Genomic DNA, 121,896 nt, shown 5'->3' on the forward strand with positions numbered 1-121,896 from the left:
ACCTCCCAGGTACAGACGTTACACTTTAACAGTATAAGTGAGGAGAAATTGGCCTATACCTGTAGCAGAACAGGAGTTCAGCACGCGTGGATGGGTTTAAAAATGGCAGAACCGGGTCAAAGATTTGCCCTCCCACCGAAGGGGAAATGTGTGTTCTGTCCACTACCAACCTAAACTATGCTGCTTACAGAAAACTTCATAACTTAGACCAATTCCACCTTGGGCTTTTTGAATGTCTGTACTTAGCCCCAGAGTGTGACCACTGCCTGAGGCAGGATCAGCCCTGGCCACACCACCCCCTACAGCCATCGTGTAAACTCATAGGAGGATTAATGCGGGGGCCCAAGGCCCCTGCCAGCCCGGGGTACCTGGGTTTCCTTGGAAAAGGTGGGTTTCCTCTGGCAGGCGGGCAGTGCTCCAGCCTGCAAGGGGTCTTGCTTGGGACTGCCGGGGTGCTGCATGCATGTGCGTGGTTGCATGCATGCATGTAGCCATGAGCACAGCCAGGCAGTGTGGAGAGCAGGGGAAGAGGTGTGGGGGAGGCAGATTGAGGCCTCCACAGGGAGCGAGTGGAGCTGAGAGTGCTGCCCAGCCAGGGTGGTGCATTGATTGGGTTGGGGCCAGGGTAGGAAGCAGGATGGAGCCACGGGCAGCTTGTCTAGCAGCTCCCTGCCACTGTGTGTACCCCCTGGGGGAGGCATGGCAGGCATGTCCCTCCAGATTTGTGCATGGGGAGGGTGCGGGCTCCTCTCTGTGGGCTTGGGGCTCTCCACTCTGTTGCTTTTGCCCTGGGAGCCCTGCACCAGCCATGCACCCCCTGCCTTCCTGACAGCAGTGGGGGCAGTGAGTTGTGCCTCCTGCTGCCGGGCAGGCAGGGGTTGCACCTCCAGCACGGGGCTCCCAGAGCAAAGGAAGCAGAGCGGAAAGCCCCGAGCCTGCAGTGGGCAGCCCACAGCCTCCCTTGCCCTGCTTGGCTCTGCCCTGCTCTGGCTGTAGCAGGGAGGAAGGGGGGCAGGGAGCAGGGGGGAGAGGTGGGCATATTCATCCACCCCAAGCCTGGCTGGGCCACCCAGCCTCCCCTGTAGGGCAAAGGAGGCCTGTGTGGGGGTCCTCTGATTTTCTTTTTGCCCAGGACCCCAATAAATCTTAATCCGTCACTGTCTAAACACTACACGAGACTATTGTCAACCCTGACACCCAAGCCTGCCACAGGTAATGGGGGAATCAGGCAGGCAATGTCTTGCTTCTATAAAAGGTTGTCAATATAGGTTCAAGGAGAGAGCCCTGCCCCCGCTACAGAGGAAGCCAAACCCCCACCCCAGTCTGTACCATTCTGACCATGGGGTACAATTTATTCCTGGCCCCAAATATGGCATTGGTCTGACACTGAGCAGAGGGGTAGGACCCAATAGCCAGGAACCTCTGGCTTTGGTCCCAGCAGGGGCACTAGCACACCCCAGTCAAAGTTCCCAGCTTTGGCTGCAGCCAACACCCAGTGCCTCTGAGGGAGTCCTCAATGACACGGAGCAGAAAAGTGGGGTGGGGAGCAATCAGCAAAGCGCAGAAGCATGGGAAATGCCCATGGTGGAAAAGTCATAGTTACGCCTAGATCATCCCTGGCCAGCGGCTGTCCAGCCTCTTCTCAAATGCCTTCAGTGACGGAGAGTCCACAACTTCTCAAGGCAGTCTGTTCCACTGTCTCGCTGTTTTAACAGTGAAGAAGTCAGTGGTTCTCAACCTTTTTTAGACTCACACCCCTCAATGGACTCCAGGCATCATTAGACTCAAGGCACCCTGTGAATTGAGCAGCACCTCTTTCAAAAATGAACATATTTATTGCAGTGTTTAACTCTCTGCAGAGAGGCAAGCAATTGGGGTGGGGCACTAGTCAAGCAGGAAAGAGCCTGAGCATGCACTCACCTGCTTATTTCTTCATACCTGCCTTATCTCCTCGGATCTTGGGGCACCCTGCAGAGCATGAAAGGTGTGTGCCCCCAGTGGCTGGGGGGGCACCGGTGGCAGTGGGAGCCCGGCAGTGGTGAGTGGGGAGCTCCCGCAGATGCCGCTGGTGCTGTTGGCAGTGGGGAGTGGGGAGGTTAGCGAGCACTAACCACAGGTCGGCGACCACCTGCAGGCACCGCTGGCAGTGGCAGTGGCAACCGGGGCGATCATGGACCACCTGCAGACACCGCAGGTAATGCTGATAGAGGGGTGGCGAGTGGCGACCACCCACAGGCACCGCTGACAGTGTTAGCGGCACCTTTTTGCAGGGGGTGCATCACCACCCATGGGGGTGCACATGTATCCACTTGCACCCCTACACGTTGCCCCTGCTGCAGAGGATCTCACTGGCTGCGCTCCTGGGTGTCCCCGCCTAAATAATCACTGGCCTAAGTACAGTAACTCCCCTTTCCGCACTGTTGCTACACCTCCTAGACTTTGGACCATATTTTCTGGGTTTGACTTTTAAGGAAGTTAGATTTTTCCCTTTTTAAATTTTTTTTAGAAGATTTAGAGTGCTGTGTACTTTGTAAACCTTCTAAAAGGGAAAAGTCTCTGCCAACACAGAGAGAAGAGCTGCTTAGGGCTTTTTGAATGAATGGCCTGTTTATCACAAAATGCCAGTTGGGGTTGACCAACACTATTTGTGAATTCACAGCAACTTCCTGTGGAGGACAGAAGGATATGAAAGACTAAATTGGAAAAGTTTTAAAGATTCATTTACCCATTTTTGAAACAGAGATTTTGATATTTTTTCCTAATATTTCAAGACCCAAATTCAATTTAAAAAAATGAGAGAAGTGAAAAAAACCTAACGCCAAACAAACCAAAGCAAATGCTTTGAGTTGAACAGAACATTTCAGTCAGCCTCATAGGAATCTTTGCTCTTTTTCTGTGTACTGGGGAAACTAAAACATTTTTTCTGATCTTTTGCTTCAACTGGTCAACTGAAAAATCATTTTTTTGCACAGCTCAATCTGAAAGTGGTTTTATGGAAAGGCAAAGTTTTCAAATATGTTGGTATTTATTCATATCTAATTGAAAGAGCTGAATTGATCTCTTGTGTAAATCCACTGAAGACAGTTGATGTACTGATGGGATGAATTTGATCCTCATTTAATTAGTAGCTATTTGCTATTAATTATAAAAATAATTGTAATTGTACAATTGTAATTGTGATTATTACAATTGTGGAATTGTAATAATCACCCAGATGCCAGTCAGGTCAAAGTTGCACTGCACTGGGAATCGTACAAATAGAGACAATGACAGTCCCTACCCCATATGAGCTTGTGTCAAGGCCGGGGTGCTACAGGAAAAGGAGGAGTGGTGCTGGTACTAGTGTTATTTGTCCAGCTCCATAAACTTGATTTTGATTGTTGTACATAAAAGTAGATACACACTTCACCCTGGCGATCTTCAACAAGCATCTTGATGCCCATCTTGCTGGGGTCATCTGATCCCAGCAGTTTTTCCTGCCCAAGTGTAGTGGGGCTGGATCTGATGATCTGTAAGGTCCCCTCCAGCTCCTAACAAATATGAAACTTCTATTTTCCATATCCAAGGCACTTTTAAAAACCTAAGTAGTACCAATCCTATTCTTCACTGAATATTTATAATTGCTCATCTGTGATAGACCATTATTTAAAAACATACTCTAGACCAGGGGTGTCCAACCTGTTTGAATGTGAGGCCAGATCACAAACTTTTTATCACCCAGCCATATTCAAAGACCTCACCGGAAGTGGTATCACATCAGGAAGTGATGTCACATGATCTTTGACACCAATGAAGTTGCAGGAAGTGACAATGAAATGGGTCTGGAAATGTGGTTTAAAATCCAAAATAAAAACAATATAAGAGCAAGAATGAAATAATACCAAACACTTGACTAAAATAAACACTTTTGCTGCTACTCACTTCTCAATGAATGAAAAAAGCATAATGCAAGTCGACAGATCAAATGTGGAAAAGATATCAGCCAGAGTGGAAACTAATCAAAGCAACAAAATATGGGCATTTTTGAGAATAATCTTCAAGAAGATTTACTTTTATTGAATTAATAACTTGTTAGTAACACATCTTTAACAAGTAGTAACAAGTTGAACCCCCAATCCCGCACAAAGAGAAACAGAAGTATCATCTAGATGAAGGTGATGGGACCAGCAGGGGTAGAATTTAGATTTATCTGGCCCAGTGAAAGATGCTTACATGCCTCTTCATTCAGCGCCATCACATCCAGTGTTACCCCATCTTATCCCTTTTATCAGCAATACACTATCTACTGGTTAAAGAGGCAGAGGGCCTCCAAGAAAAGGGTATCATTGCTCCGAAGCTGGTATACCCCTTATGGTCTTTACCACTCTGCCTTGTGCTTGGCTTGCTGTGCTCAAGGCTGGACTAGTGGGGTGAACGTTCTTCAGCATACTCAGCTGCAAAGTAGAAGACCAGGCATTGATTAAAATAACTCTCCCAAACTAGTCTTGGAGACTAGCTTAGCTGAGTCACCAGACTGAAAACAGGTCACCTGGTCTAAGGTCAGGTTGGTGGAAACCACAACACAACCAGCCCTACTGTGTTATAGCTCAGAGAAATAGAGAGGAAAGGGGGAAATGGAAACAACAGTTGATCTGGCAAAAGCCTCTCTTGTTTGTACTTTATCCAAAGATCTGGTAACCTATCTCATAGTACAACAGCTACTGCACTGAAGAGGATGAAGCAGAAGGAAGATGAACTACTGTTGTGTTTGTTCTCTTTTCTGGACACCATGCTTTACAGGCGATAGATAGCTAGTTAATCATTCCTCAGTGCAGGATGAAGGTGCAAACACACCCAGGAAAGCAGGGAGTGGCAAGTTAGTTTAGCAATCAGAAAGGACCATAAATCATTACTTTTGCTGCAACTGTGGACTATGGATTCAGCACCAAGACTGGGAGTCAGGCAAGCTGAACTATATTTCCAGCCCTATCACAGACTCACCACGTAACTTCGGGCAAACTGCCAATGCCAGATTTAGAAAGGGACTGGGCGCCGACTGGTTCCCTGGGAATACCTGACCTGGACCCCAGAAGGCAGCAGGCATCCTGCCACCAGTCAAACAAAACCTTGGGAAGAAATTTCCAACAGCTTCTTGCCAATGGGAGGAGGTAGAAATTAAAGAGAAAACCTCTTCCCCTTTTCTTTTTGTCCATGTGTTAACTGACAAGGCACAGAACAGATCCTGAAAAGCTCACTGTATTTCCAGTACCAGCCCTCTGTTCACAGAGGTTAGAACAGCGAGGGAGCGGAACAGACTGCCTAGGGAAGCTGTGGACTCTCCGTCATCGATGGTGTTCAAAAAGATGTTGGACAGCACTGGTCGGGCATGATCTAGGCCAGTGTTTCTCAAAACATGGGTCGCAACCCAAAAGTAGGTCTCAAGAATATATGAAAGGGTCACGAGCAAACTTTAAAAATGGGTTCTCCTTTAAAGGAGAAAAACATATAACTGTGGCTTTTCTCTTGTGGGCTGGCAGAGTTCCAGCCTGCAAGGGGCTACTTGGGGCCCCCTCATGCCCCACACACTGGGGCACTGGGGTCTGGAGGTAGCAGCAGTGAGGGACACTGGGTCAAAACTGACCATCTATGTTTACAAATGGGTCCTGGTACAAGAAAGGTTGAGAACTGCTGATCTAGACCTGGGTGGGCAATTATTTGAGGCAGAGCAGAGCAACACAGGGCACAACCCTTGCTCCTCAGGCTCCCAGTGGTGAGCCAGATAGGATCAATTGGTGGCCTGGATACAGCTCGTGGGCTATATTTTGCCTACCCCTGATCTAGGCATAGCTATGCCTATGTTCTACTATGGGTACTTCTCATGCTTCTGGGCTTTGCTGGTTGCCCCCACCACCACCCTTCCCCTTTCTGCTATATGTGCCAGGGTGTTTTTAAGTCTTCCTCAGAGGTACTGCGTGTTGGCTACAGCCGAGGCTACAGATTTTGACTGGGGTGTACCAATGCTCCTTCTGGGACCAAATCCAGAGGTTTTTGGCTAGAGGGTTATGTCCAGAGGTAGGCAACCCCTTCCATGGGTGCCAGAGCATAGCACACAAAGTCATTTTGCTTGGCACGTGTGCTTCGGGGCAGACTTCAGGGGAAGGGCCAGGGCTGTGCTGCCACAACAAGGATAGAGCCCTTCGTGGCTTTCCCGCTGTCTGCCACTGGCACGCCAACATTTTACAAGTCAAGGCTGCGGGTATTTTTGCCACTGCCCAAAAAACGCTGCTGAGCCCTGGTCTTCCCCCTCTGCTCGGGGTCCCACTGATTGCCAAATTTGAGGTCAGGAAGGAATTTTACCCCATGGTCAGATTAGAGCAGACTCTGGAGGTTTTTGCCTTCCTTTGTAATGCTCCAGCACCTGGCTTCTGGGACATGGGCACAGCTGGGTCCCAGGAGGGAAGACCAGGCTTTGAGGTTAAAGCCTCGGCTCCAGGAGATGGGGGTCAGAGCTGAGCCTCCCTCCCCTGTGAAGGCAGGGACCATCCCCACACACACAGGTGTCTGGAGCCCACAGTCACCAGCCCAGCCCCGGGGGAGGTGCCATCTTCCCGCCCCGACCCCAGCCCCAGCCCCAGACCTGGCCCGGCTTGGCCCTACCTGCGGCACCCCGGCCAGGCAGGAGGCGGCAGAGGCAGACAACAAGGGCACGCCCAGCCGCCGCACTGCCTCCGCGGGTCCGCATCACTGTGCCGCGCCGGGCTGGAGGGAGCTGGAGCTGGGGCCGGGTGGCACCTTGGGGTGCAGCGAGCGCAGGCTCCGCCTGAGCCCGGGGCTGCCCCATGCAGCGCAGCCAATGCTGAGAGCCCTGCGGGAGGAGGCACCTTCCCACACTGCTCTGCCTCCACCAGCAAACCAGGGCCGGGCGGCCAAGCCGGGCTGCCTCTCGCCTGCGGGTGGGTATCAGCGAGTCGCTTGGGCCAGGAAGCGGTGGCTTTCCCACATGGTGCTGGGGATGGGAGAAGGCAGGCTGGGTCTGCACTCCTCTTCCCACATGCATTGTGTCAGCAATGTCAAGCTAATGTGGTGCGTGTGGGAACCTTGTCCCTTCCCCAGCCCTTCAGCAGCCATTAGGAAGCTGCTGAGGGACTGGGGGAGGGACAAGGGCTGGGAATGAAAGTAAACCATGTTTACTTTCATTTCCCATCGCAGCACTGCGGGCCACAGAAAATGCCTTGGTGGGCCGCATTGTGGCCCGCGAGCCATATGTTGGACAGGCCTGCTCTAGACCATTTTTACAAACTGATAAAAAAAACAACCCATACAACTCATTGGTCAAATATAGGAGCATGCTATTTTGGAACTGTCTGGGAATTAGTATTTTTTGGATCTGAAGGTTTAGATATTTACTTCCTTTAGTTATGGGCAGGGAGTTTTTGCTTGCTTGCAAGTGGAAATGTGGTAATGGTATCACCTAATTATCTGTCTTATAATGGTATGTTTTAATTAGAATTAATAATTATTCCAAGAATTAATAATAATAAAAAGGGTCTGAAAGTGGTTTATAAACTTGAATAAGCCCAGCAAGGTGTTTGTGGCAGTGCACCTTTGGTGCCTGCCACTTTAAGGGCAGAAAACAGGCAGCAGCCAGGTGCCTGATGAGAACAACCATTCTGGACTCAGGGATATAAGCTGGGCTGCAGTTTGCTGCAGGAAGGAAGGAGGTAACATCAGGCTGAGAGGCTGCTCTGGTCATAGTCAGGAGGTAAAGGCAGGGACTATGGGGTGGAGGTGACCCCTTGTCTTGGGCATGGGTGACTGGTGCCGCCTTAGTCAGGGGGGTCTGTCTGCAGCCAATCCTGCTGACTGGGGTGGGGGGTCCCTCCGTGGCCAATCCCACTGACTGGTGGGGGTGCTTCCAGAAGTGGCTGCGGCTGCGGCTGCGGCTGCGGCTGCTTCTGGGAGCGCCATGGCACTCCACTCCCCAGCTGGCACTTGCTGGGGGGGAACCAGCATTCCCACCTGCCCCCCCCCCCTGTGTCCAGTCAGGGGGTGCACCGGCGTTCCCAGGGGTGCATGTGCATCCCCGTGCACCTCCTACATGTTGCCACCGGTCCTGGGTAAGACTTAAAACTGCACCCTACTGGGGAAGGGTGGTCTGATGGGGCTCCTAGTGGTGTGGGAGCCCCCAGGAAACGCCAGGCCAGTTACCTCCCCGGTGAAAGACAGGTTGGGGTGCCTTATAACCCCAGCCCCACATTCCTGGCAGTGTACTAGTGAGCAGGGGGAGCCCAGGGCTCGTTAAGGAGCCCTGAGGCAGAGCTCAGGCTGGAGGAGCGACCTGGGGCCACGCCCAGGCAGAAGAGGAAAGCCTGGGAGCGCTGAGTAGTAAGACTCTGTGTGAGAGGGGTGATGATTAGAGCAGCCCTCTGAGTGTGGGTGAGTGAGGAGGCCCAGTGGAGGCACAGTGTCCCAGCGAGGGGCCAGGAGCGATTTAGGTCTATAGTTGTAGAATCGCTTGGTCAATGCTCAGGTGAGGGTAGTGGGAGACACCCAACAGACTGTGCCAGGGCTGACCAAGGTGAGGAGAGCTAAGCCCGAAGCTGCGTGAGGCCAAGCAGGATGAGTGTGGCCCCTGAGAGAGGGCAGTACAAAAGAGGCTGAGTGAGAGTTAGCAGAGTAAATGGGACCCCAGTGAGAGAGGGGTGGTATGTGAGTAGCCCTTTGGGGTTGTAGAGAAGAGCTACAACTGTGTGCCCAGTTTGCTTCAGTCATAGGCCAGAGAAGTAACACCGGAGTAAAATCTGTGAGGCATGGGACCCATACAGGGGAGGTCGGAGCATGAAGCAGGCCCTTGGCAGCAGGGCGAGTGATGGATAGCCGCCTGCCTTAGTAACAACTCATATTTTTCCATCAAGGCATGGCAGATGAATGAAGCGGGAAGTTACCCTAGGAGCAGGGTGGCCAGTGGAGACCGGACAAAGAGGCCACCCTGTTAGTGTTTTACCTGTTTTATAGGTGGAGAATCTGAAGCATGAAGGAGCTTGGTGACTTGGCTGTGGCCATGGAGAAAATTAGTGTCATTGTAAGGTTTACAATTCAAGAGATCTTACCTCTCAGTCTTGTATTTAGACCACTGGATCATTTTTTTTTTAACTCTTGACTTCCTTTATATAGAAAGAATTGGAAAAAATAGGGCAAAATATTGCATGCTATCTCCTTTTTGCCTTAATTCTTCTGCTGGAATGGAACGTGCTAATGGTACAATTTAGACCCAATTCCGTGCTCAAAGAGTGAAGTTACATGTTGCACTTAGACCACACTAAGGGTACTTAAAATGCAAGCATCTGCATGTTAAAGCTTGTTAACTCATGGTAAGTGCCCTCTGATCATCTCAAAGCTATGCTTCTTTGAGTGAGAGTTGACTTTGGGCCGTGCTACATAGCTCCTATTACGGTAACTTCAGTCTGCTTCATGGAGATAAAATGAGCAATATATAGTCATCCAGCATCCCAGGATGCACTGCTCCCAGCTCCTCCAACTCAGAGCAGGGATAGTGCTCAGGTCTCTTGGCTCCTAGCCATATCCTTGCTTACCAGCCTTCTAGTGGCAAGTTAGATGTGTTCAGGCAATAAACAGTATTAACCCCTAACATGCAACTCCTTGTAGCACGTTCTAACTATCTACACCTCAGGGAATTATGCACAAAAACATTCAGATTATGCATAGAAAACTTCAAAATTATGCAAAATTAATTACTTTTATTTATTTATTCCTGATGAGTATTTATTTTTTTTACAAATTAAACTAAGTGTAACACTGTTTGAACCTGGCAGTCTGCCAGCAAGGTGAGCTGTACCTTGCTGGCTAGCTGCTGGCTTGTTCTCAAAGCTTTTGAGGGTAAGTTGGCTGCACCCCCTCCTGCCTCAGGCTGCTGATGCTGCTGCTCCCCTCATGGGGGGGGGGTGTCCTTTGTTGCATGCCACATGCTGCTGTTGCCCCCTCTTGGGGGGGAGGGGCCAATGCACTGCACCGCACCCCAGCAATACACCCCAGCTTCTGCAGTCCTGTTCCAGCCTGCTGCCCAGCCTGCCACCAAGCTGCGGTTGGGGGACAGCCTGGGGAAGGAGCCTGCACTGCCTCTGGAGCCCCTCCCACACCATCACTGCCAGAGCCTAAAGGTACCATGCCTGTCCCAGCTCCCTTGGCAGGCTACCCCACACCTTTACCTCCACTTTCACCTGTAGCAAATCCTGAGTGGCTGAACTGGATGGCTACCACCACTGCTGCTGCTGCCACCTGTTCTGCTGATGTCCCCTCTCAGGACAGAGGGGGATTCCCTCCTGCACCACCTTGTACTGCCCTATACCACACTTGCACTAGATTTCTTCCTTAATTGACTGTTGCTTCTGCACTCCTCCACAGCTGCCTCATCATATCGACTCCTTTGTTTGTTCCTGGCTGCTGCCCTGCTGCTGAGTTCCTGGCTGGAGGCCTGAGAGGCTTCTGGACTGAGCTTCCACAAACAAAGCCCCTCTTCCTCCGCAGCTATCTTTTACATCTGCCTCAGCAGCTCCCCTGTGTGTGTTTGCCCCTTGTGGTAAGTCCTGTGGTCCATTCCCCCTGCCCTGGTGTTTGCTGTGTGGCTGAGTAAGCCAGCTCTAGTCTCCCTAGCCCTTGTGTGTGTGGGCAGGAACCTTTTGCAGGGGAAGATGCTCCTACAGAGCTTCCTGAAGCCCCCACTATGGGGGCAGATCCCGGCCTAGCCCCTGAGGAGATGTATGCCCCTGCAGCCCCCACCCCAGAGGCAGAGTCTAACCAACCTTCTCCGGGAGTAGAGAAGCCTGCAACCTGCATAGATTCATAGATTCATAGATTCATAGATGTTAGGGTCGGAAGGGACCTCAATAGATCATCAAGTCCGACCCCCTGCATAAGCAGGAAAGAGTGCTGGGTCTAGATGACCCCAGCTAGATACTCGTCTAACCTCCTCTTGAAGACCCCCAGGGTAGGGGAGAGCACCACCTCCCTTGGGAGCCTGTTCCAGACCTTGGCCACTCGAACTGTGAAGAAGTTCTTCCTAATGTCTAGTCTAAATCTGCTCTCTGCTAGCTTGTGGCCATTGTTTCTTGTAACCCCCGGGGGCGCCTTGGTGAATAAATCCTCACCAATTCCCTTCTGTGCCCCCGTGATGAACTTATAGGCAGCCACAAGGTCGCCTCTCAACCTTCTCTTGCGGAGGCTGAAAAGGTCCAGTTTCTCTAGTCTCTCCTCGTAGGGCTTGGTCTGCAGGCCCTTAACCATATGAGTTGCCCTTCTCTGGACCCTCTCCAGGTTATCCGCATCCTTCCTGAAGTGTGGCGCCCAGAATTGCACGCAGTACTCCAACTGCGGTCTGACCAGCGCCCTATAGAGGGGAAGTATCACCTCCCTGGACCTATTCGTCATGCATCTGCTGATGCATGATAAAGTGCCATTGGCTTTTCTGATGGCTTCGTCACACTGCCAGCTCATGTTCATCTTGGAGTCCACTAGGACTCCAAGATCCCTTTCCACCTGCAGGGGCAGGCAGGACTCCGGCAGGGATCCAACAGAGCCAGGGAGTCTCCCTAGGCCGGGCAAGGCCTCCCCTGGAGGAGTTCCCAAGCTCCCTTCCCCACCATCAGGGACCACGGGTGAGGGCAGTGGGAAGGGCTCCTTTTCAGCCTCCTTCACAGCTGGAGGTGGGAAGGGCAAGGGCCCTGCCCCCAAGCCTAGACCACTGGTGCCTGAGGGTACCAGGTGTGCTACACCAGCCAGCACACCCACTCAGCCTAGCCCTGGCTCTAGCCCCAGCCCCACCAACATGGCCACCCAGCAGGGGAACTGTAGCCATGCACAGGCAGCTGCAGGACAACCTGAAGCCATGGGGTCCTTCCAGCTTGGGCGGCAGGGCCCCCTTTCTGGCACTCACCTGCAGGCACGGGGTGAAGTGCCAACTACCCAAGCAGGAGAACCTGCACTTTGAGACCTGGGTGCAGGCCCTGGCTCAGGTAGTGGGGGTCCCCAAGATCATAGTGGCCTCCTGCTTTCATGGCAAGGGGGTCTTTTTTCTTTCCTCACAGGCTGCCACACAAAAGGCGGTGGAGATGGGGCTCATGGTGGAGGGTGAATACGTCCCCCTCAAGCCCCTAGAAAAGCTAGGGACCAGAGTGGTCCTCCACTTCATCCCACCTTATGTCCACAATTGGGCCCTGCTCCCCCATCTCCAAACCCTGGGGAGTTATCTCCCTGGTGGTGGCCCTCTCGCTGGGGGGCCAAGACCCCAGCCTCCGCCACGTGCGCTCCTTCCATCACCAGGTTATGATCCAGTTGGCAGCGCGAGTGCAGCTGGAGGCCAAGGACTGCCTCGCAATTCCTTTTCGGGGGCCCCTAGTGAGGATTTTCTAAACGCTGGAGTACCTGCGATGCTTCCACTGCCATGCCCCAGGGCACTTGCATCGTGAGTACCCCATGGGTCAGGCGGGGAGGGCATCTGCAGGTCCCACTGGCAAAGGAGGTGCTCCTACAACCAGCGCCCCTCTCCCCTCAGGCCCCACTGACAACCCAGTCACAACTCCCGGTCCCCCTGTGAGCTCAGGGGACCCCGCCCCCCAACCTAATTAGGTGGAGTCCTGGGGAGGGGGGCAGAAGCCAAGGGAAGAGAGGGAGTGGGGGCCCCCTGCCCCTAGCTGTGCCCCCGCTGTAATTACCCCCCCACCCCTCACCTTCTACTGGAGCCTGTCCACCTAAGGACCACCCCATGGCTGAGTGGGTGCAGGTCCCCTCTGAGCGCAAAGTCAAGGGGAAGGCTCGAGTGCAGCTGGATCCCTCTGATGTGGAGGACTCCTTCCCCTGCCCCCCCCAAGACCATCACATGCAGGGGGGAGGAAGTGGCTCAGCTTCCAGGGCCCTCCCCAGCTGTGCCTGATATCCCACCCCTGGGAAAGATCAAACAGGTAATCCCAGTGGAGGAGACTTTGGGGCTGCCAGACAGTCCTGAACAGGAGCCCATGGGAGAAGCCCCTCAATCCGCTGGCCAGAGCCTACTCCCTGAAACCATGGGCACAGAGGCTGAGGCTGACCCAATGGAAGGTCTAGCAGCAGCACCCTCCCCCTCTGACAATCTGGGGGAGATGAGGGCCCTGGAGCTCACCCCACTGGGCTCTGAGGAGGAAGATCTCCTCTCCCAGTACTCCGAGGCAAACGCTGATGCCACCTTGCTTCTTGATGTGTCTTCTCCTCCCCCCTCCCATCAAACCCCGCTATTAGCCTGCCCTATGGTCCCACACCAGAGGGGGTCAGGGTGGGGTCCCCAGACCAACAGTCCCATCTTGTTGGAGACCCCGTGCAGACCCCTCAGGGTTCCAGCTCTGCCCTAGCATCTTGTGAGGGAATCCCACCCCCATCCCTAGGAGCTGCAGAGCTCTCCCAATCCCAGCCAGAGTCCAGGGTCTTAGTGGACCTGGGGGTTCAGATGGTATATAAGGAGGCTGCTGAACCCCAGGACCAGGAGGAGGACGCCTGAGAACTGACAGGCTCTGTGGAACCTGTGGATCTCTCAGTCCTGGTGGTCCCCAGGGGCGAGCTACTTGCATTTCTTGACCGTGAGTACACCAGGCAGTCCACCAGCAAGGTACGGCTTGCCTTAGACCACTGAGGAGGTTCTGACAGTGTCTTTGCCACCAGGAGGGCACTGGTGGGGGAAGGCAAGGGACCCAAAAGCTGCAATGCCCAGATCTATAGGCGGGCCCATAGTTTTGTAGATGCCCTCTATACTTATGGGAGGGCACTGCGCAAGCCAGCAAACCCCACACTGGCCATAGAGATATGTGAGGCCCCTGCTGAACCACCTATTCCATCCCCCCAGCCATGAGGTTATTTAAGATCATGGTCCTCAACATCCATGGCTGCAGAAAGAGTCTCCGGAGATGCCAGGTGCTCTCCTTCCTTCAGGAGGGAGGGTACCCCATGGAATTCTTAAAGGAGACCCTGATGACTCTGGCCGATGAGCCTAATTGGCAGTTGGAGTGGGGAGGCAGGGTCTTTTTTAGTCGCCTCTCAGCCACCTCTTGTGGGGTGGCCACACTGTTCTCCCCAAGCCTGCAGCCTGAGGTTCTCCAGGACATTGAGGTGATGCTGGGTGACCCGCTGCACCTCCGTGTCCAAGTGCAGGGGCTGGTTCTGAACCTTCTGAATGTCTATGCCACTGTGAGGGACCTGGAATTGGTGGATTTTTTCTGCCAGGTGGCCACTTATATCAACCCTCACAAGTGCTTGCTCCTTGGCAAGGACTTTAATGTCATGTGAGACCCATCAAGCAGGGAGTGGAAGCAAGCCACCATTGGTGTCCTCGGGGAGATCCTGACAGACTATTCCCGCATGAACATCTGGCGTGCCTGCCATCCTGCTGGCCCCTCTTTCTTTACCTATGTGTGGGTGGGGGAGGATCAGGCATGCCACTCCTGTTTGGACTGGATTTATATCTCTTTGCTGCACTCCTCTGGCATCACTCCTCTGGCTGCACTCCTGGGCCCGCTCCTCTGGCATCCAGCCAGCCCGTTTCAATGATCACCACCTTGTCTGGGCCCGGGCTACGCTGGGGTCTGGGCATCCGGGGTCATAGTTTCATAGTTGGTCGGGTCGGAAGGGACCTGAGCAGATCATCAAGTCCAACCCCCTGCCATGGCAGGAAAGAGTACTGGGGTCAAATGACCCCGGCAAGGTTTTCGTCTAACCTCCTCTTAAAGACCCCCAGGGTAGGAGCCAGCACCACTTCTCTCGGAAGTTGGTTCCAGGTCCTAGCTGCCCTGACATTGAAGTAGCGCCTCCTGACGTCTAGCCTGAATCTACCCTCTGCCAGCTTGTGACCGTCATTTCTAGTCGCGCCTGGTAGTGCTCGGGGGAACAGGGACTCCCCCAATGCCTGCTGGTCCCCCCTGATTAGTTTGTAACTGGCCACTAGATCCCCCCTCAGCCTTCTCTTGTGGAGGCTGAACAGGTTCAGGTCCCGTAGCCTCTCCTCATAGGGCCTGCCCTGCTGCCCTCTGATCATGCGGGTGGCCCTCCTCTGGACCCTCTCCATGCCGGCCACATCCCTCCTGAAGTGCGGTGCCCAGAACTGGACACAGTACTCCAACTGCGGCCTGACCAGTGCCGCATAGAGAGGGAGGATCACCTCCTTGGACCTGCTTGAGATGCATCTGTGGATGCACAACAAGGTACATTTGGCCTTCCTGACCGTGTCCCCACACTGTCAGCCCATGTTCATTTTGGCATCAAGAATGACTCCAAGATCCTTTTCTGCCTCTGCACTGATGAGAAGGGAGTTCCCCAGCCTGTAGGTATGCTGCTGGTTCTTCCCCACCAGGTGCAGCACCTTGCACTTGTTCGTGTTGAAACCCATCCTGTTCTCATCCACCCACCCCTGTAACCTGTCTAGATCCACTTGCAGCCTATTCCTCCCTTCTAGCATGCTCACTTCCCCCCACGTCTTAGTGTCATCTACGAATTTGAACAGGGTGCTCTTTATCCCCTTGTCCAAGTTCCTGAAGAAGATGTTGAACAGTGCGGGCCCGAGGACCGAGCCCTGGGAGACCCCACTGCCCACATCCCTCCAGGTCGAATAGGACCTGTTCATCACCACTCTCTAGGTGCGGCCCTCCAGCCAGTTAGTGACCCAACTGACTGTGTAGGTGTCAACACCACAATCCCCTAGTTTTTTAATGAGAATGGGGTGAGAGGCAGTGTTGAAGGCCTTCCTAAAGTTCAAAAATGCTACATCCATTGCTACCCCTGTGTCTAAGGATTTTGTGGCATGGTCATAGAAGGCCACCAGGTTGGCTTGACAGGACCTGCCTCTAATGAACCCATGTTGGTTGCCCCTAAGCATAACCTCCCCCGCTGCCCCCTTGCGGACATGTGCCAGGATAATTCTCTCAAAAAGCTTACCCAGGACCGAGGTAAGACTGACTGGCCTATAGTTTCCTGGGTTCTCCTTCCTCCCTTTTATGAAAATGGGAATCACATTGGCCCTTTTCCAGTCCTCTGGCACCACACCAGAGCACCCTGAGTGCTCATAAAGCCGTGCCAGGGGTCCCGCAATGACCTCTGCTAATTCTCTCAGCACTCTGGGGTGGAGATCAGCCTACTGGCATTTTAATGCCAGTCTGCTGGAGGATGTGGGCTTTAGGGAGGCCTTCCCAGAGTTCTGGCTGGCCTGGCAGGAGCAACAGGCAGCTTTCCCCTTGGCTTGGAGATGGTGGGATGTGGGGAAGGTGCGCATCTGGCTTTTTTGCTGCAGCTACACTCAGGGCACACCTGACAGAAGGAGGCAGTCTGGGAGTGGGGGGAGTGGGGGGAGTGGGAAGTGCTGGAGCTGGAGAGACACCTGACCACTGACCCAACCAACCTGTCCCTCTGTGGGAGAGGTGGGAAGAACTTTGTGCTCTGGATGCCCACCATGCCCATGGTGCTCATGTGTTCAGCTCTTTCAGGAGATGGACCATGGCTCCTGCTGCTTCTATGCCCTGGAGAGGAGGCAGAGAGCCAAGAAGTACATCACCTGCCTTCTGGCGGGTGACGGCACCCCCCTTACAGATCCAGGTGAGATGCACTGGTGCGCACAGGCCTTCTACGAAGAGCTCTTCTCCCTGGATCCGGCCAATGCCGAAGCCAGTCAGACCCTGTGGGAGGGACTCCTGCAGGTCAGCGTAGGAGACCGGGACTGGCTGGAGACTCCTCTCACTCTGGCCAAGTTTTAGGCCACCCTCCACCTGATGCTGGCAACAAGGTGCCTGGCATCAATGGGCTGACCGCGGAGTTCTACCGGGCCTTCTGGGCCATGCTGACCCTGCTGCCAAAGAAGGGGGATCCCCATGACATGAGGAACTGGCGTCCTGTGTCCCTCCTCTACATGGACTACAAGGTGGCAGCAAAGGCCATCTCGCTTTGCCTGCAGTCCGTGTTGGCAGACGTGATCCATCCCAACCAGACATACATGGTGCCTGGATGTTCCATCTTTGACAGCCTGTACCTGGTTCATGACCTCCTGGAGATAGCATGCTGGGAGGGCTTGGCTTGTCTTTCATCTTCCTATCCCTGGACCAGGAAAAGACATTTGACAGAATGGATCACGGGTACCTCACAGGCACGGTGTGGGCCTTTGGGTTCAGGCCCCATTTCATGAGGGATCTCCAGGTGCTGTACACCTCTGCAAAGTGTTTTGGTCAAGCTCAGTTGGATACTGTCAGACCAGCTGCATGCCTTGGTCCTGGAGCCCTTCCTCATTTTCCTGCTGAGGCAGGTAGCAGAGTTCATGCTCCGGAAGCCGGCGGTGCGGCTGGTCCTGTGAGTGTATGCTGACAATGTACTCCTCGCAGTCCAGGACTCAGGCAACCTGGCACAGGTGAAGGCCTGCCAGGCATTGAACTCTGCAGGATCTGCTGGAGTGTGGGCTTGCTGCTCTACTTGGGGGTCTACCTGTCCCCCACTAACCCCTCCCCACTGGAGAACTGGCACCAGCTAGAGGCAAGGATGGTGGAGCAGCTGTGGGCATGGGTGGAATTCCTGAGGAGCGTCTCCCTGTGTGGGAGAGTGCTGTGGCTGAACCAGCTGGTCCTGTCCATGCTCTGGCACCACTTACACACCCTGCCTGTGCCCCCTTAGGTCTTGGCGGGGCTCCAGAGATGGGTACTGGAGTTTTTCTGGCCGGGATGGCACTTAGGCTCAGGACCTTCGCAGTGCCTCCCTTTGCAGTAGGGAGCCCAGTGCCTGGTTTGCCTGCACAGCCAGGTCCTGATCTTCTGCCTTCAGGCCCACCAGCAACTGCTATATGGTGTCGGCAGCCACGCGGCATGGGGTTACCTGGGGCGCACTTTCCTCCGCTACTTCCAGGGGCTCCAATATGACTGACAGCTCCTCAGCCTGCGGGGCTTCTCCCTGCAGGATCTGCAAGAGCTGCCAGCTTTCTACCAGGACCTCCTCCAGGCCTGGAGGCTGGTCTCCACCTCCAGGTCCCCTGCAACACTCACCCAGGGTGCTGACCTGCTTGACAAGCCCCTGCTCTGGAGCCCCCAGCTGGAGGTGACAAAGGCAGAGGCGCCCTGGTTGTGACAGAGGTTGGTCTTGGCTGGTGTCACCCATATCAGAGACCTCCTGGACTATGATAGGCAGGAGTGGGTGGACCCTGCTGTGCTGGCCCAGCACATGGGTCTACCCACATGTGCAACCTGCCATCTGGTCCAGGAGGTGAAATCCACCCTACTTCCTGATGCCCCTGCCTTTTTTGACCAGGTCCTGTGCAGTGGCTGTCCCTGCCCCCCTCCCCATGTCCTCCAGCCCACTGGAGTTTGTCATGGGGCCAGCGCCTTGCCAGGCCTCATGGTGCTCCCTGCTCCACCACCTGAGCCAGCTGGAGGACACCAAACCAGTCCACTTCTCCACTGTCCATCGCAGCCACCTCTACACGCTTGTGTGCCACACGATCCATCATGCCGCCCTCACACCCCGCTCAGACACCAAGTGGCAGGACCTGCTTGGCGAGGGCATAGCTGGGGCACCTCAGTGGTTGAGCCTGTACTCCACCCTTATCCCATGAGCCACTGGGAACCTCAGCTGGCAGCTCCTCCATGGAGCTGTCGCCATGGGTGTGTATGTGGTGAGCTTCATGGAGACCCCAGTCTCCTGCCCCTTCTGCAGGCAGAGGGAGACCCTGGTGCACATGACACTTGAATGTGCCAGGCTGTAGTCCCTCCACCTCCAGAACCTACTCCTGAGGTTCTGGTTGAACTTTTCCCCCCACATTTTTATTTTTGGGCACCCCATCCATAGCCCCACCAAGTCCTGGGACCTCTTGGTCAACCTCCTCCTGGCCCTGGCTAAGTGGGCCCTGTACATGACCAGGAAGGAGGCTCTGGCCAGGAAGGTGCCCAGGAGCTGCTTACCTGTCACTTGTCCATGCATGTTTTGGGCAGAGCACCCCTGGGTGGCTTCCACTGGCTCATTGGATGCCTTTGAGGACCAGTGGGTGCAGTCTAGGGAGCTGTGATCGGTGTCCCCCTCAGGCACACTTATTTTCATGTTTTGACCCGTTGACCCTCACAGCACTCCTATCCTGTTTTTTTCATTAGTTGTCCCAAGAATTTAGTTGCACCACTCATTCATTAGCCCTACACAGGGTTACTAGTTAGCCAGGTGGGTCTTAGGGCCCAAGGTATGAGTTTTACAAATAGACAGGAGCTTCGGATGCCTGGTCAGCATACCTGTAGTAACACATGGGCCAACTGGGCCCTGACCCAGGGGATCCTGCCTTGGCATGGATAAAATCAGTGGCTGGGCCTGCAGCAGAGCCACCTGCACCTCTGGGCCAGCTGCCAATTGGATGTGGCTGTACAGTTGGCACAGCTGTCATGTCTTCTGGTGCCTCCATTTTGTCATCTGGGCAGCTATCGCCCAGAAGATGTGCTCATTGCAACGGCCTGTTTTGAACTGTTGAAGAATGTCCTCCTGGCCCCAAATGCCCAGGAGGTCAGCCACCTCATCTGCGCTCCAGCTGGGTCCCTGGTGCCAGCCCTTGGGTCCTGCCACTTGGCTCACCAGCAGGGATCCTGGTGGTTCCTGTTTAAAAGTTGCAAATTCTCTGATAAAAACCCCAAATTCTCTCACTAAAATAACCTAAATTCTCATTCTTCCATGATTAAATGAAACACCAATATATAGAGAGAGATCAATTGGGCAATGTTTTATTGACAATTTTAAAGGAATCTGGAAGCTTACTAGTACCTCTATTGTCATAATAAAATAAATTCTAAATATCTTATACACTTTGGTGTTTGTTTTTGGTTTTTTTATCATAGAAAAATCAAAGCTCCCCTTGCCCCTTTCACTTGCCAGGATCTGGGGTTGGCTGCACCTGGACCCACAGCAGCTTTGTGGACCTGAACAACACTGATATGCTGGTGCCCTGCCCCTGTCCATGCCCTTGCCCCTTACTCCCAACCCATAGCCTCACCAGTGCTCCTCGCTCCTGACCTGCAGGCCCTGCCTGCCCCCCACTCACTCCCTCCCAGCACCAGCTCCCTCCCAGCACCAGGACTTGGGTCCAGCTGCAGCTGTCCTACCCACTGCTTTGTGGCTCTGAGCAGTGCCAGCCCTTGTTGTTCTGCTCCCTGCAGCTGTGCCCAGGCCCCACCAATCCCCATGTCATTCCTGGGAATTCCTTGCCTGGGGCTCAGGGACTGGGCTAGGCAAGCCCCTTCTCTTCCAAGCCAACCCTGCCCCCCCCGCACAGGCTGCTCTAGGAGGGGCAGAGGGGCTCCAAGCCTGGCTCTGGCAGCTGCTTCTACCCGGAGTGCTCCCCCTACCCCCATCTCTCTCTCTCTCTCTCTCACACCTCTTCTGCCACCCCTGGCCCATCACATACACTCATAGGCCCCACTGCCACCTCCAATCCCTCCTGCCCATTACCCACCCCCACTGCCACTTCCACCCCTCCCCCCAGGCCATCATACCCCCTAAGTGGTTCCTGGGACCAGGAGCACCCCCAGGCTGGGGCTGCATATCCCAGCACTGGCATGGGCATGGGGCAGGGCTGCGGTGCAGCAGTTTTCCCAACAGCTGCGGCTCCTGCCACCAGGTCCCATACCATCTGGTAGCTGGGCATGCAATATGTGAGATTTGTTGGGGGGATGTGGGGTTTGCAGGGGAGTGGGGAGAAGGGGTGGGTGTGTGTGTGGGGGGGTTTCTGGGACAGCTTTATGGGAGTTGTGGGTGGGTGTCAGGGCATGTGTGGGGTTTGTGGTGGATTGTGCGGGGATTCATGCAGGGGTTGTGCATGTGGGGTATGTGGTTGGGTATGTGGGTGGGTATGCAGGTGGGTGTGGGGGTTTGTGGGGGTTGTTTGTGGGTGTGGGGTTTGTGGGGGAGCCCTGCCACATCCCTGCCCCCCCCCCCCGACACACAGCCCTGCCCTGGCAGTAGCAGCTAGCAGCAGGCCCTCAGGGCACTCATGGTCCACTGCAGGCAGAGCCCCCTAGTGGTGCACAGTGCTTCCTGTGTCCCAGAGGCTACAAGTGGTGCAAGGAGCTGGCCCAGGGCACTGGTGTGCACTTTCATGCAGAACCAGGCTGGCTCCTGCCACCACTCAGGGCTCCCAGCCCTGCAGGCAGAATCCGTGGGCCATCGGGCTGGGCCGGCTCCTTCTTTCATGTGCCCACCATGTGGGGGCAAGAGCTGGCTCCTGCCTCTGCCTGGCCCATGTGCCATCAATCTGGGCTGGCTCTTGCCTCCATGTGGTAGGCAGGAGCTGGCCCAGCCTGATGGTGCACGGCTCCTGCCTTCAGTGCTGGGAGCCCCAGGTGAGAGCAAAACCTGGTCCAGTGTTGTTTGAAGGTGCATGTCAGTGGGTTGGGCCAGCTCTATACACGATGTGTTGCTCCTGGGACTCAGGTGGTGCTGTGCATTGCCAGGGTGCTCTGCCTGCAGCAGGCCGTGAGCACCCCAAGGGCCTGCTGCTGGCTGCTGCTGCCAGCAGCAGGGGCTGTACACTGTGGGGGGTGGAAGGGCAGGCAGTGAACTCAACCCCTCCCACACTGCCCCTCCACACCCACACACTATATAGTCCTCCCATCCACACAGTCCCCTCACCCACAGACAGTCCCCCCACCCTCACATCCTGCTTACCAGGGTCACCCATGGTCCCTGCCACAGCCTCTCAATCCTCCTGACTCTGCTGCTGGCCTGCACCTGAGAATGGGATGCCTCCATCTCTGGGACATGGACACAGCTGGCCCCTGTGCATAGCTGCAAAGCAGCCTACCTGATCCTGCTGCTGTGCCTGGGCCCAGGGCAAGCCCTGGGTACCAGGCAGGCTCTGCAGCATCCCAGGACAGAGTATGGGTCCCAGCCAGCTCCAAGCCACTACTGCCTGCAAAGACTCACTTCTATTTCCTCCAGAAACACTGAGGCAGTGTGCTGCAGCAGCAGGGCCATGCAGCACACACAAAGACCCTTTGGCCCAGTGCTAAAGCATCTCCTTGGAGGACCCAGCTGCCAGTTGCTTCTGGGAATGCTCAAGGAGCGCACCCTGTGCCACTTTTTTCTGGCATGTTTTCTTTTGATACCAGAATTCCCCAGTATCAAACCTGGAGTCTGCACTGGAAATATACAGCACGGGGAACATTTTTTTAGTTTGTGCAGTGCCTTTTGTGGCATCTCAAACTATTTTTGAAATGCCGCAACAGACACGTGCTAGCTTGTGTGGATGCAACCAGGAGGGCCAACGTGCAATTGGAGTTCCAGCTAACGAGGGAGGTGAAGAGTAACAAGAAGGGTTTCTACAAGTATGGCGGTAGCAAGAGGAAGATCAGGGAAATTGTGGGTCCCTTACTGAATGGGGGAGGCAATCTAGTGACAGATGATGAGGAATAGGCTGAAGTACTCAATGCCTTTTTCACTTCAGTCTTCACAGACAAGGTCAGCTCTCAGACTACTTCACAGGGCAGCACAGTTTCAGGAGGAGATGAAGAGTCAACAGTGGCAAAAGAGAAGGTTAAGGTCTGTTTAGAAAAACTGGACATATTCAAGTCCATGGGGCCAGATGGGATGCACCTGAGAGTTGGCTGATGTGATTGCATAGCCACTGGCCATCATCTTTGAAAACTCGTGGCAATCAGGAGAGGTCCCAGGTGATTAGAAAAGGGCAGACGTAGTGCCCATCTTTAAGAAAGGGAAAAAGGAGGATCCAGGGAACTACAGCCTCACCTCAGTCCCTGGAAAAATCATGGAGCAGATCTTCAAGGAATCCATTTCTAAGCACTTGGAGGAGAAAAAAGTCATTAGGAATGATCAACATGGATCACCAAGGGCAAGTCATGTCTGAAGAACCTGATTGCCTTTTATGACGAGGTGACTGGCTCTGTGGATGTGGGGAGACCAGTGGATGTGGTATACCTTGACTTTAGCAATGTATTTGGTAGCCATGTTGGTCTGAGACAAAAAAAAATGCTAAGCTGTAGAACTCTTGGTTCAGAGATGATACCTTTTATTAGACCACATAAGAAATCACAAAAAAAAAAATCCTTTTCTGCAAGCTTTTGGGCGCACACGCCCTTCCTCAGGCTCAGAGAAAATTAAAGATGGTAAAAAGTCCCCATAGGTAGAAAATAAACTTCGTTTTTGCACAGAGGAAGCTGAAGGTGGAAGTTCATTCCTCTGAGTCTGTGAGAGTGTCTTTGTCTTTGTGAGTTGCTCTTTGATGTGCAGATAAGGCAGGATTCCTTCCCTGGTGGTGTCAGATGGCAGAAAGGCAGGGAGGTGTAGAAATCTTTCTGACAGCAACAGAGAAGGAATCCTGCCTTATCTGCACATCAAAGAACAACTCACAAAAACACTCTCATGGACACATCTCAGAGGAACAAACTTCTGCCTTCAGCTCCCTCTGCAAAACTTAAGTTTATTTTCTACCTATGGGGACTTTTTACCGTATTTAATTTTTGTGATTTCTTTGTTGGTCTAATAAAAAGTATCTCTGAACCTAGAGCTGTAGAGTTTTGCATTTGATTTTAGCAAGGCTTTTGACACTGTCTCCCACAACATTCCTGTAAGCAAGCTAAGGAGGTATGGGCTGGATGAATGGACTGTCGGGTTGATTTAAAACTGGCTGGAGCATCGGGCTCAGAGGATAGTAATCAATGGCTCAGTGTCTAGTTGGCAGCCGGTATCAAGTGGAGTGCCCCAAGGGTCAGTCCTGGGGCCAGTTTTGTTCAATATCTTTATCAATGGCCTGGAAGATGGCTTAGACTACACTCTCAGCAAGTTAGCAGATGACACCAACCTGGGAGGAATAATAGATATGCTGGAGGGTAGAATTAAGATTCAGAGTGACATAGACAGATTGGAGGATTGGGCCAAAAAGAAATCTCATGAGATTTAACAAGGACAAGTGCAAAGTCCTGCAGTTAAGATGGAACAATCCCATGCGCCAGTACAGGCTGGGGGCTGACTAGCTGGGCAGCAGCTCTGTAGGAAAGGACTTGGGGGTTACAATGGACAACGAGCCAATAATGTGTCCTGGTTGCCAAGAAGGCTAACAGCATACTGGGCTGCATTATTAGGAGTGTTGCCATCAGAAGGAGGTAATCAATTCTATAGGTCAAAACTCTCTATTCAGAACTGGTGAGGCCACATCTGGAGTACTCTGTCCAATTTTGGGCCCCCCACTATAGAAAGGATGTGGACAAGTTGGAGAGAGCCCAGTGAAGGGCAACAAAAATGGTTCGAGGGCTGGGGCACATGACTTTTGAGGACAGGCTGAGGGAACTGGGCTTATTTAGTCTAGAGAAGAGAAGCCTGAGAGGGGACATGGTAGCAGTCTTTAACTACCTAAAAGGGGATTTGAAGGAGGATCACTCTAGACTGTTCTTAGTGGTGACAGATGACAGAACAAAGAGCAATGGTCTCAAGTTGAAACAAGGAAAGTTTAGGTTAGATATTAGGAAGAATTTTCTCAGTAGGAGGGTAGTAAAACACTGGAACAGGTTACCCAGGGAGGTTGTGAACTCTCCATCCTTGGAGGTTTTTAAGACATGGCTAGACAAAGCCTTGACAAGGATGATCTCGTTGGGGCTGGTCCTGCTTTGAGCAGGGGTTTAGACTAAATGACCTCCTGAGGTCCCTTCCAGCCCTACTTTCTATGATTCTATTATTTTAAGCCCCACGTGGAGCCTGCAGCCGCTGGGCTGCACCGTGCTCCACCTGTCCCCACTCACCTCAGCTCCTGGGCTGAGCTGTGTCCTGGTGCAGGCAGCTGGTGTCGGCTGCTCCTGGGACTACTGCAGCTGGGGGTGGGGTGAGTGGGGCTACGGCCCCTTCCCCTCCCCCAACAGACTTACCTGTTTGGGCAGGGGGCATCTATGCTTGCATAAAAGTGAATTTATCTTGCATGTAACAAATTATAGGTCTAAATATGCTCACCGCATAAGAGCAAATTTGCATATAAAGAACCTGCATAAATCGAAGGAAACTTGTATAACTGTTTGGAAACTGGTCTATGCCTGTAACAGAACAGAAGTTCAGCATGCAAAGCCTGTCTATACCTGTAATACTACAGAAGTTCAGCACACATAAACTAGTTTAAAAATAGTGAAACTGGCTCTAAGATTTGCTCTCTTTCACCCCGAAGGGTGAATGTGTGCTCTGTTCACTACCAATCTAAAGCAAGAAGCAGGAAGAATTGGAAATTCCTCGCACAGTCAAGGAACTATGACGTGGCTGGAATAACAGAGAGTTGGTGGGATGGCTCACATGACTGGAGCACTGTCGTGGGTGGATATAAACTGTTCAGGGAGCATAGGCAGGGGAGAAAAGGAGGAGGAGTTGCAGTGTATGTAAAAGGGCTGTATGATCGTTCAGAGCTCCAATAAGAAACTGGACATAGGCCTGTTGAAAGTCTCTGGGTTAAGGTTCGAGGGGAGAGCAACAAGGGTGATATTGTGGTGGGTGTCAGCTATAGACTACCAGACCAGGAGGATGAGGTAGATGAGGCTTTCTTCAAACAGCTAGTAGAAGTTTCCCAATCACAGGTACTGGTTCTCATGGGGGACTTCAGTCACCCTGACATCTGCTGGGAGGGCAAAACAGCAGTGCACAGGCAATCTAGGAACCTTTTGGAGAGCATTGGAAACAACTTCCTGGTGCAAGTGTTGGAGAGACCAACTAGGGGACATGGTATTCTTGATCTGCTGCTCACAAACAGGGAAGAATTGGTGGGGAATGTAGACATGGATGACAAGATGGATAGCAGTGACCATAAGATGATTAAGTTCAGGATCCTGACAAAAGGAAGAAAGGAGAGCAGCAGAATATGGACCCTGGACTTCAGAAAAGTGGACTTTGACTCCCTCAGGGGACTGATGGGCAGGATCCCCTGGGAGGCCAGTGTGAGGAGGCAAGGAAACCAGGACAGCTGGTTGTATTTTAAAGAAACCTTACTGAGGCTGCAAGAATGAACCATCTCAATGTAAAATATCAAATGTGGCAAGCGATCAGCTTCGCTTAGTAGGGAACTCTTTGGTGAGCTTAAACACAAAAAGGAAGCTTACAAGAAGTGGAAGCATGGACAGATGATTAGGGAGGAGTATAAGAGCATTGCTCGAGCATGCAGGGATGAAGTCAGGAAGGCCAAAGCGCAACTGGAGTTGCAGCTAGCAAGAGATGTGAAGGGTAACAAGAAGGGTTTCTACAAGCGTGTCAGCAACAAGAGGAAGGGCAGGGAAAGTGTGGGTTCCTTACTGAATGGGGGAGGCAACCTAATGACGGATGATGAGGAAAAGGCTGAAGTATTTAATGCCTTCTTTACCTTAGTCTTCACAGGCCAGGTCAGCTCCCAGACTACTGCACTGGGCAGCACAGTTTGGGAAGGAGGTGAGCAGCTCTCAGTGGCAAAAGAACAAGTTAGGGACTATTTAGAAAAGCTGGACATGTACAAGTCGATAGGGCTGGATGCAATGCATCTGAGGGTGCTGAGGGAATTGGCTGATGTGATTGCAGAGCCACTGGCCATTATCTTGAAAAGCTGTGGCAATCGGGGGAAACATAATGCCCATCTTGAAGAAAGGGAAGAAGGAAGATGTGGGGAACTACAGATCACTCAGCTCATCTCAGCCCCTGGAAAAATTATGGAGCAGGTCCTCATGGATCCTTTTCTAAGCACTTGGAGGAGAAGAAAGTGATTAGGAACAGTCAGCATGGATTCACCAAGGGCAAGTCATGCCTGACCAATCTGATGTCCTTCAATGATGAGAAGACTGGCTCTGTGGATGTGGTGAAAGCAATGGATGTAATACACCTTGACTTTAGCAAGACTTTTGATACTGTCTCCCACAGCATTCTTGCAAGCAAACTGAAGAAGTAAGGGTTGGATGAATGGACCTTGAGGTGTATAGAAAGCTGGCTGATTGTCATGCCCAACAGGTAGTAATCAATGACTCAATGTCTAGTTGGCAGCTGGTAAAGTGGAGTGCCCCAGGGATCAGTCCTTGGGCTGGTTTTGTTCAATATCTTCATTACCAATCTGGAAGATGGAATGGATTGCACCCTGAGCAAGTTCATGGATGACACCAAGCTAGGGGGTATAGTAGATGACCTCCTGAGGCCCCTTCCAACCCTAGTTTTCTATGATATGCTGTGGGGTGGGTCTAGGATTCAGAGTTACCTAGACAAATTGGACAACTGGGCCAAAAGAAATCTCATGTGGTTTAACAAGGACAAATGGAAAGCCCTGCACCTAGGATGGAACAATCCCATGCATCAGTACAGGTTGGGGGCTGACTGGCTGGGCAGCAGCTCTTCAGAAAAGGACCTGGGGGTTACAGTAGACAATAAGATGGATATGAGTCAGCAGAGGTTTAGGTTAGATATTAGGAAAACCTCTCACTAGGAGGGTTGCGAAACACTGGGGCAGGTTAACTACAGCGGTGGTGGAATTGCCATCCTTGGAGGTTTTTAAGACCCAGCTCAACAGAGCCCTGGCTGGAACGATCTAGTTGGGGCTGGCCCTGCAGTGAGCAGGGGGTTGGACCCAATGCCCTCCGGAGGCCCCTTCCAACCTTAATTTTCTATGATTCTGTGAAAGTAACCCACGTACAGAAAACGACATAACTTCAATTCCACCTCAGGCTGATTCAATGTCTGTACCTAGCTAAAGTTTCAAGAGGATCAGGTAGTACATAATCAAGGAGCTACAAGCACCTCACTGCACTTTCTCTTTCACCGACTGCACCTGAGCAGAGCTCACATAGAATGAAGGCTCTGTCCTTTACTCTCTGTGGAGACTATAAGCTCCAACACTTTCCTTAGGATTGGTTCTACATAAACACAGGGCCTTATCCAGCAATCCTGCTCACTCCTTACTAGGGCAGGACTCCTAATGATGTCAATGGGAAGTATGACTTGCTGCAAGAACTGAGTAATGCTACAGGATGCCTACAGCTCTGAACTCATTCTTATTTGATCTTGGAAACTGAACAATCCAGGATTTGGTTAATTCTTGGATTTGACACAAGTCAAGAATTGTGGTTGGACATTTGAAACCCCACATGTGGAGAGACCTAAGTCAGTCCCATTACTGCTGACAGAGTGGAATATTAAAAGAAATAGTGCTGGATTGGTCTCTTACATTATAAAGACATTGCACTGCAAAACTTGTTTGCTTATTCTGAATATTTGCTATTTCTAAAAGCAGATAGTTTTGCCTGAAGCTGCCTGGCTGACATCTTCATCCTCTCTGAGTCACTGTGTTTTGTTGCACTTAAAATTTACTTAAGCTTAAAAGATTCCTTCCAAATTCACCAACTCTTTCAAAATATTTTAAAAGGACCCTGGAAAATGGCAATGTGTTTCCAGTCACCCATTACTGAGCCAGACACTCTAGCACTGGGAGAGACCCTGCAGAGTCTATGTTAAAAACTGAAATAATTATGTTCAAGGAACAGCAGGACAGCATTATCTAGAATAATAATTTTGAAGAATCGATTTCACAATCCTTTCTTCATAAATAGTCCCACTGGATTCACTGTGAGTGCTTGTAGATTGAGAATGTTGCATAAAGAAGAATAGTACAATTCAGTCCTGAATGAACTGGATGCTATTTTCTGGTGTGTGTCTAAACATGTATGTAGTATGACTACAGAATGTATAATAACAGACTACCGAATGTATAACCCAGGGCTAGAAGATTTAAATCCATAGTTAATTTTCTGCTTTACTACATGAAAGGATTTGGAACAGACTCACACATTACCACATAGGCAGCAAATGTGGTGTTAACAAGCATTTATATTCCGCCTGGCAATTGCCCCATGTGTGACTGCAAGCAAAGAAGGATTAAATTTACACAGCTCTCTGCTGTGTAAACTTGACATTTCCAGGTCAGGGCACAGACATGCGCAGATGTGCTGACAAAACCTTGTCCCAGAATGCTTCTGTTTTTTTTCTGTTAAAGAAGGCACCCATAATAGCTGCTCTATCTGTTTGGGCAAGAACAAACATGAGAACAGGAAATGTTTACTCCAATAGCCATTTTGATTTCAGGTCTTCTGATGTACATGTTCATGTACCAGACAGCCAGAATTTGGCTTTGTGGGTATTTACATGACTCTGTTATGACATAGTGGCTTTCCCAAAATGTTTTTTCATGTTCACTTTATGGACAGAAGTAATCCCTGGAACACTAAATATTAGATATGGATTTATAAAACTAGAGACAATCATTCTGTGTTAGTTGGACCTCACCTCCATGCCCTCAAGTCCAATCTGTTCTGAACCAGTTAATTAATGAATATGTTCTAAAGACTGAGACCTGGGATTCTGCAGCTGGGTCCATTCAGGTGGCCCACAATGCTGGCAGTGAGTCCTGTCAAAGCCAATGGGGCTCTGTGCCAAGGCAGGGATGTACCCAGGCAGAATTGCAGAATGGGGCTGTAGCTCCAAGTGATATATTGTGCTTGCTCAGAGATCCATTTGACTGCTCAAACCAAGTCACTTAATCCAAATGGATGGAAAATTCTTGGAAGAAAATTAAAGGAAATGACTGGCTGCTATCTCCTTATTGCTGTAAATCAATACTCACTTTGTCAGTAATGACTCCTTCCTGGGCAGTTGTTTTCTTTATTTGTTTTCTGTTTGCCTTCTTGATGTGTTGATTTTGGAGCTTTCTATGTATTATTGTGTAGTTCAAATATAACATAGAGATATACTTTACAAGACCAAAACAATCAGTCAGCATTTGTAAATCCTATTATCAGTGCCTGAAAACAATAATAAAAGTTTGCTTACTTTAAAGGAGGACTAAGTTTGGAAAGAGGAAGAACTATAAAAGAACTAGAAGAGAAAAGGCCAGGTGGACAATCCTTGTAACCCTGCCATAGACTACAAAAATAAAATGCCACTTGATAGAATTAAAATGCAAAACATAATTAATGCAGATGAAAAGAAGTATTTTGCAAGTACTTTGCATTCCTAGTTGTGGAATTCACAGTGTCCTGTAAAATTGCTTACTCAGATGTGAAAAAGATTGGAAATATGAACAAAAACAGTACCTACACATAGGTTAGCCTAGATAAGTATTGCAAAAGAAATCAGTCCTCTTCCTCCCAGGAACACAATGTGCAGTGTCTAGGATAAAAAAAAAAAAATGTGCTCCATGGTGGTACTAATGTGTATATGTAATTTAGAGGTTTCCATCCTCCTGTGAAACATCTGGCCCAGACTACTTTTAGAGCCAGGATACAATACTAAATGGAAAAAGACTAGAAAAAATTGGCGAGGAAATTGCTTTATTCCCAAGCAGTCAATTTTACACTGTCCTTATCTTGGCAGGGTTGAGACACTGTAGGAGTCCATTAGGACCCAGCACAGCTTCTTCTTTGCCCAATAACCCTCTTAAAATAGGATCACTAAGGAAGAAAAATGACAAAGACTGAAAAGGGAGAAAAAAAGTCAGACAGGTAGCAAGGAATAAAGGATGGGTAAGCAAAATTGCTTTTTGTCTGAGGGTCTGAAAGCTGTTTATAAACTTGAATAAGCCCAGCAAGTAGGTGTTATAATCCCCATTTTATAGATGGAGAATCTGAAGCATCAAGGAACTTGGTGACTTGGCTAAAGCCACAGGGAAAATTAGTGTCATTGTCAAGCTTACATTTCAGGAGTTCTCACCTCTCAGTCCTGTATTTAGACCACTGGATCGTTTCTTTTTTTACTAGTCCATTGTTCTGCAAATGAACATGGGGTGAACAATACAAAGTTTGCCTGTGTAGATAAAGACTGAGGACAACATTTTGAGAGTGCCTAACAGTGACTTGGGATCCTAAATTCTGGCTTCAAAAATGACTTAGGCACTTAGAAGCTGAAGCCTCATCACAGTCATAAAGGACAAATACTGGTAAACGGCCAAGCTATTTTCCAAATAACTTTTTTTGCTTCAGAAGCCACAACCAAATATGGGAAAAAATTGGTTTGGGTCAAACTGAGATAATTTGCGATTCCCCCCTCATTGGCACAACTCCCCCCCTCCCCAATAAAAATAAAAATAAAAAATCCTGTTTTGTTTCAAACAAAATGTTCTTTGCCACCCAAGCTAAGGCATTTAATTTTTGGACCCTTGTGAGAAAAAGCAAAGGAAATGAAGGGTCACATTTAGTAAATTGGTGATAGTATTGTCATTCCTTTAAAGCAATAATTCAATAGGGTTAAGACACTTGGGCTGGATGTGAGAGACCAAGGTAATCACTAGATCTGCCTGAAGGATTTGACCTCATATCTTCTACTTGCAAAGAATGTGCCTGACCACCAAGCTTTAGCATGTTATGGGCTGAGGCACTCTCCGTGTCTCCTGATGACAGTTTTCCAGTCTGCATAAAATACTTTAAAAATCAGTTGAGCCAGAGCCTGAGAGAAAGTGATTGTATAGGTGGTATGTGGGTCACTGAACTGGAAGGCGTGGTACCAGTCCCTACTCTTCTGTACCTGGCATTATTTCTGTAAAATGGAGCAGCATTAATCAGAGATAAAGAACCATTCTGCCCCGATAAGGCTTGTAGTAGAACATGAAGGCATGCTGGGGGGAGATACGGCTTCAGCTCCTTCAGCAAAAACTGCATTAGAGAAAGGTGCGTGTCAAACACACCCAGCCCCCTGGGCCAGATGTGACAGCAGGGCAAGTGGCAATGGTGTGGTACTTAGCATAGCCATTGCTCACCCTTTCCCCCCCCACCTACCAACCCAATGGAGACCTGCCCATGCTTGTGCCACCCCCAAATTCCCAGCCCCTCCATGAGCCCCCAGGCTGGGTGAAATGACTCCACTGGCTTATGGGCTGTATCTTTGATACCCCTGGTATCTGATATCCCTCATGAATGAAAAGGAGGTTGAGGGCAGTACCTCCTCCTCTGTGAATCTAGTCCTGAATTTTTGGTTTTTTTGGCATGTGAAGATAACTGGCAAATTCAACCTAAATTTGTGACTGTTTTCAGGATGACTAAAACTGCATTGGGGGGGAATTTGCTATCCTAGCTTTATACCTAAACTAAAAGATACTTTTGCAGACTTTATTGGAGGCAACTACCATACTTACTGAATATAGGACAACCCTCCAATACTTAGATTCTTTATATGGAACATTTACAAATCTGTTATAATTTTCCAGGTATAGAATCTAATTATTGGAGGCCCGCTTTGAATTTGTTCCCCTCCCACTGCTAAAGCAGGGAAAATAAACCTGTAAGGGTGGTGGGGGGAAGGAATCAGATAGCTCCCTAGCCCTCTCCTCCCCCAACTTCTTCTCCTGAAGCCTTTCCCTGCCCGACTCCTTGCTGTCAGCTCCTGCTCTCCCTGAGTACATGGAAGTGAAAAGCAAATTTGAAAGGACTGACTGAAATTACAATGATGATTGCTTACTTCATAAGCATATTGTGAGGATGGTTGCGAAATACTCTCAAGTGTTAAATACAGGGTAAGTGCTAAATGTTATGTAACCTGGAATAAAATTTTGAATGTAATGTAACTGTTCTTATAATAAATATGTAATGAATTTATCATTAGTTTATATTCTCCGACTCAGGATTTGCTTTTTGTTTTGTGTTTGTACAGCACCTAGTATAGTGCAGTCCTGTTCCCAGCTACTATGGCAATTCAAGCAATCAATAATATTGATAATTTCTTGTTAGTCTTCCACAATAAGTCTTATAAGCTGGAGTTCGGTGAAGTATTATTTCAGATTCCCTGATACCCATTTCTATACTTCTTTAACACTGGGATAACGGCTTTGTAAACATCAGGCATTACAGGTTTTTTGATGTTCCACTTTTATTAAATTAGGATTGATGCTGATTCACAAACTCTTAGGAGTGGGCCTAAAATCTGCTGCCATCAATGCATGGGTCTAGTCTCACAGATTTTAAAGCATTTTTCCATTGTTTTACAATCTTGCACAGATACCTAATGTCACTTTACAGTAAAACAGGACCAAAATACCAGTAGTAACTACACAATTCACTGTTTATACGTGGATAGCACATCTTGTATTGTTAAGTTCTTAACTAATGTGCTGGCCAAGATACATGCAAGTTTCCTTTTGATGTGGAGATGAATATTCTAATAGCATCTGATAACTAAGAAACACAGTGATATGAAAGAACTTCAGCAAAATGAAGACCCCATCACTTTCTTCAAAAATATATAAGTGGAGCTCTATACTTTCAAAAGGGACTAATGATTTTGGGTGTCCATCACGAGACAACTCAAAAGGCCCAGATTTTTCAAAGGCAGGTGCTCAGCACTTTGTGAAAAGTAGGTTGCTCGATCTAGGCACCCAAAAAGACAGGCCTCCATTGGTCATTTTGTAAAGTTAACGTCTAGGATGGATTTAAGGGAAAGTCAATATAATATGGGTTTCTTTCTGTTCCCTTCTTCCTCTTCTACTTTTTTCTCTCTAGCTTTCTTGTCTTCTCTTCACCCTTCCTGGCATTAAATGGTCTCTATACAGTTCTCTTCTGTCCCCATGTCCTCTCTTCCTCAAAAAATTCTTCGCATTCCCAGGATCCCTGCTTTTCTTCTCACCCTTTGTTTCCCATCTCCTGTAGCTTCTCTCTTTTCCTTAGAAGTCGTCCTCCTCTACTAAACTCTGCAGACTCCTCCCCTCCCAGCAACCCCTTCTTTGCTGTTTTCCAGGTACGTATCCAGTTCCTCCCTCTTCCACAGCAGGATCTCACCAGCTTCTCTTTCTTCCCCAGCCATTCTTAGGTGAAATGGTGCTCTATGCGAGTAGGGGGATGGGTTGGTGAGCAAGCAAGCTGAAGCTAGATTGCTGCTGGCTTTTTCTCTTATCTTCCCTCTTGGCTCTCATGTTACCTCCAAGTTTTGCTAAGACACAGCCAGGATTACAGCAGCTACAAAGAGGAGAAATACTACCTGCTTCTGTAGCAGCAGCTCCAAGAATCCAAAGGTGCGTATTGCTCCAAAAGGAAAAAAACACAGGTCAGAGTGTCCCAATATGAGTGCCTAAAGTTGGGCATTTAAATCTGTATTAGGCACCTAAGCAAAATGCCTGTTTTTAAAGGGTAGGCCTAGTTTACAAGGAATTTTTTAAAACTGAAATCATTACAGCAGTTCAATGTGTATAAAGCTGCTTTGTACCACTTTAAGTATAAAGTGGAATAGCTGTAAATGGATTAAGCACTTTTATGTCTCTGTTACTTTATCCGCATGAAGGGGCATGTACAACGCTGATACAAATTTTGTATTTAGGAAAGGCCTTACTAAAATACCACTTGCCTGATATTTCAAATTGAGGTCAAAAAGTGTCAATAAACCTGAGGGGATGATCTGTTCATGCTGTCTATACCCAGACAGGGCAAGCATTTGTATATACAACCTTTTAGTTGCAATGCTCTGGTACTACAGCTGATTAGGTGCCAAGAGACAGATCTAGCATTTTATTTTACAATAGATTATACATATTCTAGCTGGTGGTACTTGGAGTTTGCTGCAAAAAAATGATGTAGTTTTGGTAACACACAGGTGCATCTGCCCTTTGCCGGGGGTCCTCTGTAAAGGGAGATGCTGCTTTTCACCCTGGAGGAAAAAGTATATTGAAACAAAAGAGGTTAGTAAGTGTTTTGCCTGGCAGGGATTTTTTTTTTTACACAGGTTTTTGCCTCAGAATTCTACCACATTGTACATGTATAAGGCAGATGCATAATTCAGCAGAGTGTATCTAAATTCACTGTGGAACAGCTTACATGGCACAGCATGGGAACTTTGAGAGGAAGAAGTGGATACTAGGGACGATGTAGGATGCGAGTATCTATTTGTATACATGCCAACAATTACGGGCCAAAGAAAGTTCATTCCTAGGGGTCACTTTGTAGATAAGTGACCATCTCTAGACAGGAAGGGAATACTAGTTCAGGAGGAGCCACAAGTCCTGCTTGAAATGCACAAAAGAGAAGCCTGCTTTAGCAGCAGCTTACGCAGAACACACGAGCTCTGCCTACTCCTGGCCTAGCTTCACTTCTCTTACACAGCTTATAAACTCTGCATGCCTCTGCTTTGAAGCTCTTTTCATTAGAAAATCTACAAACTCCTCAGGAAGAAAACTCCAGGACATAGCAAGCATGCTATGCTACTACCCAGCTGGGGAAAAGACTAAAGATGCCCAGTGATAACTATAAAGGAAGAGAGAAACCTCCCACAGCTCCCCACTACTCTTATCGCATAAACAGTAAAATGACTGAGGCAATATATCAATTGAACTATTCCCAAATGTCATAATTGTGTGAAGTGATGTGGCTCTGAAACCTGGATGGAGAGATGAGTGAGCACCTAGACTAGCATGCTTCATAGTGGGCAAGCGGAGAGGGAATGTTTGCCCCACACTTCCGTGGTCCCAGGGAGCAGGTGACTTGTGCTGGGAGTATTTTCATTTTTCTGCTTTCGGTTCTCTCCTAAACAGCAGTTCAGTAAGTCAGTAGCCTGAACTTGACTGAACTCTGCAGTGTGCTTACCTGACCATGGGTGACCAAGGAAGAGGGGAAGTGCTTGAACATACATTTCCAGGTTCCAGGGACTGGGATGTAGTGGGAGGGCATTATGAAGAGGCATAATTGAGTAGGGATTGAGGACACAGCTAGCTATTAGAAAGAAAGCTTGTATGGAACAAGCAGTGAAAGGGAGCTCATTAAGCAACAGTACCGACAAAGAGGGGGGAAAGGGTGGTAGGGTTCTGGCTGTGTACCAGAGTGGCCAGTTTCGGCAGCAGGGGTGGTGGTTGAGGTGAAAAGTGATGCAGCGTAGGATGCCTGGAAGACTGACCAGACATATATCATGAATTATATGGTGTCCATAAGTAACACTGCACCAGTTCACAGCGAATCAGTTCAAAATAGTACTTGATTTCCCAGGTACACTTTTGAACCATTCCAGGCAGCTTTAAGTTGGTTTTACAGGTCTGTACACCTCAGGTTTTAGCTGAACTGAAATCTGTCTAAGTGTTACATGTGTTCATACCCTGAGACCTCATCCCAAACCAATTTCTTGCCAATGTGATGTAAAGGGGTTACTGCACACCTAGTCCTGAGAAAACCTGTGAGGCCCTAGCAAGGATAGGAATTAAAAAGAACAAGTACCTAACAACATTAATCAAAAGGGATTAATCTGCACCTCTAAGCAAGGTTATAGCTCATGAACTTGGGTGACTTACTGCAGCAGCCCTCAACATAGCCCTGGAGAGAGTTTTGGGACCTACTGGGCATATCTACATGAGACGCTAAAGGTTCAGTAGACTAATTCTACTGCATGGTCGGCAAAACCCATGCTAATGCACTAGAATTAGTCTACTGTACATTAGTGTCAGAAAAAAGCGTGTGCTGGCGCTACTGCACAGTAGTGCCGATTATGGCACATTAAGTTAGTACCTGTAATTACAGGTACTAAAACTTAATGCACTGTAATTACAGCACATTAATGAATGTGTAGATTCACACGCTGTCTCTTAGTATAAAGGGAAAAGGCAGCTTAGACCTCTTAAACTGCCCAGATGCTATAGGAAGAGGGGGACATATAAGTACCTACATGAATAGAATAAAATCAGACAAGGTACAAGTGCAATCAATTTAACAAGTTTTGAGTGTATTATAAAACAGTGTCACACTGTGAGGTACTAACAGTGAAAGCTACTGATTACTGGCTCTTACTTCTTATTCCTCCGTGCCTGGAGTAGTACTTAGGTTGTGAAAGTAAACTGTTCCTGTTCTGTGATGCTGGCTTCAGGCCTTCCATAGATAAATTTCTTTTCACGCTCCAAATGCCTTCCAGAGCCACTGTTAATAATTTGTTAAAATAATGCCATTAAGCACTGATTGCTTTAGCTTGGTTTCTTTTATTTTCACCTATTGTGGTATCAAAGGATTAATATAACTTAAAAATATCTTGTATCTACCTAGTACTGTAACTAGAATCAACAAATCTTAATAGAAACAGGTAATCACAACAAAATGTTGTAGCACCATACATTAAACTTAATATGCTTTATTTTTCTAATGTTTTGGACTGACAGATACTGAAAGGCATTATTCTCTGACAGATATGCAATTCAAAACACAATTGTTAATTTTCCCAGCAGCTTCCAAAATTATTCTGTTCAGATGGTTTTATTTTTCCCAATCATATACCTCATCATTAATGCTTTGTTCAGTTTTGGTCATACTGTCTCAATTAAAAAATAGGAGATACGGAACAGGTCCAATTGAAGGGCAAGGGAAATAGAAAGACTTCCACATAAGGAAAAGTTAAGTTATATGTCTATATAATTCATGGTTTAAAAAGCAATTGCCTGGTAGGAATAAATCAAATAATGGGTGTTGTGAAGATCCTTGGTTGGGTGATCCTTATTTAAGAACAGTGGGATTCCCCTCAATGGAATTGCAAGAAAACAAATTTGAATCTGATCAAAGAAAATGCTTATTACAAAATGTGCAGTCAGCACAACTCACTGCCACAACATTTCATTCAGATGGAGTCAGAGACAAAAAAGGACTTAGGAAGAATTGAGGTGCCTAAGTTCAAAACTGTGATCTAACGTTCTCCTCATTGACCTCCAGGTGCCTAAATTCACTAAGGCTGCTTAGACGTGAACTCCCCGCCCCCCAGCACTTTACTTTAAACTCGGTGCCCCCCTGCACTGAGCACAGCACATGCCCAGAAGAAGCATCGTGTTAGTTTGCCCCAGCTCACTCAATGTAATTACAGCACATTTATGAATGAATCAGGAAGGCTAATCACAGCTTGTAGGAAGGCTAATTGCACCTTGTCATGCATCCACAGATGCATCACAAGCAGGTCCAAGGAGATGATCTTCCCCCTCTATGCGACACTGGTCAGGCCGCAGTTGGAGTACTGCATCCAGTTCTGGGTGCTGCACTTCAGGAGGGATGTGGCCAGCACGGAGAGGGTTCAAAGGAGGGCCACCCACATGATCCGGGGACAGCAGGGCAGGCCCTATGAGGAGAGGCTACGGGACCTGAACCTGTTCAGCCTCCACAAGAGAAGGCTGAGGGGGGATCTAGTGGCTGCCTATAAACTGGCCAAGGGAGACCAGCAGGCAATGGGAGAGTCCCTGTTCCCCCGAGCACTACTGGGAGTAACAAGGAATAATGGCCATAAATTGACTGAGAGTAGATTAGGCTAGATATCAGGAGGTGCTACTTCACTGTCAGGGCAGCCAGGATCTGGAACCAACTTCCAAGAGAAGTGGTGCTCGCTCCTACACTGGGGGTCTTTAAAAGGAGGCTAGATAGACACCTGGCTGGGGTCGTTTGACCCCAGTACTCTTTCCTGCCATGGCAGGGGGTCGAGCTTGATGATCTGCTCAGGTCCCTTCCGACCCGACCAACTATGAAACTATGAAATGTCTGTACATATCACGCGTTTCAGCGGGGCTTTTTGGTGTCTTCATCTAATAGCTGGTTCAACTGAATCAGCTATTAGATAAAAGCTCCAAAAAGCCTACTGAGGCGCCCAGTCAATAAACACTGGGGAGTCGGGTTGAACTAATGCACTTCTTCAGTAAAGTGCTCTTTTGTTTTGTGTGTTTTTTTCACGTCTGTCAGCAGCCAGAGTGCTTCCCTGTATTTGGCTTGAAAATTGCAGAGGCACATATAGGCCCATACCTGTAGCTTTGCTTTGGCTCAAAACTGTTGTGGCAGAGCAGCTAAACACCTAGCTCCCACCTCAGCCCTACTAGGATCCAAAAACTAGAAAGCAACTAAGTTCCTTGAGGGCCCTCCACATGCTTGTAGCACATCTACACACCAATAGGATTGGGCCCCTTAAAAAAGGCTGTTGTAGCTGCTTGCTTCTGATCTGGCAGAGGGTGGTGCCAACTTTTAAAAAACAGTCTATTGATTAGAAAATCCACCCAGGAAGGGTAAGACCTGAGCTCAGTGCCTTCTTCAGGTTGAGGGGGTTCAAATCCATATTTCCCACCTGCCAGGAGAGTGCCTGTAGCAGGACAGGCCCACAGGGGGACCCCGTGGCACCCCTTGGTGGTGAAAACAATCTTGCATCGTGATAACTCCTCAGGGTAACCTCCTTGGTGCCCTGCCTGCCATGTCTTGATGGAAATTGTATTTTCTGCTGGCACACTGCTCCTGAAAGTCCCTGAGTACGCTCACTGGACCTGCTCTTGGCCTATCTTAACCTGATTTGCTGGCCCCATCAGTCCTAGTCACAGCAATGGAGCCAAAATCCACTACCCCACACTGTATGCCATTGGCATCTATGTCTCACTAACTGACCAGGCCCTGCTAGCTTATCAGTTCCTGTGGGCACTAACTCCTTAGGTGCATTAATTATAATTTCCAGCTGCCGCTATAGTCATGCCCATGTCCATTCACTGGGTTTTCTGGCCCTGTCTGTCTGTCACCTCATTCTACTTGCCAGGCCCCTGGCCCTGACACAGGTTCGGCAGCCCATAAGGTCCCTGAACTTTACAGGGCTGCTCTCTCCCTCTAGCTTTGGCCCACTGGGTCCCTGACCCTGAATGGACCGATCTCTCTGTATAGCTCTCACAATGGGCCCTCAGCCCTGTTTCAGCTTCAGCCTCTGCAACCCTTCAGGTCCCTGACCCACAACTAACCATAGTGCCTCCCAGGCACCCCTTATGGTCTCCAATACACCCCTATTGTCCAATCTAAACCTTAGGTTAAAATGAAACATAAGACATCAACCAGGTGATTTCCATCCTATTACTGTGTAGATGTGGTACAAGCATAAGTAGGACACTTGAGGAACCTTGTTGCTTTCTAGTTTTTGGATCCTGGTGGGGTTCAGGTGGAAGCCAGGTGTCTAGCTGCTTGATCAAGGCAGCTTTAGTAGCGAGAAGAACAAAAGTGACTCTCTAAAGAGACTGCGGGACAACTGGATTAACAGGATATTTTACTACCCCAGAAGGGTGACACAAAAGAAACTGGAAATCTGTCATCATCCTATTTGCATAGCCCACTGATTTTGTCATCAAGGTAAAATCTACTCTTTGTAATGGAGTTCAGGAAAGCAAAAGATAAATAAAAGTTTTGAACCTGAGTCTTCAAAACAAGTCAACTGCATGTGATAAACTAACTCAGAGTAAATCAAACAAGCTACACATTTTCTGACACTCCTGAGTTTTTCAATTCAGTGGAGAAGGGCAGCATATCATGAACTCTGCATGATGGGTAGAAACAGGTTACATTCCTGAACTCCTGCTGGCTGCAAAAATGAGGCTGCAGCTGCTTGTTTTCTTTTTATATTCTGTACAGGACTGAGCCCTGGAAAAATAATCATACACCAAGTAACAAAAGGATGGAGGGAGGGAAGTAACTAAGGGACAATAACACTGCAAAACTCAATCTGACCTTTCAATCACATGCCTCCTTGAGATTATGTTAGAGGGTGAAATTCTAACAGATAGCTAAAACACTTTGTTTGACATTGCCACATTCTTTATATTTCCGAGTTTAGCTTAGGAAGTTACTGAACTAAACACTAGGTCTAGATCCTACTCTGTCTACTAGTTATTGAAGGATTTATATTCCACTCACCCCAAAAATACATCACTAGGTCACAAGAGTGATCCTATTCCACCTGAGCGCAATACAGTTTTTTGTGCTCTCAATGACCACCTGGTGCACCTCCAGAGGCAGGTACTGTTCTACTCATGGCAACACACTGCTCTCTCTTTTCTCAGTGGGCAGCCTTAGGTGACTATATCTTGTTGGAATCCATCTGGATCTTGCTTCATAGAGCAGGGAGATCAACTGAACCAGCACATCTCACAGACAACAGCACTTTTTGAAAAGTAAAGGGAGGAGGACTAGTGGTTGCAGCACTTACCCAGGAACTGGAGGACCTAGGTTACCCTGGGGCGACCTAGGCCTACTTTACCCTGATGGAGGGGTTTAAGCTACATTATCCACTTCTCAAGAAAGTGCTCTAACTCTATGGCCAAGGGCTAGACAGGGCTGAAAGCATTCTTCAGCCTTCCTGTTGCAGCTGAGTCACTGAGCAGAAAGGGATATAAGACTCACAGAGCCCAAAACAGGGCAAATTGGGGGAAAAATACCTCATCCTGGATTAGTGCAAATATGGTATTAATGGTAGTACTAGTTTAGCTATCCAGGAGGTCACACTTGGAATATCAAGTGTCCTCTGAAATTTCCCATAGAGGCATAATAATAAATCTCATTTTTTTAAAGCAAGGCTACAACTTAATAACTACTTATATTGTGTCAAACAGTGACTTTTCTGTTTGAGAACAAGGTCTTTTACCAGTACCTAACCCATTTAGAAGGTGACTATGATTCTCTAGTTATGTTCAGGGGAGACTTCCAGGAATGACTGCATGTACATCAACTAATCAACTGTGCACTCCAGCAAATCCTGGGAGAAATATTTTGGAGCTGGTTCTATTTTATCAAAGCTAACCAAGCATTCAGAATGCCCATCGTGGTGACATTCCCCAAACGATAACACAGATGGCAGCATCTATTCATGGCCAAACTGAAAGTTTCAAAACAGCTTTGATTCACTGGTAGACAAGGTGCAACAATACAAACCCATTTCAAGCCATTAGACAGATGTTTATAACAGACATAAATCCTGATTCAACTTCTAGGGAAATTGTGGAATCTCCATCATTGGAGGTGTTCAAGAAGAGGTTGGACAAGCATTGGTCAGGGATGATCTAGGAGTAGCTATGCCTATGCTCTGCTATAGATCTTTTCCATGCTTCCAGCCTTTGCTTGTTGCCACATGGGGCCCAAGGCAGGAATTTTTTCCCCTCCTGTTGCTACATGTCAGATGTTTTTTCACTTTCCTCAGAAGCATTAGATGTTGGCTACAGCCAGGACTGGAGATTTTGACTGGGGTGTGCCAGCACTTCCGCTGAGACTTCAATCTGGAAGTTCCTGGTTGAGGGTCTTGCCCCTCCACTCATGGTCAGACTGATCACCATTATTTGGGATCAGGAAGGAATTTTACCCTGTAGTCAGACTGGTTTAGACTGTGGTTTATTTTGCTTTCTTCTGTAGCAGAAGACATGGCTCTTTCCCTTGGATCTCTAGAGCTCATTTTAACAACCCTCACAGCTGCAGGACATTGGCCACTGCAGTCCCTCTACTTTAGCTATGGCAGGTTAGGGTGCCATGCCTTGTGGTTGTGTCAGCATTGACTGTGTAGTTTTACTAATAGGTTAGACAATGAATTTGTAGAGAATGGTTTGGATAGGGATGCTCCTGCCTCTCATGGGGCGATGGGGGAGGGGATGGTTGCAGTAGATCAGACTTGTCCAACATACAGCCCATGAGCTGCCATGCGGCCCGCCAAGCCATTTTGTCTTCCCCAAGGCTCCTGCTCTGTGCTCCACGGAGGCGGCGGGGCAGCAGCGAGGCAAGGCAGGCAGGGCTGGCCCGCGGGCCCCAGCCAGCAGCAAGGGGAGGGGAGCTGCTTACCCCTGCGGGGCTGGGCTCATCATGTGAGCTGGGTCCCGCCGCTGCTACCCCAGCCGCGCCTGACTGGACAAGTTGGGGGCAGTGCCTGGACTTCTTCTCTGGCTCTGCCCCTTGCCCCTGGCATGCAGCTGGGGGAGCTGCAGCATGGCCTGCATCCTGCCTGCATGCGCAGTGGACAGAGGCATGGGTAAATTCCTGTGCGGAGCTGGGCGCGCCTCAGGGCTGGGTCGGGGCTGCGGGGCACACAGTTGCTGGAGCCGGGCTGGGCGGGAGGCAGGAGGAGCCTGGCCCAGAGGTGCTCTACATCCAGCCACCATGGGGATCCTAATGCCCCAGCCCTTATTAAAGGTGGGAGCTGCTGGTCTGGTGCACCGTGAGGACTGCACTAGATGCACTTTGCTCAAAAGCAGGCTGCCAGCAATTGAATCACTGGAATCTTATGAGGGTGAGAGGCTGCATGCGGGTCCCTTGACACTTTGGTGGGTGAGTGTTGCCTGTGTGTTGGGTGTGGGTGCAGGGGTCCATATGTGAGGGCAGCATTGGGGTGAACGGGTCAACAAGGAGTGTGTGTGTGAGGGGGTTCATAGTGATGTGGGGAAGGGGCTGGGAGGGGGTGTAGGGATGAATAGGGGGTGCATGTAGGGAAGGGTATAGGGAGCATATGGGGGGGGGGAAGACGGGGTGTTGGGAACACCTGTAGAAATGAGTATGGAGGTGTGAAGGGAGCACACATCTTTGGATGGGCTTCCCTAGTGCTCAAGTTTCATGTTGCCATCAATCTCTGTGTAGAAAAGGGCAATTTATTTTAAGACTGGATGATGCTGACAAGCCCTTCTGATGTTGCTATTTAAATTATGGTTAACATTTAAAACCAGGGTTTTATTTTGTAACCTTTAGTCATTACTAGTTATTAATTCAATAAAAGTAAATCTTCTTGAAGATTATTCTCAAAAATGCCCATAGTTTGTTGCTTTGATTAGTTTCCACTCTGCTGATATCTTTTCCACATTTGATCTGTCGACTTGCATTATGCTTCTTTCATTCATTGAGAAGTGAGTAGAAGCAAAAGTGTTTATTTTAGTCAAATGTTTGGTATTATTTCATCCTTGCTTTTATATTGTTTTTATTTTGGATTTTAAACCACATTTCCAGACCCATTTCATTGTCACTTCCTGCAACTTCATTGGTGTCAAAGGTCACGTGACATCACTTCCTGATGTGATACCACTTCCTGTGAGGTCTTTGAATATGGCTTGCCGGCCCACTGGGTGATAAAAAGTTCGTGATCCGGGCCCACATTCAAAAAGGTTGGACACCCCTGGTGTAGATGATCTTTGCAGATCCCGCCCTGTCCTACTTTTCTGATTCCATGATTCTATGGTTTATGCTCAGTTCTCAGTCCTGCACCACTAAATTTGGGAAAAGATTTTGTGCTGATTTATGAAGGCAGAAACAAGCCTTTAATCTCCAAAAGAGAGTTAAACGTGTGTATGTTTTCCACATTTTATAGTTACAGGTCATATTTTGTGAAAACTGCCTGAGCAAGTGAGCAAATGTATAAAGTTCTATAGAACTAACATCTCAGCCCGTTTGCCTGACGCCTCTTCATGGAAGTTGTTGAGCCTACCACCTCAGGCTTAGCTCTTCATCTCAAGCTTGCTTATTATTTCCTTTTGTGATCATTGCATACAACCAGAGATATGCAGCAATAAATTTTCCAGTGCTTTATTTTTCTGTGGGAAATTTTCCATTTCTAAAAATTAATTGGTTTCTGAAATTCATTGGTAACAATGAATGGATGCCAATACAATATTAGGCAAGCTTGGCAGTTTCGAAATTGTAATTAATGTTTTTCAGGTGAGTATCCCTAGGAAGCGTGTGAGAGAGTACATATGTTTTATTGATTTGTAGACAGGACGGTAAACACTAGGGCTGTACGAAGCTTCGGTCACTGATTCAATTTGGAGGAGATTTGGCTTGATTAGGTGGCCGAATCTCTGAATCCAAATCAAATTGGGAGACCAATTAAAAGGTCTGAATCAAATCGTAAGCCTCCAAATCGATTTGGAAAAGATTCAGTGCCGCTTTGGAGATTCGGCCATAGACTAAACAGGCAGCAGTCCTCAACACAGGGCACAGCTGCCTCCGGCTGGTAAGTCAGCTGTGGTGAGCGGGGGGGGGGGGGGTGGGAGGAAGGCAGATCAACACACCCACAGCAAGGGAGGGATTGGGGCTGGGCTGCCCAAGGAGGGGGTGGGACGGCTTGCACTGCTGCGCACTACTGGCCTGGGAGCTGCTCGTGTGGCGGCTTATCCAGCGACTCTCACCGCTGCTTCTGCCACTGGCCTGGGAGGGCATGGGGTGAGCGCATGTGCACCAGGATCTGAATGTGGCAGGTGTGGCCAGGGCTGTGCCAGGAGAAAGATGGAAGGCACTGGGAGTGGGAGCTATGCCCCCCCCGCCGCTCAGTCAGCCGGTGCAGGGCTGGTACAAGACTGAGCCCCTATGCTGCCTCCGGACAAGTAGTGTGTAGCGGTGGGAGCTGGCCCGGGCCCCCTGCACTTCCTAGAAGAGCAGCGGCTTCGCCTTGGCTGGGTTAGAGAACCCTAATCCTAACCCTTCCCTCCCCCCTCTGCCCAGCACAATGGACTTACCAGCTGGAGGCAGCTCTGTCCAGCATCAAGGATGCTGCCTGTTTAGTCTATGGCCAAATCTCCGAAGCGGCGCTGAATCTTCGGATCCGATTTGGCTGAATTCAATAGGGAGAGTGATTCAAATCACCAAATCAAATCACTGTCCCTCCAAATCAGCTGAATCCGAATCCAAAGTGAATACTTGCCGCTTCGCACAGGCCTACTAAATACACTCACATAATAACCCAAACCGAAGATCAAGTTATGAATTCACTTAATTGGCTGTGCAGGTCAAATCAAAACCAAACCACGGCATATCATCCACAGTTCTTTGGGTGTGCTAAAATTATTGTGTCTACAGTTTTCTGTGCCTTAATTTTTTTTCTTAAAATTTAAACAAACAATTTAAGAGAAGTACATGCTGTGTATTGTCTACATTTTGACAAGTATTCTAATAAAAATAATTTCTTTCCACATAAAGCTTTGAATTTGCTTGAATAGAACATTTAAACCATATTAAGTGTACTGTATTTAATTTTTTTCCTAATCAAATATTTCAGTTCAAATACCTGTGGCTATTGGAACATAAAATTAACATGGGGGTACTTTTTCAGTTTTGTTTACTAAATATAAGTCAAATAAACATGTTAAATCAAATCACGCTCTATTTAGGGCATTGGAAAATTTTCCAATTCAAAATTTTCTGGAAAACCCACATCTCTGCGTACATGATATGATCTTGCTTGTTAATCAAATCCATAATCTGGGCTTCATCTTTGGCCTTACTCTAAGTTCTCACATCTAGGTTATGCTTAGCTCTTACGGACTCTTTCTTCATGATGCCTCTTAGATAAGATCTTTCCTACCAACCTATGTAGTTAAGTCTCCCCTCAAAGCTCTCATTAACTTGTATTTTGACTACTACAACATTCTTTTCTCTGGGTTGAAAAAGGCAAACTTGCCCTGCAGATATCCACTAGGATTGCTGCTGATGTTACAAAGATAATTTTCCCCACTGTTGCTTAGACCATATATCCCCTCTCCTTCTATTCCTGCATTGGCTCCCCTCCTTCTCAGTTGTACCAAACATAATCAACTTCTTGTCCCCTTTGAGGCATTTCACAACCCACCGTCATCCTACCTATTAGGGCTGTGTGAAGCTTCGGTCGCCAATTCGATTCGGCAGAGATTTGGCTCAATTCGGTGGCCGAATCTCTGAATTTGAATGAAATTGGAGGACCCTTTAATCTCTCTGAATCGAATCGGAACCCTCCAAATTGATTTGGAGAGATTTGGAAAGATTCGAACATAGAGACAGCTTTAAATGTTTTTTCTGCATACCTCTAGGTAGCAGGGCCTTGTGAGTACTGCAATGCTGAGGTGCATGGAGCATCCCACAGAAGCACGGGGGGGCGGGCAGTCTGCTTGGCAGGAGACCTGTGTCACAGGGCACTAGAGTGCCTGCTCCTAGAAGAGCAGAAACTGCCTGGGGAGAGCCCGAAGAGAGACAGAAGCCCAGGTGCAGGTTATCAGGGCAACAGGCTAGAGAGCAAATTAGCCTGCACCTGGACCTGACAGCTGATCGGAAAGGGCAGGGCCCTGGACCCTTAAAAATCCCCAGGCCGGAACCAGGGAGGGCAGTATACTGCCAGCAGCCAAGTGAGAAGGAGCCCTCCTAGAGGGAGCTAGGGGAAGAGACCTGAGGGTGAATCTAGCTTCTGAGAATGTCTGGGGCAAAGTCTGATTCTTTTAAAGGGGTGGAGAACGATGGGAACTTATGTGTTATGTTATAGCCCAGGGGCTTATGTTTTGTTTACTGTTTCATAATGACCAGTGGTTTGGGTGAGGCTATTTGGGGAAGTAGGAGGCCTCATTGGGGACCCCGGTGCCAGTGAGGGCGCGGCACGAGGGGTGCAGGGACCCCAGTGCTAGCGAGGCCTAGACTGGACAACGTCAATGCCATCTGCGAGGCTTGGGGCATGGTAAAGGGGTGGTTTGGAGCCACGCATATAGCCCATAAGGCTAGGGTGCCCCGAAACACCTATTGTGAAATGGGACCCACAAGGGGCCTGGGAACCCACAGGGTTCAGAGAGTCTATCAACCATGTCCAAGAGGACTTGAAGGCAGCCTCCCTAGTTTTATAAGTACATCAAGACGTGGTGGGCGAGAACTGAGGGTGCCCATCGGACCAAATTGGTACGGTTGAGGAGCCTTAGGAGATCACAGCCATCCTTAGGGACCCCATCCCGTGACAACCTGGAAGTGGATCAGAAGCACTTCTGGTCCACTTCTGGGTCTGCTGGGGAGCGTACTCGGGCCCCCCCCATGCCCCCCTGGCTTGGGGACTGGTGCCTCCTGGGTCTGTGGGGGGCACCTGGGGTCCCCCTGTGGCCGACTGCCAAGCTGGGGGGGCGCAGGGGGGTCCCCCTGTATGCTCACCGGCAGACCCGGAAGTGGACCGGAACTACTTCTAGTCCACTTCCGGGTTCACCACCTAGCATGTGGAGGGCCCCCCGCACTCCCATGGGACACTCCATGTGTCCCAGCATCGCAGTGTTCGCAAGCCGTACCTGCTACCTCAAGGTACATAGAAAAAAACTTTTAAAGCTGTGTGTCTTTGGCCGAATCGCTGATTCTCTGAATCGGCATCGAATCTTCAGATTTGGATTCGGCCAAATCTAATCAGGGACAGTGATCTGAATCAATTAATCGAATCACTGTCCCTGATTTGGGCCAAATCCGAATCGAATAGGGCCTGCTACACCCCCCCGCCCCCATTACCTATGGTTTCTCATTAATAGGTCACCTCTTGCCTTTAATCAACCCATGACGCCCAATGCCATACCACATATTTGGTAGAATCCCCTTATAAACAACCACAAAGCTATGTCACTTTCCCCATTTAATCTTTCTTTAAAACTCTCCTTTGCCATAACGTCTACAACAACTGCAACCTAGTGAGGTTATTACCTGCAGTGCTGACCAATGTTGTCCTATTTCCTTATATTACCCATCAATTTTTCCACTCCTGTCTTATTTAGATTGTCCCTCCCCAAAGACTGCAGTCTTTCAGTCTGTTTTTGCAAAATGGCTAGCCCAATGGGCTCCTGGTTCCCAAGTAGGCTCCTGAACACTACAGCCATTACAAATCAACAACAACAGCACAATAATTGGCTACACTTCAAAAATCTGGGTAGTAATTTTTTTCATAGGGACGTTAAGATTCAAACCGAGTCAAGGTGGTTTTGTAGAACACAGATGCTGTCAAATAAGATTATAAGAGTGGTTGGTTGATTGATAAAGGTAACTACATGGATGTAATATAACTTTGTAAGTCACTTTACATAGGGTGTGAATAGATGTAACAGTTATACCAGTACAAAATGATTCCAGTACATGCTGTTTCAATATAAATATCAAGTCTACATACTTCTATGAGAGTGTAAGTGGAGCAAAACTTTAACCTTGTTTCCTCCAGAATTAAATTTAGTTATTTAACTCAACGAGCTAAAGAAGAATGCAGACATAACAACTATATTGGAACAGCTGATGTGGCAACTCCTTTTTTGCACTTTTAAAGCTTAAAGTTTATATCTGCCTGTAACCTCAGTAGCACAGAATATTCTGATTAAAACATTAGCACTATCAAGAAGTAAGGAGCTGTAAATGAAGACAATGGTTAAACAGGGTTGTCTCTGATAGGATTCTACAGGGACTTGTATTATGCCCACTGCTGGTCAACGTTTTAAATGTGCTCTGGAAATAAACATAAAATAGAGGCTATTTAAAATTTGAGGATGATCCAAAGACTGGCAGAGAAAATTAAGAGAACTGAGAATAATATAGGACAGTCTGGGCTTCTTGGTAAGCTGGGCCCATTTAAACGTAATATATTTAATAGAGCCCAAAACAAAATGATGTGCAGGAAAAGGAATGCAGTTTTAACCAAGTTTTCATCCATTCAGTGAGTGCCACAGTGATTTTTGTATTGTTCTAGTTTTTTGTGCAGTATTAAGTCAAATGTCCACAGAAGTCTAAGGGCCAACTCCTATTTCACTTTTACTGTCTAAGTGGCATTTACCTAGCCAGTAGCATGAAAGTACAGTTTTTGGTACTTACTTGGCTTTACAGATTCTCTGGGCAAATGGAATGGGATCAGATGCACGCAACTGCTGGAATAAGGGAGGAGGACCCTCCAATCTTTTAGCACAATGGTGTTCAACCTATGACCTGATGGCCAGATTCAAGACTCTGAAGTGACTGGAGCTGGCCCTTGGCACAGGGGATCACAGCAGCACCTCAGCCTAGTGCATCCCCTTCCCTGCCCTGTACCCTGACACCAATTCCTTCCATAGTTCTCCCTGCTCTCTCCCTATTCTCCTACCCCTAGACAAGGGCTGCTTACTGGGGATAACTAGATGATCTCCAGAGGTTCCTTCCAATGCTAGTTTTCTATAAGACCTCTCTTCCCTCCATTTCTCTCCCCTTCCTTCTGACCTCAGTAGCTACCTCTTTCCCCCTTCCTTACTGAAGCACAGTGGTAGCCTGTAGCATCTGGGTTGCAAGCACCCCTCCTGCTCTAAAAGGTTGAGTTCTTTAGTTTTAGCACCATAGTCTAGTAGCTAGGGCACTTGCCCAAATGGTTCAGATTCTAGGCTCTCCTAGGTCCAGAGGGGAATTGAATCTGCATTTCCTACTTCTCTGCAAAATCCTCTAATCAGCACACCATGAGCTAGACATTCCCAGAACACCTCTCTCTTGCAGCTGACCCACTGGGCCGCAAAAGTGGAAGATACGTGGAACCAGAGGAAGAATATGCTATGTAAACCAGACACTGCCCTGAAATGGAGGGGGCCCTGGCCTCTATTCCTCTGAGACAGAAACTATCCCACTGCCAGTGCCAGAACCCAGGGCTCCCTCCCATTCAAAGCAGCATCCACCTCACTGAGCCGCTCCCCATTGGCTTGCTCACCTAATAACAGCCCCAGTATCTTCCTTTCTTGGGTAGTCAGTGGATTAACTTCAAGGAGTCCCCCAGGGCTTGGTCCTTGGGCCTACACTGTTCAATTTCTTTATTAGCAACTTGGACAAGGGGGTGAAAAGCACCCTGTTTAAGTTTGCAGATGACACTAAGATTTGGGGTGAGGTGGGCAGGCTAGAAGGGAGGGACAGGATACAGCTGGACCTGGACAGGTTACAGGGGTGGGCAAATGAGAATAGGATGGGATTCAATACTGACAAGTGCAGAGTGCTGCACTTGGGCAGTAAGAGTCAGCAGCATACCGATAGGCTAGGGAACTCTCTTCTTGAAAGCACAGTGGCAGAAAGAGATCTTGGAGTCATTATTGATTCCAAGATGAACATGGGCCACCAATGCGAGGACACTGTCAGTAAGGCTAACTGCACCTTGTCATGCATCCACAGATGCATCACAAGCAGGGCCAAGGAGGTGATCCTCCCCCTCTATGCGACACTGGTCACTCCGCAGTAGGAGTACTGCGTCCAGTTCTGGGCACCAAACTTCAGGAGGGATGTGGACAGCATCGAGAGCGTCCAAAGGAGAGCCATTCGCATGATCCAGGGACAGCAGGGGAGACCCTACGAGGAGATGCTATGGGACCTTAACCTGTTCAGCCTTCACAAGAGAAGGCTGAGAGGGGACCTGGTGGCCATCTATAAACTTACTAGGGGGGACCAGCAGGGAATGGGAGACCTTGTTCCCCTGAGCACCTCCCGGAGTAACAAGGAATAACAGCCATAAGTTGTTAGAGAGTAGGTTCAGACTAGACATTAAAAGGCACTACTTCACAGTCAGGGTGGCTAGGATATGGAACCAACTTCCAAGGGAAGTAGTGCTAGCTCCTACCTTGGGGGGTCTCTTAAGAGGAGGCTTGACAGTTACCTGGTTGGGGTCATTTCAGCCTAGTTTTTCGCTCCTGCCCAGGGCAGGGGGTTGGACTAGAAGATCTGCAAGGTCCCTTCCGACCCTACATCTGTGAATAAGAGGTCACTCTGAGCAATATATAACTTTTAGTCTGGTGGCTAGAACACTGCTATGGAGCAACAGATATCAATTCAAACTCCTCTGGGTGAGGGGACCTAAAACTTAGATCTCCCACTCTCTGGGGAAGTGTGCTAGCCAGTGGGTTATTTGGTTTAGAGGGTGGAAGACCACCCTGACCCCTCCGTGGTTTTGTGGGGGAACTTGCACAGCCTTATGTGTAGCCAGGCAATTCCATTCTGCCTTGCAGCCTATATAGCAAGAGTGGAGCCTTCTGCGTATGCTCAGGAAGAAAGCACAAAGCAAACATAGATACATAGGTTGATACAGAATCCACAATTTGTGTAAGTGCTAAAAGCTGCAGTTGTACAGCTATGTAAGTGCCACTTAAAGAGCTAAATCTCATTTCAGCTTTATGTACCCATTACCTTTCCCAATCAAACTTGTAATCATGTAAAAAATATAATCAACTTGACAACCTATTTTCCATACTAATTCACGTAGACTGGCATTAATTATAGTCGCCTACTTTAATTTTTCATTAAGTCCTATATAGCTGTTCCATTAGGTTGTCAATTTATGTCAAGTTAATAAATCTATAGTTACCCAAGCCATTTACTTTTTTTTGAAATATTGGCATATTAGCTCTCCTCCAGCCCTCTGGAACTTCCCTAGTGATCCAAGACTGAATGTTAATAAACATTAATGACACACAAAGCTCCATCACCAGCTTTTTTTAAAAACTTGGATGCGATTGATCTGGGACTGCCCACTTTAAAATGCTTAACTTTAGTAGGTGCTATGTAACACCAACCTTGGTTACTGCTACAGTGGAAAATATTTCATCATCATTCTCTGCTAGGAATACTTCATTTGTTTTTTCCTGACACACAACATAAATATATTCATTGAACACTTCTACCTTTTCTGTTTTATTTGGTAATAGTCCTACTATAACCATCTAGTAATGGATTCCACTGTACTTAAAAAAACCCTTCTTTTGTCCTTAACTCTACAGGGTAGCAGATTTTCCCCTTGAATTTCCTTGTTTCCCTTATCAGTTTTTTGCATTTCCTATTTTCTAATTTACATTCATCATTGGCAACCTCCCCTCTGGCTCTTGTAGAACTGGACAGATATTTCATTAATGTGTTTACTCAAACGACAATTTTCAGTAAGGACCCAAAAGATAGGCTGGAAAAGCAGATTTTTCTGAATGTGTTACAGCAGATACCGTGCAGTTAGCAAATTGTTTTAAATCAAATAATCCTCCAAAAGAACGAACTGATGTTAACCATTCTGCAAATCTGCAATGTAGAATGTACTTCAAGGAGCAATATTGTTGTGGCACAGAAGGGGACTGCATGATGTATACTTTTAACCTTAATGACTTTATGATATCCAGCATCTTCATGGGTTGATAAGTGTTGCCAAGTAATTCTGGTATGCTGCTCATACTTGAATGGAAAATATTTCAAATGTCACAGACTTAAGCAAGGAGATGGAAAGGGTTAAGTAAAATATAATTAGAAAAATAAAGACATTCATATTTAGTATCTGATCACTAAAATAAGTACTGTATATGGCAGCTCTTTACTTAACTAAAAACATCTCTTTTATTCATAGGGAATTTTTCCAAATCTGCAATTGTCTATTGGACAGGGGGAAAACAAACAGCCTGAGAGAGGAGAATGGAAAAAAAAAAACCCAGCTAGCCCCTCACAACAGCTGTCCCTCACCAATAGTCCCTCACTTGTTGCTCCCGAAACAGATTAGTGGGATCTTGCTCTAGGAAATCAGGATCGTTAAGTGAGTGTATATATATATATACATGGCAATAGCTGTAAGTATAAAATAATTAAAAAAAACAAACAAAAATACAGTAAAATGCCTTTCACACTAGTTTTCTGGATATCAAAAGCAATTTAATAATGAATGGCCAATTATTGACACTGAATAACAAACTGTTCTGGGCATGTTTTATAAAGATTTGCAAGTCATCTTACATATATTATCATCAGCTGTAATGCAGTCACATTTTATAAACATTAAGGAAAAATCTCTTAATCCTTGAACACCAAAGAGAACATCCAGTGAGAATGCTGGGTATTGCACAAGGAATATGAAAATGGCTCTTGAGATTGCTCGTCAGTGATCTCATTCTCCTCCCACGGTCCACTAAAATGTTGTCAAGCATTACATCTTAAAAATTTGGCAGGGAGCCAAGATCTTGCTCTCAACCTTCTCAGGGTAAAGGAGATCTGTTTGGTTTTTACAAAAAACTGAATTTGGTGTACAGTGGCAACTCAAAATTTAGACTGAAAACAAGGGAGCTATTAAATAAGTATATACAAATACAAGGTTAGCAATAGGACAACATAGCAAGGAGCTAGAAATATGGGCCAAATTCACATGGAAGCTATATGTTCATTGAAGAAAAGTTTGTTTGTTTTTTTTACACTGAGATGACTAGCCTACCACACTACAGCTACCTTGATGTAAAATCCCAGTGGAGACAAGGTAAATGCCACTTTTACCTCAGTGTAGCAAGCTGAGGTGAACTCAGACAGACAGCGTAGGGCTGACCTTGACTGGCTCCCCCAAGATTAAAACTACATGTGCATTATCTTTACTGGAATTTTATATCAAAATCATGATGTTTATATTTAAAAAATACATGCATGGTAAGAAAGACACAGCTTGAGAAATAATTTCCATCATTTAAAATTTGTTCTATATTCAGAAAGGCAGAACATGTGTTTCACAAGCTTGGGTTTATATCTAACTTTTGGCAATATGAAGAAAGTATGGTATCATGGTAGCAAATAACTCTATCTGAAAAGGCATAACTGCTTGTAGCACTCTAACTTTTAGTAAAGCTGAGACCTTATAAAAGCAAAAGTAATTTTGTTTATGCATGAACACTTTTTTTACTTTCAAATGACATGGGTTCATAGGAAGGTAGGGCTGAAAGGAACCTCATGAGGTCTTCTAGTTCAGTGGGTCTCAAACTTTTTCTTCTTTTTTTTTTGTACCCAGACCCACTTGTAAACATCTATGGCCAGTCCTGACCCACTGCACCCCAGCCCCACAGTGTGTGGGGACAGGTGGGGTTTGTGTGGGGCTGGGGGAGGTTCCAAGCAGCCCCTTGCAGGCTGGAACTCACAGCCTGCAAGGGAAAAGCCACCATTTCACGTGGATTCTCTTTTAAAGGAGAAAAACCATTTTAAAAGTTTGTTGATCTATTTTTAAAGTTTGTTCCCAACCCTTTCATATATTCTTGCAATCCATCTTTGGGTCATGACCCAGGGGTTGAGAAACACTGGTCTATTCCAGCCCTCTGTGCAAGGCAGAATTATCCTTGACTACACCACTCAGGCCAAGCATCTGTCCAACCTGCTCTTGGAAAAATTCCAGGGATGAAGATTCCTCAACTTACCTAGGTAACCTGTTACAGTGCTTGACCACCTTCATAGTTAAGAAGCATCTCCTAATATTCAACCTATATTTCCCCAGCTGCAGGTTGAGGCCATTGCTCCTAGTCCTGTCCCCTATGGCCACAGAAAAAAGCCCATCTCCATCCTCTCTGTACCTCTCAGGTATCTGAAGACTGTTATCAAATCCCCCATCAGTCTTCTCTTCTCCAGACTAAATAACCCTACCTCTTTCAGCCTTTTCTCATAAGCCATGCTTCCACTGAAGTCTTTCCAATCTTTCTTGAAGTGTGGGGCCCAAAACTGGATGCGGTATACCAGTTTTGGTGAAGCCTCACCAAAGCTAGTGAGACTTCACCAGTGTTGAATAAAGCAACAGAATTACGTTTCTTGATTTAGAAATGACACTCCTGTTAATACAACCCGGTACACTGTTGGCCTGTTTTGCAACAAGAGCACATTGTTGATTCATTCGGTTTATGGTCTCCTGTAACCTCCAACTCCTACGTTCCCCAGTCTATATTTGCACGCAGTGATTTGGTCCAAGTGCAGGACTTAGCACTTGCCTTTGCTGAATTTCATCTGGTTGACTGCAGACCAGTTTTCCAATCTATCTAGGTCATTCTGCAGCCTAGCCTTACTCTCCAGAGTGTTTTGCAACTCAACCCAACTTGGTACCATCTACAAATTTGCTAAGCATGCATGCAATCCCATGATCAACTTTGTTAATGAAGTTATTAAACAGTACCAGAAGCAGAGCAGACCCCTGGGTAACCCCACCTGATGGCTCCTCCCAACCAGACATTGAGTCATTGATGACTACTTGCTGAGCATGATGATCCAACCATTTATGTACCTACCTCACAGTACTTTCAGCTAGTCTGTATTTCCTTCACTTGTTGGCGAGAATATCATGGGACACTGACACTGACCCTTGCTAAAGTCAAGGTATATCACATGTGATTTGGGAAACTAAGAGATGCAAAGTGTTGCAAATCAAGGTTTCAGATTAAATACTGGTAATAATATAACTATAAAAATAGGATACCAAACTTGTGACTTCAAGCTAGACAGATGGAATTTGTTTTTAAAATATTTGCTCTAAGTACAAGCTGATTTTATATATAAACTGCAGAAAGTTCAACTCGAGGTACAAACAAACTGATATCAGGTTATTTTAATCCCTAGGGGTTTTATTTAAGAAAAAATATCCATAGGGCTAGGCAAAATTCAGAAGGCTGTAGCAGATCCTGGTCCAGCAGTGGTCTAATTTTTCCAGTGGCAAAATTAAAATGCTATGGAATGCTGAAAATCAATTCTAGATTTCAAATGGCAACTCGTTTTTGCCTCTTATAAGTTGGGTTTCATATTTTAAAGCATGGCTCTAGTCCCAGTGACTAGACTCACAAACAGGATGTTTAAACTAAAGTAGCCTTCCTCCATAACCACAAGCGAAGCATACAAGTGCCAAAAATCCTTTGCCTGAATAAATACCATTTACTAATAAAAGCCGGCAACCAGAGCCCAAATAGTCTGAGAGGGTTTTGTTGATTTGTTTTTATATTTTATTTCTTGAAAGGGAAAGAGCCATCTCCTCTGCATAGCGCTATCAAGAAGATACTATCTGTCACAGAGGAATTGGATCAAGCTAATTAATGGACCACCTCCAAAGGTCTGCGTAATGTCAGACGGATACATCGGATGGACTACTCCATGCTCTGTTACGTACTCCCCTACTCTCAGAGCCACGAAGCAAATCCCGAGCCACTGAGCTAATTAGACTACCGACGCGACTACGCCTTTGGCTTTCACGAAGGATGCTCGCCCGCGTCACCTCTCACGAGCGCGTCCGATGCCATTTCTCAAACGTTTGCTTATTTGGCAGGCGCGGAGAACGATTACCTGCGGCCGGCTGTTTAATTTGACATTCGTCTCTCCGAAAATAAAGCTCTTCCTCCAGGATCTCCTTCACTCTCTTAGGCGGCTCGACATACACGAATTTCTTCCCTGTCACAAAAAGACATCATAGAAGGCGGGGTTACCTTACGCCCCCCTCCCCCCACCCGTCACATTGAGTTTATCCTTTTCACAGAGCTCCTGTCTTAAAGGAGGGGACCTGTCACACCACGACCGGGGGGGGGGGGGGGGGAATCCATTTGCCCAAGGTGGCTGGGCAAGGGGCTGCTCCCTGCAGTGCCGCCCCGCTGGGCTGGCTCCAGAGGCGCAGGGGAAAGGGGCACCTGCCCGGCTACCTCCCTGGGAGCTTGGGCTCCGGGGGGCGCGGGACGGGAGGGCCGAGGAGCGGGGCAGGGGCCGGGGACGCCGGGCTCACAGGGCTGGGCGCCTCCCGCCGCCTCCGCGCAGGCCCTGCTCGCCGCTTCCTCGGCCGCCGCCTGCCGCTGCTCCGCGGCCGCCTCCCTCATGCCGTCGCCGCCGCCGCCGTCGCCGCCTGCGGGCCCGCCCGCCCGGGCCGCCGACGCGCCGCGCCGTTGCCATAGGAACGGCGGGAAGGGGCGTGGCCGGCGGGAAGGGGCGGAGCTAGAGGGCGGCCCCGCGTGTGGCGCGGGAGAAGCGGTGGCGGGAAAACCATCGCGGTGGCGGGAAACCAGCAGCGATCGCGGAGAAGCCGGGCGGGGACCTCCCGGGGCAGAGGCAGGAGCAGGCCCCCTGGCTAAAGCACCCCCTCCACCCGTGGGACACGACCTGCGCCCAGCCTCCGCTTCCATCACACGTCAAGGCATGGTTAAGAGGTGGCAGGCAACTCCCCCCCTCCCCAGTCCACATCAGTGTGGCCACAGGGGCATATTCCTCCTTGAGCCCAAATGTGGCATCAGCCTGACCCGAGCAGAGTCACATGGACTGACAACATTTTGTAAGGGCAGGAGGGTGACAGGCGCGTTCCCCTGCTCTTCGGGCTGTGTTGTGTCGGGGTTGACCTCTGGTTTTGGTCCCTGGCAAAGTCCCCAGCAACCATTGGAATGCGGGTGCACCCCTGGGAAAAGGCGCCACCAGCGGTGCCTCCGGGTGGTTGCTGCTCACCGCCCTTCCCACCCCTCGCTGCCAACACCACCGTCAGCGTCTGCGGGCGGTCCACGATCACCGTTGGCCTATGCTGCCGATGGTGTCTGCAGGTAGTCACCAACCACTAGTTGGTGTTCACCATCCCCTCCATTGCTGACTGTGCCATGGCCGCCTGCAGCAGCTCCCCACTTGCCACCATGCTCCTGCTGCCGACAGTGCTGCCCGTGCCTGCGGGAGCTCACCGTGCCCAGCCTGCCTTCGGGGGGCACACGGCATTCATGGTGTCAGGGTTGACCTCTGGCTTCGGTCCCAGCATGGGCACTGGCACCCCCCAGGCAAAGTCCCCAGTGACACCCAGTGCCTCTAAGGGAGGCTGAAAAACAATCTGGCATATGTGGCAGAAGAGACGGGAGGGCAATGACCAGCAAAGCGCAGAAGTGCAGGGAATACCTAGAGCAGAACAGAGGTGTAACTATAGTGTAGAGGTCCAGGACATAACAGCCAGGCACAAGGATCATTACTCTTTCACTCATTTATTTATTGATTTGATGTATAAGCCTCTCCTCCCAACAAGACATGTGGAAGGAAGGCTGTTCTCTGCAGTTGCTCCTCAGCTTTGGTACCTCATCCCGCTGGAGGCCTGCCAGAGCCTCAAGGCAGTTTACAGGAAAGAAAAAGCCTCCTAAAACAAGGGGACAACATAACATCAAGCAGTGTTAAAATAGAATATACCACTGGCTCCCTACCTTCCTGTATTCAATACCCCCACCAAGCTTTGCCTGCTAAATGCTTGCCCACATAGGAAAGTGTTATAGCCCTTTCAGGTGACGGTCTGGATCTGGTAGGCCTCAAGAGCTGCATCCAGGCAAGCATGGCTGTGCAATATGTATGCTATGTGTATACATACTGCATGCTCTGTTTTCCATGCTGCAAGGGAGCAGTGCGGAGGGGTTTTTTTTGACCCCTGGATATCCAGGGGCTAAAAAAACCTGTGGAGAAAAAAAGCAGAGCTGCATGCACCACCCAAAGCCAGAGCCTGGCTGGCTGGAGCTGCAGGCACATGGCCCAGGGGTTCCCCAGGGACAAGTAGCAGTGGCACCTGCTAGTTGTCCCCCAGGAACCAAATGTCCACATGTGTGGACACGGCCAAGGGGGACACAGTTCCAGAGCTGAGGAACAACTGCTGAGAAGAGTTTTCCGCATGTTTTTGCTGAATGAACTTGGCACATTCATGGTACTCACATTGTTTACTCCTTACTGAACTTGGAGATTGCTGAGGTCCTTACAGTTTTTCACGTGCCTTGTGTATTGCCAAAGCACTGCCAGTACAAAGATTTTTTAAAGAAAACAAACTACAGCATATACAGCTGTAGTATGCAGTGCAGCCAGAGCTGCAACTGCTGCCACCACAACTTCCTCATGCCCTGGCCTACAAGGAGCCCTGTGACTGAGATCCAACTTAGGGAACAAGGTGAGTAGGATACCCCACTGTATAAAGTATGAGATTAGTCTGATTAATTCCCTACATCTTCATAATCTCCTATTAAAAGCATTTATATTTTAAATCATGTAATTGAACATCTTAGAATAAATTCCATCAATAAAAAGAGAAACTCAAAGCTGATATTTTGCTTTTCTGGGGGGAAAATCAACCTTGGTACTTATTGTAGTACATACAGAATGACACTAGATGGAGTTAAATTGCCAAGTTTGATGATCTGATCCTGCTCACAAAATTAATAGATGTTTTGCCAGTGACTACAGAAACAGCCTTTGTTAGGTCCAGGTTAAGAAAACTGAAGCAGCTGTGATTATAATTTGTGCGACAGGTGCACATTTTACATCCAAACAACTAGCTATTGTATTATGTATTGATAACTGGACTAGTGATTTTGAAAATATAGGGGTACGTCTGTCTTCATTTTTAATCTGAGCTTTAATATGTCGTGGGGCATTCTGATTTCCAATGTCCTTCTTGCTTGCAATGACATTGGTTCCCATAGCCTGGGTTTTGTGGGCCTGAGGATCTATCTCTTCCCCTGAATCTACCCGGGCCTCCCCTTCCCCGTCCTCATCCCCTTCCTCTACCTGGACCCTGCGACTGAGAAATCTGTAAGGCCATTAACTTAAACTCGGCATTGTCTTTAGACCGTTTCAATTTGTTATGAAAATGGTTAGCTGCAGCAAGGACTTCAGTCAAATCTTTAGTTTCCCAGCCAAAAATTACTGTTTGAATTTTCTCAGCAATTTTAGGGTTAAGTCCCTGGACAAATGCTGCCACTATTGCTTGTTTAGCATTTCTGACCGGGTCATCCATTCCTGAATATCATTCAAATGCCTGTTTGAGGCGTTCCAAATAGTCACTGGGGTGTTCATTTTTGTTTTGTTTACAGGTATTTATTTTGGTCCAGTCTGCCTTTTTTGGGCAAATTGTGAGAACTGCCCAAACCAAAGCATTTCTCGTCAATAAAGTCTTGGCCAATCCCTGGGTTTTGATCTGGCCGAGTACAGGCAGCGTACAGATGTAGCATAGTTTCCTTGGGCAAAATGGATTGCATGAGCTGATTAATGTCAACCCATGTTGGATTATAATAATTTATAACAGTCTGCAATTCTTCCTGAAATTTTTCTGGGTCTTCCCTGATTTTCGGGAATTTTTTAGTTAAATTGTAGAGATCACCTGGAGTCCAGGGTGCATGCACGGTTACTATATTTTGTCCATCGGTGCCAATGCCTGGCATTTGTCTTAGCGGGTAAACTTGTGCAGCTCGGGATCTAAGATTGATGGGAGATCGTTCCATGCCTATTCCCATTCTTCTAAATACACCTGTGGTGGGTTGTGACCCAGGAGTAAATTGCCACACTGGTGATGACTGACTGGCAGGTATGGTGGATGAGTCTGGACTATTTAGCTCCGTGGATGAATTTACCAAAGAAGCTTCAGCTAATGGGTTACTAGCCTGGGCTGCAGCCTGATGTTGAACCAGTTGTTGCTGATGTGGGAGTCCCAGGAGAGCAGGGTTTGAACAAAGGTCAAGGATATCCTCTGCTGGCTCCGGTGATGGGGGTGCCCGGGGCAATGCTGGATACATCGGAGCGGTGGCCAGCGTGTAATTTGGGGGAGCAGCCAATTTCTCCCGAACAGCTTTTAACTGCTGTTTTAATTTTTCTTCAGAGTCTTTTAGACTTTGAGTTTGAGATTCTGTCCGCCTTTTGGACATCTCATCATACCAATAAAAGAACGCATCCCGCTGGTTTTGTCGTGTTTTGGATCCACGGGACTCTAAAGCCCCTCTTAAGTGCACTATTTTATCCTGATCAAATGTTCCTTCCTGTGGAAATTGCTTCACGGAATCACCCTTAGTATACTAGTTCCACTTATCCAGGTACTTGCAAACCTCGGGAGAATAGTGTGTGTACATAAAGTACGCCGGAGTCCCCTTAGGGGGGACAGGAACTTGTTTAGACTGACTTGTTCCCATTTTCAGTCACACAGGGAGACATAGGATAGGCTTATTTAGGATGTCCGGGCCGCTCAGTGCCTTGCCCCGCAGTTTTTCACTGCCCAGACAAAAGGCTTCTGACCCGACACTGGCTCATAAAATGGAAATGGGGAGGAAAACACAAGAGTGATCCTTTCACTCCTGCTCTCGGCAGAAGCTACTGGGACAAGGAATTTGGAAAAGACAAAATCACTCAGACGCCCTGTCCACTGGGTCACAAGGTTTCAGCTGGGCCCCCTTGCTTTTGATGCTACCTTTTTAGGTAGAATCGGGGCAGCTAGACCCAGCCTTAGTCTCAGACCTGGTCAGTGGCTTATTTTTCTAAATACATTCACTCTGAAGCCCTGTCCACTGGGTCACGAGGTTCCAGTTGGGCCCCCTTGCTTTCAAAACTGCCTTGTCAGGCAGAATTAGGGCGGCCGAACCCAATCGTAGTCTCAGACCTGGTCAGTGGCTCCTATTTCCAAATATACACACGCGCGCATTCATTCAGTCAGCCAGACCTCCTCCCCCACACTGTCTTAGTTAATTAACTACAAGCCTGATGTGCTGTTGGATGAAGGTGCTTCAAACAGTTTCTCCCTGAATAAAATGTACATTACCAGACACAAAATTGGATCCTTTACCAGACAGAAAATTTTAGCCAGCAGTAAGGTTCAGACTGACCTGTTTTAACAAGGTTCAGATCCAATTACCACGGCCAAGTTGGGAGCCTAAGGGCAGTCCTCCTCCGAAACCCCAATAGAGATTTTGAATTAGGTCTCTTACCTCTCAAGTTTGGCGCCTCGGGGTTTGCAGGGGTGGGGCAGTCCGCGGTCCTCCTTCCTCAACACGTGTTCTGGATCCGAGTCACGGCACCAGGAATTGTCGTGGAAACACACGCAGCATACTTTTGGGTCAGGTCAGCAGAAGCTTTTATTCAAAAGAAACTACAGCTGTAGGGGGGACTCCAAAGTGACATGGATTTCCCAAGCACTTGAAACGGGTTCCCCCCCCCAAGAGCAAAATCAGGAGGCTTATATACTTTTTAACCGTCACTTACAACTCACGTGATCAAATAGTGAAATTAGCTAGAAAAGCAGCTATAAACATTACTTCATTACTTCTTTGCTGTTATCAGGATGAGAATTACGGAGGAGACAAGGGAGAAATAGCACTCCCTGCCTGCACCTGGAAATCAGAGTTGTACATACTTTTTGCTATCTTCAAGGCCGCGGTGAGCGAAGCAGTTGCAGAGGAGTTACAAAGAACAAACACTTTCCCTTATCTGTTCTACTGTACAGAGCCAGCAATTCTCCGCAAAGCAGTTATGTCATCTTATAACTCAAATGATCAAAGTTTAAGGCATTTATTTTTTTTCTGATTCCACAAATATAAATACTAACACATTTTCAAAGTCTAGCGTAGCTCCTATAATTAATTTATGTCTTTGTTCTGGAACAAATGTAGCCTTTAGAATTTGCAAACATATTAATAAATATGACTAATGTTTATATCTCTGCCTTGTGCAAGATGCATTTTTGGTTGCATTCACCTTCTACAGACATCCTATGAAATAGAATTTCCAAACAAACCTGGGAGGATTAAAAAAAAATCAACTTTTTACAAGGGAAAATTTTACCTTGTAAGTGTGGTTCTATTCCTTATAGTAATAGGGCCAAATAATAACTCACTTTTATTAAAAAGGCAATCAGGACTTGTAGTAGAGATGGTATCTTTTATTAGACCAACAAGATTTTTGCAAAAAAAAATTATTTCATTTTTATTATGCTCACATTTCACCTCAACCTGCAGTATACAAAATGAAGACAATCTTTATCCCCATTTTACAAGAAAAAACCCTCAGAATTCCAACTCCAACTCTAGTGTATTATTCATTGATCTAGGCTTTGGAGCACATGGCATTCCTGGAAATGAAGCAGTACTGTTGACATCCATCATGAAATTTTCAGACAGCTTTTTGGTCCTAGCAACTGACATTCTTGTTAAGCTAGTGTATTGTACGATTCCTTGAAAACATATACATAGAAATTATGGCCTGTCTCAAATTTAAAGTGATGCTTCAGCTCCTATTATAGGAAAAAAAAAAAGGTAGAGACTATTTTGCCTACAGTCCAGAAAAAAGTGGCTTATTTCTGCCCATCTAATTTAAAAAGTCCATTACTGGAGTTCTCATTGGATGGGTGGTTAATAATTCAAAGCTATTCATATTTCCATGGTAAATTACTATATTTTTAAAAAGGTAGTGCACTTCATGGCATCAGGGTGACAATAAGGCAGCAAAATTTACATACAAGCTAAGAAGTTCAACTCTACTTAAATCATAGGACTTTAACTTATAAAAGAACTGAATCTAACCATGAGCGAGAACTGGCAAAAGTATCATCTACTCATTCATGTTTAGAAAGACAGTGCAAAAACACAGTGCAAGTATTAATAGATTACAATTTTTTGCTGAGCTAAAACAAAGGTTTGTTCTATGCAATACCAATATGAGGACACCCCCACTGATATTCTGTAACAGGAATCACAGAATGAGTCATTTTGGTGATATATTGCATGTAGATATGCAATTACTAATTCAGTCACAGGTAGCCATAGTGCAGAACATGGAATAAACATGGTCCTGGAGTCCTGTGACAACCTCCTAGGGGATACTGCATGTTGGGCTTTCTAATCTCTTCTGACTACATGATGATTATTAAAAAGTTTAATAATCTGAAGTTAGCTTTTACATAAAAGCATCCATATTTTTTTTAAGGGGCCTGGAAAGTTGCCAACACAGCTCTGCAATCTAGCAGTTTGTATACCCTTATTCTAAGATGTTTTGTGCATTAGTCACTCTACAACTTGCAGAAAACAACACTGACAGAAGGAGAACTATAAGAACTATATAGTAAGACTAATGATAATGATGTTGTCATGAGTTGCATGATATTTTGCATATTCCTTAAAAACCCAGGTTCTAGAACAATGTGGATACATGAGAATCTCAGCGTTCACTTCTCTAGCCTTTATGGTTAGAAAGAAAAGCTTCAAATTCAAGTGTGTCCTCAGATTCAAAAAACAGAAAATAAACAAAGTAGTGAACTCCAAATGTCAGTGGCTTAAAGTTGCAATCGTACAATTTGGGAAGCCTGACTCATGACATTTTTCATGTTTGGGGATAATACTAGGTGTTCATTAATTAAAGAGAATCAAATAAAAAGCTGAACTGGAAGGAACAGTTCACAGGTTAGAGAACATTTTTGAGAACGCACACAAAATAAGAAAGTTGAGACTACAAATTGTTGTTGTGATTTGGGGGTTGGAAAGACCTCTCCAAGGCTTCGGCATCAATCAAAAACAATATTAGGTCCTTACTGCACTGTAAAATGTCTCCAACTCAGACACAACGGTGTTTCATCTGTTTATCTTCATGCAATGTAACTTAGATTTGTCTGTAGTTGGAGAAGCATTTATACAGTATTCCATTTTGATAGGTGAGTGTAAACAAGACCCTTAAGGATACTTACCCCATATGAAAGTGCCAATAAAAAAAAAACTAATTAAAACTGCGTTAGCACCATATACATAATGTCTCCTAGTCTATGTAGAGGCAACAGCACTGACTAGGCCATTCAAAGATCCACAAAACAACATTAAGTATTTTATACTGTTTTAATAAGCTTTCCAGAAGGATTGTTATATGTTTCGAGTAACATCTCTATGAGTTGCATTCAGTCCGATTTTTCATGCACTTTAAATTTTAAAAATAAGTCTCTCACAATAAAGATTCTAATAAACACTGACTAGCAACTAACAATTCCTGCCCCTGCCCCACCCACCGTGCCATATATTCCAGTTTTCTCCTTGATTTTAGTGTTTTGGACTGTAATTAAATAAGGGTCTATCAATCTCCACTTAATATGTGGAGACCCATAGCTAAATATTACATTCACTGCAGTGTCCTGAATACTCTCAAAACTCTTTGAATAGAGTGATCACATTAGGAAGCAAGTGGGGAAAAACCCCCAAAACAAATAACCCCAATGAGTTGTAATAGATGCTTGCAAAAACAACAAGATATTAGGTTATAAGAGGCCCCACAAAGTATCTCCCTTTAAATCTTTGCTATCAGGGAGAAAACACCACATTTGAATACAGCAACGGTTGTACATAGGAGAAAGAAAAGAAATTCACATACAAAGTTTTTTTTGTTTTGTTTTTTTTTAAGAGTCTGGTGCAGAATTTATGCAGTCCTCTACTATTTCAAAAAGGTAATAGTAGACATCAGTCCTCCTAGCAATATCAAAGGCAGTTTCATCCAAGTTATTTTTCAAGTTTGGTTTCACGTAGCGATTCATCAGCAGAAGCTGCAGGGTTTCTTTACTATTTTTGTTTCCTGCAGCAAGATGCAATGGTGTCAGCAAACCATTCGTCTGAGCATTGATATCTGCACCATGCTGAAGCAAGAACGAAGCTATTTTTGTATTGTTCCACTTACATGCACTATGCAGGGGTGTCCAGCCATCCACAGTCAGTGCATGGATATCTGCACCTTGGCCAATCAATTCATGCACAATGTCCAAGTGTCCGCTGTAGGAAGCACGATGCAGAGGTGTGTACTGATCTTCATCTTGAACATTTACTGGAGCTAGATTTTGTGATAGGAGCCTTCGTACCGTACTAAGCTAAGAAAGGAACACAGGCAGTTTAATATAACACTCTCCAATGGGATGCACTCCTTTTGCTTCCAAATAGAAACCAACTGATACACTGTAAAAAAACAAACAAACCTGCCCCTCTCAAAAATCCATGTGGCTGTGATCATAAACATTTTCCTGAGACAAAAATAAGTTTTTAAATTAAATCAATTATTTTACTGCTGCTGTTTCCTTTGGGAACATGAGATGAATGTGTTGGTACAGTAGGTAGCTACACAAAAATAAGAGTTTTCATGGACAGATTTACATCTGTTATACCAGGTTTTTGGGTTTTTTTAAAGGAGAGTATCCCTTCTGGTGGGTGCCCCCTTCCAGACGTGGAGCAGGGTGGGGGGCTCCTGATCATGAGCAGTCGAGGCGCACAGGCACGTAGCAGTGGCGCTTCCCAAGTACCCCCACTTTTCCGTACCGCCGCTGCATACCCCCTGGGGCCTTCCCAAGTACCCCCAGTTGACAACCCCTGCGTTATACAAACTGGTAAATGTGCCTATCCTCATGATTCTGAAGAATAATGTGTTATTAAGGGGGGGTTATTTTTGGTCAAAAATAGCTAGCTTCCTTGCCACAAAACCACAATTCATCATTTGTGCACGTAGCATAGTTTTGGATATAAAGACCAGGTCTGTTTAAAAAACAACCAACCAACCCACAAAACAGAACTTAAAATAATTTCTCTCATTGATAAACAGGGACATTTTCAGTACTGTATCAGAGCAGTATTCCACTTGGCATATGTGTTTGGGGCCTCAGTTCAGTAAATCACAACCAAATGCTCAATATTTTTCTGGCCCACTGTCTAGCTATTCCTGGTCTCTCATCTTTTTCACAGCCTTGCAGACTGTTTTTAGTTCTTTCAAAAACTGTGGATCAACCAATGAAGACCAGTCTTTAGCAGCAACTAGGGTTTCAGTTTCTGGTTAAGCAGGAAATGGAGGGAAAGCAAGCTGAAGATTAATCTCTGTCTCTGATCTATGCATCCATAACTCTGGAAAAACTACCCCCCTCCTTTTTACCTTCACAAAAGCAAGGCACGTGTCTTATTTGAGGGAGTGTGGTATAAAAGGAAATATGGTGTTCAACAGTGCTTTTGCTTTTAAAGTAGCCGAGTAGCTTTAACAAAATGCAAACGTAATGTTTTTAAGTGATGGACCTATTTTCACCATTCAAATGTATTACCATTTACCAGAAATAATAGAATACTTGCTAGGCTAATAATTTACATGAAAATACCCAGAATGCTCTTTTGGTTCATAACAGCCTCAGAAAAGCACTAGCATTTGAGCATTGGATAAAAATCAAGGTCATGATCCTGCAAGCTAATCTGCAGAGACCACTCAACTTGTGCAGAGATCCTCAGACTTCAAAATGGGTGACCTACATTGAATTGCTGGCAGGCTTTGGCCCAAATGGTTTGGCCCAATAATTGGCCCTAGCATCCTTTACATATAAAAAACGTGTGCGTATATCTGTATCTATACAGATAGATAATTTGTGTGTTTAACGTGTTTTATTTAGATGTTGATTTGAGGGAGTACACCATCAGACACATGCAAAGCACATCAGCTTACCCGATTGTTTTCAGCTGCCCAGAGCAACAGCTTATCTGGATTCTTTTCCATTTGCTTTTCTTGCATTTGGTACCACTCCTCGCTTTTCTCTTGCTCATCTTCCTCATCCTCAGACTGCCCTGACCAGCAGCTCTGAGTTCCCATGGGAATTAGATGTCTATGCGTTTCCAGCAATTCAAGTTGATTAAAATTCTCAGTGAACTCCTGAAGCTGTTCTCTCTCATCTTCCCCAGAACCTACATCTTTCACATCCGAGTTCCCACTTTCACTCATTTCTAGTTAGCATCTGCAAGTGCCAAATGTTCAAAATTAAACACTTCATTTTTCCCCATGTGCTTTTTTCCAGTCATGTATGCCTCACTCCTGCAGAACAAATACATACGTGTGCACGCGCGCACACACATACACTCAGCCAACAGAAGTTAATCGATGGCTGCAAAAACGAGAGCAACATGCTGCTTTGAAGCACCGTTTGTACCTCTTCCTGGCATCACGGAGCTGCTCTGGACCAGCCCTGGCAGTCGCAGCCCCATGAGCCCGACCCCAAATCACTGTCCCCAACACAGGAGGCTGCACCCTGTAGCATTTTGCTCACTCCAGCCAAGGCAGATCCCTCTGGCTGGCACAAAGCAGCTCACAGGGACTAATTACCAGGAATCCTGGTTCCCTCCGATTTAAAAAAAAAAAAAAAATCCCCAATTTTTGGATTAAAGGAAAAAAAAACATTTTCCCGTGATTAAAGCAAAGCACTGCTAACATATAGTTGTAGATATAGGGGTGTTCCATTTTAATCATGGAAAAATGTGAATTTTGGGTTACTTTTCTTAATCAAAATGTGTTTTTTTTTTTAAATCAGAGAAAACCAGGATCCCCCCCTAATGCCCCGCCCCGGGGCTGAGGCGACCCCCCCCCCTTGCTTGGGCCGCAATCGAAAGTGGCTGGGAGAACCCCCCCCCCCAGCCATCGCTGCTCGCTCCACTGCTGCCGGCCCGGGCCCACTCCCATCCCCCCCCCACGCCCCGCACGCCAAGCCCTGCCCGCCTCGTGCCCACCCGCGTCTCCAGGCCCCGGGGGCAGAACCAGCCCCACCTCCCTCCGGAAACCACCTAGAAGAAGAACACTTCCAACCCACGCTCCGTCACCATCCCCATCCCCCGGAAGTAGCGCTTCCACGGCCTCTCATTGGCCAATGATGTCCTTACTTTGCCCTCGGCTTCCGGGGCGGACGAATAGTGAGAGCGGGATTTGGGCCGGGGCGGTTCTCACGAGAGGATGCGCGCGCCTCCGCGTTGCTATGGGAACCGAAGGCGAGGCTGGGCCCAGAGCCGCTGCGCTAGGCACCGCCTGACCGGGGGCGGGGCCAGCGCTCGGCACGAGGCCTGCCAGCCTCAGTCTCAGTCTCCGCCTCTGCTCCCGCTCCCGCTCGGCCCCCGCCGCATTTCCTTCGTCCCGCCACCGCTCCCGACATGGGGCCCGGCACCGCGCAGTGAGCTCCCGGGGGACGCCCGCGCCGCGGGGTGGGGGCGGGCCGGGGTGGGGGAGGGGCAGGGATTTATCAGGCGAGGTTGAGGTGGGCTATTTAGGAGGCGTTTGGTCGCTAGCGGTGTTTCTCAACCCTGCGCTGCTCTGGCATCCTTTGCAGGGTGCAAAGACGTAAGCGTAGGTGCATCCCTGCCCGCTTGCTCCTCCTTCCTCCCCCTGACTGCCCCCTCCTTAGTCGAGGACTTAAGCACATATTTGTGCCCCCCCCCCCCTCCGCTCCTCCTTGCTCCTCTGCCCCCAGCAACGCCCAGCCCTGCACCAGGAGGTGAGCACTGCAGTAAATGAGTTAGATTTGGAAATGGGGCTCTGCTCAGTTCCCCCAAGTTTTGGAGGAGTGTGCGGAGTCTAAAACGAATGAGAGCCACTGCTCTATAGGTTATTTTAATACTTTATTGGCTTTTGTAATGTACCGCATTGATCTTTTTGTTCCCTGCGGGTTGTGTAGTTTTTCTTTTTTTACAGAAGATACTTTGCTCCCCTGCAAGCTGCCCCATCCCGTGCCTTTGTTGGGAAGGAAGGCGTATACGTCTCATAATAAAGCTGTTAACCAATTTTTTTACCACAGTAATAAATGACTATTTTGGTTTTTTTTCCCTAAAAAAAATAAAAATAAATAATAATAATTTTCTGTTTCATTCAGGGATGATGAAAATACTTTTAAAATCCTGGTGGCTACTGACATTCACCTTGGATACCTGGAGAAGGATCCAGTTCGTGGAAATGATACGTTTGTAACTTTTGATGAAATTTTGAGACATGCTCAAGAAAATGAAGTAAGTGGTCTTATTGCCATGTTAAAAATAAAGCACTGAGATTTAGACCTTAAATGTTTTTCAGAAAATATTACAAAGAGTTCCTTATACCATAATTGAAGGTTGCTAGAGTTCATTATAGTAGTGAAGTAAATGGGGTTTAACTGCTACATTGACTTTAAGTGCTTTTAAAAATACAACTTAGGTTTCTCAGTTGCTTAAGATATGGACATATGAGCAACCTATTAGAGGATAAAAGGCTGTTGGGTGTTACTGCATGTCAGCTGCTGTGTGGAATTGTCCATGTTTCATAGGTTTCATAGACATTAGGGCTGGAAGGGACCTTGGAAGATCATCAAGTCCAGCCCTCCTATGTCCAGCAGGAAGTCAGGTAGTGTCAAAGGATCCCAGCAAGATAGGCATCCAAATCTTTCTTAAAAGAATCCAGAGTAGGTGCTTGCACGACCTCTAGAGGGAGTCTGTTTCAGACCTTGGGGGCTTGGGCAGTAAAGACATTTTTCCTTATGTCCAGCCTGGAGCAGTCTCCCCTGCAGAGCCAGGGCCCCCAGATGCCCGGGTTTCCTCAGGAAACAGCAGGTTTCCCCTTGCAGATGGGCAGCCTTTTAGCCTACAAAGGGTCTTACTTGGGGCTGCTGAGAGCAGGACACAGAGGGCCCATGTACATGTGTGGCTGCACACATGCATGTGGCCAGGAATACAGCTGGGCAGTGTGGAATGCAGCTCCCTGCAGGTAAGTCTATGGAGGTGGAAAGGTGTAGCCGGGTAGATCAAGGTCCCCAGAGTAATGGAGGGAGTGGGGCTGGGCTGGGGATGCTGCCCACCCAGGACGATGCATGGGATCCAGTGCCAAGGCAGGGAATAGGACAGAGCCGTGGGCGACTTGTTTAGGAGGGCATGAAAGGGGGGGAGCTCCCCGCTGCTGTGCTCACCTCCCCAAGGGAGGCATGGTGGGGGGCATGTGCCCCCTCCATATTTGTGCCCAGGTTGGATGCCAGCTGCCTGCTGTGAACTTGGGGCTCTCCACCCTGCTGCCTTTCCTTCAGGAGCCTGCACTGGCTATGTGCCCCTCGCCCACTTGGCAGCAGTAGGGACAATGAATTATGCTTCCTGCTGTCAAGCAGGCAAGGTACATGTGGCTGGCACGTGGTTTCTGGGGCAAAGGCAGCAGGGCATAGAGCCCCGAGCCCACAGCAGACGGCCCACATCCACCCTTACCCCATTCGGTTCTGCTCCAGCTGAGGTGGGAGGGTGAGGGGAGATGGGGAGTAGAGAGGAGAGGCAGGCATGTGTCATCCTACCCTCAGCCCTGTCAGGTCCTGCTTTTCCTGGGGCCGGTCCATTCAGCCTCCCTCATGGATCACAGAAGCTCGCCCTGCCCCTGGCAGCAGTAGCACCAGGAGAGGAATGGGCCCTTCCTTCTTCTGGAGTCCAGCACCTGGGGCCCAGCTGTGGGGGAGGAATGGCCCAGTTTCTCCAGGCCTGGAATAGTCCTATGGCCCTGACCTGTGCAGAGGGAAGAAAGTGGGGAGCCTGGCCCAGAGACCACCCAGCTCTGCGCAGCCAGGAAGGCTCACAGCTTCTCCCCTCAGCCCTGCTGGGCAAGCTCAAGCAGTTGCCCCTTGGCACTTTTACACGTGCTTGGGAGGAGCGGCGCTTTAATTAGAGCAACTGTGAGAGCTGCTCCAATTAAAGTGCTGCAGCGTGTCCTATATCATCACCCTCACACTTAAAACTGGTGGTGGCAGCATTTGAACTAAAGCTCATTCAACAAGCTTTAGTTGAAGCACCCCCGCCACCATTTTTAAGTACCAGGACGCTGATACATGTGACACAAGAGGCTGTTGGAGCATGCTAAAAAAAAAAAGGTTTGTGTTAGTAGTTTAAAATGCCTTGCATTATTACTAAATATCAGTTATTGGATTGGCTATCTGTGTTGGCTGAGAGAATTTTTTTTATTGGTGCACCCCTAGTTATGGAGGGATACACTGAGTCAAAAAAGTTTGAGAACCACTGCTTTATGGTAAGTTGTTCATATGTTCATACCCTTAGGCACTTTTGAAAATGTTATCTCTATTTTTAGGAGTCTTGTTTCCCACATATTTAGATGGATTCTTTGTCATCCTGGTAAAGATGGTTTTGTTGAATGAATGTTTATCTAACTTAAAATTCTTGGGCATCCTCATTAAATGTGTGCAAAGTAAAATGTTTATGATTTAGCTACAATAAACATTCTGGCCTTTTCTTTGTACAATACTTTAATTCAGTTAAGTTTAGTGTGTTGTTCTTGTAAAAGCTAGTTGGCATCTTATTCATTTGTTTTAACTGGTGTACTCTTTTGTAATTTTCATTTTTTCCCCTTAAATAGAACTTTTGTTTTGTTATGGAGAATAATTTTTAAATTGCAAAGTGTAAGCATAGACATTTGAGGCTTACTGGTTTTATAATTTATACATAAGGCATTTTATATAGAATCACAGATAAACTCCATGCGTGCACTTCTTCATAAAACTAGTAATTTTACAAGACCACTTAGGGAATTAGTATTAAGATTTTACAAAATACCATTTGAATATAACCCAAATTTTGGTACTTGTGCAGGTGGACTTTATTTTATTAGGCGGGGATCTCTTTCATGAAAACAAACCCTCAAGAAAAACGCTACATACTACCCTTGAGATATTAAGAAAATACTGTATGGGAGATCGGCCTGTGCAGTTTGAAATTGTGAGTGACCAGTCAGTCAATTTTAGCTTTAGCAAGTAAGTATATTTACTACAAATGTTGAAAGAACTCTTTTCAATTAGCTAATTTGTTATTGTGAACTTTGATTCCACAAGCTGCTTTGTGGATGGACTCTCCCATTTTCAAAAAAGGGAGGAAGGAGGACCCAGGAAACTATAGGCCTGTTAGTCTTACCTCGGTTCTGGGGAAGCTCTTGGAGAAAATTATCCAGGAGCACATCTGTGAGGGGCCAACAGGGGAGCTTATGCTTAGGGGCAACCAACATGGGTTCATTAGAGGCAGGTCCTGTCAGACCAACCTGGTGGCCTTCTATGACCAGGTTACAAAATCCTTGGACGCAGGTGTCGTGGTGGACGTAGTCTGTCTGGACTTTAGGAAGGCCTTCGACACTGTCTCTTACCCCATTCTCACTAAAAAATTAGGCGACTGTGGTGTCGATGCCTACACAGTCAGATGGGTCGCAAATTGCCTGGAGGGCTGCACCCAGAAAGTGGTGGTGGATGGGTCACTTTCGACCTGGAGGGATGTGGACAGTGTGGTTCCCCAGGGCCCGCACTGTTCAACATCTTCATCAGCAACTTGAATGAGGGTGTGAAAAGTACCTTGTTCAAATCTGCGGATGACACTAAGATGTGGGTAGAAGTGGGCATGGTAGAGGAGAGGGACAAGCTGCAACTAGATCTGGACAGTTTACAGGGGAGGGTGGATGAGAACAGGATGGGTTTCAACACTGGCAAGTGCAAGGTATTGCACCTAGGGAGGAAGAACCAGCAGCATACCTCCAGGCTGAGGTATGATTGACTGAGAGTAGATTCAAGCTAGACATCAGGAGGCACTACTTCACAGTCAGGGTGGCTAGGATCCGGACCCAATTTCCAAGGGAAGTGGTGCTTGCTGCTACCCTGCGGGGCTTCAGAAGGAGGCTAGATAATCACTTAGCCGGGGTCATTTGACCCCAGCATTCTTTCCTGCCCATGGCAGGGGGTCGGACTTGATCTGCTTGGGTCCCTTCCAACCCTACCCTATGAAACTATGAAATATCTGGGTCTTCCTGCCATCTCAGAGGTTTACTTTTGTGGAGCAGCTTGTAGGATCGAGTTCTATCCTCTGAGAACTTCAGTTTCTTTAAATAATCTTATGATCTATATCATGAACAGAGTATGATTGTGTGTGTGGTGGGGTTTTTTTTTTGTAACTTTTAAGCATAATGCGTAGTGAAACTCAGATAATTGTGTTTTTTCTAGCCTAGACTAATTCCAGAGCTCTGCCTTTCTCCTCAGCATTTCCTACTTGTTAGGTTAGACAGTCCCCATCATGTCATCTGCAAATCCTGTTCTATAGGCCCTTTGGGCACCTATCTATGAGCAGCGAGGCTGTTTCAGTGCATTAATCAAGTCTGCTGTAGCTTGCTAATTACTGCATTTCGGGCAGCACTGGACCACTCAGGCTGTAGCCCTGGGTCCTGGCATCGCATGCAGGGACTGTGTGTTGGGCTGTGCCGGGTCCTGCCTCCATGGAACTGGTCTGGCCTGACATGGGGCCCTGGGGGACCCACCCTTCCTGAGCAGTCCCCCCACCCCCCACACCACCCCCCCCACACCCCCATACACTCCGCCTTCAAACTTCACCTCCACAAATCCTACACCCACCCACAAACCCTATGCACACACCCCCCCCCCCCCATCATATTCCCCCCCTACAAATCTCACACCCTGCATGCCTAGCCAGCCACATGGGATGGGATGGGACCTGCTGGCGGGAGCTGTGGCTTCAGGGGCAACTGCCACACTGCAGCCCTGACCCCACCCACACCAGTGCTAGGACATGCGGTCCCAGCCTGGTGGGGGGGCATGATGGACTGGGGGTAGGGGTGGAGGTAGGAGCAGAGGTGTGAGAGAGAGAGAGAGTTGCGGGTGGGGGGAGCGTTCCAGGTAGGAGAGGTCTCCAGAGCGAAGCTTAGACCCCCACCCCCCTAGAGCAGCCTGTGCAGGGGGAGTCTGGCCTGGGAAGAAAGGGCCCAGCTCGGTCCCTGATCCATGCAGCTCCTGGGAAGCCCTTTATTGGGGGGCAGGGAGAGGAACAGTAAGGGCTGGCGCTGCTCAGAGCCACAATGCAGCAGGTGGGACAGCTGCAGCTGGATTCATGTCCTGGTGCTGGGCAGAGCTGTGGCTGGGAGGGAGCTAGTGGGGGAAGGCAGGGGGTGCAGAGGTGCAGGATGCTCTGTTGCAGTTCTCATACCACAGCCTAAGAGGCCTTGCAGTCCCCACCCAGATCTGGCAGGTGCACAGCCATGGGGCCACAGGTCCAAGGGGGCAGATGTTGTCGCAGGTGGCAGCAGGTTACAGCTAGGCAGCAGCCCCCACTGCCAGATGGCTGCAGTAGATAGAGGGTGCAGGGGCCACTGCGGGTTAGGGCTGCTTCAGCAGTCCAGCTGGCACAAGGGGCTGGTATCCCCAGATCCCAAGTGGCTGGGCCTCAAGCTCCTGAGGGCAAGTAGCCCTGAGCTGCTTGCCAGGGCAGGTTTTTATACTGCTGGGCCAGCACAGGTGCTGGCCCCAGGCCCTTCTTCCTCCTTCCTGAAGATGTTGGGGGAGCTGGGCAGGGTCATTTTGCCCCAAGTGGCACAATTTGCCCCATGCCAAAGTACATGTTCAGGCACGTGTGCTGAGGCAAACATCTCTTGCACAAATTTGTGTTGCTCCTATTTGAGCTGCTGCATGGTCACATGCCTGCACATGTGGATGTGCCCAGGGATTCCACCAAGTGGCAGGGCATGAAAATTTAATCATTGCGAAGCTGAGGATTTACAAATTGTTAAACTAAGATAAGCTGTGGAATAGCAGATGCATGGGAAATCCCTGCCCTTTTTATGTTGCAGTAACTTGTTTGTTTTTAGTGTCTACTATGAATCGAGCCCTAAATTACTTCAGTGTTGCACAGAAAATCTGTGGCAAAGCAGGGACTTGAAAACAAATCCTAGCATAGTGGCCAACCAATAGATTTATTTATTTGGAAAATGTGAACTAATCTATTTTACAGTTCTGCTGATTTATTTATTCGTTTATTTAACCTCCCTCTTTCCCCCCCCCGCGTCTAATTTAGGATAATCTTCTCAAAATAGTAATACTTTTTGATGATTTTTTTTGTATAGAGAGAACTTGCAAAGACATTTTACGTCATTTTTTTCCCCTCCTTTTATTTAGGTTTCCATGGGTGAACTACCAAGATGGGAATCTCAACATTTCTATTCCAGTTTTTAGTATCCATGGCAATCATGATGATCCCACAGGGGTAATTATCTTAATGATAAAGAAATTACAGTGTTGAGAAATATTCTTTTCCCTTTTTCATTATAATCATTTGCATCATTTCAGTCCTTTTTCTTTCTTTCTTTCTTTTTTTTCCTTTTTTAATCACTTTTCCCCCACAGCCCTCTGCTTTGCTCATGTCGTGCTCAGACCACATCCAGTTTGAAAATGGACCATAAGAAACCATATGATCTTTTCATTTATTCTAGGATCCAACTTTACAGTTGAGATAAAGGCACTGTTGATGGAGAGAAGTAACAGATATTCAAAGAATATTAAATTCAGGTGTAGAAGCTAACTTTTTTTTTTCCTCATAAGACAAAAGATTTAGTATCTTGACTTGTAATTTGACTCCTTTTTGTCTATGTAGGTTATGTATTAGCTGTATTCTAGCTTGATGTACTTTGGTTGTATTTTTTTACTAAATTTTAATTTGATTATTTTTACAAAATAACAAAATCTTTTTAGTTTAAAAAAACCCGATTGTTACTAATAATTAGGTGCCTGTTCTTTAAATTATTTTTCTTATAGGTTTTAATTTTGCATTTTACATAATGTATAATAGAGGGATTTTGCTTATGTTGTACAATAAAGATGAACCTTTTTAATAAGAGCAAAAATAACTTTGACTACTTTCCATGAGTTACCATTTAACCAAGTTGGATTCTATTCAGATTTTCTTTTATGATATTTGAGAGATTATTACTGTTTGTGTGAAGGCAAATTGATTAACTTTCTGTTCTTATGTGTAGGCAGATGCACTGTGTGCACTGGATATTTTAAGCTGTGCAGGATTGCTGAATCATTTTGGACGCTCGGTGTCTGTAGAGAAGATAGATATTAGTCCCGTTTTACTTCGCAAAGGCAGCACAAAAATTGCTCTGTATGGATTAGGTAAGCTTCCTATTTGTCAGACTTTGGTTAGCCTCCTGCATATTTCTGAGGCACGTCTAGGCCCCTGTTTTTTAGTTCAGGACCGACACTTCCATTCCCACTGAGAGTCTTATTCTGGTTTAATTTAAAGCCAATGAGCCAGGTAAAGACTTAATACTTTTTCCATGAACATACCGTACACTGGAAATGTGGTGTGTACAAGTTGTGCTTTTCTGCCATGACCTTGCAACAATAAGCCATATGTGCCCTGTGAGCTGTAAGAATCCATTTTTGTAATTCACACACCAACAGAAGGCAAGCGCCCAAGAGACAGGTTGTACAGAATGTGCATGTCTGCTCACTGCCATTTTCATGCTTTCTCACACTGTATTCTGAGTACTTGTGAAAAGGAAATTTTCTGTTTTTAGTTGGCCATGTTGGTTTATAAAGCCCTTAATCATGTCTGTTCTGTGTAGAATTGCATCATCCTCTGAGCCCTGCTAAGATTAGAATTGATCTCTTGACAGTGCCATCTTCTATTGCTATGTCTTTGGGATATCATGTTTGTTGTGGTATGTCCTGTGATATATTTGCTTATTACACATCATCGTCCCTTGCTCCTGAATGAAACCGCTTTCATCCTATGCTTCCTTATTATTTGTGTTCTTCTGTACATCACTTTGTTTGTGTTGGCAAATACAAAACCTCTCAGTACATAGACTTGTCTTTTTGTTTGCTTAGGCATTTTATCCAAATACTATTTCATGCTAAATTCATAAACGATACCAGGAGCTGGACAAGAACCTAGGTTTTCCCCTTCCCTCTCCACTTCCTCCCTCCTCATTAGCAGAGTGACCTCCTCACATGGCTTATAAATTTAAGCTCCCTCTTCCTTGTTGTCTCTTTTGTTTATCATGTCCTCAGCTCAGCCTAGTCCCAAGTCTAGTGGTTAGGATACTTTCTTGGGAGATGAAAGATGTGGATTTGAACCCTCCTCAGGCTGTGCAGTTCTTGACTTGTGGGTGACCTAGGTGGTTTCTGACAGAAAGCATAGGTGCCCACTAGGTTGCCAGAAGCATAGGGCCCAACATCTAGGTGGGTTAGCCTGGGTTTCTGTTAGGAGTGCACTGATAATGATTTTCTTGGCCGATACCAATGGCTGATTTATTAACCAGCCATATCAGCTGATACTGATCTGATAGCTGATTTACAGGAATGCAGTCCAGCTACTTGGAGAGCAGCATCTGGCCGATTAAGTCTGTGGGGAGGAAGGGGCAGGGGGGATGGAAGGGTCATGGGAATGCAGATCAGGGTCTCTAGTGGTGAGGGGGGGAGTGGGGTAGGGACAGGCGCTACCCAGTCAGGGCGGTGAATGCGACCCTGGGCTGGGAGCGGGACAGAGCTGCAGGCGACTCGTCTGGGGAGTGCTCCCTGCCACTGCATGCGTCCCTGGGGAGGCATGGGGGGCATGTACCCACCTTGGACTTGTGCGTGGGGTGAGGGCAGGCTGCTCCTGTGCACTTGGAGCCAGAGGTTGCGCCAGCCTTTTCCCAGCAGTGGTGGGGGGCTGGTTCGGGGCTGTGCTTGGGTCAGGCAGTGGCAGTGCTGGGAGGGATGGCTGCAGGCTGAGCTAGAGTCGCCCAAAAATTCCCTGTAGCCACTCCTTTCAGCGCCGCTGCCTGCTCTGAGCGCAGCCTCAGCACAGCCTCTGGCCCCAAGCCTGCAGCAAGCAGCTTACACTTGCCCCGTGCACAAATCTGGGGGAGGGGCATATGCCTCCTTTGAGGGAGCCGCTCATAGCTCCATCCTGCTCCCAGCCTCAGGGTTGTCTGGCCCCAGGGTTGCCCTTGCTGGGCAGCACCTGCCTCTGCTCTTGCCCCTGCTTCACTCCTTCCCTCACTGTGGGGGCCTTGATTTGCATCTCCCCATAGACTTAATGGCAGGATGCTGCTCTCCAAGCTGCCTAGTTACATTCCTGTCTCTGTGCGTGCTGCATCTGCTTGCATTCACGCAACATTTATCACTGACATTATGAGCTACACTAGCCAAAAAAAGTTGATTGCCAATAATGTTAATTTTCCTAAAGTAGTTAAGGGATCTAAACCCTTTTGACACTAATAATTTACTGTTGGTCTCAATGATAAGTTACACACCTATATACCTTTGTGGATATCGCCCTCGGCATAGAGGGCAACAGAGTAACATTTTGCTCCATCCATTCCAGGGGCTATTCCGGATGAGAGGTTGTATCGTATGTTTGTTAGTAAGCAAGTAACTATGCTGAGGCCAAAAGAAGATGAAGATAGTTGGTTTAATTTGTTTGTGATTCATCAAAACAGGTAATCTAGTTGACTGAAGTTTGATTTTTGGTATGTAAATTTACAGTCAATGCAACAAAACATTAAAAAAGCTTTTCAGGAATACTATGCACGCGACCTGATGCCTACTATCTAAGAGTAATGGGTAGCAAATACATCAAGGAAGTGACAGTTTAGGGAGAAGCAAAACCTGCTTAATGTTGTGGTAATTCTGCAGCTAGACCAGTTGGATAGAAAGATGTAAAGGAGCAAAAACATAAGTGAGAAGTCAGTCACTGAATTTGGAGAGTGAAAAGAGTACAACCCTATTAGTAGTTTTTTATGGTTGGAGTCAAATTGTCTGCCATAAAAACAGCATTTGAATTTCTGTTTTGTCCCATTTTAGTATGCATTAGGGCTGTGAGAAGCTTTGGTTGCCGATTTGATTTGGCAGCCAAATCTCTGAATCCAAATCGAATTGGGAGAGCCATTAAACCCTCTGAATCGATTCGAAGAGATTCGATGATTTGAACGTAGACACTGCTTTATATGTTTTTTCTACATACCTCAGGGTACCAGGCGTCTCATCAACACTGAGGTGGGAGGGGCACCTGGGTTCCCCCCCTTGGCTGATTGCCAAGTGGGGAAGGAAGGGGGGCTCCACCGCCGAGCACATGGGGAGTCTCCTGTGTTCCTGTGGATTGCTCCATCCGCCCCAGCATTTCATAGATTTCATAGACATTAGGGCTGGAAGGGACCTCGGAAGATCATCGAGTCCAGCCCCCCGCCCAAAGGGCAGGAAGTCAGCTGGGGTCATAGGATCCCAGCAAGATAAGCATCCAGTTTCATCTTGAAGGTGTTCAATGAAGGCGCTTGAACAACCTCCGGTGGCAGGCTGTTCCAGACCTTGGGGGCTCGGACAGTAAAGAAATTCTTCCTTATGTCCAGCCTGAAATGATCTTGTAGTAGTTTGTGACCATTCGACCTTGTTTGTTCACCAGAGCGCCCCAAGGGATGACGTTCCCCCAGATACTGGTGGTCACCCCTGATAAACTTGTAGGTGGCTATCAGATCACCCCTGAGCCTGCGCTTTTCCAGGCTACAGAGCCCCAGGGCTCTCAGCCTGTCATCGTAGGGTCTGCTTCCCTGACCTCTGATCATGCGCGTGGCTCTTCTCTGGACTCTTTCAAGCTTCTCCACATCCTTTTTGAATTGTGGAGCCCAAAACTGGATGCAGTACTCCAGCTGCAGCCTCACCAAGGCCGAGTACAGGGGGAGAATGACGTCCCGCGATTTGCTTGAGAAGCATTTATGGATGCAAGCCAGCGTTTTGGTCGCTTTACCTAGCCGCAGCATCGTGCTGCAGGCTCATGTTCATCTTGTGGTCAATGATGACCCCCAAGTCTCTTTCTTGCATAGTGCTAGCCAACATAGCACTGCCGAGCCTATAAGGATGCTGCGGGTTTTTCTTTCCAAGGTGGAGAACCTTGCATTTATCGGCGTTGAACACCATCATTCTTGTGCGCCCACTTGCTGAGCCTGTCCAGGTCAGCCTGGATCATCCGCCTGTCTTCTGGTGTGGATGCTTTGCCCCAAAGTTTGGTGTCATCTGCAAACCTGGCCAGTCTGCTTCTGACTCCAGTGTCCACATCATTGATGAAGATGTTGAACAGTATGGGTCCAAGGACAGAGCCCTGGGGGACCCCACTGGTTACAGGACACCACGATGAGTGACTTCCATCAATTACTACCCTCTGGGTCCGACCCCGGATTCAATTTTCTAGCCAGTGGATCGTGGGGGACCCAAGGCGACAATTGGCCAGTTTCTCCAAGAGACGATCATGGGACACCAGATCAAAGGCTTTTTTGATGTCATATATCTTGACTTCAATCTCATCTCCCTTGTCCAGGTGATAGGTCACCTGGTCGTAGAAGGAAATGAGATTGGTCAAGCAAGACCTACCCGCAACAAACCCGTGCTGGCTATCCCTTAAGATGTTGGCGTTGGTCAGTCCATTAAGGATGGCCTCCTTAATAAACTTTTCTAAGATCTTCCCCGGGATAGAAGTCAGGCTAATGGGCCTATAGTTAGCCAGATCCACTTTCCTCCCTTTCTTGAAGATAGATAGGCACCACATTGGCCTTCTTCCAGTCTTTGGGCACTACACCAGAGCGCCAAGAGTTTTCAAAGATCCGTGCTAGAGGCTGGGCTATGATGCTCGCCAGCTCCTTGAGTACCCTGGGGTGAAGATTGTCAGGGCCGGCTGACTTGAAGGTATCCAGCTTCTCAAGATGTTCCTTCACGAAGTCAGCATTAATGGAGGGCAGGGGATCACCCTCACTCGGACTTCCCGGCCCTGTAGCGGGCATGGGCGTCCCATGTGGCTGATGAAAGACTGACGCAAAGTACCTATTTACAAAGTTGGCTTGTTCCTGGGCGTCAGTTGTCAGTTGCCCCATCTGGTTCAGCAGGGGTCCAACGTTGCCCCTGCTTTTCCTCCGGCTCCCCACATATCTGAAAAAGGACTTTTTATTGTCCTTGATGCTCAAAGCTAGCTGGAGTTCCGTTGCAGCCTTGGCTTTCCTGGTCAGCTCCCTACAGGACCGGACCAGTGCAGAATAATCCTCCTTGGAGGTGACTCCCATCCTCCATCCTTTGTAGGCCTTTCTTTTAAGCCTCAGGAGGTCTGCTAGGTCCCTGGAGAGCCAGGGGGGCTGCTGTGCCCTCTTGCTGCCTTTCCTCTGAGATGGAATAGACTTAGTTTGTGCATTGAGGATTGCTTCCTTGAGGAGCAACCACTGTTCTTGAACTCCCCTCTCCCTGTGGTCACAGTCCCTTAGGGCCTCACTGACAAGCCTCCTGAGCTTGTCAAAGTCGGCTTTCCTGAAGTCAAGGACTTGCGTGTTGCTGACTGACTTGCCAGCTTTTCGGCGGATGGTGAAGGTGATCAGCTCGTGGTCGCTGTCACCCAGCTTCCCATCAATCACTAGGTCACCGACTAGGTCCTCCCCAGTAGCCAGTACCAGGTCGAGCAGCGCTTTGCCTCTCATTGGCCCATAGACTTCTTGAGTCAGGTAGAGGTCATCCACGCACGAGAGGAAGCTCTGCAACCGCTCAGATTTTGCTGAGCGATCCTCCCATGAGATGTCCAGGTAATTGAAGTCACCCATGACAACCATGGTCCTGGAGCAAGCTGCCTCAGCCAGTTCCTGGGCAAACTCGTGGTCAAGCTCAGGACTTTGGGTGGGAGGTCTGTAATAGACTCCCACCATTGTGTCCCCTGTGCCGTTTTCCCCACGGATTTTAACCCAGAGGGTCTCCAGCCATCCACCCTGGTCGCCAATATCGGCTTGCAGGGACGCGTAGCTTTCCTTAACATAGAGAGCTACACCCCCGCCCCTTTTCTCTACACGATCCCTCCTGTACAGGGTATAGCCATCTATCCCCGTGGTCCAGTCCTGGGTGGAGTCCCACCAGGTCTCTGTTATCCCTATGACATCGTAATTGTTTGCACTGAGCAGGAGGATGAGCTCCTCCTGCTTATTCCCCAGGCTCCTGGCATTAGTGTAGAGGCAGGCAAGTGCCCCCTGGGGGGCTCCTTCCTTGCCCACAGATTTTACCAGGGCTGGGGCCGGGGTGGGCTCCCTTGAGTGCCGTGATCCGCTGGCTTTGCAAGGATTGCTCAGCGGGCCAGCAGTGGCGGTAGTCCCCCCGTCCCCCAACGGGCTTAGTTTAAAGCTCGGTGGAGCAGGTCAGCCAGTCTGGCTGAGAAGAGCCTCCTCCCTAGGGGAGAGAGGTGGAGACCATCTCTTCCCAGCAGCTCGCTGCCTCTCTCGCCAAAGAGTGGGCTGTGGTCATGAAAGCCAAAGCCTTCCTGACGACACCAGCGCCGCAGTCTTTGGCTGACCACATAGATCCTCCTGTCCCTTCTCAGCCCATAGCCTGATACTGGGAGGATCGACAAGAACACCACCTGTGCCCCCAGACCCTTAAGCCCTGCTCCCAAATCCCTGTAGCGCCTCGTGACCTGGCTGGGAGTGCTCCGAGCCGTGTCATTGGTGCCCACATGAATAAGGAGCATAGGATAGTGGTCTGTGGGTTTGAGGAGCTTGGGGATCCTCTCCGCAATGTCCCGGATGCGGGCCCCTGGGAAGCAGCAGACTTGCCGGGCTAAGGGGTCGGGGTGGCAGACTGGCCCCTCCATCCCCCTCAGGAGGGAGTCTCCCACGACAAACACCTTACGTTTTGTCTTGGGGAGAGCAGGGGCGGTAGGTGCAGTTAGGCCCATGTTGCCTGTGGGGGCCAGCAACTCGGCAGGTTCTGCTGGGGCAGCAAGAGGTGCATACCTGTTGCTCAGTTCTGGTGGGGGTGGGCCTTGGTGCAGCGGGCCTTAGGGCCCTTGACCACCTTGGTCCATGCCCCTGGCTGGACACAGCAGGAGGTCCCAGAGTCCTCCTTTGGCGTGGAGGGAGACTGTGATCTACCCTCTGCCTCCCGGGGGAGAAGGGCCTGGCAGTAGGAGTCTATCTCCTGCTCGCAGTCCCTGATGGCACGCAGTCTCTGGACTGTGGCCTGGAGCTCCTGCAGCTGGCTCACCAGAGACCCCAAAATGGAGCAGACCCTGCAGAGGGAGGTCACCATGCTCCCAGGCCCCAGAGCCTGAAAAAGGGACAGGCAGCCCCCGCAGCCAAGAGCCATTGCAGTGTTCACGAGCCACACCTGGTACCTCAAGGTATGTAGAAAAAACATTTAAAGCTGTGTCTATGGCCGAATCGCTGATTCTTCAAATTGGCATGGACTCTTCAGATTCAGATTCGGCCAAATCGAATCAGTTGAATACGCCCATTTCGCACACCCCTAGTATGCATGCGTAATACACACAAGTCTAGATATAAGGTTGTATATTAAAGGTGGAATAACTCAGCTGCTGATTTAATGTTCCAGTTTCTCAACTTATTTGACTGTGAAGGTGAGTTTAGAAGTTCCCATGCTTTCCTTTGCATGCTTTATGTTATAAAAACCTACTACTGCAGGGAATTGGACCTGCCTGTGCTGTTCCTGCCTACAGTGTTTTGCTAGGGTAATGAGGAGGCAGAAGTCAATGAATATTGCACAGAGAGCACAATTTTCCAGGCATCTTTAGTAAAAAAAAAAGTTGCTGAATTGGGTTACTTACTTGTCAGTGCCTTTTAGTAATTTAGGGTGTAGGGGTGAATTCCCTTAAAGCGGGGGAAGTAGAGGAATTTCAAAGAAGTTTAAAAGCAAAATGAAATTTATGAAAGATTGAAAAGTCCACATGAAAGAAGAATGAGAAACAGATAAAACAAGTGAAACAGAGAAAGTCCAAATACCCAGGAGGAGGAACAGAAAACGGGAATGCGTTTTACTAAAATTTTAGGAGAGATTATATTTCCAAGGTCATTAATCTTGTGGTTTTTTTTCCAACTACTTTCTTTTAAACACAGAAAAACAACTTTAAAAAAAAAAACACAATAAAAGCAGTATTTGTCATAACAGTTAATGAATATATCATATCTATGGAGGGAATAAATATTGTAAAATGCAAAATAAACTTTAACTGAAGTATCTTTAAATTGAATTCATATTCACAACTTTTTTTCCTCTAAAACTATGCTTCTTTTAATTCTTTCTTTTTCTTTTGAACAGGAGTAAACATGGAGCCACCAATTACATTCCAGAACAGTTTTTAGATGACTTTATTGACCTTGTTATTTGGGGTCATGAACATGAGTGTAAAATAGCACCCATCAGAAATGAACAGCAACTTTTCTATGTATCACAGCCGGGAAGTTCAGTAGTTACTTCTCTATCACCAGGGGAAGCTGTGAAAAAGTATGTTTTGATTTTTCTTTTTAATTTTTTTCTCCTTGCTATTTTTCTTGCTTCCTTGAGCCTAACTTTCCATAGGGCTAATATGGTTAAAAACAGCTTGGTTCTGTACCCATCAGCAAACAAAGGAGTCATGCTAGCATTATGTCCATTCAACTTTGACTAGAGATGTAAATATTTTTAAAAAATGTCTCAGCCCTTTGACAGAATGGGAAAGAGGTGGTGGGAAGCCCAGCCAGACAACACAGCCCACATGAAGCCCCTGCTGGGAGGGAAGGAGCACCTGCAAAGGAGAAGCTAACTGCTTAATTGATGCATTAGGCCCTTCACTGTTTTCCTCTTTAATCTCAGGCTATAGCTACTAATCCCCCTCACTCCTCCTCTTCCCCTCCTCCCTTTCCTCCCTCCTATTGCTTTCTGCTTTCCTGTTCCTGCTGGGGCACTGCATAGCTTCTGTTCCTCCCCTTCTCTGCCAGGCTGTGCCACACCCTGCCCCCGCTCACTTGGCTAATTGGTTAATTGATTAATTATTTAATTTTTAACATCCCTAACTTTGACTCAGCCTAATTGACTGACTGACCATTTGCAGCTGTGTTTCCTGGGTGTGACATGGAATGAGTCAAGAGCAGTGCTTGAGTTTACCATATTCCCAAACTGTTAAGCAGAACACCTCTCACATTATTCCAGCATGTGCAGTTTTGCATTCTTGTGGAAGAGCTAAACACAATCTGGCCATGTGAATTCAAACTTAGTGAGGGCAGTGTCTTAGGTAGAGTTTTGAGAGCATTGTGACTGGTGAATGCTATTCAGTAAGGCTGATAATTTTCTAAAACATTTAGAAAATTATGGATTCTGTGACTCTTCTGTGTCCCTTTTATACTAACTTATTCATCTCATTATAGGCACGTTGGTTTGCTGCACATTAAAGGAAAGAGAATGAACATGCAGAAGATTCCTCTTGAGACAGTACGATGCTTCTATATGGAAGATATTGTCCTTGCTAATCATCCAGACATTTTTAACCCAGATGATCCTAAAGTAACCCAAACAATACAAGCATTTTGTATGGAAAAGGTAATTTCCTTTTATGATATCAGTTCACTTGACCCGGGGGGCAGAGAGTGATGTTATTTAATATAACCCAGGGAAATAGGACGTCTTGCTTCTCCTTCTGACTGCTGCTTGCACACCAGATAACAGAATAAAGTTCTCTACTACTGCTCTCTGCCTCTATATAGGGCTTCATTGGCTATGCTTAGAGTAGTAAGTCGTGAAGTATTATAATTATCTGATAAGCATACTGAACTGTATATGATGTTAAAAGATACACATACCATAGCTCATTTTAGTGCTGGTGTGATTAATCTTACGTGAGAGAGAAGCTTTTCAGTTTACATGTGTTTTTGGCCAGATTTTGCCCTGTCTTATCCACGTCAGAAGGCAGAGTTTGGCTCTCTCTTTTTAAATGGCCATATTTTTTCTAACTAGTTTAGTTTTTAACAGTACCTTAAAAGCTCTGGGTAGCTACAACAAGAGCAAATAATTGGAATTAAAGACTAATTTTATAGGTAAGACCTTTCAATTTGTGCTTTTTAGGTTGATGCAATGCTGGACAAGTCAGAAATGGAGCGTCTGGGAAGTCCACGTCAGCCAGAAAAGCCCCTCATAAGATTACGAGTAAGGCTCAGTTGTTTTATTCAAAAATTTCAGTTACTTTGTTGTGTATTTTGAAACTTTGTTTAAAAAAAAAAATGGTGTGTGTTATTTGCTCATATATAATTTAAAAATTAAATCCTGCACTCAGACTGGACTTCTTGTAGTGGAGAAAGATTGGATGGAATTTCTTTCAGAACATATCACTGCTACTGCTTTATTTGGTTTATGGATTCCAGAGCTTTATGGATTACTGAAAGATGCTGCTCTACAATGAGGTGTATTGCATACGCACAGCATTAGCAACAGAGACTGGCTTATTCATGTTTTATAATTTTTTTTTTTTTTTAAAGGAAATATATGTATCTTGGCATACATTAATTCCTTAGTTTTCACACTGCTGTCTTCAGATTTCATACCTTAATGTGGTTTGTTTGGTGTTTTTTTTTTTCTTTTCCCATTTCCCCTTCCCCCTTTTTTAAGGTCGACTACACAGGAGGTTTTGAACCATTTAATGTTCATCGTTTCAGCCAGAAATTCATGGATAGGGTAGCTAACCCAAAAGACATCGTTCATTTTTTCAGACGTCGTGAGCAAAAAGAGAAAAATGGTAAATAGAAAACAAAATGTTGTGAGCTAATTTTCCTTGTTACTTTATATTTTTTTATCTTCATAACAGTATTTTCAAGACGTTGGCAAGCAGTTAACAAATATGCAAGGTCTCCCAACTAACCTTTAGAATATTGCAGAAAGTTTTGGGTTTATGGGTGGCTTTTTGTTTCTTTAAAAGTCTTGGTATTAAAAGGACTCTTCTGCACTGCATGTCTACTGCGTTGCTTTGCATAGCAGTTGAATATCAAAACTTTAAAAGGTAATGGTTTGTCAGCATCTGTAGAGAATGCAAAAACTGTGTGAAAGGTTCAATTCTTCCAGAATGATGATTAATGCATGTTAACCTTTTTACCATTTTGCAAAAGTTTCCACCTCATTTCCCAACTACTGAGCTCTAGTGGACTTAGGGAATAAATGTCTGTTACCTAACCTCCTTTGAATCCATGCTTCATGAGAAATACGAGGGCTCTTTCCTTTTTCAGGTGCATGCATTTGCTTAAAAAGATTTGTGAAACAGAGGCATAACTGGATGCTCAAGTGCTCTTGGTAGAAGTGGTGCATAAGACATCAGTGGTTGTGCTGCTGGTGGTGCAACAGCCCAGCTGGCAGCACAGTTGCTGCTATTTTTGTGCTCCCCTCCCCCAAATCCCCTTCCCTCTTTCTTTCATTACTAGTGAAGAGAAGACTGAGGAGAAGGGGAATTTGATAACAGTCTTCAGGTACCTGGAGGACAATTCCGGAGGGGATGGAGATAAGCTTTTTCCTGTGGCTGTAAGGGCCAGGACTAGGAGCAACAGCCTCAAGCTGCAGCAGGGAAAATTTAGGTTGGAGAGTAGGAGGAACTTCCTGACTAATGGTAGTCAAGCAATGGAACAAGCTACATGGAGAAGCTGTGGAATCTCCATCCTTGGACATTTTCAGAAGTAGGTTAGACAAACAGTTGGCTGGGATTGTTTAGTCAGGGATGATTGAGCAGGGGCTGGATTAGATGACCTTGTGAAGAAGTCCCTGTATCATGGGTGTCAAAAGATCTGGCCTTACAAGGGGTCCTCCCTGACTCTGGGGATTTAAGAACATAAGAACTGCCATTTCCTGGGTCAGATCGTAAATCCATCTTGCCCAGTATCCTGTATCACACAGGCCCCCTTTTAACTAGGTAACCATACCTTAAATTGTGACCCAGCTACTTGTTCAACCAATTAACGGTATGATAAAACAAGCAGTAAGCTACAAAATGATTTCACAAAAAATGTGTAATAACTTTTTAGCTTGTTCTGATCATGCCATTAATTGAATGTCTGGCCAAATGCTCCCCTGTAGAGTGCTCTGCACCAACTGAGGGGCTCCTAACCACAAGGATGCACACTCATTGCCAGCCCCACAACTGACAAGGCTCACAGTGGTGGCAGTGTTTTCAGCTGCAGGAAGGATGCTGCCCTCCCTGTGAGCTTTGTTGGCTCTCGGGCTCTCAGTGGGGGCAGTATTGTCAGCTATGGGGTTTGCAGTATTGACTCTCGGTGGGGCTCTCAGTGGTGTCGGCATATTCTCCCTCTTGTGAGCTTTGCACTTCACGACGCTTGCAGTGGCGGTAGCATTCTTCCTGCTGCAAGCTCTGCAGCCAGTGAGCCCTGCAGTAGGGGCAGTGCAGGTAACGCTGCCTCAGCTGCAAGCTCAGCTGAGCCTTGTCAGCTGTGGGACTCACAGCTGCAGAAGCCATTGCAGGGGCAGCCTGGTATTGTGATGCAGGGATTGTCCCTTGCATGAGCAGTAAGGTGCAATGGGATCTAATGCGCAATCCCACAGTTGTGCCTCTTGCCATGCACATGTGACATGGCAGGAGGCATGATTGTGTGGATCATGCATTAGATCCCATTGTACCTTTACCTACATGTGTAGATGGACCCACAGTGGCAAAGGGTAGAAGCTGAAAGGGAGAGTGAACTGGGCATGACCAGGGTTTTTTTCCTTTCTCACTTACACTCTTTAGTATTTAAGCAAATTTGCCATCCCTGGTCTACACTAATTTTTAGGACATGTTTGTCTCAAATCTGGAGTGAAAGAATTGTGAAATTTCCTTTGGCATCTCTTTAGAACTGATCATTTTAAAAGCTTCCTAAAATACCAGGCTTACGCAGGTGGCATACCTTGTTTTTAGATTTTGTAGGAACAGAAGTCTAGCTATGGAATTGCTTTGATCTAGTACTAGAATATCCTATGCCAGATGTCTTTTGTTTAAAGCCATCTTACATGTTAAACAGTAGTTAAATGACATAATAGCGTTTTCATTGTGCCTAGAATTTGTAGTATTTATTTAGTTAATAGCTGTTAACAAATTTTGCTTAATAATGAATCTGTAACAATCACTAATGAAGATTCAGTTTGCATAAGAGCAAGCTGTACTGATTTAAAAGGCCACTAATATAGTACATAAGTATTTTACCAATACTTTCAATCTGTTTTACAGGATTGCTTGTAATGTTATTTGCATGAACTTGTGAAAATGTATGATTTCGTGATTTCATGATTTAGTAGCCACACTTACAGAGCCTGTTACCTAATTTAAAATCAGCTTGCTGTTTTCTCAGTTAATTTTAACTGATTACATCGTGCATTTATAAACATTTAACTTATTGGTACTTTCAAATTACAAAATCACTACTATAGCTCTGATCATTTTGGGTTCACTTGCTTGCTTGATATGTTCACTTTCAAAGTAGGACTATATAAAAGTAGTGGTATTCACATGCTACTGAAAATGGTGCAGCTAAGATGGGCTGGCCATCTTTCAAGATTGCCCAATACTCGCCTGCCGAAGAAAATCTTCTATAGTGAACTGTTAAATGGAGTACATTCTCGCAGCACACGAAAGAAGTGGTATAAGGACACCCTAAAGGTGTCCCTAAAGAGTTTTGGCATCAACCCAGAGTCATGGGAGCAAATCTCTCATGACCGTCCATCCTGGAGGACATCAATCCAGAATGGAGCGCTGGCCTTCAAACAGCAACACATGGTGGAAGCAGTGAGGAAATGCATGGCCAGGAAAATGAAAACCTCTCATACCAAGTCCACGTGGCTTTCATGCCCCTGCTGCAGCAGATTGTTCAAGGCAAAGATTGGGCTTATAAATTGCTTACGTACTCGCATGACCTAGCCTTCACCTTTCTCCTTTCTCTTTCCTCTCTTTTCTCCTTTTTCCATTTTTTCTCTTTTCTCCCTCCCTGCTTCTTTCCCATTTCTTTTCTCTCTTCTTCCCTGCCCCCCGCTGGATGCGGTCGTCTTTGACTGTCAAGGACAAAACATATAAAAAATGACAGCATGATGTCCCACATTTGTGTGTCTTGGACTTCTTTGCATAACACTTCTTTCTTTCAGCACTTCAGTGACTAATATGGTTAATTCAGTCTCTACTTAAATACAGTATGAGGTCAGAGACTTTACATTTGTAACCAATATCTGTTTGGACGATGCTACAGGTACTGAGTCTGCTGCTGGTAGAGTTTACTAGTATTCTCCGTGGAAGAGCAGCATGTCATCTGGTGCTGAGGGTTGTTGGGAGGCCTTCTCCTTCAAGAGCTTTGTCTAGTGTTGAGGCTTGACTGAAGGACAGCTGGCTGCTACTGGAGTGCAATAAAATGGATAACATGGAGTAGGAGAAGTGTTTGAAAAATAGCCTGGGATTGCTTGCTGAGGGGGAATGTTGCACTATTTTATAACATGAATATACAGCTTAGTAATATATCTGAATGTTTAGGGAGTAGCTATTGTAAGACCTTTTCCTAATGTGTCTGGCATGAAGTGTTGCAGAAAGCTGTTTAGAGATGCACCTTTATATACTCACTTAATCACAGAGCTCACTTCATCAGACAGTCAGCTTTTGATAAAAGTGATGTCATTATCAGCTAATTTGATATTGGGTGAAGGTGACAAGATGGATGCTTGTTTTAATGTTTCTCTTTTCTAGAAAATGAGATTAATTTTGGGAAGCTTCTTAGCAGACCTGCCTCTGAAGGGACAACCTTGAGAGTGGAGGATCTTGTAAAGCAGTACTTCCAGACAGCAGAGAAGGTATCTCAATTTCTTTGTTTTTAAATTGTGGGTTTCATTTGTGAAATCTTAAGTTTTTGATATGCTGAAAACTTTGTTCTTTTAGTGATTCATGCACATCCTTTGCCCATAACCCATAAATGCATCTGGTTGCTTTTTAATACGGGAGTACGTAAATATTGTATTATGCTAAGAAATTAAATCATCACTGCAATAGGGTTTAACATGTATTTAATGATGGAAATAACATAATTTCACCAAAAAGCTTTTTTTTTAAAATGACCATTTGGTTTTCCTCTTTTGCAAGAAAAAAGAAAGAATCTACTCTAGAAAGAATCTATACAATAAACTGAGTGTGCCTAAAAGGCTATGTGCCTGTGAGGAGAAAATGTTAGAGTTCACTGAAGGTAGTCATCCACTTTTTTCTAAGCCTGAGGCACCTAAAATGAGTCTGTACAGAAGTATCTATTTCATGTGTTTGTAATACACATACATTAAACTAAATTAACTGGGTACCCTGAAGCTATTGTATAACTTGATTAGAACTGAAAGAAAAATAATTTTCCTAGTAATAGTAAAGCAACTCTCTTCAAATCTAGAATACCAAGCACATTGAATAAGAAACTTGTGAGATCTGAAATGCTGACACTTTTGTTATTGTTAATGAATGATTTTCATAGGTCTCATTTTGGATGTTGAAAGTACTCCTATTGTAGTAAATATGCATGTGAGGTTTGCCCATAGGATAGTGATTGCAGTGTAGGAGTGTTAGTTTTTAGTGTCAGTACCCTAGAAACTTAACTCATTCAGAGAGCCATAAACATATAGACAACAGCCTACTTTATCCAATGCTGTGACTTATTTACTACTTCCTGACTTTAGACTAACATGGCTTTCTTGAAATTTGATGAAGACTGTCACAAGTACAAAAATTAAATGTAAACAATTTTGCTGCTTCTTGGTTCCTAAAGACATACACTGGGATTAGCATTGTCATTTTGGGTATCTGTAATTCTCTGACCAAGAACAAATACATGAGATGTTAACCTTCATTCCTTGCATTTAAAATATTTATTTTGGCATATTGCTTTTCTGAGGAATAATTTGACCCCATAGTTTTTGCTCTTTCAAGTGCGTTTGAGGGAAAGATGCTGTACATTTCACCCATGCATTTTTTTTTTTCTTTTTACTTCCTGAAAGAAAGTGCAACTTTCACTTTTGACTGAAAGAGGAATGGGAGAAGCAGTACAAGAGTTTGTGGACAAAGAAGAGAAAGATGCTATAGAAGAATTGGTGAAATTTCAGTTAGAGAAAACACAGAGATTTCTTAAGGAACGTCGTACTGATGCAGAGGAAGAAAAAATAGATGAGGAGGTTAGTAATGAATAACTACTTCCATTCTTAGGAACAACCAAGGCATAGACTAGAGTGGAGTTGTTCATCTAGTCCAATCCACTGTGCACATATGTAGGTTGTGCTATTCCAGTACTATTCCAGGCAGATACTTACCCTGAAAGCTGTCAGTGAAGGGGATTCCACAACTTTCCTGCGCAGCTTGTTTCACTGTCCTACTGTTCTAATAGTAAGAAATTATTTTCTGCAGATTTAACCTAAATCTGTTTTGCTGCGATTTAATCCCATTGCTTTGTGTCCTGCCCTCAGCAGTTAGTCTCACATTTTTCTTGATTTGCAGCCTTTCAAATATTAGGAAACCTCTATCATGTTCTCTTCCCACCCGCAATCTTATACTCACCAAAAGAAACATACTTAGTCCTCTCAACTTTTCCTTGTACAGCTTGCATTTCAACCCCTTATCTCTGTGGCTCACCTTTGGATTCTCTACTTTTCCACATTCTTGCACTGCAGAATCCAGAACTCCACACAGTACTTCATCTGAGGCCTAACTAGTGCTGAGTAGAGAGTGGTATTATTACCATCTGCATCTTCTGTACTGTTAACACAGCCCAAGATTATACAGTAAAATCTTTGTTATCCAGTATTCAAGTAACCGGAGACTCTATTAACCGGAATTTCCAGCCAGCTGGCTGGACGTGGGGAGGGGGGCAAGCTTGCATGCTACTGCTGCCACCCACCACCCTGCACTGGCTGCTCTGAGTGCAGCCACCATCCCCCCCAGCTCCGCATTATCTGTAAAATGCTGCCGGGTTATTTCAGATAACATGAGTGAGAAAAAATTAGCCATCAAAAAATTAGTAAGTACAGTAAAATCCAGCATCCCCAGGGTAAGCAGATTGTCGGTTATGTAAAAATTCCAGTTAAGCCTGTGATCCACCAAATCCTTGTATTCTCAGCCATGCTACTGTGTAGCCAGTTATCTCCTGTCCTGTATTTGTGTTTGGCTTTTCTTCCTTAGGTATAACACCTCTTATCATCTGTCTTTGAATTTAATTCTGTTGTCTGGTGTCCAATTCTTCAATTTACTAATAAGTTCCTTTAGAATTCTAATCCTGTCATCCAAAGTGTTTGCAAGCCAGTGTTGTTTTTCCTGCAAACCAGATCAGCAAGCTCTCTTCTCCTGCATCCAAATCACTAATAAAACAAAATTAACTAGTATGGAACCCAAAACCAGACCCCTATGGAATCCTTGAAACATTGTGCCATTCTGACATTGATCCATTTATCTCTCTGTTACATTCATCAGTAGTAGTGTTGCTTCTGTCCCTCATGCAGCTGTGGATTGTTTCACAGATTTATTTTAACGGGGTGGACTAGAGCAAAATAATCTACATTATTAAACTTTCTTCACTTTGATTATAGAAGAAAACTTCTAAAACATCTTGGGTTTTCAGGTTCAACTTTATTACCAAGATAGGTACAAAAAAAAAAAAATGTTTCATATTTGTAAAAAAAATAATGTTGCTCTTTATGATCAGAGTAGCCTTCCTGGCAAAATAATGTTTTTCAATTCTGTTCAAAATGCATCCAGTACAGGCAGTCCTTGACTTGCAACATTTCGAGTTACAACGTTTTGCACTTACAACGTTTATAAATTGACACCGTTTCAACTTTCTGACGTCAGTTTCGACTTTACAATGCTTGATCCAACACTGCGCCAGTGAACAAGTTCACTACATTGCCCATCTCCCTCGAGAGCACCTGTCCAAACTTCCCTGGACACTTTTTAAGAAAGCAGACAAGGCTCCAAAAAAACCTACAGCTAAGATTCCTGAGAGAACTCCAGCCAAAAACCCTTCCAAAAGTCCAACCAAGAACCCTTCAAAAAGTCCATCAAAGTCACCTCAAAGAAGTCCTTCCAAATCGATATGATTTGCTATTTACAATATAAATACATTAATGTAGCTATATTACTCATCTATAATTGATCGAGTACAACATTCTGGGTTATTTTTGGTGAAAATAACATATTGGACCTTGGTTCAGGAGCCAATCCCCCTTTTATAATGTTTCCTATGGGAAAATTAGTTCCGAGTTGCAACATTTTGACTTAAGATGAGGTTTTCAGGAACCAATTGCGTTGTAAGTCCAAGGACTGCCTGTATAAACCAAAAGATTGTGTGGATTACTTCCTGAAAGTGTAGTTTGTCTTACCTTTTAAAGCAAAGGCTCTTTTATTTGCTCCATTTTACATTGGGGGTCGGAAACATTTCCAGTGGCAGGCCAGAATAAGCCAGCCTGGGTCTGAGGTGGGCTGGCACTAGAACTGCTTCCTGCTACCTGGCTGTGTAGGCTGTGTCAGGCAGAACTCCTTCCTTCTGCCAAAGCCCTGCTGTCTAGTCTCATTGCGATGTGGTCAGTGCCTTCTGCTACCAAATGCTATCAAATCCACATGGCTTCATGGACCTTTGGGTGTTGATCCCTGTTTTAGATGATGTACAGGAAAAACTGTTTGTTTTTTTTTTTTAACTTATTTTGTTTTCTGCGACACAGGTGCGAAAATTTAGAGACACCAGAAAAAAGAATACTGAAGAAGAGGATGAAGAAGTCCGGGAGGTAATTACCCTGAATTGCAAACCTAGGGTATAGTGAGTACTTTGCATAGGAATATAGGACTATTATTTTTTTTATTGGAACATAAGTATGTTCCCTAATATTCTGCGTCAGAAATATCTATTTGTTCAAGGAGGATGAGGGACCTGCATTAAGCCTTAGCAATTTCTATGAAAAGGAGATTCCATAGTCTCTCATAGAATACAGAATAGTAAATAGCCTGAAAACATTCTTGTGTATGATGTCTCTTAACCTGCAGATTGCTTTGATTTCAGAAACTGAACAAGCACAAAAACATTGTGAGCTTGATCTTGAATTTTTATTAAATTACAGGTAATTTCTTTCTCTCCCCGTCTTTCATCCCAAATAATTACCTTAATAATTTAAACAAAGTAAAATCTCAGACTCTAAAATTCAGATCAACTATCCATTTGGGTTGAAATACTTCTGATTTTCATGAGAAAATTATTGACAATATATTCCATAGTAACTGAAACATTAATAATTACAAACATTTAAAGACAATTGGCTATAAATATTTTGTTCACAGAGTATAATTTGCTTGTATTTGTTCCGTTTCCTTGGTTTATTAAAAAATCTAAAGTGAAATATCCATTAGTTGTTTATTCAGGATGTATTTTCTTTTTTGCTCCTTGGTTCCTCAAACCAGCTTAATTGAAGCCACCAGCTGATCAGAAAGAGAGAGATCATTTTGGAGACAGTTGCAGAAAAGAAGCAACCTTAGCTTCATAAAATTTAGATAAGCAATTATGAATTTCTGAGAAAAACCTGACCAATCCCAGAAGCGGTGAATATATATGTCTATTATGAGCTGTACTTCAGGCAAACTTCAGATTCCAATATCCATTTATTTTTAAAGGAAAAAATAAAACCTGTTTAAACTAGAGGTGTACCTATTATATCGGTCACATATCAGATCAGCTCTGATTAAAAGGAAAATTAACATTATCAGCTGTTGGCTATTTTGGCCTGTGTAGCTGATAATGTCATGGATAAATGCCACGTGCATGCACGTAGCCAGGAATGCAGCTGGGCAGCTTGGAGAGCAGCGTCCTGCTGGTAAGTCTGTTGTGGGGGGGGCAGCATAGGGGAGGGAAGCGGTGTGTGGGGGGCAGATGGAGGGCCCCACGATGAGGGAGGGAATGGGGCAGGCACTGCTCAGGGAAGGTGGTGAATGTGACCCTGGGAGTGAGACGGAGGCACTGGTGGCTTGTCCAGGGGTTGCAGAGTTGGGAGGGAGCAGCTCCCCATCATTACAGGCACCCCGGGGGAGGCATGGGGTGGGGGCATGTGCTGCTTCCCCCGATTTTGTGTGTGGGACAGAGGTGAGCTGCCTGCTGTTAGCTCAGGGGCCAGGGGCTGTAGCAGCCTCTTCCGGGGGTGGGGGGAGCTGTGTGGGGCAGGTGGGTGGAGGTGGTGGTGCTGGGAGGGGTGGCTATGGGGGACTGTGGGGAATATTGGGGTGGCTACAACCTCCCCAAGCCCCACCTAGTGCCGCAGTCTGCCTCCACCCCACACACAAATCCAAGGGGGCACATGCCCTTCCATGCCTCCCCTGGGGGTGTGCACAGCAGTGGGGAGCTGACCCCACCCCCCCCTTCTCCTGCCATGTCCCCTGGGCAAGCCACCTGCAGCTCTGTCCTGTCCTGCTCCTGGCCTTGTTCCTGTTCACCACCCTGGCTGAGCAGCGCTTCCCCAGCCCCTGCCGCACTCCCTTCCTCACCATGGGGGCCTCAATCTGCCTCTCCATCCCAGTGCCCCTTCCTACCCCCACCCCCTACCCCCCTACAGACTTACTGGCAGGAGGCTGCTCTCCAAGCTGCCTGACTGCATTCCTGTAAATCAGCTATTGGATCGGTATCGGCCAAGAATATCTTTATCGGTGCACCCCTAATTTAAATCATTTAAGTTGTTTCATCACCATAATATTTGATGTGATTGGAAACTTGGAGTCTAGAACTCTACCTGTTAAGTAGTATTTCAATTTACCATTAAGATGAAAACTAGAAATATAATCAAGTCAGGAGTCACTGCTACCCCATAATTCTCATTTTTAGTATATATGGCATGCTAGCTCCTAAGTCCATAATACTTAGTTATTTCTATTACTCTTTCATGTAGTTGCATCTGTGATTTAAGGCCCTGCCTAAATTAAAAAGGGGAATGAAGTTGACTTGGGCAGAGGACAGCTATATAGACAGATTACTGGAAATCCTGTACTTCTCTTAGCAAAAGAGTGCTTTTTTTACAAATACTAGGAGAGTCAAATCTACTTACGGGTCAGTTTTTTCACTTCCGTAACACAGTAAGCATAGTGGTTTCTGAGGACTTACTATTTATTCCAGTTTAAGGAGGACTGGACCCTGATTTTTGTTAAAATTGAAAAGACATATTTTAAAATTTGACCCACTCATCTTTATTCCAGATTACATTTCATATTTTTTTTCTTTCTCTACACTTCCTTTCCCCCAAACATTCTCTCATTCCTGTTTTATTTTTTTATTACTACATTTATTAGATTAAAGGACAGCTTAATAACTCAACTTATTTGGCTTTGAGACTTAACTATTTGCTGCACACACTTGAAAGTAGAATAATAACCATATTATGACAGAGAGAAAACATTTCAAACTATTGTGTGGTGTGGTCACCTAATAATAAACTGTGAAACAGACTATTATAAAAAATAGTTTTGCAGACTTTTTGAAAGAAGAAAAGTGTTTCATAAGCAATCCTGGCTTTGTATACTAAGTGTGACTGTGACATGGCTAGGAAGAAGATTTCTGTTTTCTAAACTGATTTACACCACAACTTGATGCCCTTTAGTTGCTGTTATTGGTCCCAAAACTGGGATGGTATGACCAGGTCATTACTATTCAACTCTGGTGTACTTCCTTACTAAAATTAAGTATTCTATGTTTATCATTCACTTCAGGCAATGACCAGGGCTAGAGCCCACCGATCTCAGGAAACTGTTCACACCACTTTCTCTAGTGATGATGAACTTATGGACACGAGAACAATGGAACAAAAAGATAGTGATGATTCGGATGATGGCTTCTCCATCTCTGCAACAACCAGCAGAGGAAGAGGGCGAGGAAGGACTCGAGCAAGAGGTACAAGAGGACAGAATGCAGCCACAAGAGGAGTGTCTCGAAGAGGAAGAGGTCAGTAGTGTCTTATGTTCTTTGTCTTGTAAGAATTAGAGGTTTCTGTTGCAAGTCTTTTCAGTGTTGCCCTAAAATAATGTGTAGCTTGGCTGTGTCTGATTATGCACTTTAAAGAGTATCATTCCTTCCCTGTTGTTAAAAGCTGCAATAAGGCCCCAGTTGTACAAATGGATCTGCTTGATGCAAGCCTCCACTGTTTTCACCAGGCTCAGTATGGATGCCTTGGGGAGCCTGTGTTAGCAGATATGATAACAGGATCAGATTCTGTCATTTGAAAGGAGGATGGGTATTTTAAAAAATGAAGTTGTTAGGGAACCACAGATTGAAAGACACTGTGCATGTCTACACATGCATTTACTCTGGCCTAAGTTTAAAGTGGTGTAAACTAATCTGGTGTAAACCCTCTTGGATTGGGGTCTACACATGCAATGATTAGGGAGCAGATTTGCACCCAGTTTCTTGCAGCCCTGCACTAGGCCCCTGGCATCACCATGGGGGGAGCTCTAGGCTCCAGCTGCAGCTGCCAGCACCCAGTAACCATCTTCAGAAGCCATCCCCACTCTCTGCTCTCTGGCCAGCCCTTTCCTTGCCCAAGAGCAGTATGCCAAGCACAGGGACAGTGTACAGCGGCTCTCTCCTTGGCCACTATGCCTCCCTGCCCTATGGCTGCTTCATCCCCTGCCCATGGCAGTGACAGCTAGCACTCCTGCTGGCCTTGCTAGCCCGCTGTGCTAACTGCCACCCGATCCACAGCTGTCTTGCCTCACCTGGCTCACAGTGATCACTTGCCTGGTTACTGCTGCCACTGTTGCCAGCAGGGGCACCATAAGGGGGTCCACGATGCCACCGCAGGGGCTGCTGACGCCCTCCTGGGTCTCTAGCCCTGCCGCCTCTGGGCCTGGCACTTTTTTGGATGCGCATCATCCAGCACACCTGGGATGATGAGCCGTGGTTTCTGCATGACCTGGGCCACCTTCTGGGACCTGCTCCAGCCCCATCTAGAGCAGCAGGAAATGGGCATGTGCCCGGTCTTCCCCACAGACACCCAGCTGGCCCTTGCTGTGCTGAAGCTGGCCACACCTGCCAGCCTCCAGGTACATCGGACACCTGTTCCAGCATGGGCAAGGCCACCTCTTTAGAACTTGTAATTATTGTGGGTGTGGTAGACCTGTGAACAAAACTGAAGACTGATTACTTTCTCTACAGGAAATACTAGCCAGGAGTCATCCAGTAGCAGTAGAACTTACAAGCCTATAGCTACGCCTACCAAGAATATGTCTATCTTTGATGGTATGTTCAAATCAGCATGGCGTTGGCATTTTTCAGCCTCCCCCATTGTTACCTACTTTCAAAAAGCCATAATGAAGTTAACTGCTTTTATGATGCAGTATCTTGTTTACTTTCCTTTCCAGTAGTCGGAATTCAGCCATCGCAAGGAGATTCTTTTGGCTGTCATGAAGTAGAATAATAAAGTGTGAATGGGGTTCAAATGAACTTTGAGGGTTTTCACTACCATCTTTCAGCTCCACTTAACCAAATGAAATAAACTTCTTAGGGTATAGACAGGCATGACATTTCAAACATGTGAGTCTTTGAAACACTTTAAAGGGCAAGCTGAACAGATGCTCATGCCTTCTGAAGTCCTCCAAATATGATCTTGTAGGAAACATATAGAATCTAATGGATGAAAATGCCACTAAGCACTAATGAGTGCAAATAAGCCAAGCTTTATAACAATACTTGTGGACACATGGCAGATGCAGTGGTGAAAATGCTAGGATCCCGATTGTTAGATGAGGATAAATCTAGAGTAACTCCTGCAAAGAAAACAGTATTCAGGTTTACCCAGTGTAGTTCAGATGAGGATTGCTGCCCTTGAAAAGGGCTTGAAGAGCAGAATACCCTTACCTGCCACTCTGTTCCTTTCTAGCACTCCTTAGCAAACTCAGAAGGATTATGTTTTTAACTTAACTTGATTTGATAGGTGGTTGTTCTGTAGGCATTTTGTTGATAAAAGATTCTGCTAACCCATTGGCAATAAATAATAGAGTTTTTACAAATTAGAGATAGTATTAGAGATAACCAGTGCCAGGGTTTTTTAATATGGTTGAGCTCAGGTCACCATGGTTTATTATGGAAATGAGGACCAGATTCTATTCCAACTCTTGAGTGCATAAGTCATCTTAAGCACCAAAGTGTCACTCTCTATTCTACCCCTATTTGAAAAAAAACAGCAAGTGCATAAGTGGACTTAGTGACTCCGGTGGGTGGGTGGTCCGCATTGTTTTTTTTGTTAGTCATAGAATCATAGAAAATTAGGGTTTGAAGGGACCTCCAGAGGTCATTTAGTCTAACCCCCTGTTCAAAGTAGGACCATCCCCTACAAGATCATCCCAGCCAGGGCTTTGTCTATCTGGGTTTTAATAAGCTCTAAGGATAGAGCTTCCACCACCTCTCTGGGTAACCTGTTCCAGTGTTTTACTGTCCTCCTAGTGAGAAAATTCATCCTAATATCCAACGTAAACTTCCTTTCTTCCAACTCCCTGCTAAAGGCAGGATCATTCCTCTCTCAAACTTCATGAACAACCCTTTTGTACAGCTACCAGTTACAAATCCCCAAAACACCATGCTCTGCCACAGGGGCTGGAGGTACTCTCAATGTACTGCTGCTACAAGGACAGGAAGTAGTTTGTTAAAATACGTTTGAGAGATCCAAGGAAGAGGACCATGCCTCTGATGCAGAGGAACACCCCTCCCAAAAAACTCCATGTCTGTGAGTCCTCTATTAACACTGTGGGCCCTCTGCTAACCAGTCAGGGGGAACTCCTAACAGAAGTTGCAAAGAAGATGCATCTACTCAACAGCTATATTGCCTCAGTCTTCACAAAGAAAAAAAAAATGAAGCTGAAGCCAGACACCTAATAAGGATTATCTGGATAAGGAAGGGGACAAGCTGAGGGAGGAGCTAACAAGAGACAGTCAGAGAGCTTTCGTTGGGTCTGAATGAATTTAAGTCATCAGGGAAGGATGGACCTCATCCCAGGGTACTGAAAGAACTGGCAGAGTTCTTTCAGACCCCTTAGCAATGATTCTCATGAGGTCATGGGAGATGGGCCAGGTACTAGAGGACTGTTAGAGCAATGGGGGCCAACCTTTTTGGCAGGTATGCTACAAATTAGTCCCTTGCCATCCCCAAGGGCCATTCAGATCCCCTTCCCCTGTGTGACAGGTCCACAGCTGACGTAGCCACTGTTGGGTTGCGTGCATGCCCTGCTCACCTGGTCACGTTGCACCTAGCCTTCTCACCCACCACAATTTTTTGTTGTTTTTCCAGATGAACCTTCACTTGCGAGGAGGTGGTATCTGGTTCTCTGCCAGCCCTGGTGTGATCATGTTGATATAGCTTCTGTGAGGCTCCTCTTCCCCTATATTGCACCCCTTTCTGCTTGGGTGTTATAGCAGAACTCTAGTGACGAGTTGGGTGGCAATGTGATTCTGTTTTCTTTAGATGCCCAGTGAGCATCATATCTGTGCACACTGTGCCTGTGCCTCTGTCTTGGGAATTACAGCCAAACAGATAATATAACATAAATAGCTTGTGCCTGTCAGCTGGGCAGGGCAGTAATACCTTGGTGCACTGAGCTACCCCACTCCTGGAGCGTGGGTTTAGTTTGGTGCTCTGGACACCACTTCTGACCCACCAGGTTGAGCTCCCTATACCTCCTGGCAGGTTGCCTCTATCATGTGGGCTCTTCCTTTTCTTGCATCTGGCAGGGTATTGTGCAGTCCTGGATCAGCCCATGCTGCATCTGAGTATAGTCCACTCTCCCACCAGTTGTCTGTTGCAGCACTTCTTTTCCACAGGCATGCCTGCTGCTTCTACTCTACTGGAGAACCACTTTGCTGTGGCTCCTCTGGCTGTTCCTCTTCCCAGTTCCTTGAAGCTAAGCTGCCCTTTCTCTTTCCTGTTTGACCTTGGTCACCCAGCATGGGACCTCAGGTGATGGTCCAGTCACAGCAGCATCTGGGGCAGGGTTCTTCCCATGCCCCAGGCCTATGCCAACCACTTGGAGCTCAGTGAGTTGGCAGCTCGGGCATAGCCCTGTCACACCTGCCCAATGTGCTGCTCTGCTTTCTGGGGGGTGGATCTGTTCTCCCTGCTTGACTTGCTGCTTTATTTTCTGCTTCTTGCTTTACCTGCCTCTGCTGCCTGGCCCCTCCTTCATCTGCTGCATGCCACACACACAGACTGTCTGTGATATTTGTGGCACCTTTGCCACAGTTTGGCCACCGCTGTTCCAGAGGCCTCTCACACCACAACTGTCTAAGACTCCCTAACTCACTGCAGGAGTAATCAGGTGCCCATGCTGCCTACGAAAAGAAGCAAGCAAGATCATTTAGTGCAGACTTTAGGCTGACTTGGTAAGAGAGTTTTGATATATTCCACAGACATTAAGTCTGTAGCAAAACATGGTCTAAAACGTCTCTTGATAGAGCTCATATGTATGCAAGCCCCCATTAATTGTTCGTTGAAAATATCTGCAAATCCAGTTTTTGGTTTACAACTTTGTGTTAAAGATGTATCTACAACTTCATTTTGAGTTTAGAAAATGAATCGACCTGTAAGCATCTTAGTGCATTTGGGCATCCATATACGCATTTAGTCTGAGTGTTCTTGAACATAGTGTTGTTCATATAGCAGTGCTGATTCACTTCCTAATCTGATTAACATTTTCTGTCAGATAGTACTGCACGGTATCAGCGATACAAAAGATCTAGGCTAGTCTAAGCAGTGATCAGGAAAATGTGTAGCCTGTGGATTTTGCTATGAATATATTTGTTGTCTTGGATAGTATGGTAGATGGGAATGGGGGAATCAGTGGTTAATTCAGTTTTGATGTCTTGTGCTACAAGAATTAGATTCAGAACGCCTTAGTATAGAAAGCATGCAACATAAAATACAAGAAAAGAATTGCCTAGATTACTTAAAATAAGAGCACTGCAAATACGTTCTGACAGGTTATATAAATGAAACATTGTGTTTGATAGATCTTATCTATCAGTTGAACACAATGTTTATTGATATAGTCACAGTTTTAAAGCACTTTGGAAGCCTAGCAGTGCCTCAGTCATTATAATAGAATACATTCTAAATACCTCTATATTTTGGCATTTGATTTTGTTTTTATCGTACAAAATCAGAGCTCCTCCTTCTCCCTTAGCTCACCAGGATATGGGTCCAGCTGTGTGTGTGTGTGTGTATGTAAATAAATAAAATACACACGTGCACATACATATATTAGTGGCGTTTCATTTTAATCATGGAAAAACGTGGGTTTTGGGGGGCCTAATCAGAAAAGTTGGGATTTTTAAACAGAAAAACAGCATCCCTTATGATTATGTGAAGAAGTGATATAATCCAGTAAATGACCGTTGTACGTAAAATGGTTTTATTTCAAAACTGCTGTTACTTTCTGAAATACCCTTGTACATTCCCTAACTTGACCTCTTTATCTTGAACAGTGTAATTAAACTTTTCTCAGCCAGAATAGGAAGCTTCTGATAATGGCAGATCTCTTTTCGGCTTTCTGACCCCAGCAAAGACTCAGTTGCTACTTTACTCTTTGTTCAGAGAAGACCTAATACTGTTTAGTTTTGATTTGTCATGGAAGAAACTGTAAAGCAAGTCTGGAGGTGGAATGTTGTGTGAAATGACCTGATCATGTAATAAATTACGGGTATTTTAGATCAGTGTTTCTCAACCTGTAGGTTGCCAGAATATTTGAAAGGATTGTGAACAGATTTTACAAATGGATTAACAAACTTTAACAATGGGTTCTCCTTTAAAGGGGAAAAACATGGGAAACCATGGCTTTTCCCTTGCAGGCTGGCAGAGTTCCAGACTGCAAGGGGCTGCTTTATGCCCCCCCATGCCTCACAGCTTGCTGCCCCATGCACACCCCCCGCCCCACGCACTGGGGAGGCTGGGGCCTGGGCAGGATGGGGGAGGCAGCAGCTCGGGACTGGCCATCAATGTTTACAAATGGGCCCTGGTACAAAAATGGTTGAGAACTACTCTTTTAGATAACACTTGTGATATGTTTTCATGTGGTTTATTTTAGCCTTTAAATCTTCAAGGCAACAGCCTTCTCGGAATTCATCTGCTAAGAATTACTCAGAGGTGAGAAAAACTATCTTGTAAAGTTGCAATACTGCTGCCTTTTATAGTGTTATAGTGTTATCTGCCCTTTTCAAGCAAAAACAAAAATATTCATTTATTAGATGTATATGCTACCCAAAAATGCTCAGGGAAGCTTACAATAAAAGACAAAATCGTAGAAAATTAGGGCTGGAAGAGGAACCTCAGGAAGTCCAGCTTCCTACTCATAGCAGGACCATCCCCAACTATATCAGTCAAGGATTTGTCTAATGGGGTCTTAAAAACCTCCAAGGTTGGAGATTCCACATCCTGTCTTATAAAAACAGAATAAAATATTAGTATAACAAAACACCACCTCTAAATACCCCAGAGGTCAAAGACAGTCCACCCCATCCCACACCCCACCCTCTTCTGCTCTTCTCTTGCCTAGGAGGGCATCTGACTGCCCAACACAGTCTCACTTTCCAACCCTTATTCATTTCCTCCATAATAGGTAAACACTTCCTTCTCACATTTTTTTCCCATCCTTATCAATTCCTACTTCCCTGCTTCATAACTGGTAGAGACTTTGTCTCTCCCAAGACCATGCCTGCATCTGTCACTGGGGAGCTGTTGCTGTTTCCAAAATGGACTCATCTTCCCCTTTTCCCAAAGAACCTAACTGTTCAATTTAAATAATTAAAATAAGAAATACAATAAACTTTTTGTCCCTTGAGCTTCACACTTCAACAGGGTCTACCCTGGGCCACAGTTCTAGCCAAAAGCAGTAGATATTAAATATCATCTGTTTTATATTTTTCCAGCATATTGTAGATGATGACTCAGATGTGGAAGAAATTCCTTTTACTGCTTCTAAAGTAAATCAGAGGTTGGTACATTTATTTTTATAATGGCTTAAGGACTTTTGGAGGTGTTGTAAACCATTCTGGTATGTTGCATATTTATTGGATCATAGTACTTCATTTTTGTCACTATCTATAAAGTGCTCCATTAGCTGAAATTCACTTTTTAATCATTAGAATTTCTCATTTTTATTTCTAATCACATTTCACTAAATTTAAGAGCAAAAATAACAGTTATGACATATGACACGCACAGACATCATAGTGTTTGAGAGATTGAATTTCATTTTTTTTTTAAACTATCACAACAGATTTCAAGGCCACTTACAGATGTGAAAAAAACCAAAACAAAACTGCTTTTCTTTTACCTTGGGGCACTCCCATGCCAAGCACAGCGCATGTCCAGAAGAGGCCCAATCAATATCTGTATAGATTGCACGCTTCAGCAGGGCTTTATGGCACTTTTATTTATAGTTGATTGAAACTACAAAGAAGATCAGATATTTTTGTTGTTGTTAGGCCATCTTATATTGTTTTTATTGGGATTTGATGGGTACTGAACACTTTGGTGATAATCTCACCAGGTAGTATGCGGCCCAGCTGGGAGCTGGTCTCTTCTGAAAAACTGGCACCACCTAATTTTCGGCAGGCAGCTGATTTTCACTTTCATTAATACCTCATTTGTTACATTTAAGTATGTGCATTTTAATAGGAAAGGGGGAACTACAAATAATATTTGTATAACATCTGATCCAGTCACTCGGGGGAAATTCACTAGAACATCTGGTATGGATGCCATGTTCTATTATGATTTTATATGTGTTTCTGTTTATAACCATTAAGGGTGTCAAGTACATCTACATTCAGCAAAACAGGTTCTCAAAGCCAGATGAGTAAGGGAGTCGATTTTGAATCGGACGAGGTACAGTATGGCTTTTGTCACAGTTTTTCCAACTTATTATTGCTTTGCAAATTTCTTGACTAAAGATATGTAGTCAGAATAACAGCTAATATTTAGTCAGGATTTTTTTTGTATCCATTTCTAATAGTACTATGTTGTATATTAAAATTAAGTGAACTAATTTTGCAGTTTAATTCTTTTAGCTCTTAGGAACCACAAAAAGCCATAACTGAGGTTCATAACTATGCAAGTTAATATTTGGCAACCCACATCCAAAAAGAAACGGTCTTGTTTCCACATGTACATTTACTGCAACGTAGATTCATTCAGTGCTTTTTGCAGAATACTTGTCTATGTTAGGGTTTAAATTGCGGTACATCATCTCAGTTTCTAAGTAGCTGATGCTATTGCAATATCACAGTACATAGTTAATTGTGATGATTAGTATACAAGCAAATAAGAGTATGCCATAATTTAGTTCCAGGATGCCCCAAAAATATATTTGTGTACCTCCTGCCTTGAGCTAATTTGGAAATGAGAACTGATTTGATTTTGGAATAATTATTCCAGTCCAGTTAACTCTAGCCTGATTACTGCTTTATTTGAAATGTCATTGTATTTACAGTTTGTCCATGAATTGCATTTATACTCAAAGTGATGAATAAGAACTAAGAAAATAAAATAATTAAACCTACCTACTGGAAAAAGATTAAATAAAATGACCTACCAGTGTTCTAAATTGATCTCGTAATATTTGATTTTATTCAGCACTTTTTAGTATTTAAAAAAAACCCAACTATTTACCTTCTTAAATTACAGGATGAATATGACCCCTTCAAAAATACCACTGTATCAAGAAGAAATAGAAGATGATTCTGGTTTCATTAAATAAAAGAATATTGGAAAAATTGTGAAGAAATAGGAAATACATATGCAATGTTTTATATAGCATTTTACCATAAATTATTTTTTGCCTTAATGTTTCACTCCTTGTATGAAATAGTAGTTCTTAGTGATACTGTGAATGCAACGTGATTTAGGTGTTGCATTATTAGATGCGTCTAACAGTAAAAACTACTTTTTGAGAGAGAATCCCTAGAGTATTTCAAAATGTTTACTTTGTAAAACTTCTTAAGGTTTGTTTGCATCTCTGGAATGTATATAAAAGAATTCTGCCTTCCACAAAATGTATTAATCTTTTTTGAATTTTATAGAGGAATAAATTAGAGCAATGGTGCTTGACCTATGTTTGACCCACAGGCCAGATCCAACCCCAAAGTGATTGGATCTAGCCTACAGCATGGGGGATCAATGGCAAGCAGCTTGGCCTGGCACATCCCCTTTGCTGCCCTACACTGTTCTGCTGATCTCTGCAGCTCTTCCTGCTTTTACCTTCCCCTATCCCCTAGGACAGGTGTAGTTTACTCTTTCATTCCTCTTCCTCTGACACAGGCAGCCACCTCCCTCCCCTGCTGGAGAGGAATGATGGCCTATGATGTAGTTGGATCACAAGCACATGGGCCACTGCTTTAAAAGGTTGAGCACCACTGACTAAGAGCAATATGCAAAGTTTTGCAGGCATAATGGGAATTGCTTTCGCTTTTTTGCTGTAAGAGTAGAGAGGTCTGAGGACCCGAAATGCTACTTGTAGTGTTAAAAGTATTGCTGCCAGACTTAGACATATTTTTAGCTTTCTGTGAGAAGCTACACTATATCTATTGCAAAATGTCACAAAATACAGAAATGCTTTTTTTTTGCTGTGCAATTCTAGAAAATGCCAGAGGCTTTAAGTTGACTTGGGCTGGCTACTTCTGTCACTCAAATGAAATATGTAGGCTAGCTGTTTAAATGAGATTCTCGGAGAAGTCAACACGAGTTTTGCTTGCATAAAGACTCAGGCATTAAGACAATACTGGGCAAAATGTACTTACCTTTTCTAGCTGAAATTTTTTCCTACATCTTTTTTTTTTTTTTTCAGTATTCCCACTGAAACCTCACAGTTTTCAGCAGAGCTCTCTTCCAGTGGGGCAAATTCTAGACTAGAATAACATGATCACAGTATGAAGCCACTGTAAGGTCACTTCTGATAATTTTTTACTTCTTTCCAAATGGCCTATCACATTGAAATATCTGAGATACTGCTAGTATAGCCTTCAGTGGTTTAGCACTGATAATGTATAAAGCCTTCATGGTTTTCATTGGGCTATATGGTCCATTAGTCCCCCCTGATTGACTTCTCTGCCCCCCCAGTGGGATGTCAGGAAGCACTCTACTACATACAGTAATTATCAGGGGAAATACAGAAGCTTGGACAGTTCCTGAAGTGAGGTAGAGCTTTGCAGCTGTGTTGCCTTGGCTCTGCCATCATGGGTCTGCATTTGATCCTGCAGCTATGAAACCAAGTAAACTTTTAAGATCTGGAGTACTTTGTGGAAATCATCAAATACTGAATGTAGCCCACAAGATTTGTAGCATTTACAAAGCAATCTGTTCCTTTGGGGCAGTAGTGCTTACCCTTTTGGCCCCATGGGCTGGATCAGTGGTGCAGGGTCAGTCTAGTTGCCTGCCTACCAGATCTGGTATGTTGGATAGATCCTGCATGGGGGTTAGTGTGGCCCTGCACTACTTGCTGCTCTGATTCAGCCCCGCACTGGTACGTGGTCATGTTATCTGGCTCACAGAAATCCCCCAGTTCTGGAAATTTGGGAGCAGGGGAGTGGCAATTAATGCTGCTACCACTCTTCCACCACCAGATTTCTGGACTGTTGAGCCCTCCGTGTCATTTTGGGGAATGAGGAAATGAGCTGATGGTCTGATTCTTCTTCCCATTCGCAAATGGCTGTCCTTGTGCAGCAGTCTTGCCTGTCAGATAGGGCTAGCAGAGAAGTTTATAGCAGCAAACACAGACTTTTGGGGGGAGCTAGATGCCAAAAACTTTCTAACCTACATTCAGTCTAATTATTAATAATGTTTACCAGATGTAAGTTAAAATGTTTCTTTCACAAAAAGCCATTTACAATGTTATGTAAACAGTGGATGTCAGCTGTATGGCGCTGCTAATTATTTGCATTAGATCAGAAGAATGTACATTTTATATATCTTGCTAGCCAAATAAAATTTCCTACTGAAAATAAATAGATTCCTGATTTATTTAAGCAAAAAATATCATAAAAAAAAAAGCATGGTTGAATGGAGCTCCTTTTTTTTCTTATAGTCCAGGTATGCCCCAGGTCATCAGGGAACTAACACTGCATCTTTTAGGTGGTTTGCCTGTTTCTATATGGGATCAAATGCTTTCCAGTGCCTCTCTTCATCATCATTTTTTAAATAAGGTTTCCTTACCTAGTTGTAATTCATAGTGGGTATGTGTGTGCTACTAGAACATATTACCCTTCTCAAGTTTCACTAGGGAACACAAAGTTATTACCTGGTAATGCACAGGAAGTAAAGATAAACCTGCCTAATATTTTAAAAAATTAACAGTTTTTCTTAACAGTTCTAGATATACATGCTTTTATATAAAAATGCTGACTGATGGTGTAGTCTGTTTTGGCCGAGTAATAAAGACAAGGCCTTCTCAGAAACTTCTCAGTGATGTATTCAGCATTACTCAGGGCATCTTCTGTCACACGCATGCTTTGTGTTCTTATTGCCAAAATGTTTTCCTTTAAAAAGTTAATAAAAACCCAAAGAGATTCTAGTGATATTTATATTCACTGATGGCACAGTGAATGGCAACTCTTCCCAGATGGCAGACACCAACTGCAGAGGCTTCCTCAGCCTGATGAAGGGTTTTTAAACCTGAAAGCTTGCTAAGAAATTTTTTTTCCAAATATTTAAGTTGGTCTAATAAAAGATATTGGATTCACCCAATCCCTTGTTTGCCTTATTCGTGTGATGTAATTAACAGGCTGAATCATCTTTTTCAGGAAATTTGATTGGCAAGGCAGACAATACTGGGAGCAGAGTTTTCTGAAAGACAGATCATAAGAAACGAAAATGGCTTTATCAGCTGCTTGGAAAAATGCCAGAGTGATTGATACCAAGGCAGGAGGGGAAATTAAAGAACAATTGGGTTAGGGAATTAGCTGGCTTCAAACACTGCAGGAAATTTGTGAGAGACTTGATCTGGTTTGATACTTTTGATTTAATGAACAGTTCCCCAGCTGCCAAAGCTAGGAAGATGGCATCTATGGTCAAAACAAATACTAAATGAGAGAGTGGGTTGGAAGGGGAAAGTAGAAGTGGGGTAGAGGGTAAGAGTGAGACCAGTGTGCATGTTAAGGGGAATATAGAGAGCTGGAAGATTCCTGGGGATGGTTGGCAGAAGGGAGGGCTGTCTCTGTCTGTTGAAACTATTGAGACAGAAACAATCTGGGCTTAGGGCTAGAAGTTGTGTAGAGAATATGAAGACAAAGTTATGCATTCAACGTGGAACTGTCCAGTTTAACTCCCCACCCTCTGATCTTCCTAATGCATGGAACTGTTCTCTTCCCCCTGCACTGTCAGTGTACACTGAGCTGCATAGAAATACAAATGCCAAGTGTTCTGTCCAGTCCCAGGCAAAACTGAACCAGGTTTTTGCCACCCCATTTTAGCTCTTGTTCCCTTGGTCCTCATTAAATCGAACTGTCAAACTCTTGGTGTATTCCTGCTATTGCCAAGTCAGGGGAGCATCCTGCTTGGCAACATACTTAGACATTTTTCACGGACCAGAGAATTCTGAATCGTCTACAGCTAGATTTTTCTTTGCCGCCCAGATGGTGGACAGTCGCAGCACTCTTGCCAGCTGATACCCTGCTCATTGGAAAGCTTCCTTTGACGTTGCTTACTGTGAAAAGAGTTCATATGGAAAAGGTTGCAGGAAAAAAGCAGCACGCAAATAAGCTCTGTGGAGGGTTTAACGTTGACTAGGTAAGTGGTTTCCAGCATGTTAAATTGCTTTGGAGACCATAGGAAGCAGACCAGATGCCCTGCCATACAAGTGCCTACTGCTTTGTAGAAATATGGTTTGCACCTTGGAGGTTAATTATTTACGTAATAAGTGCTAAAGAGTTTACTAAGCCTTTGAATTAAGGCCAAGCAAATTGAGAATCCAAACTTGATAGGAGCTCTTGGACACTACTCAATATGAACACTATCACTAGTGTTTTCCATTAATACTGTGACTTGGCAGAGACTGCTCTAGTAGAAAAAACATACAGGCAGTCCTCAGATTTATGACACAACTGGTTCCTGAAAACTGCGTCTTTTAAGTCGAAATGTTGTAACTCAGAACCAATTTTCTCATAAGAAACAACGTTATAAATGGGGGATTGGTTCCTGAACCGCAGCCTGATACCCTATTTTCACCAAAAATATCCCAGAATTTTGTATTTGATCAATTATAGATGAGTAGTATAGCTACATTAATGTATTTATATTGTAAATAGCAATCATATTGATTTGGAAGGACTTCTTTGAGGTGACTTTGCTGGACTTTTTGAAGGGTTCTTGGCTAGAGTCTTGTCAGGAGTCTTGACTGCAGGTTTTCCTGGAGTTTTACTTCTTTCTTAAAGAAAGTGTCCAAGGAAGTTTGCACAGATGTGCTCCAGGTAGATGAGCACGCAGAGAACTTGTTAGCTGGCATAGCGTTGCATCGGATCAAGCGTTGTAAGTCGAAACTGATATCATAAAGTTGAAACGGTGTCAATTTCTAAACGTAAGTGCAAAATGTAGTAACTCAAAATGTTGTAAGTTGAGGACTGCCTGTACAGCAGTAATCCTTCCAAGGAGAGAGTCAGGTCTGCAGACTATTAGGCAGAATCTAACTCTAGGAAGTGTCGGTCTCTAAAGCTGTGTGTGTGTTTGTGTGTGCGTGTGCATATACCTACATGCAGGCATATACCTACTCTTGTCCTGTGATACATGAAATTAGATATCCTCTTTCTGAATATTCAACACCTGAATATGTGCAAATAACATACCGTGTACACATAAAACCTCAAATATACAAAATCCAATTTTTATTCTTTTGACCACGAGGAAAAAGAGTTTCCAATAGGAAGCCTGGCTTCCATGTATGTGAGAGAAAGCTTTGGAAGCAATAATAAAAAATGACCTTTTAATGTGTAGTCTTGAGCAGTTTTATAAAAGCCCCATAACATTTTGGTTCACAAAGATAAAAACCCATGAATTGAGTAAATTGACTTAATGTTGTTATTCTCTCTGTTTTATCAGTCTCTAGACCCTGTTACTATTGGATACAGTATATGTTGCAATGCTGTAAAATAGCTGAATCTAGTCTATAACACATTTTAAAATTATATCTCTGAATTGTAATCTCTCCTGGAATATGGCAGGCACAGTGTACATTTTTGAACTGCACAGAATTTGCATAAAAGCAGCAGCTACTTATGCACGTCAGACTGGAGGTCAGGTGCTTATGACTCAGTGGATAGATAGATGTGTCTGTCTCTCTGAACACAGATGGAGTTATCTTACAAATGTAGGAGCATGGAGCAAAGCCCAGGGGGAGTGTATTCCTGCACAAAGCAACCACGTCAGAGTAGAACTAATATGCAATCCAATGGGCAGAGATTCTGGTAGCAGCTTTCATGTGATGGGAGCTTGCCTAAGATATAAAAGTACTGACAAGCAGAGAGAGAACAGTACATCCCAAGTGAAGGGCAGCAGTGTGCTGGGGCTCTGTGTGCTTGCTTCATCTACAATAATTACCACGTTCTATTTTGAGACCTGAAGATTGCTTGCACTAAAGAAAGCAAACTATTGATCTTCAAATCTCCCATAGATGGGCTCGCAGTGCAATACTGTAGATAAGTTATTTCTAAACCTGAACAACGCTGCAGCTTATCAGACATGGTTTCTCATTACATCTGGCTCTCTCTCCCATCTTTAGTTAATGCCTTTGAAAAACCAGGTACATCACCCATCAATGGAAGTTTTGAAGGAACTCTTGGAATCCCCAACATCTCGAGTTTCTTTTCCTGGGATAACTACACCCTTGCTGAGTGGCAGCACTTTGTGGGCAGGAGCAGATATGGAGCAGAGTCCCAGAATCTGACAGTGAAAGCCCTGCTGGTTGCGGCATACTCCTTCATCATTGTGTTCTCGCTCTTTGGGAACCTCCTGGTGTGTCACGTCGTGGTCAAGAACAAGAGGATGCAATCTGCCACCAGCCTGTTCATTGTAAATCTGGCCGTGGCAGACATAATGATCACGCTTCTCAATACTCCCTTTACTTTGGTAAGACAAAGCAGCAAAGGTCTCTTCCCTCTACCTTTCCTTTAAAATGTGAACTTTGGTAAGAGCATTACAGAAATGGCTTAGTATGTGAATCTGCTTTCTAGGTGATGACAAAAGGTACCATTATTAAAGATGCAATTTGAGCTTTCAGTGATGCTCAAAGAATTCTTGTCCATTAAACAACCTTTTTTACTCATCCTATTGTTGGCAGTTAAGTTTTTCCTAGTCTGTCTGTCCACTTCCAGTGCATGCATGAATGTTCTGTAGAAATGCTTGTTAGTGATCTTTGCAGTCAATTTAATTAGTCTTTGGCAAATTTAATGTTTTCTCTGATTTTATATGATTGATTTGAAAATATGATGTTAATAATAAAAAGATGCATGGGCTTAAGGCAAAAGACATTGTCAGCACAATATAAGCAACAATAACAGTGCTGTTTAACAGCATCTAGTTACTGTTTCTTCCTTGAAGAGTCTGCAGTACAATAATCCGTTGCAGTCTAATACATAAATAAATATAAAACACAGTATAATTCTCCCTTTTAACAATGGTCAATGATTGTATCCTTCTACATGATTTGGTGAAAAGATATACTAGCTTTGTACCAGCTAAGGGATGCTTGGTGATCTGTGTACCCAGCACAAACGGCTGCAAAGGAGGAAATGACTTACTGACAGTTCTTTAGGTACAAGGGAAATATTCTGAAGGAAGCAAAATAAAAACACCAGAAGTCACTTCACCATAGTGATCTGATGCAGTTGCTGGATCAGTAAGTAGCATCAGAACAGTTGGACTGCCAGATCAGCTCCTGATAGCTCCAATCTGTTTAATGCCCTGTTGCAGGTTTCAGTAATCAAATCATTTAAAGAAGGAAGAGTAGATAAAACAAATAGGATTGTGTTAAACGAGTGATTTTCAACCAGGGTGCTGTAAGATCCTTTTAAAAGTACCAGTGGGTACAAATGCCCACACATGATTCACAACATAAACCCAGAGATTTCAAATAGGAATCCATAGTGTCAAAAATATTCTGAGCTACTGTGTTCTGAGTTTTCCGTGACCAAAGAATTGCTTTAATATTGTTCCATAATCAAAAAATGCCCCAAAACAAAGAACTGACATTTTCTGAAGGGGTGGCTTGAGTCTGAAAAGGTTAAAAATCGCTGTGTTAAACAATTTGTAGCCTGCAAATTCCATCCTTTGGGCAAGGAGGTAGCAATAATGCATGTGACAGGTGCCTCAAAAGCTGATTGTGTTCCATCGTGGGATTATTCCTAGGCTCGTTTTGTGAACAGTACCTGGATCTTCGGGAAACGAATGTGTCACGTCAGTAGGTTTGCACAGTACTGCTCTCTGCACGTCTCTGCCCTAACCCTCACAGCAATTGCAGTGGACAGGCACCAGGTGAGACTGCTCTTAAGTCTTGATGAACTGGAAATGCTTGCTTTAAAGCAATGGCTAAATTGCATCCTCTTTATACCTCAGATCTCAATGAGCATAGTGCCAGGTATGTAATGAAATGCCAGTGTGATGATGTGTTTTTTTTTTTTCTTAACTAGCTCTCAGATATAGCAAAAGCAGTAGTAAATACAATATAGTGGAAGGTAGATGGGACAGTAGAGATGGTCAGAAGCCCAGGGACCTGCCAGATGAAGGAGGGATTTTCTTAAAGGCTTTCCCAATGGAAAATTGAAATTTTCAGCAAAAATAGTGAAACTTTGTAAAACATGTAATTTTGCAAAAAATGCATTTTCTGTCAGAAAATTTTTGAACCAACTCCAAATGTATTGTCCCCCACAATTCTCTGTCTTGCTTATACAGGGAGAATGAATGTGAAAGTTTTGTGTACCTCCCTATTATTTATCCTGTTCAATTAGATCCAACCTGCAAACGGATGCGCAGCTGCGGAGATTATGCCTGCATAGAGCACCTCTGAAGTCGGTGCATTGCCCTAAAGTTGCAAACCCCTGGAAGCACCCTTGCTTACTTTATTCATTTTCCTCAGTGAAAATAGTTCAGTTTATATAATTAATTTCAGCTTCTGTCACTTGAAGTCAGTTGGAGCTGTGTATAGTCACTGGCCATGCAGCACCTGGCCAGTCAATGTGCATGTTTACTGCAGTAATTAAAGCCGGGACAGAAGGTGCAATTTTCAGAAGTTACTGTATATTTCCCACAGGTTATCATGTACCCATTGAAACCTCGCATTTCCACTGCAAAAGGTGTTGTCTACATCTCTGTTATCTGGATCATGGCCACCTGTTTCTCCCTCCCGCATGCTATCTACCAAAAATTATTCACTTTTGAATACAGGTAAGGATGATCCCTACTTGCAGTCTGCAAAACCAGATGCATAGAAATGATAAGTTGGTAGATCATTGAAGGGCAGAGGCTACACTGATCTGTAATTGACCTAGAGACTTGACCTATAATTTGCAGTTTACACTATGGTTGCCTTCCAGTTCTTATTGTATTTGTATTCTATTACTTAGTTTTATTCTTCTTATGATTAGCAAGACAGAGGCACAGCTCCTCATTTGGTAAAAATTGGCCTTGACACCAGCCAGAGTCTCCATTGATTCAAACTACCACTGGGAACCAGAAACTCATGGGTACCGATTTAACTCCTGCTCTGCTTTGTATCTCTCTCTCTGTCTTTGGACAAGTGATTCAGTCTCTCTGTCTCCATTTCCTCTTCTGTAAAATAAGGATGTTAATACCTACCATATATGCTCAGAGATTTGTGCTGAGGATTATGCTTGTGAAGTGTTTTAACAGTAACATTTTTATAAGAGGTACATTTTTATTACAGATGAATTGATGGAAGGCAGAGAGATGTTTATAAGGGCTTTGCACAACTACCAGCTGCATAAAAAAAAAAGCATTTTATAAGTGCACCATAATATCATAAATGACTATGAGAAATTATTCTTTCTTCACTTCTAGGCTACTCCATGGGCCACATCCTCAACTGGTGCAAACTGGCATAATGCCGTTGGACCACATCAATATGCACCACTTGAGGATCTGCCCAACAGTGTTCTGTCACATGTCCTCTCCCTTTCTAATTTATCTCTTATCTGATACCAGGCTAGTTAATTCATTGTCATTGATCCTCTTATTTACAGTGAAGAAGTTATCCGCTGCCTGTGTCTCCCAGATTTCCCTGAACCAGCTGATCTCTTCTGGAAGTATCTGGACCTAACAACCTTCATCTTGCTCTATGTTCTGCCCCTTTTGATCATCTCTGCTGCCTACCTAACAGTGGCCAAGAAGCTTTGGCTGCGCAATGCTATAGGGGATGTGACTACAGAACAGTATTTTGCCCTTCGTAGAAAGAATAAAAAGACCATTAAGATGCTGATGTTGGTAGTTGTCCTCTTTGCTGTTTGCTGGTTCCCATTAAATTGCTATGTCGTCCTCCTTTCCAGCCAGACTATTCACACCAACAATGCCTTATACTTTGCTTTTCACTGGTTTGCAATGAGCAGCACCTGTTACAACCCCTTCATTTACTGCTGGCTCAATGACAATTTCAGGTTGGAACTGAAATCTTTGCTCAACATGTGTCGAAAACCCCCTGGGCCAAAAGAGCACAAGCATCCATCCGTGGTTCCCTCCTATAAAGTAGCCTGGCCAGAAAACAGCAACTGCAAGAAGTTTCAGGTCTCCCACGGGCTTCCCTCAATCTCTAATAGCCAACTGGGGAAGACAGACATCTCTTCAGTTGAACCTATTGTTGCTGTGAGTTAAATGAGGTAACAATATGAGTGGTTGTGGGGGAAGTATCAGGATTCACCAAGAACTGAAGATTTACTACAGGGCACAGACAAAAGTACATTGTAAAAGGCCCCTTTGTGCAGGTAACTCTGACTCACAGGAGGCAATGCACTTCCACCAGAAAGAGTATGCACAACCACATCCAGCCAGAATGAACTCTCACAGAAGAAGTATAAAGGACAGAAATACAAATATCAGTAGGAGTACAATTCTCACAGACGAACTGCTCCCTTTCCGACCTCGAACTCAAGGGAAATCTACCTAATAAAAGATGAGTTTGGGACAAAATTTCATCAGCTGGCTGAACGCTAAGCAGCAAGGACTGAACACTGATATGAACTTTATGGCACTCTACAGTCTACCTGATTCCTGAAATTCTTCCTTCACATTACAGGTGATAATGACCCATCTCCCTTCTGATAGGTCTTGATGTCCCAGTTAACTGTGTGTTTGCTACCCTATAGGAATTTCTCTCCCCATCCAATTTCACAGCTCCCTCAGTTTGTCATCATTGCTGTGCATGCTTCCCTCCCCTGACCTGAATTCATAGACATTAAGGGTTGGAAGGCACCTTGGAGGCTCATTGAGTCCAGCCCCCTGCCCCACGGGCAGGAAGTCAGCAGGGATCATAGGATCCCAGCAAGATAAACATCCAAATGTGTCTTGAAGGCGTTCAAAGTGGGTGCTTGAACCGCCTCCGGCGGCAGTCTATTCCAAACCTTGGGGGCTCGGACAGTGAAGAAATTCTTTCTTTTGTCCAGCCTGAATTGGTCACAGTGGAGTTTGTGACCGTTTGATCTTGTCATCCCTTGGGGTGCTCTGGTGAACAGACATTCCCCCAGATCCTGATGAGCACCCCTAATAAACTTATAGGTGGCCACCAGATCACCCCTGAACCTACACTTTTCCAGGCTGAATAGCCCAGGCTGATGCAGAATGCTTTCCATTCGAAAGCTTGTCTAACTTTATCCCAGCCATGCAGTTGGTCCAATACAAATTATCACCTGCAAAATTCCTTACCTCTGACATCTTTAAAGCAGACTGGCAGAAAATATACATGCAGCTTCCAAATGAAATAAAGACAGTAACCCCCCTGAGGGGGTAGACAACTTTTGTCCAATTGTCTTTCAACTGTTTGGCAACACAGTACCCTCTGGGCTGGATTTTGTTCCATAGAATAGTGCCTAAGCATGATCCTATTCCACCCTGAAAAACCATCAATGCAAAAGGTGATTTGGGTCCATCTCCTCAGTGGCAATGCATAGGGGGTGCACAGGAGTGCACGTACACTCGCTGAGAGCACTGGTGTGCCCCTGACACCCAGCGTTCCCTGCTTAGGCAACAGGTGGGGGGGTGCAGGTGGGAGCGCTGGTGCCCCCCTTAGTGCCAGCCAGGGAGTGGGAGCACCAGAAGAAGTGCCCTGGCTATTCCAGGTTGGCACAATCAGCTGTGGGGGGAACTCCTCCCAGGTTGCTGAATGGCTGCTGGGCGGGGGGGGGAAGTGCTCCTCCTGACTCAGGAGATACCAGTTGCCCATGCATCTCTTTTCACTTTTCTGTGACTCTTGTCTTAAGGAAGGTGTGTTACAAAGACAGATGTACTTAATTTTTTTCCCCAGAGATTTAATTAGAGCAAAATAGGATCTGGCCCTCACTGCATGTGTAATGTGTTATCCATGGATAATGTACTCTGTTAGCCTTAGTTGTAGCCTTTTACCTGTGAGACTTTGTAAGTGTGTGATGCCTACTGTTGAGCCAGGACCATAGCATTGCAACCACGGTCTATATACATCAAAACTTATTCTTAAAAATATTTTGGGGTGAACATACAATTGCTACTGAGACTATTCATCTTTGGTTGCTGGCTTGCATCCAGTCCAGTATAACAGTGATAGAATGATGATACCCTAAAATGGTGGATTGCCTTATTGACCTCTGCAGTGTATTCAGTCATAGTTCATTTCCAAGTCAATGGGTGCATCTAGCAGTGTGCTTTAATGTATTTACTGCACCTTAAAGCATCATGGCAAACAAATGCTAATATGTTAATACACAGTAAAAATAGGCTACTGTGCATTAAGAGTTACGAAAAAGCATGCACTTTTGGTACTGTGCAGTAGGGCAGCCTAATGCACATTTATTTAGTGCCTTACATTAGAGGTACTAAATTTAATGCACATTAGGAAAAGCACATTAATGAATGTGTAGCTGCACCCAGTGAGTATCTGTGTCACAAATCTGTCACCCAAGTTAGCATCCCTCTTGGGAATCATCAGAGAGGTCATAGGTTGGATAGACCCCCAGGGTAGGAGTGAGCATCACTTCCCTCGGAAGTTGGTTCCAGATCCTAGCTGCCCTGACTGTGAAGTAGTGTCTCCTGATGTCTAGCCTGAATCTATTCTCCGTCAACTTATGGCCATTATTCCTTGTTACCCCCGGTAGTGCTCAGGGGAACAGGGACTCTCCCATTGCCTGCTGGTCCCCCTTAGCCAGTTTATAGATGGCTACCAGATCCCCTCTCAGCCTTCTGTTGTGGAGGCTGAACAGGTTCAGGTCTCGTAGCCTCTCCTCATAGGACCTGCCCTGCTGACCCCTGATCATGCTGGTGGCCCTCCTCTGGACCCTCTCGATGCTGGCCACATCCCTCCTGAAGTGCGGTGCCCAGAACTGGATGCAGTACTCCAACTGTGGCCTGACCAGTGTCGCATAGAGGGGGAGGATCACCTCCTTGGACCTGCTCGTGATGCGTCTGTGGATGCACACCAAGGTGCGGTTAGCTTTCCTGATTGCATCCCCACACTGTCAGTCCATGTTCATTTTGGAGTCTCTAATGGCTCCAAGTTCCTTTTCTGCCTCTGTGCTGACAAGAAGGGAGTTCCCTAGCCTGTAGGTGTGCTGCTGGTTCTTCCTCCCTAGGTGCAGTACCTTGTACTCATCAGTATTGAATCCCATCTTATTCTCATCCGCCCACCCCGTCACCTGTCCAGATCCAGTTGCAGCCTGTCCCTCCCTTCTAGCGTGCCCACTTCTCCCCACATCTTAGTGTCATCTGCATATTTGAACAGGGTGCTTTTCACCCCCTCATCCAAGTCGCTGATGAAGATGTTGAACAGTGAGGGCCCGAGGACCAAGCCCTGGGGGACCCCACGGCCCATAGCCCTCCAGGTTGAAAATGACCCATCCACCACCACTCTCTGGATGTGGCCCTCCAGCCAATTGGCAACCTGTCTGACTGTGTAGGCATCGACACCACAATCTCCTAATTTTTTAACTAGAATGGGGTGAGAGACAGTGTGGAAGGCCTTCCTAAAGTCCAGAAAGACTACATCCACTGCGACACCTGCATCCAAGGATTTTGTGACCTGGTCATAGAAGGCCACCAGGTTGGTCTGACAGGACCTGTCTCTAATGAACCCATGTTGGTTGCCCCTAAGCATACACTCCCCTGAAGCTTATACATCATTGTGGTCATGTGGTATCTAATAAATTGTGCAACTTAGCTTTTGAATTTACCTTTGAGTTTTGTTCCCTTGGTACATTTGATCTCAGATAAGAGGCTGGTGGGCTGTGTCTGTCTTCTTTCTACTTAGATGCCTTAGTTCTTGGGAACTGCACACACAGATGTATAGCTTTAAAATTGCAGGACAAATAGTGTTAATAACATCAAGAACAGAAGAGGAACTTTTTCAGCAAGGTGGCCCATGCTGACTGAAAATTTTTGTTGCACAGTGATGAATGCGAGAAAAACGTACACTATATCCTTGCTGGTGTTTTGTTTAGAATCAGGTCTGATTGTGACAGTCAGGATTTCAGCACCTCAAGGTCTAAACCACAGGGAGTATGTTTCTGAGCAGGACAACACAGAAGCCTCCAGAAACTACTTTGCTATTGCACGCAAATTGTTTCCCAAGTGCTCATGCTGGGGTAATCAGCTAGTTATCATTGCTGCATTGCTACTCAAAGGTGCCTCATTCTGCATTAAACTCCCAGCAGTTGACAGTAAGGAGAGAGAGAGAAATGTACTGTTGTTTTTAAATAAGCATTAGAAAGTTTCACTCATGTCCTGTAATTTATATTGTGAAACCATTTCCAGATGCTTTTAACTTGTACAAGTTTTTCATTGCTATGTATTTACAAAGAATAAAGTATAGCTAGCAAATCTGTATACACCACCTTGTGCAGTGCTCTTGCTGTCTAATGCGCCATTCAGATTTACCCAAAGAACCTTGTCTGCCTATGTCCTTAGACCAACATGGCTACAACCAATACCCCATTCTCCTTTGCTCACTCATTTTGAGGTGTTACTCCTCCCTCCCGTGGGATCAAGCATGTTTCCTATTACTCTCAGAACTGAGTGAAAGTCAGGTAACGGTTCGTGTCACTGATCTCCAGAAGGATCTTTTTTTTCCCCTGACCCTGACATCTGCCAACCCTTTCTCCTCCCCTTGACCTGCTATATACCAGTGGCAGGAATCTAGTTTTCAGATGCCATTGTCACATTTAACATTTAACAAAATGTGATGCCAAAATAAAAAATTGGGTTTGTGTGGTTATTTTTGAAGGATGTAGCTCATGGGTCAAATCCTTACCAGGTATAAATAGGTTGGTGCCATTTGATTAAGTTCAACAGCGGGCATGGCTCATAGTCATTAAAACATGTAGTTTGGAGGCTGGGAGAAGAAGGAAACTTCCTGCCCAAGCACATCTCTGTTGC

At 45.9% G+C, this 121,896-nt stretch overlaps 4 protein-coding genes across 9 annotated transcripts; 2 read left to right on the top strand and 2 right to left on the bottom strand.

Annotated features, from left to right (window-relative positions):
- Positions 1-34,496: 34,496 nt before the first annotated feature.
- Positions 34,497-57,067, bottom strand: C1H11orf97 (chromosome 1 C11orf97 homolog). The gene is made up of 4 exons (XM_059721177.1): positions 56,935-57,067; positions 56,505-56,609; positions 36,741-36,866; positions 34,497-34,620 (listed from the first exon to the last, which is right to left on the bottom strand). Exons 1-4 carry the CDS (start codon positions 57,023-57,025, stop codon positions 34,616-34,618), a joined length of 327 nt encoding a protein of 108 aa, XP_059577160.1. The 5' UTR covers positions 57,026-57,067; the 3' UTR covers positions 34,497-34,615.
- A 7,705-nt stretch (positions 57,068-64,772) lies between these two features.
- Positions 64,773-68,652, bottom strand: ANKRD49 (ankyrin repeat domain 49). 6 transcript variants are annotated; one of them, XM_059721235.1, is made up of 3 exons: positions 68,603-68,652; positions 67,401-67,686; positions 64,773-65,799 (listed from the first exon to the last, which is right to left on the bottom strand). In XM_059721235.1, exons 2-3 carry the CDS (start codon positions 67,671-67,673, stop codon positions 65,338-65,340), a joined length of 735 nt encoding a protein of 244 aa, XP_059577218.1. In that variant the 5' UTR covers positions 67,674-67,686; positions 68,603-68,652; the 3' UTR covers positions 64,773-65,337. The 6 variants fall into 6 exon arrangements, with proteins under 6 accessions (XP_059577218.1, XP_014466642.1, XP_019339179.1 ...); XM_014611156.2 differs by lacking the exon at positions 68,603-68,652 and adding an exon at positions 68,507-68,571; XM_019483634.1 differs by lacking the exon at positions 68,603-68,652 and adding an exon at positions 68,490-68,565.
- Positions 68,653-68,699: 47 nt separating this feature from the next.
- On the top strand, positions 68,700-109,293 carry MRE11 (MRE11 homolog, double strand break repair nuclease). Its single transcript, XM_019483633.2, has 19 exons — positions 68,700-68,886; positions 69,583-69,715; positions 72,314-72,474; positions 75,661-75,748; positions 76,518-76,659; positions 78,863-78,977; positions 84,604-84,789; positions 85,689-85,860; positions 86,383-86,463; positions 86,923-87,049; positions 91,013-91,116; positions 92,296-92,469; positions 95,005-95,067; positions 98,021-98,252; positions 99,462-99,545; positions 104,378-104,436; positions 105,219-105,283; positions 106,101-106,179; positions 106,978-109,293. The coding sequence occupies exons 1-19, from the start codon at positions 68,867-68,869 to the stop codon at positions 107,029-107,031; spliced, it is 2,139 nt and encodes a 712-aa protein (XP_019339178.1). The 5' UTR covers positions 68,700-68,866; the 3' UTR covers positions 107,032-109,293.
- A 1,788-nt stretch (positions 109,294-111,081) lies between these two features.
- GPR83 (G protein-coupled receptor 83) lies at positions 111,082-121,351 on the top strand. The gene is made up of 4 exons (XM_006266111.3): positions 111,082-113,403; positions 114,682-114,807; positions 115,583-115,716; positions 116,532-121,351. Exons 1-4 carry the CDS (start codon positions 113,017-113,019, stop codon positions 117,154-117,156), a joined length of 1,272 nt encoding a protein of 423 aa, XP_006266173.1. The 5' UTR covers positions 111,082-113,016; the 3' UTR covers positions 117,157-121,351.
- The last annotated feature ends 545 nt before the right edge of the window (positions 121,352-121,896 follow it).

The sequence above is a fragment of the Alligator mississippiensis genome, chromosome 1, assembly GCF_030867095.1.
Source record: "Alligator mississippiensis isolate rAllMis1 chromosome 1, rAllMis1, whole genome shotgun sequence".
NCBI classification, from domain to species: Eukaryota; Metazoa; Chordata; order Crocodylia; family Alligatoridae; genus Alligator; species Alligator mississippiensis.

Coding starts and splice junctions, on each gene's coding strand:
- C1H11orf97 (XM_059721177.1), bottom strand. CDS start 57,025: ATGAGGGAGGCGGCCGCGGAGCAGCGGCAGGCGGCGGCCGAGGAAGCG. Junction 56,610..56,934: donor GGCGGGAGGCGCCCAGCCCT/GTGAGCCCGGCG, acceptor TTTTTGTGACAG/GGAAGAAATTCGTGTATGTC. Junction 36,867..56,504: donor AATTAAACAGCCGGCCGCAG/GTAATCGTTCTC, acceptor AATTATTAACAG/TGGCTCTGGAAGGCATTTGG.
- ANKRD49 (XM_059721235.1), bottom strand. CDS start 67,673: ATGAGTGAAAGTGGGAACTCGGATGTGAAAGATGTAGGTTCTGGGGAA. Junction 65,800..67,400: donor GGGCAGCTGAAAACAATCGG/GTAAGCTGATGT, acceptor TTCCTTTCTTAG/CTTAGTACGGTACGAAGGCT.
- MRE11 (XM_019483633.2), top strand. CDS start 68,867: ATGGGGCCCGGCACCGCGCA. Junction 72,475..75,660: donor GTCAATTTTAGCTTTAGCAA/GTAAGTATATTT, acceptor CCTTTTATTTAG/GTTTCCATGGGTGAACTACC. Junction 87,050..91,012: donor TGAGCAAAAAGAGAAAAATG/GTAAATAGAAAA, acceptor TCTCTTTTCTAG/AAAATGAGATTAATTTTGGG.
- GPR83 (XM_006266111.3), top strand. CDS start 113,017: ATGGTTTCTCATTACATCTGGCTCTCTCTCCCATCTTTAGTTAATGCC. Junction 114,808..115,582: donor TTGCAGTGGACAGGCACCAG/GTGAGACTGCTC, acceptor TATTTCCCACAG/GTTATCATGTACCCATTGAA. Junction 115,717..116,531: donor TTATTCACTTTTGAATACAG/GTAAGGATGATC, acceptor TCTTATTTACAG/TGAAGAAGTTATCCGCTGCC.